This window comes from Oncorhynchus nerka, linkage group LG12 (assembly GCF_034236695.1).
Source record: "Oncorhynchus nerka isolate Pitt River linkage group LG12, Oner_Uvic_2.0, whole genome shotgun sequence".
Taxonomy (NCBI): Eukaryota; Metazoa; Chordata; class Actinopteri; order Salmoniformes; family Salmonidae; genus Oncorhynchus; species Oncorhynchus nerka.
Genome location: NC_088407.1, coordinates 63,325,885 through 63,460,715, shown reverse-complemented (window position 1 = coordinate 63,460,715; position 134,831 = coordinate 63,325,885). Strand labels below are relative to the sequence as shown.

Below are 134,831 nucleotides of genomic sequence, written 5' to 3'. Positions count from 1 at the left end.
ATGTCTAAAACAATGCTTAATCAGTAAACAAGCCCTTTAGGTATAATGAGATGGCGGGGATGGCCTATTGTTTTTAGAGAGAAAATAGGACAAAATTAATACTACATAAAAGTCGAATAAAAAGCACATAGCACAGGCTACTGTTGTTCAGGCAACGTAAAATAATTTACCACCTCCGATTGTTTTCCCTCAAGAACAATGAAAATCACATCCATCTCTGTAATTAGAATGACATCAAATACATACATAGCTTCAGTCTATCCTTCTTGTCCCAAGTCATTTTCTACCTTAACACTTGACAGTGTCTTTAATTCCCAGAGCTTATGCGCTGACCACAAATGACTCAAAGGATTACTAATATCAATATTACATTTGAACTTATCATAGTTTAATGAATAAGAGCAAATCAGCTCCTTTTTAAATTTTAATATCATGAAAGTGATTGCAGTTCATAGATGTTATATTTTCTGTCAGGGTGAGAGAGGAAGGAGACTAAACAGGAGGATTATGGAGAGTGATCAAGAGATAAGGCTAAAATATCAACACAAAGAAAAATCACCTGGAGTAAAGGAGATTACAGTTGTTGTTGACTAGGACTGAGGGGATAGGGTTGGACAGGAGGTTATTCTCTGTCGTCTTAAAAAAAAAAGCTCTCTGCCCCGTGTAAAATAAACAAACTAAAAACCCTTCAGCAGCTACAACAACCCATATTATACCCGTAAATCCTGCGAAAGTGACTAAAATATAGCCCTTGACCCTTTTTGTCTTTTACATATGACAGTGGGATATCCATTTATGAATTCAGACTTGCAGGATCAGGAAAGTATAGAGACTGGGTATGGTCAGGGAGTGGTTAGAGGGGTAGTTGTAAATGGATCACAGAATATTTGTGGCAATAAATAGTGGTTATACGGATACAGCTCCTTGCCCTTAAAGCAACCAGTTGATGTCAATACAAGCACATTCATGTATGAGGTTATAATCGATGGAATACAGTGCATTCAGAAAGTGCTCAGACCCCTTAACATTTTGTTATGTTACAGCCTTATTCTCAAATTGATTAAATAGTTTTGACATCAATCTACACACAATACCCCATAATGACGAAGCAAACAGTTTATTTTATTTTTGCAAATGTATAAAAAATAAAAATGTAAATGTTACATTTGCATAAGTAATCAGACCCTTTTCTCAGTACTTTGTTGAAGCACCTTTGGCAGCAATCCAGCCTCGAGTCTTCTGTATGACGCTACAAGCTTGGCACACCTGTATTTGGGGAGTTTCTCCCATTCTTCTCTGCAGATTCTCTCAAGCTCTGTCAGGTTGGATGGGGAGCGTCGCTGCAAAGCTATTTTCAGGGTTCTCCAGAGATGTTCGATCAAGGATCTCTCTGTACTTTTCTCCGTTCAGCTTTTCCTCGATCCGGACACTTTCCCTCTCCCAGTCTCTGCTGCTGAAAAACATCCCCACAGCATGACGCTGCCACCACCATGTTTCACCGTAGGGATGATGTCAGGTTTCCTCCAGACGTGATGCTTGGCGTTCAGGCCAAAGACTTCAATCTTGGTTTCATCAGACCAGATAATCTTGTTTCATGGTCTGAGAGTCCTTTTAGGTGCATTTCTGCAAACTCCAAGTGGGTTGTCATGTGCCTTTTATTGAGTAGTGCTTCCGTCTAGCTATTTTACCATAAAGGCCTGATTGATGGAGTGCTGCCGAGATGGTTGTCCTTCTGGAAGGTTCTCCCATCTCCACAGAAGAAATGTCCGGGTGACCATTGGGATCTTGGTCACCTCCCAAGGCCCTTCTCCCCTGATTGCTCAGTTTGGATGGGCGGCCAGCTCTATTAAGAGTCTTGGCGGTTCCAAACTTATTCCATTTCAGAATGATGGAGGCCACTGCATTCTTGGGGATCTTCAATGCTGCAGACATTTTTTGGTAGCCTTCCCCAGATCTGTGCCTCGACACAATCCTGTCTCGGAGCACTATGGACAATTCCTTTGACCTCATGGCTTGGTTTTTGCTTTGACATGCACTGTCAACTGTGGGACCTTATATAGACAGGTGTGTGCTTTTACAAATCATGTCCAATCAATTGAATTTACCACAGGTGGACCCCAATCAAGTTGTAGAAACATCTCAAGGATGATTAATGGAAACAGCATGCACCTGAGCTCAATTTCGAATCTCATAGCAAAGGGTCTGAATAATTATGTACTGTAAATAAGTTATTTCTGTTTAATTTTAATACATTTGCAAAAATGTCTAAAAACCTGTTTTAATTTTGTCATTATGGGGTGTTGTGTGTAGACTGATGTAATTAAAATAATTTCATCCGTTTTAGAATAAGGCTGTCATGTAACAAAATGTGGAAAAAGTGAGGGGGTCTGAATACTTTCCGAATGCACTGTATATATATGAACTGAAGAAAATAAATAACTACATTTTGTTGCTTTTTTAAGGGCATGCTTTTCGAGTATACACAGAAGAAGCATATTTTCCCTTTCTCGCTCATTATCCCTCTTTCTCTATCCTTTCCTATTTTGCTCCAGGAAGATAGACAGGAAATTAATTACAGGGAGCCTGACAGACCAAAACAATAAGACAATGACAGGTTTTTATAGAGGGCATTATGTCAAGATTATCTCTGAATGGGGTATTTTCTTGTGGGTCTGTAAAACTAACTTGCAACATAAGACGTACCTTGTGAAAGATAAATATATTCACATGTTGATAATGTTACATTGTGGAAACACGTGGTTGCCATAGTAAAATTCAATTTCGTCTTCAGAATAAGCATTCAAGGAATCTGATTTGTGTTGCGATAATTGTAATCTGTACCCCATGCACACATTACACACAGCTTCGATATGTTATGAATAAGTAATATATTTATCCTCATGACTTGGTCACAGAATATTTTCCTTTATAACAAATATAGAACTAGGCTATATCTTTTCAAAATATTGGTATTCTTCATCCCCTGGATGAACTTTCACTTTTTAAGGTGCTGTAGTCTGTATTATTTGATGATTGAGCTTAAACATCCATTAATGTGCTCAACCCTCTCACTTCACCCACAACCCCAACCCCCTGCCTTGGAATCTTAGTAGATAGCACAGAAAACATGGTCCATTCAGCAATGATTCACACAGTCTTGGGCTAATGGTACTCTGAATGCACAGACACAGCAGAATGAAGTGAGTCAGTGGACCAGCAGTAATGGCCCCATGTAGTGTGTGTGTGTGTGTGTGTGTGTGTGTGTGTGTGTGTGTGTGTGTGTGTGTGTGTGTGTGTGTGTGTGTGTGTGTGTGTGTGTGTGTGTGTGTGTGTGTGTGTGTGTGTGTGTGTGTGTGTGTGTGTGTGTGTGTGTGTGTGTGTGCAGGGGCGCAACTTTCACTGGGGACGGGGGGGACATGACCCCCCCCCCCCCACACACACACATTTTAAAGTTGCATTTTTGACTCCCTCAGTTTTATAATTGCAGAGCGATACAAAAAGTGGCATCGGTGTGCTTCGGGACCATGCAGATGCCTCAGAGAGGTCTGGTAAACTGTTTGGTGGTTTCAGCCGGCAGGATTTAGGACTGTGCGGACACTACAGAGCATGCGGACAGGCTGTGTGAAGGCAAAGCTATTATTATAGGACCAGCACGATGCTGCTGTCTGGAGCTGTTGTCTCTGTGTGTTTTCTCCGGGTTGTAAAAGCAAGCAGAGCAGAAACTAAACAGGCTCCTCTTTATTTGATTGATGTAGCTGGCAAGGTAACTGTTGTTTGACTTAACAGAAAAATAAGTATTTATTTCCAGTGCTGAGCTAGTAGTGTAACTGACATGTAGTAACATGTAACATTACATGATTCATCCCCTCTCGACTGAAGATCCTTCTGAAGAGAATGAACTAGCTAGTGGGCCACCACAGCCAGTTCAGCTTTAGCCATCTGTCAGGTAGCAGCATCTAACAGCTGTTGTGTGTATTGAAATGTTTTATAGTCTTTTTGTCCTGTTTCAACAGAAGTAAATTAACTTGGCTAGTTTTTTGGCAGTTGATGTACCATTAGAGCTTGCCAAACATTAGCTAACATTAGCTAGCTCACTAACTTTAGCTATTATTTATGCCTCAATCCCGCTAGACCTGAATCAAACGATGAAACAAGCTGCAAAATGATTGAAGACCAATATTTTGTGCAATGTGATTTTTGTATTAGTCAGTATAGCAATATAATGTTATTGATCTGTCCGTTTCCCTTGCTAATTCCCTACTTTTATTTTTACATTTAGTGTGTGGATCAGCTTTAATATTGCGGATAGATTGTAGCTTCCATCAATGTAATTGTCTGAATCATTTCAGATCCCCCATATATTTTGGGGGTAAATACATATATTTATATATATTCATACCCACATATATATATATATAAACATGCATACATATACACATACATATACATACATATATATATGTATATATATATATACATATCTTTTGAAAAAATATGTTCCTTTATTATTCCCTGCAAACCCTACCACCCCTCCCCTAATTGCAGTAAACAAATAAACAATAACACTTAGGCTTCTACTTCCAGCTTATATATACTATTTACATTTTACAGACACAATCTATTTTACAATACTTATATTTTGTTACTGGCAATCCTTTATTTCTGATGTCCATCCAGTTTGATTTCTATTTGACATATATTTCTAACTGTGCAATTTCACAACAGTTCTGAACCTATATACATTTCACAGACCCAGTATGTTTTATATTTGCTATCTTCTTGTTATTAGTCCCACCCTTCAGCTCCATTCAACCCCTCCTATCTATCTCTTAACACCATCCATATTGGATTTCTATTTGCCATATATTTTTCAACTGTGCTGTGATGCTTCACAAAAGTTCTGAACCTTTCTATGCTCATAGTTTCTACAGGTTGTAAATGAAAGATAAAAATGTTTCTAAAATAATGATTATATTATTGATCGATTGACTATGACTTTTCAAATAACCTAGTATTGCTATCAGCAGGGTTAGCTCCAGGGAAATGTTGCAATTCTTCAGCCATTCCTGGACCTGTGACCAAAAACAAGCTACATATGATATGGGCAGTAACAAAATAAATGATCAAATGACTCTGCCTCCTCGCTGCAAAATCTGCATAGCTGGGAAGGTTGTATCCCCCATGTATATAATATTCTTTATCTATATTGCAGGCTAGACTGTCATGGTACCCAATCAGTACACAACACTATGTTCATCATGTCTTAGCAGGATCAGATGGTGACATGTATCCCAGCAGGGTCAGACAGCCAAGGAAGACCAGTCTATACGGAGCTCAGGTGAATTTTGCAGTTTATGATAACAATCACGAATGGATACAAAGTTCCAGTCATGTGTACTCCCTTTTGGCCTCTAGGTCACCAGGCTGCTCGTTATGGTGCACACCTGTCAATAGCGTTAAGAGCATCTGGGCATAATGACACTCACCTGGACTCCATCACATCCTTGATTACCTGCCCTATATATGTCACTCCCTTTGGTTTCTTTCCCAGTCGTCATTGTTCCTGTTCCATGTCGGTGCGCTGTTCGTGGTTCGTTCATTTATTAATTTAAGGTATTCACTCCCTGAACTTGCTTCCCGACTCTCAGCGTACATCGTTACAGTTCCATTTGAATTGATTGGGCCGGCTACAGTCTGGGAGTAATGGTCATTTCAATTACTGAACCATTCTATGCTTGGATGATATCATTTTTAAATGTACACCAAGGAAATGATTTTCCATGCCTCATCTGAGCAGGATCAGATGGTGATAGGGGTGTCAGCAGGGTCAGGCAGCCAGGGAAGACCAGTCTGTGACGGAGCTGAGGGGAACTTTTGCAGAAACAAAACTTTATTCTCTCTGTGCAGCAAACACTTCAAAACTGTATCAAGGGTTGAGTGGATTTCCCCAACGAGACAAAACATGTCAAACAAAAATGTGAGGAAGACCTGGGACACACTGATGATGCATGGATACCCAGGTTTGAATGCCCAGTCATGTTCATATAATCTCAGACATAAATTAATGCAGTTTAAGACCATCCATATAAATACTATATGCCAGTGAAACTAAATATAATGCACTCAGAAATGTAACTCCTCTGCTGGAGGTGTAAAACACAAAAGGGGACATCTTTGCATATGTTATGATTTTGCGAAGGCTTGCTGAATTCTGGCAAAAAGTGTGTTATTTTATCAGCATGTCTACAGATTCTCCCTGCTCCCTGTTTTTGTTTGCCTTGAAATGTTGATACTGGAGACTTATAAAAGAAGAAACTGTGTAATCTAGAATTTATAGCAGCTAAGAAATGCATTGTCATTAATTGGAAGGTTGGTTATCATCCCCCAATGTCAAAATGGATGGCAGGAAAGTCAAGTTCTGCATCACTGGATTACATTTATTACAAGATTAAAGGTATGCTGTTCAACTTTAAGGTCTGAGTGCCTTACATGGAATACTGTATGACAGTAGGGGTCTGTATTGAAAACGTTTTTTCTTCTTCGAGCAGTCGCAAATAAACATTTTTATGGCACACGACACCTGTACGATTTGCCCCTGTCTCAGTGGACTAATCAATTGGAGGCCGCAGGGATGCCACAGTCCAAGAATATGGGGATTGTGGCTCAGATGCACAAGGCACATCTCTCTCCAGAATGCTCTCATTCCTGGCATTTTGTGGGTATTCATTGTTTTATAACTTAATTGTGTCCATTGTTTGCTTTGTCTATCAACTCCCCATTACATATATCACCAGTAGTAGCCTACATTTAGCGGTAATTCCTATAATTTCTAATCTGCAATGTTTGTTTGGTTACGGTGATTTCTGTTATTGCATTAAATATATTATTTCTACAGTCAGTTACCATTCTCATTGTCAGAGTGGACATGTATTTTGCAGAACACACAACCTATGCTACACTTGTGAGAAACAAGTTTTTGTTTATTTCATTGTCAATTTTGTTTGAATTCCTCTTGTCAATGTTGAGTTAGGACATGCACCTGATTCTGCATATAGAGGTAGAACTAGTCTATGCCCAGCCAATGTGATTTATATGATATTCATTTTTATCAGGATAGTTTCTACCTGCAGGCTAAAATGTTGTTGGCTTTATGTAGGCTATTTTTACATAGTTAGCTGTGTGTGAGTGTGTGTGTGTGTGTGTGTGTAGCAAGTGTGTGGAGCGGGGGTATAAAGTACAATCTCCAACTGATTCAAGACAAGCATCTAATGATGTACCTAGACTATGGTTGCCCAGACCCACACTCAATCCCTATCCCTCCCTTTTTCTAACCATTCCTCCCAGGCTCCATATCAGGCAGATGAAAACATAACCTGTCACATTCCATCCCATTAAACCAGCCATGAACCATGTGTTCTACTCACAGGGAGACACACAGAGAGAGGGGGGAGGTGGGTAAGAAAAGAGCGAGACGGGGCACAGAGTGTGAGAGAGGAGAGACAGAGGGGCTAGGAAAGAAATGGGGGGTGAAGGCTAAGTGCATCTGGGCACACTTTAGACTTATGAATTATTCATAATCTTAATGCTTAATGTAAGGGACAAACATACAGTAGGAAGGTTTTTACTTGACACATTTTAGACCTATGTACATACAGTACACATAAAAAAATAAAAATATAATATTTCACCTTTATTTAACCAGGTAGGCCAGTTGAGAACAAGTTCTCATTTACAACTGCGTCCTGGCCAAGATAAAGCAAAGCAGTACGACAAAAACAACAACACAGAGTTACACATAAACAAACGTACAGTCAATAACACAATAGAAAAAATATATGTACAGTGTGTGCAAATGTAGAAGAGTAAGGCAATAAATAGGCCATAGAGGCGAAATAATTACAATTTAGCATTAACACTGGAGTGATAGATGTGCAGATGATGATACTGGGGTGCAAAAGAGCAAGAAGATAAATAACAATATGGGGATGAGGTAGTTCGGTGTGCTATTTACAGATTGGCTGTGTACAGGTACAGTGATCGGTAAGCTGCTCTGACAGCTGATGCTTAAAGTTAGTGAGGAAGATAAGTCTCCAGCTTCAGTGATTTTTGCAATTAGTTCCAGTCATTGGCAGGAGAGAACTGGAAGGAAAGGCAGCCAAAGTAAGTGTTGGCTTTGGGGATGACCAGTGAAATATACCTGCCGAGCAAAGACTTATGGATGACCTGGAGCCAGTGGGTTTGGCGAATATGTAGTGGGGGGGGCCAGCCAATGAGAGCATACAGGTCGCAGTGGTGTCTAGTATATGGGGCTTTGGTGACAAAACGGATGGCACTGTGATTGACTACATCCAATTTGCTGAGTAGAGTGTTGGAAGCTATTTTGTAAATGACATCGCCGAAGTCAATGATCGGTAGGATAGTCAGTTTTACGAGGGTATGTTTGGCAGCATGAGTGAAGGAGGCTTTGTTGCGAAATAAAAAGCTGATTCTAAATTTCATTTTGGATTGGAGATGCTTAATGTGAGTCTGGAAGGAGAGTTTACAGTCTAACCAGACACCTAGGTATTTGTAGTTGTCCACATATTCTAAAACATATTCTAAGTCAGAACTGTCCAGAGTAGCGATGCTAGACGTGTGGGCGGGTGTGGGCAGCGATCGGTTGAAGAGCATGCATTTAGTTTTACTATGCTTAATGTGAGTCTGGAAGAAGAGTTTACCATCTAACCAGACACCTAGGTATTTAAAGTTGTCTACATGTTCTAAAACATATTCTAAGTCAGAACTGTCCAGAGTAGTGATGCTAGGCAGGCGGGTGCCGGCAGCAATCGGTTGAAGAGAATGCATTTAGTTTTACGAGCATTTAAAAGCAGTTGGAGGCCACAGAAGGAGTGTTGTGTGGCATTGAAGCTTGTTTGGAGGTTTGTTAACAATGTCCAAAGAAGGGCCAGATGTATACAGAATGGTGTCGTCTGCGTAGAGGTGGATCAGAGACTCACCAGCAGCAAGAGCGACATCATTGATATATACAGAGAAAAGAGTCGGCTCGAGAATTGAACCCTGTGGCACCCCCATAGAGACTGCCCGAGGTCCAGACAACAGGCCCTCCGATTTGACACACTGAACTCTACCAGAGAATTAGTTGGTGAACCAGGCGAGGCAGTCATTTGAGAAACCAAGGCTGTTGAGTCTGCCGATAAGAATGTAGTGATTGACAGAGTCGAAAGCCTTGGCCAGATCGATGAAGATGGTTGCACAGTATTGTCTTTTATCAATGGCGGTTATGATATCGTTTAGGACCTTGAGTGTGGCTGAGGTGCACCCATGACCAGCTCAGAAACCAGATTACATAGTGGAGAAGGTACGGTGGGATTCGAAATGGTCGGTGATCTGTTTGTTAACTTGGCTTTCGAAGATTTTAGAAAGGCAGGACAGGATGGATATAGGTCTATAACAGTTTGGGTCTAGAGTGTCTCCCCCCTTTGAAGAGAGGGATGATCGTGGCAGCTTTCCAATCATTAAAATTCTCAATTATTGTGGATTTATCGGTGGTGACAGTGTTTCCTAGCCTCAGTGCAGTGGGCAGCTGGGAGGAGGTGCTCTTATTCTCCATAGACTTTACAGTGCCCCAGAACTTTTGGGAGTTTGTGCTACAGGATGCAAATTTATGTTTGAAAAAATTTGCCTTTGCTAAAAAGTTGCATATCGCGGGGGCTATTCGATGCTAATGCAGTACGCCACAGGATGTTTTTGTGCTGGTCAAGGGCAGTCAGGTTCTGGAGTGAACCAAGGGCTGTATCTGTTCCTGGTTCTACATTTTATTTTAATGGGGCATGCTTATTTAAGATGGCGAGGAAAGCACTTTTAAAGAATAACCAGGCATCCTCTACTGACGGAATAAGGTCAATATCCTTCCAGGATACATGGGCCAGGTCGGTAAGAAAGGCCTGCTCGCTGAATTGTTTTAGGGAGCGTTTGACAGTGATGGGGGGTGGTCATTTGACCGCGGAGCCATTACGGACGCAGGCAATGAGGCAGTGATCGCTGAGATCCTGGTTGAAGACAGTAGAGGTGTATTTAGAGGGCAGGTTGGTCAGGATGATATCTATGAGGGTGCCCGTGTTTACGGATTTGGGGTTGTACCTGGTAGGTTCATTGATAATTGGTAAGGGTATCTGCAGAGCAAGTTGCTGCAGGGGGTACAGAGCTGTTTGCCTGGGTAGGGGTAGCCAGGTGAAGTCACATATCCGCACATACTGTACTGAGATGCAGGGACGCAACTTTCCCACACATTCTGAAATTGTATTTTTGTCCCCCACAGTTTTATCATTGAAATGTGATACAAAACAAGCCAGTGGTGTGCTTTAGAACCATGTGGACACCTCCGAGGGGTTTTGTAGGCTGTTTAGAGTATTTATCCAACTGGATTTAGGACCACTCGGACACCAGAGAGCAGGCTGACAGGCGGTGTGAAGGCAAAGTTCTGGAAGGCTGGCTGACCAGCGCTGGTGAATTGAGCATGGTTCAGTGTGTACGCATTGCGCTCTTTCGTGCATGTGGCGATGAACACAGAGACATCAGGAACCATGGTAGGCCAGCAAAAGCGTTGTCTCACAAATGCCAGGGTCCGACGGGAGCCCGGTTGGCAGGCAAGCCTGGGGGAGTGGGCTCATTCCGGGACTGAGGAGCGGACCGTGTCAGGAACAAACATCTGGTTACCTACCCAGTGTTTGGCTGGGAACACAGCATCTCTTGAACCTGCTTCCCTATTCCCCAGCTGAGTGCCGTGAGCCAGGCACGAGGTGGGAAGGATGGTCTCAGGTTCCGTGATTGTAGCCGTGGGGCTATATAGGCATGAGAGTGCATCTAGCGTGACATTCTTGGATCCCGGTCGGTATGAGAGGGAGAAGTTGAACCGGATGAAAAGCAGGGCCCCCCTAGCTTGCCTGGAATTGAGACGCTTGGCGGTGCGAAGACATTCCAGGGTCTTGTGATTGGTCCACACAATGGATGGATGTTCCGCCCCCTCCAGCCAGTGCCTCCACTCCTCCAACGCCATGATTCCCTACATCGTAGTTCCTCTCCGTGGCATTGAGACAATGTGAGAAGAAGGCGCAGGGATGTAACTTGAGGTCCAGGGCAAGAACACTGGGACAGGACAGCTCCCACTCTGACATCCGAAGCATCCGGCCTCCTGTTACGCGGGATGGAACAGGGGAACCCAAGAGCACACTCAGACGAGGAGACTCGGATGAAGTAACCAAGGTATTTATTGAACCCCAGGGGTAGATGGAGTGCAGGTCAGGGAAGCTCGGGCGGGTTGCTGGAAACCAAGTGCAGAGACTGAGGCTGGAGTGAGAGGGGTTGAGACAGGGTAAGCAGGTCCGGAGGGGAATCCAAGGGGGTAGTAGAGTGTGGAATCCAGGACAGAGGAGCAGGATGATGAGACGTGGGACAGGAGACAGGGACCAGAGGCAGAGCGGGCAGAACTGTAGCAGAGAGAAAAACCGCGTCAGGCAGAAAACAGGCACAACAGGATAACAACTGAATAGTAACTATTCTGCCCTTGTGTTGCGTTCCCATGCAAAACTAGACAGATAGCTAACAACTAGGTCTTCAATAAAACTCCCAAGGCGTGACTTTTCTTGAATAAATATATTGAAAACGTTTATGTTGTGAAACTGCAAAATACAGAAAAGAATATATACTTTAGTATTCGATTCACACCAACATACTGTAGCTGTACATTATACATTTGAAGTTGCATGAATACAAAGCACGTGCTAAGGTACCATGCATCTGGCATGATGCCAAACCATATAGCTAATTGTTACTCATATGGTAATTGGTTAACTCCTTTCATTACTCTAATAATGTACAACCATCCCTGTAGAATAACAAAGCATATTACACTAGAAACAGTAACAAAACTACAGTATTGTATATTTTACAATTCATTTGCATGACGCACGAGCAAAGTAATACAGCTGAGGGCATACATGAAAGGCATTGCAATTTGTGTGAGTAAATGCAACCAACCAACATTGATATGTAAGCAACTCTATCAATAACAAGATTATCATCACTAGCTAAATGCTTGAATCGAACTTACAAACAAATATTTTCTGAGGCTGAAGCGTGACTAGAAATAACTACACTGAAAGACCTAGCATTGTTTTTAGCTGCTTCTATGCATGCAGAACAAATTCTCTATTTCCTGTTTGCGTACAGTCTTTCTAAGTACCAGAACGCTCCACTAGGGGGCGAATAACACCATGGAACACAATGAAAATACATCTTAACTATTGTAATAAAATAATCTGTTACCTTCTAACAGGGTGGCAGCACAGTAACAAATAGCTAGTACGTGGACTGACTAAGCAAAGATTATGATCCGGCAGCGTGGAAGTGGCAAGGCTGAGTATTTGGTGGTGAAACGGTGTTTGAAATCGCGGAACGCCCGGTCAGCAGCTAGGGACTACCTGAACTGAAGCTTGGGAGAGGTGAGTGCAGACTGGGTGGAAGCCAGGGTGCTGTAACCTTGGATAAATCGGAGATAAAATTTGGCGAACCCCAGGAAACGCTGCAGCTGCACCCTGGACGTAGGGTGGGGCCAATCCACCACCGCTCTCACCTTTCCAGGATCCATCTGTACACACCCTGCAGTGATGATGTAACTCAGGAAGGAGATGGTGGAGCTATGTAATTTGGAGAACCTGTCAGACGTGGACCACATGTTCTTGACTGGAGCAGGAGAAGATGAGGATGATGTCGAGGTAGATGAAGATGAACCGGTTCAACATGTCGCGGAGAACATCATTAACCAGAACCTGGAACACAGCTGGGGCGTTGCTAAAGGCCAAATGGCATGACTAGATACTCGTAGGGACCGCTGGCCGTGTTGAAGGCAGTCTTCCATTATTCCCCTTCCTGTAGCCGCACTAGGTGGTAGGCATTCAGTAGGTCCAGCTTGGACAACACGGTGGCCCCCTGGAGTGGCTCCAAGGCCGAGGAGATGAGTGGTAGTGGGTAGCGGTTCTTCACTGTGATGTCGTTGAGGCCTCGGTAGTCGATGCACGGGCGCAGGGATTTGTCTTTCTTCTCCACAAAGAAGAACCCTGCACCGGTGGGGGAGGCAGAAAGACAGATGAACCCTTCAGATTGGGAGTCCTCAATACAGGTCTTCATAGCCTTGGTCTCCGGACCCGACAGAGAGTACAGTCATCCCCGGGGCCGAAGTGGTGCCTGGGAGAAGGTCAATCCCGCAGTCATAGGGTCGGTGCAGCGGAAGCGAAGTGGCCCGGGCCTTACTGACCACCTCCAGGAGTTCCTGGTATTACGCAGGAATTGCGGAGAGGTCCGGGGCATCTTCCTAGCCCCCAGGAAGACGTCCTGGGGCAGGCTGTGCTGACTTCAAGCAATGAGCTTGGCAGAACGAGCTCCAGCTTATGATGGCACCAGCAGACCAGTCAATAAGGGGATTGTGTCGCTGGAGCCAAGAGAATCCCAATACCACAGGAACCTGAGGAGAATTAATTGGATCCTCCTGCTGTGGTTCTCTGACACATGTAGGTTGATGGAGGTGGTATTGTGGGTGACCCAGCCTATAGAGCGCCCATCCAGCGCTCTAACATCCATAGGAATGGAGAGGGGCTAAGTGTGGATGCCCAGCTCGGACTCCAGGGTAGCGTCCATAAAGCTCTCATCTTCCCCAGAGTCGATGAGTACCCCGGAGAGATTTCGACTGGTTCCCCCACAGCAAAATGACATGAAAAGGGGTGCGAGTAAGGGGAGAGGAAAAGTTGTCCGTATGGCCCAGGAGAGTACTCGCTCCTACCGGTGAGCCTGGTCTTTTAGTCGACAGGTGGTGACGAAATGACCAGTAGTCCTGCAATACAGGCAACTCTTAGTGTGAAGCCTGTATAGCCATTCGGCTGGAGACAGCCTAGCTCTGCCTAGTTGCATTGGCTCGGGAAGAGGTGAATCGGCAGACTTCGGAGACTCTCGGGGCAACTCGGGTAGCCTCGGGTTCTCTTGGCAACGAAGCTGTCGGGGACTTCTGGGATGCCTCGGAGGCGAGGTAGAATCCTTGGGCGAGCGAGTGAAATCGAATCTCCTCTCCTTCCTTCATTCCCGTAGTCGCACATCGATTGAATGGTCAAAGCGATGAGCAAGTCGAGATGAGTCGGTAGTTCCCGGGCTGCAAGCTCGTCCTTTACTTCCTCCGATACTCCGTGCAGGAACATGTCGAACAGCGCCTCCGGGTTTCAGACCCTCTCAGCTACCAACATGCAGACATCCACTGCATAGTCTGCCACACTGCAGAAGTCTTGTCGAAGGTGGAGTAACTTCTGGGCAGGCTCTCACCCGGACAATGGAGCATCAAAAACTCTCTTTACCGCCGCCATGAACTCCTCCAGACAGAAGCATACAGCCGACTCTTGTTCTCATACTGCCGTAGCCCAGGCGAGAGCCTTCCCGGACATCAGTGTGATGAGGTACGCTTTCTTAGAGCGGTCCGAGGGGAAGGATGAGGGCTTTAGCTCGATGATGAGGGAAAACTGAGTTAGAAACACCCAACAGCTGCCCGACTCTCCATCTAAGCGTTCCAGGGGAGATAAGCGGGGTTCCCAGGAAACCGTGGTGGCCGGGGAGACGGCGCTGCTAACAGCCGAGTTACTGAGGGGCTGGAAAGTTACCGTCGTGGTAGGCTGCCTTAACAGACAACCCTCAGATTTGCTCCAGCAATGTGTTCAATGCTCATCATGGCATTCGGCCAAGGTCTGGAACCCTTCCATAAGACCATACAGCCACTCCTTGTGCCTTCCAATGGTCACTCTTTGGGAGGAGATGGCGTTACGGACATGGTCCAAGTCTGCTGGGTCAGTCATCACCAGTTCGTGTAAAAAGTGTATTACTCGAACAGGGGCCAGGCAAAACGACAGGTCAAGGCCAGGCAGAGGTCAGTAATCCAGATCAGAGTCCAAAAGGTACAGAACGGCAGGCAGTCTCAGGGTCAGGGCAGGCAGAATGGTCAAAACCAGGAAAACTAGAAAACAGGAACTAGAAACAGACAGGAGCAAGGGGAAAAAACACTGGTTGGCTTGACAAACAAAACGTACTGGCAACAGACCAGCAGAGAACACAGGTAAAAATACATTGGGGATAATGGGGACGATGGGCAACACCTGGAGGGGGGTGGAGGGGGGCACAAAGACAAGTGAAACAGATCAGCTCTAACATTACAAGCTTCACTGTCATGGTGCACTGTAGAGGTCTGCGTGGGACCGATTTCTTGAACCCGCTCCCACCTTTACCCGCTGGCTTCCTGTCCGACTCCCATCCGCTACCTCAAAAACTGGTCCCAAACCCAACCGCAGTCCCGCAATTTCATTTTAGGCGTATGTGACGCAACTCACTTGCCAGCCATGGTACCAGCAATTGTGCCCCCTATAGACAATATCAAATGCGCAAAAATAACTTACGAAATAGGTTAAATTACCAGAGATGTTTGCATGGCCATTACATTGTATTACTGGGCTATATCAGCCAATATGCTAGATGTAGTTTGAGGAGAGCAGAGTTGGAGAAACTTGCACTTTCTCTTGAGCTATTTTATAGCCTACCTTTTAGGAGTAGGAAGATTTTTAGATGGAGAAATATGGGTGATCAATATTTAGGCCTATTTCTAGGCAATGTAGTAAACTATAGCCTCATCATAGGCCTATTTAGGAAGTACATTTCCTTGGAAAGTTAACTGTCCCGTACTCTATTTAATTGAGACCACACGCCAGAATTATTTGACCTATAGACCTATAGGATATAGCCTGCCGTTTAGGAGGACGATTTACAGGCATAGAAAAATAAAGGGGTAATCCATACCCAGCTAGGCAATGAGGAATCGGCCCAGAAGCGGTCCTCTTCCGGGGGGCCGGAACTAATTGAATAGGCCCAGAATCGGGTGTTGGACTCGGCCCGGAATCAAAATGAATGACTGCCCAGAATCTGCCCAAGTACATCGGGCCGTTTCCATTCAGCCGACATTGCTGGCAGTTTACCAGAATCTCCCCAGAAGCCGGCCGATGCAAATTTAAATAAATGTATACAAAATTACCCGATGTAGTCATTTTAAATATTAATATTATACATTTTATACATACAGATTATACCCATCCACAAAAAAAACATTGTGTTGGAGGAAACACCATACACCTGGTGACCATGTCAGCGTACATGTCAGCGTCAGCGTACATCCTGGCACGCAACCCTCCCTCGCCTAACTCGGACGATGCTGGCCCAGTTGTGCATCGAATTCGTGGATTTCCCGGGCGCGGACAGTACGGGTCTCGAACCAGCATCTGTCTGCGTCACTCCGGAGGCTTCGGATTGCCTTGCACAAAGTATCAAAATACTAAAATACTACACAGAACTCTTAAAGAATTTAATTTCAATGTTAACTGTATTTTTTGACCACAGAAACAATGAGAAAATATGGAAACATAAATAATGAAATGCTAATTATATTAAGCAGCCCGTGAGATAATCTGCCAGATAGTAGCCCCAATCCGCCCGAGCCCCAAGTAATATATTTGGGCCAGATAACTAAGGAATCACCAGAACACCAAAGTAATACATAATAACCCAATAACTCAACACTGGAATTGGCCTGAGCTCAATCCCCGCATCGTATCCACTAGTAATACTGCCGAAAGTGGTCCAGACTCGGGCCACATGACGTCGGCCGAGTCTGACTCTCAGCCGAGTGCCCTGATTTTCAACCAGAATCGTTCCAGATCAACTGTGCTAGCTGGGTACTTATTGAAAATGAAAAGGCGCAATGCTCGCTAACCACAGTAGCCTAATCTATGTGCCCGTTGTGCCTTTTCCTTTTCAATCATGATTACATATTTTGATTGCACCTAGACTCCTATTGGTTGAGTGCCCTCCACTTATTTTCATTATCAATATTTATTTACAGACACTGTTGTAAACTACAGTCTAAAAATATTTAAGATAATTTCATATTCAAGTTAACTGCCACGTGATTCTCCGTCCATGTAGGTGGCAGCCTACTCTATTTCAATGAGACCACACATACTAGGCGCTCTTCGACTGTCACGGCCATCAAGGAGAGGTAGGCTTCTGAAGTTGAAGCTGCGAATTCTGTGTGTGAATAATGACAAAAAGTTGTGCTTTTAACACAATAGGTAGGCTAACGAATACAAAGCAGAATAATCTGTGGGACAACAAAAATATTTTCTTCCCCAGTCATCTGTCTGACCGCCTGCTCCTGCCTGCAGCATGAAAAATGCCGACCCTGCCGCAATGATCTCCCGCAGGGTCAAACAGCCAGGGAAGACCAGTCTACCGAGCTTATGTGAATTTTGCAGTTTATTAATTGAATGATACAAAGTTCGTTATTGAATTGATGGGAAGGCCTACAGTAGCTACAGGACAGCAGTTTAAAGCTACAGTCTGGGATCTGGGAATAATGGTCATTTCAATTATTGAACCATTGATTCTATTCTTGGACAATACAATGTATAAATGTACACCAAGGGAATTATTTGTCATGCCTCATTTTAGGAGGATCAGATGCTGACAGGGGTCTCAGCCGAGTCAGGTAGCCAGGGAAGACAAGTCTGTAACAGAGGTGAGGTGAACTTTTGCAGAATAAACACTTAATTCTCTCTGTGCAGCAAATACTGGACAAGCTAGAAGCTTAAAATATTTAATATATTTTAAGGCAGTATGACAAACCTGCATAGTTGATTTCCAAACTGTATCAACGGTTGATAGAGGCTTTCCTGATGACACAAAACATGTCAAACAAAAATGTGAGGAAGACCTGGGAGATGCTATTGATGATGAAGAATGGATACAGATATGTTAGAATGTCCAGTCATGTTCATATCATCTCAGACATAAGTTACTGCAGTTTAAGACCATCCATAGAACATACTATATGCCAGTGAAACTGAATATCATGCACTCTGAAACTGTATTATTCTGATTTAGGTGTAAAGCACAGTAGGTCACATATTTGCATATATTGTGGTCTTGTGAAAGCTGGCTGAATTCTGGCAAAGAGTTTAAAATATGTATATTTTTATCTCAGCATGTCTACAGATTCTCCCTTCTACCGGTTTTTGTTTGCTTGGAAATGTTGAAACTGGAGACTGTTATCAGAAGAAACTGTGTAACCTAGCATTTATAGTGGCTAATAAATGCATTGCCATTAATTGGAAGGTTGGTTATCCTCCCACAATGTATGGAAGAAATGTAATGTTAAATCAAATCAAATGTTATTTGTCACATGCGCCAAATACAGTGAAATGCTTACTTACAAGACCTACCAACAATGCTTTAAGAGGTTTTAAAGGAAAAAAAGTGTTAAGTAAAAAATAGAAAATAAAAGTAACAAATAATTAAACATCAGCAGTAAAATAACAGTAGCGAGGCGATATACAGGGGGTACTGGTACAGAGTCAATGTGCGGGGGCACCGGTTAGTCGATGTAATTGAGGTAATATGTACATGTAGGTAGAGTTAAAGTGGCTATGCATAGATAATAAACAGAGAGTAGCAGCAGCGTAAAAGAGGGGTCTGAGTAGCCCTTTGATTAGCTGTTCAGGAGTCTTATGGCTTGTGGGTAGAAGCTGTTAAGAAGCCTTTTGGACCTAGACTTGGTGCTCCGGTACCGCTTGCCATACGGTAGCAGAAAGAACAGTCTATGACCAGGTTGGCTGGAGTCTTTGACAATTTTTAGGGCCTTCCTCTGACACTGACTCGTATAGAGGTCCTGAATGGCAGGAAGATTGGCTCCAGTGATGTACTGGGCCGTACGCACAAACCTCTATAGTGCCTTGCGGTCGGAAGCTGAGCAGTTGCCATACCAGGCAGTGACGCAACCAGTCAACTCTCAATGGTGCAGCTGTAGAACTTTTTGAGGATCTGAGGACCCATGCCAAATCTTTTCAGTCTCCTAAGGGGGAATAGGCTTTGTCGTGCCCTCTTCACAACTGTCTTCATGTGTTTGGACCATGATAGTTTGTTGGTGATGTGGACACCAAGGAACGTGAAGTTCTCAACCTGCTCCACTGCTGCCTGTTGATGAGAATGGGGGCTTGCTCGGTCCTCCTTTTCCTGTAGTCCACAATCATCTCCTTTGTCTTGATCATGTTGAGGGAGAGGTTGTTGTCCTGGCACCACACGGCTAGGTCTCATCATTGTCGGAGATCAGGCCTACCACTGTTGTGTCATCGGCAAACTTGATGATGGTGTTGGAGTTGTGCCTGGCCATGCAGTCATGAGTGAACAGGGAGTACAGGAGGGGACTTAGCATGCACCCTTGAGGGGCCCTCGTGTTGAGGATCAGCGTGGTGGATGTGTTGCCACCTACACTTACCACCTGGGGGCGGCCCGTCAGGAAGTCCAGGATCCAGTTGCAGAGGGAGGTGTTTAGTCCCAGGGTCCTTAGCTTAGTGATGAGTTTTGAGGGCACTATGGTGTTGAACGCTGAGCTGTAGTCAATGAATAGCATTCTCACATAGGTGTTCCTTTTGTCCAGGTGGAAAAGGGCACTGTGGAGTGCAATAGAGGTTGCATCATCTATGGATCTGTTCGGGCGGTATGCAAATTGGAGTGGGTCTAGAGTTTCTGGGATAATGGTGTTGATGTGAGCCATGACCAGCCTTTCAAAGCACTTCATGCCTACAAACGTGAGTGCTACGGATCGGTTGTCATTTAGGCAGGTTACCTTAGTGTTCTTGGGCACAGGGACTATGGTGGTCTGCTTGAAACATGTTGGTATTATAGACTCAGTCAGGGACAGGTTGAAAATGTCATGGAAGCCACTTGCCAGTTGATCAGCGCATGCTCAGAGTACACGTCATGGTTTTCCGTCTGGGGCCTTGTGAATGTTGACCTGTTTAAAAGGTCTTACTCACATTGGCTACGGAGAGCGTGATCACACAGTCGTCCGGAACAGCTGATGCTCTCATGCATGCTTCAGTGTTACTTACCTCAAAGCGAACATAGAAGTAATTTAGCTCGTCTGGTGGGCTCGTGTCACTGGGCAGCTCGTGGCTGTGCTTCCCTTTGTTGTCTGGAATAGTTTGCAAGCCCTTCCACATCCGATGAGCGTCGGAGCCGGAGTGGTACGATTCAATCTTAGTCCCGTATTGACAATTTTCCTGTTTGAAGGTTCGTCGGAGGACATAGCAGGATTTCGTATAAGCTTCCGGGTTAGAGTACCGCTCTTTGAAAGTGGCAGCTCTTCCCTTTAGCTCAGTGCGGATGTTGCCTGTAATCCATTCTGGTTGGGTTATTTACATACAGTCACTGTGGGGACGACGTCTTCGGTGCACTTATTGATGAAGCCAGTGACTGATGTGGTGTACTCCTCAATGCCATCGGAAGAATCCCAGAACATATTCTAGTCTGTGCTAGCAAAACAGTCCTGTAGCTTTGCATCTGCTTCATCTGGCCATTATTTTACTGACTGAGTCACTGGTGCTTCCTGCTTGAGCTTTTGCTCATCAACCCCCAAATCTGTGCATTACTGTACTTTTCAGTGAGGGCCATCAATTGCCATTTGATGTCAAGCAAAGCAAGGTAATGACAGTGCACTCACTCGCTCAGTCATTAGCCCTGCTTAATGCTGGCAGTTAACACAAATTAATTGAAGTTAAGTACATGCATTGGAGGAGGTCTTCAGGGGAGAGAGCATTCCACTCTTGCAGAAACTAAACTCAGAAACGTTCCTTTTTCAGGACCCTGTCTTTCAAAGATATATTCGTAAAAATCCAAATAACTTCACAGAGCTTCATTGTAAAGGGTTTAAACACTGTTTCCAATGCTTGTTCAATGAACCATAAACAATTAATTAACATGCACCTGTGGAACGGTCGTTAAGACACTAACAGCTTACAGACGGTAGGCAATTAAGGTCACAGTTATAAAAACTTAGGACACTAAAGAGACCTTTCTACTGACTCTGAAAAACACCAAAAGAAAGATGCCCGGGGTCCCTGCTCATCTGCGTGAATGTGCCTTAGGCATGCTGCAAGGAGGCATGAGGACTACAGATGTGGCCAGGGCAATAAATTGCAATGTCCATACTGTGAGATGCCTAAGGCAGCAGTACAGGGAGACAAGACGGATAGCTGATCGCCCTCGCAGTGGCAGAGCACGTGTAACAATACCTGCACAGGATCGGTACATCCGAACATCACACCTGCGGGACAGGTACAGGATGGCAACAACAACTGCCCGAGTTACACCAGGAATGCACAATCCCTCCATCAGTGCTCAGACTGTCTGCAATACGCTGAGAGAGGCTGGACTGAGGGATTGTAGGCCTGTTGTAAGGCAGGTCCTCACCAGACATCACTGGCAACAATGTCGCCTATGGGCACAAACCCACCGTCGCCGGACCAGACAGGACTGGCAGAAAGTGCTCTTCATTGACGAGTCGCGTTTTTTGTGATGGTCGGATTGGCGTTTATCGTCGAAGGAATGAGCGTTACACTGGGGCCTGTACTCTAGAGCGGGACCGATTTGGAGGTGGAGGGTCCGTCATGGTCTGGGGCGGTGTGTCACAGCATCATCGGACTGAGCTTGTTGTCATTGCAGGCAATCTCAATGGTGTGCATTACAGGGAAGACATCCTCCTCCCTCATGTGCTTCCCTTCCTGCAGGCTCATCCTGACATGACCATCCAGCATGACAATGCCACCAGCCATACTGCTCGTTCTGTGTGTGATTTCCTGCAAGACAGGAATGTCAGTGTTCTGCCATGGCCAGCGAAGAGCCCGGATCTCAATCCCATTGAGCACGTCCGGGACCTGTTGGATTGGAGGGTGAGGGCTTGGGCCATTCCCCCCAGAAATCTGGGAACTTGTAGGTGCCTTGGTGGAAGAGTGGGGTAACAACTCACAGCAAGAACTGGCAAATCTGGTGCAGGTCATGAGGAGGAGATGCACTGCAGTACTTAATGCAGCTGGTTGCCACACCAGATACGGACTGTTACTTTTGATTTTGACCCCCACTTTGTTCATGGACACATTATTCCATTTCTGTTCTGTGGAACTTGTTCAGTTTGTCTCAGTTGTTGAATCTTATGTTCATACAAATATTTCCACGTGTTAAGTTTGCTGAAAATAAACGCAGTTGACAGTGAGAGGATGTTTCTTTTTTTGTTGAGTTTAGTTGTTGTTCCATAAGATTTAATCAGGTCACGTTAGCTGTGAGCATAACCTAGGGCATTACTGAACATCGACTCAACCTGGCCTTGAATCAATGTGTTACTCCGTGGAAGATCATTTGCAGTGTTCTGACTAACAGCAGGCTGAGGGCAGGGCGTAAGGAGCACTAGGGACACCTAGAGGTCAATGGAATCACTGGGTACAGGGTTGCGTAGATTACTTTCTAAATGTAATCTTTAAAAGTTACTAGTTACCTGTCCACAAGCATAATCAGTAACGTAACTTTTTTTTTCTCGCAAACACTCTTTCTGAATTAGTAAGTAATCACCTAGCTTTTCAAAAGTATCTGTAATCTGATTATTTTTTGTTGTTGTTGCTGGTAACGTAACTGATTACAGTTTTTTTGTAAAGGGATTACATGTACCTGATCACATGTAATCAGTTACTCCCCAACCCTGCCTGGATGTGTGGGAAACTAACTTTCACTTCATGTTGGTTTACATCATTAGCTCGGGGCACAGAGGGCATACATGTGCTTGTTACACCCAGGTTAATTCCTGATTTAGTGCTAATACGGTATTTATCAGAGGAGCCTTGTTTCTGTTAAACCGTCTAATTCTGGGCTACATTAACATTAATACAGCAATGATGGTAAATTAAGTAAACTCTCACATCACTCAAAGGGCCAACTGTAAGAGATCACTGGTTTATTTTCAGTAACGGTCCATGAGAGTTGCCTATTAGAGGGAAAACCAGAGTGGGCCTTTTAAAAGAGGCTAACATGCTGAAACTGACAGATCTCTGCAATCCATTTGGATCTCATTCAAGATTATGGCCCCATCTAAGTGACTGCAGATTATTGTCCACAGAGAGGTGCGCTAAACCCAGATTATCCACTTGCTGGGGATCCATTTGACCCGATGAACACAACAAGCCAGCTTCACACGCCCTTGCATCTGTGGGTGTTTATTATTTTTTCAGTTTTGGAGGCAAGGAAAGGAGTGTAATGGACATGACTCAAATCCTCACAGTATTAAATAGATTACAGCGGTCACTGGTTGGAGAATAACAGTTGTGGATAGAAAGAGACAGTTGTTCATGCCCCACTCTCCTAACATACGGATACTGTATACATTTACATTTAAGTCATTTAGCAGACGCTCAGTTGAAGTCAGAAGTTGACATAAACCATAGCCAAATACATTTAAACTCAGTTTTTCACAATTCCTGACATTTAATCCCAGTAAAAATTCCCTGTTTTACATCAGTTAGGATCACCACTTTATTTTAAGAATGTGAAATATCAGAATAACAGTAGAGACTGTTCTCTCTACGATCGAATGGCAAGCGGTACCGGAGTGCCAAGTCTAGGACAAAAAGGCTTCTCAACAGTTTTTACCCCCAAGCCAAAAGACTCCTGAACAGGTAACCAAATGGCTACCCGGACTATTTGCATTGTGTGCCTCCCCCCCAACCGCTCTTTTACGCTGCTGCTACTCTCTGTTTATCTTATATGCATAGTCACTTTAACTATACATTCATGTACATACTACCTCAATTGCCCCGACCAACCAGTGCTCCCGCACATTGGCTAACCGGGCTATCTGCATTGTGTCCCACCTCCCGCCAACCCCTCTTTTTACGCTACTGCTACTCTCTGTTTATCATATATGCATAGTCACTTTAACCATACACACATGTACATAATACGCCTGACTAACCGGTGTCTGTATATAGCCTTGCTACTCTTATTTTCAAATGTCTTTTTACTGTAGTTTTATTTCTTTACTTACCTACACATTCTTTTTTTTCCCTCTGCACTATTGGTTAGAGCCTATAAGTAAGCATTTCACAGTAAGGTCTACTACACCTGTTGTATTCGGCGCACCTGACAAATAAACTTGGATTTGATTTATTTCAGCTTTTATTTCTTTCATCACATTCCAAGTGGGTCAGATGTTTACATACACTCAATTAGTATTTGGTAGCATTTCCTTTAAATTGTTTAACTTGGGTCAAACGGTTCGGGTAGCCTTCCTCAAGCCTCCCACAATAAGTTGGGTTAATTTGGCCCATTCCTCCTGACAGAGCTGGTGTAACTGAGTCAGGTTTGTAAGCCTCCTTGCTCGAACACGCTTTTATAGTTCTGCCCACACATTTTCTATGGGACTGATGTCAGGGCTTTGTGATGGCCACACCAATACCTTGACTTTGTTGTCCTTAAGCCATTTTGCTACAACTTTGAAAGTATGCTTGGGGTCATTGTCCATTTGGAAGACCCATTTGCGACCAATCTTTAACTTCCTGACAGATGTCTTGAGATGTTGCTTCAATATATCTACATCATTTTCCTTTCTCATGATGCCATTTATTTTGTGAAGTGCACCAGTCCCTCCTGCAGCAAAGCACCCCCACAACATGATGCTGCCACCCACTTGCTTCACAGTTGGGATGGTGTTCATCAGCTTGCAATCTTCACAAGGTCCTTTGCTGTTGTTCTGGGATTGATTTACACTTTTTGCACCAAAGTACATTAATCTCTAGGAGACAGAATGCGTCTCCTTCCTGAGCGGTATGACGGCTGCTTGGTCCCATGGTGTTTATACTTGCGTACTATTGTTTGTACAGATGAACATGGTACCTTCAGGCATTTGTAAATTGCTGGATGAACCAGACTTGTGGAGGTCTACAATTTATTTTCTGAAGTCTGACTGATTTCTTTTGATTTTCCCTTGTCAAGCAAAGAGGCACTGAGTTTGAAGGTAGGCCTTGAAATACATCCACGGGTACACCTCCAATTGACTCAAATGATGACAATTAGCCTATCAGAAGCTTCTAAAGCCATGACATCATTTTCTGGAATTTTCCAAGCTGTTTAAAGGCAGTCAACTTAGTGTATGTAAACTTCTGACCCACTGGAAATGTGATACAGTGAATTATAAGTGAAATAATCTGTCTGTAAACAATTGTTGGAAAAATTACTTGTGTCATGCACAAAGTAGATGTCCTAACCGACTTGCCAAAACTATAGTTTGTTAACAAGAAATTTGTGTAGTGGTTGAAAAACGAGTTTTAATTACTCCAAACTAAGTGTATGTAAACTTCCAACTTCAACTGGACATGTAGCTCTTTTCAAGTATCATCAGCTCACTGGCCCTGAACGTGTTTGTGAAAATGAAAAGAAAAAAACCGTAAAGTATCGACATCACATATATTTTGACAAAGCATACAGCAGTTCATGTTTCACATTATATATGTCACAAAAGTAAATATACTGAACAAAAATGTTAACGCAACATGCAACAATTTCAAAGATTTTACTGACTTACTGTTCATATGAGGAAATCAGTTAATTGAAATACATTCATTATGCCCTAATCTTTCAATTTCACATGACTGGGAATTGGTCACAGAAACCTTTAAAAAAAATGGGCCTCACAATGGGCCTCAGGATCTCGTCACGGTATTTTTGTGCATTCAAATTGCTATCGATTAAATGCAATTGTGTTTGTTGTCCGTAGCATAAGACTGCCCATACCATAACCCCACCATGTGGCACTATGTTCACACCATTGATATCAGCAAACCGCTCACACGATGCCATACACGTGGTCTGCGGTTGTGTGGCCTGTTGAAAGTACTGCCAAATTCTCGAAAATGACATTGGAGGTGGCTTATAGTAGAGAAATTAACATTAAATTATCTGGAATTCCATGCTGTCACAGTTACCAGCCCTTTCAAGCTTAACATCCTTATCATTTATCGCCCTCCAGGTTCCCTCGGAGAGTTCATCAATGAGCTTGATGCCTTGATAAGCTCCTTTCCTGAGGACGGCTCACCTCTCACAGTTCTGGGCGACTTTAACCTCCCCACGTCTACCTTTGACTCATTCCTCTCTGCCTCCTTCTTTCCACTCCTCTCCTCTTTTGACCTCACCCTCTCACCTTCCCCCCCCTACTCACAAGGCAGGCAATACGCTCGACCTCATCTTTACTAGATGCTGTTCTTCCACTAACCTCATTGCAACTCCCCTCCATGTCTCCGACCACTACCTTGTATCCTTTTCCCTCTCGCTCTCATCCAACACTTCCCACACTGCCCCTACTCGGATGGTATCGCGCCGTCCCAACCTTCGCTCTCTCTCCCCCGCTACTCTCTCCTCTTCCATCCTATCATCTCTTCCCTCTGCTCAAACCTTCTCCAACCTATCTCCTGATTCTGCCTCCTCAACCCTCCTATCCTCCCTTTCTGCATCCTTTGACCCTCTATGTCCCCTATCCTCCAGGCCGGCTCGGTCCTCCCCTCCCGCTCCGTGGCTCGACGACTCATTGCGAGCTCACAGAACAGGGCTCCGGGCAGCCGAGCGGAAATGGAGGAAAACTCGCCTCCCTGCGGACCTGGCATCCTTTCACTCCCTCCTCTCTACATTTTCCTCCTCTGTCTCTGCTGCTAAAGCCACTTTCTACCACTCTAAATTCCAAGCATCTGCCTCTAACCCTAGGAAGCTCTTTGCCACCTTCTCCTCCCTCTTGAATCCTCCTCGCCCCCCCCTCCCTCTCTGCAGATGACTTCGTCAACCATTTTGAAAAGAAGGTCGACGACATCCGATCCTCGTTTGCTAAGTCAAACGACACCGCTGGTTCTGCTCACACTGCCCTACCCTGTGCTCTGACCTCTTTCTCCCCTCTCTCTCCAGATGACATCTCGCGTCTTGTGACAGCCGGCCGCCCAACAACCTGCCCGCTTGACCCTATCCCCTCCTCTCTTCTCCAGACCATCTCCGGTGACCTTCTCCCTTACCTCACCTCGCTCATCAACTCATCCCTGACCGCTGGCTACGTCCCTCCCGTCTTCAAGAGAGCGAGAGTTGCACCCCTTCTGAAACAACCTACACTCGATCCCTCCGATGTCAACTACAGACCAGTATCCCTTCTTTCTTTTCTCTCCAAAACTCTTGAACGTGCCGTCCTTGGCCAGCTCTCCCGCTATCTCTCTCAGAATGACCTTCTTGATCCAAATCAGTCAGGTTTCAAGACTAGTCATTCAACTGAGACTGCTCTTCTCTGTATCACGGAGGCACTCCGCACTGCTAAAGCTAACTCTCTCTCCTCTGCTCTCATCCTTCTAGACCTATCGGCTGCCTTCGATACTGTGAACCATCAGATCCTCCTCTCCACCCTCTGAGTTGGGCATCTCCGGCGCGGCCCATGCTTGGATTGCGTCCTACCTGACAGGTCGCTCCTACCAGGTGGCGTGGCGAGAATCTGTCTCCTCACCACGCGCTCTCACCACTGGTGTCCCCCAGGGCTCTGTTCTAGGCCCTCTCCTATTCTCGCTATACACCAAGTCACTTGGCTCTGTCATAACCTCACATGGTCTCTCCTATCATTGCTATGCAGACGACACACAATTAATCTTCTCCTTTCCCCCCTCTGATGACCAGGTGGCGAATCGCATCTCTGCATGTCTGGCAGACATATCAGTGTGGATGACGGATCACCACCTCAAGCTGAACCTCGGCAAGACGGAGCTGCTCTTCCTCCCGGGGAAGGACTGCCCGTTCCATGATCTCGCCATCACGGTTGACAACTCCACTGTGTCCTCCTCCCAGAGCGCTAAGAACCTTGGCGTGATCCTGGACAACACCCTGTCGTTCTCAACTAACATCAAGGCGGTGGCCCGTTCCTGTAGGTTCATGCTCTACAACATCCCCAGAGTACGACCCTGCCTCACACAGGAAGCGGCGCAGGTCCTAATCCAGGCACTTGTCATCTCCCGTCTGGATTACTGCAACTCGCTGTTGGCTGGGCTCCTGCCTGTGCCATTAAACCCCTACAACTCATCCAGAACGCCGCAGCCCGTCTGGTGTTCAACCTTCCCAAGTTCTCTCACGTCACCCCGCTCCTCCGCTCTCTCCACTGGCTTCCAGTTGAAGCTCGCATCCGCTACAAGACCATGGTGCTTGCCTACGGAGCTGTGAGGGAACGGCACCTCAGTACCTCCAGGCTCTGATCAGGCCCTACACCCAAACAAGGGCACTGCGTTCATCCACCTCTGGCCTGCTCGCCTCCCTACCATTGAGGAAGTACAGTTCCCGCTCAGCCCAGTCAAAACTGTTCGCTGCTCTGGCCCCCAATGGTGGAACAAACTCCCTCACGACGCCAGGACAGCGGAGTCAATCACCACCTTCCGGAGACACCTGAAACCCCACCTCTTTAAGGAATACCTAGGATAGGATAAAGTAATCCTTCTCACCCCCCTTAAAATACCTAGATGCACTATTGTAAAGTGGCTGTTCCACTGGATGTCATAAGGTGAAAGCACCAATTTGTAAGTCGCTCTGGATAAGAGCGTCTGCTAAATGACTTAAATGTAAATGTAAATGTAATCTGGAAACAGCTCTGGTGGACATTCCTGCAGTCATCTTGCCAATTGCACGCTCCCTAGAAACTTGAGACATCTGTGGCATTGTGTTGTGTGATAAAACTACACATTTTAGAGTGGCCTTTTATTGTCCCAAGCACAAGGTGCACTTGTGTGATGATCATGCTGTTTGATCAGCTTCTTGACATGCCACACCTGTCAGGTGGATGGATTATCTTGGCAAAGGAGAAATGCTCACCAACAGGGATGTAAACAAATTTGTGCACAACATTTGAGAGAAACAAGCTTTTTGTGCATATGGAACATTTCAGCTCATGAAACATGGGACCAACACTTTACATGTTGAGTTTATATTTTTGTTCAGTGTACATTTAAAAACAGACAAACTAAAATAAAGGGGGTTATCCGCAGTTCACTAATCTACAGTCTATGGAGCAGAGGTGAACCGAATTTAGCTGAACAATACTTCCCACTCTTACTCTGCATGTGTGCAATGACCCACACAGGAGTATCAGGATCCTCCCATTTATCTACTTCCTCGTGCCCACAGCAGTGTCTCCCATTCCTCTGCCCAAACCCCTGGGGTGCTACATGGGTGGGGGTTTAGGAGCACCACCACTCTGGTATCTGTAAAAGAAACACAAGCATTTACAGTGTATCCTCCGCTCTAGAACACGGACATCTGACCTCAAGACCAAACTAGGTTTACTCACTACAACCCAAGGGTCTGAGTTTAGGGCTTTACCCACCTGCTGTCCTGCTCGAGGTTGGTAATCAGGACCCTGTACCCGTTAGGAAGGAGGCCGGTGGATGGCAGGGTACTTGCAATTCCTCTGATCTGCCTAAAGGTCATCTCTGCCTGGGCACTGCGGGCGTGGTGGGCAGCGCTGCTGTGTTTTTGCTTCTTGTCTGAGATGGGAATTAACACAGTTGTGTGGATGAAGTGGTATCTCTGACTGGATGAGTGTCAAACCCTAATGAGTGGATAACCGAGCCTGAGTCCCATAGCATAGCCAAAAAGAGAGAGAGAAAGGCGTATGCTCTCTGTGTTGGTTAACAGCTCTGCCCATCATGGAGGTGAATGATACATGTGTGTTCCCCATAACCAGACACTTTTAGATTCTAATGTTGGTATATCATTAATATTGATGAGGATATCATGATGTACTGTGCGGATGTGCCGTGTGTGTGACATATAAGAGGGAGTGCTAACTAACGTTTGGGCGTGTCATGGGGCAGTGCTTCATCCAAGTTGCAGGGCATCAGGATCTCATGACCCAGGAAGTGCTGCAGCTGCAGTCCTCCACTCAGACTGGTCCCCCGCAGAGGGGCAGTCCGGGACATGAGGGGAAGCAGGCCAGGCAGGTTCATATCCATGCCGGATCCATGAGCCATTGGGCACTGTGGGGAGAAAGGGAGAGACAGTGAATACCACACCAATACTATACTACAAAAGGGGATATACAGCCTACATAAAGCTACTTTGAGTCAGGTGATATTAATGGGTGTCCATAATAAGTGCACCTGGGGACACGTTAGCAACACTGTCTCAACTCTCTGACCTCACTAATTAATATGTCCTGCATTGGCTCCCATCTATGCTTCCTGCCTCACTACACCCTCCATAGCTAGTCTCTGCTACACCCACATTACAGTATGGATGGCCAAATTTCTATTGTCTTTTATCACGTGTAAAAATCTAATTAGAGAAGGATAATGATCACTCAATAATAATAACTGTTGAATGAAAACAAAAAAAGAGCCGGGTGAGAGCAGGCATAAGCCTGAAACGAAAGGGATGGGGGTCAAGAGCAGGAAGAGGGTTTTGAATTTATGTATTTAATGAGAAAACCCAGGATCCCCCTCTCTCTCTCGCTCCCAAATACTCTCTTAACGAGCACAGGGGGCCGGGTTGACCCAGCTAATAGGGGGGCAAATCTATTGGTGCATTATCGGCCGTGCACATTTCATCTAATCAGCAGGATGAACTGAGCTGGCTTAGGCTGCTTTTAATTCAGCACTGGAGGAGCATTACTGCCCCCATCTCTTGTTATGTGCAGATCAAATCAGGGAGACAAACTGTAAGTTTGATCCTTGTTTTTTGGTAGTTGCAGTTTGGTTGTTGTTTTTCTGTACGCTGTTTGAGTTCAAGTTGCATTGCAGTTGACACAGTTGACGGTCACAAGACGCAGGCCTCCTAATTGTCCCTAGAATTTATAAGCAAACAGCTGGAGGCAGGGCTTTCTCCTATAGAGCTCCATTTTTATGTAACGGTCTGCCTACCCATGTCAGAGACGCAACCTCGGTCTCAACCTTTAAGTCTTTACTGAAGACTCATCTCTTCAGTGGGTCATATGATTGAGTGTACTCTGGCCCAGGAGTGGGAAGGTGAACGGAAAGGCTCTGGAGCAACGAACCGCCCTTGCTGTCTCTGCCTGGCCGGTTTCCCTCTTTCCACTGGGATTCTCTGCCTCTAACCCTATTACAGGGGCTGAGTCACTGGTTTACTGGGGCTCTCTCATGCCGTCCCTGGAAGGGGTGCGTCACCTGAGTGGGTTGATTCACTGATGTGGTCATCCTGTCTGGGTTGGCACCCCCCCCTTGGGTTGTGCCATGGCAGAGATCTTTGTGGGCTATACTCAGCCTTGTCTCAGGATGGTAAGTTGGTGGTTGAAGATATCCCTCTAGTGGTGTGGGGGCTGTGCTTTGGCAAAGTGGGTGGGGTTATATCCTTCCTGTTTGGCCCTGTCCGGGGGTGTCCTCAGATGGGGCCACAGTGTCTCCTGACCCCTCCTGTCTCAGCCTCCAGTATTTATGCTGCAGTAGTTTATGTGTCGGGGGGCTAGGGTCAGTTTGTTATATCTGGAGTACTTCTCCTGTCCTATTCGGTGTCCTGTGTGAATCTAAGTGTGCGTTCTCTCCTTCTCTCTTTCTTTCTCTCTCTCGGAGGACCTGAGCCCTAGGACCATGCCCCAGGACTACCTGACATGATGACTCCTTGCTGGCCCCAGTCCACCTGACCGTGCTGCTGCTCCAGTTTCAACTGTTCTGCCTTATTATTATTCGACCATGCTGGTCATTTATGAACATTTGAACATAATGGCCATGTTCTGTTATAATCTCCACCCGGCACAGCCAGAAGAGGACTGGCCACCCCACATAGCCTGGTTCCTCTCTAGGTTTCTTCCTAGATTTTGGCCTTTCTAGGGAGTTTTTCCTAGCCACCGTGCTTCTACACCTGCATTGCTTGCTGTTTGGGGTTTTAGGCTGGGTTTCTGTACAGCACTTTGAGATATCAGCTGATGTACGAAGGGCTATATAAATAAATTTGATTTGATTTGACATGATATGGCCAGTTATCTGGCCTTTAACAGAAATTAGGCCTTTGTGGCTTTTTAGGTCAGTCTCATAAGGGCATGGAGATAGCTGCAGTGGTCGCAGGAGAAGATGCAGGTAAGAAGACAAAGCTCTTACCAACCAGGTGATACACAAAGGCAGTACAATAACTCTCACCTGGACCTCTGTGCAGAGTAGCTCAGCCCTGGTCCTCTCCTCCAGGGTGACCATCACCCCATCCAGAACCTGCAGTCTGGAGAGGCGTAGTACCACTGCCGGCCTATGGAGGGATCGCCGGGCCACCTGGGACAACAGAAAACATTTACTCATGTAGGACCTTGGAGTGAAGGCTGCAAGGCTGTCCTGTAAGGACTAAACTGGCATGGGTCTGTTTGTGAGTCCAACAGTTCTCTGAAATCACCACCCTCAGAGACCACACTCTCATCATCTCCTATGCCGGCCCCACTAGCCCTACCCTTCTCCCCGGTCCAGCTGATGGAACCCTCTGCTCCCCCTTCACAGGGGACGAAGCCATCCTCTCCGGTCAGAGCCCTGTCAGTCCATACAGGAGGGAAAACTGAACAGAATAGAAGGAGAAGAGACGAGAGATGGTCTGGCCAGGGCACATGGGTGCAGCAGTGATTTCATGCGGCTGACAGCAGGAGGTATTGTCTCTGGAGCGGCTGCTGGCTCTCCACCCTGGCAGGATTAAGCCCCATGGGGGAAGGGATGGGACGGGGGGATGGGGGCTGTGGGGTAAACAGGCTGGCCCAGCTGAGAAGGCCTCCATGGATGGCGAGCCCTCTGCACTGGGCAATAAGAGCTCTGATCCATGGGCTCCAGATGGGTGCTGAACCCAGGCCAATAGTGTCTGATAACGGCCCTGCGATTTGGTCAGCGGATTTGTCTCTGATGCAGGCCAGTTTGAGGCACAGCAGATGGTCCATCATGTAATCGTGTAAATGAGGTAGTGTGTGTGTGTGTGTGTGTGTGTGTGTGTGTGTGTGTGTATGTGTGTGTGTGTGAGAGAGAGTCTGTGTCTCAGTACACATATTTGAAGTGTCCTCTGGCCTCTAAATAAGAGCAGCCAGGTTTGGTCTCTTGGATTTCCATTGCACACAGAACTCAGGGGCTTTTCAGACAAAATGAACACACACTGAAATGCAAGTGAAGGATACCAATAATGGGAATAATTTGACAATTTTCATACTGTCATGGGGGTAATACAATTCACTTAGCCCTTGCTTGATTGTAGTAATTGTAGCTTAAGGTAGACATACAAGGGTGTAACCGACATTGGTAAAACAAAAAACAAATAGATACTCACAGGATTCCCTACAACTGACAGCTCAATCAGGGAGGGAAGGACTTCTAGCTTGTCCAGCTCTGAGATGTCCTATAGGGAATAGAAAGGAGAGATAAGACATATTATACTGTCTGTCCTACTCACTTCATAGCAGCATGAATTTAACCCCTCCCCAATCCATTAGGGCCAAACCTCATCCACATTTTGAAGCTGTGAGAGAGGAGCGGGGCAGCTCATGGGAGAGATTACATGTATGATCTTTCATTAATCTCATGAGAGTTTAGGTATGCAAAAGGGGAGCGGGGGCGTCTCTCTCCCCCACGGAACGTGACTGAGCCGGGCTATGACTCACACAGACCTCCATTAATTGAAAACATGAAAAGATTAAGGAAGAAAAAGAAGCGAATTGGAGAAAAAAAATTGAGACAAAGCACAAATCACCCGCCTGGGGTGAGAATGAGATGTAGGCTGAGACACTGATTACACGTTGCCTTGATTGTTCCTCTCTGTCCTCATATGTATAACCCTGACCTTCAGTCAATGTCGATTCTCCTTAATACTAGCTACTCCCACACACACGCCACAGCGGGGTGGTAACGATCTATAATTATGGGACTATATTTTCATCCCCTAGAATACACTGTAAGATCAAAATAAAACACATTTTAGATGCCAAATGCTTTGCACATGATGAGTGCATATCCATAATTCAGTAACTGCTGTACAGGGAGTTTGACTTTGAACTTGGTAGACATTTCCACGCTGTGAATGAATGAATTCCTCATTACAGTATATGAATGCATATGAAAGGCTCAGTATTTCCAGAAAGGACAATAACTTGCAGTTGCTGGACACTGGAGGAATGCTGGAGGAGGGGTACCTGTAGTTTGTTCATGCCCAGGAACAGCCTCCTCAGCTCGGTAAGGGGTTGGAGGTGGTTAAGTTCCCGTAGGCGGTTCTCTGCCAGGTGCAGCTCCAGCAGAAAAGCCTGACCAAAAAAGGAGTTCTCCCCCAGGGCCTTGATCCGGTTCCGGTCCAAGACCAGCTCCCGGAGCTGATGCAGACCCTCCAAGCCCTCCACCTGGCTGATCTCATTACCTGAGAGGAGAAGGTAAGATATTAAATCAGTAGGTAATTACATGACTACAGCTATCCCTGTTACCATTATGATTTGACCGGGCGGCATCATTGCAAATTACAACACTGTGAATTTCAATCATTAACTCTGAAATTTACTCAGATATTTAAAGGGGAAATCTGCAGGTGAAACAACAACAGAGCGAACACCCCGCCACTGTTTTTGGTAAACTGCTGAAGGATGGGGCTTGAGCAATGTAACCACTCTCTAATTCATAGACAGAGCTATCGATAGGACTGACCATCCATGCGATTAAAATAATAGTTTTTACCATACCATACTATACAGTGTGTGTTTACAATTACAACGTTTACAAACAATGGAATAAAACAAGCTTATATTTTGGGTTCTGATAGGTAACGACAGTTGAACAAAGCTAATGAGGCATTTATAAGTTATACATTGGGGCAAAAAAGTATTTAGTCAGCCACCAATTGTGCAAGTTCTCCCACTTAAAAAGATGAGAGAGGCCTGTAAATTTTCATCATAGGTACACTTCAACTATGACAGACAAAATGGGAAAAAGAAATCCAGAAAATCACATTGTAGGATTTTTAATGAATTTATTTGCAAATTATGGTGGAAAATAAGTATTTGGTCAATAACAAAAGTTTATCTCAATACTTTCTCAATATCTCAATACTTTGTTATATACCCTTTGTTGGCAATGACAGAGGTCAAAGTCTTCACAAGGTTTTCACACACTGTTGCTGGTATTTTTGCCCATTCCTCCATGCAGATCTCCTCTAGAGCAGTGATGTTTTGGGGCTGTTGCTGGGTAACACAGACTTTCAACTCCCTCCAAAGATTTTCTATGGGGTTGAGATCTGGAGACTGGCTAGGCCACTCCAGGACCTTGAAATGCTTCTTACGAAGCCACTCCTTCGTTCCCCGGCCGGTGTGTTTGGGATCATTGTCATGCTGAAAGACCCAGCCACGTTTCATCTTCAATGCCCTTGCTGATGGAAGGAGGTTTTCACTCAAAATCTCACGATACATGGGCCCATTCATTCTTTCCTTTACACGGATCAGTCGTCCTTGTCCCTTTGCAGAAAAACAGCCCCAAAGCATGATGTTTCCACCCCCATGCTTCACAGTAGGTATGGTGTTCTTTGGATGCAACTCAGCATTCTTTGTCCTCCAAACACAACGAGTTGAGTTTTTAACAAAAAGTTATATTTTGGTTTCATCTGACCATATGACATTCTCCCAATCTTCTTCTGGATCATCCAAATGCTCTCTAGCAAACTTCAGACGGGCCTGGACATGTACTGGCTTAAGCAGGGGGACACGTCTGGCACTGCAGGATTTGAGTCCCTGGCGGCGTAGTGTGTTACTGATGGTAGGCTTTGTTACTTTGGTCCCAGCTCTCTGCAGGTCATTCACTAGGTCCCCCGGTGTGGTTCTGGGATTTTTGCTCACCGTTCTTGTGATCATTTTGACCCCACGGGGTGAGATCTTGTGTGGAGCCCCAGATCGAGGGAGATTATCAGTGGTCTTGTATGTCTTCCATTTCCTAATAATTGCTCCCACAGTTGATTTCTTCAAACCAAGCTGCTTACCTATTGCAGATTCAGTCTTCCCAGCCTGGTGCAGGTCTATAATTTTGTTTCTGGTGTCCTTTGAGAGCTCTTTGGTCTTGGCCATAGTGGAGTTTGGAGTGTGACTGAGGTTGTGGACAGGTGTCTTTTATACTGATAACAAGTTCAAACAGGTGCCATTAATACAGGTAACAAGTAGAGGACAGAGGAGCCTCTTAAAGAAGAAGTTACAGGTCTGTGAGAGCCAGAAATCTTGCTTGTTTGTAGGTGACCAAATACTTATTTTCCACCATAATTTGCAAATAAATTAATTAACAATCCTACAATGTGATTTTCTGGATTTTTCCCCTCATTTTGTCTGTCATAGTTGAAGTGTATCCATGATGAAAATTACAGGCCTCATCTTTAAAAGTGGGAGAACTTGCACAATTGGTGGCTGACAAAATACTTTTTTGCCCCACTGTATATCTATAATTGAAAAGTACAAAAATGTATGTAGCAACTACAGATTGCCATTTTAAAGAGGAACTGGAAAAGGTGCATGTTCTGCCCTGAATCCGTGTGTATAGTGAGTGTGGTCTGTACAAAGCTGTCTTGACAGGATTATAAACAAACACCCAGGGTGGGATTAGGATCAGACAGTCACTCAACTGAAGAAAACAATAATCAAATGCAAACAATGGCAGACAGAAAAAGGCACTGTTTTCCTGTGACTCATTGCTGAGGTGGCAGGGTAGCCTAGTGGTTAGAGCGGTGGACTAGTAACCGGAAGGTTACGAGTTCAAACCCCCGAGCTGACAAGGTACAAATCTGTCGTTCTGCCCCTGAACAGGCAGTTAAGCCACTGTTCCTAGGCCGTCATTGAAAATAAGAATTTGTTCTTAACTGACTTGCCTGGTTAAATAAAGGTACAATTTCAACAAAAAAAAGAAAATTGCCATGCCCATTTCGTTCCTATTCTTGTTGCACCATCTCCACCTGGACAGGTCTGAGAGAGCCTGAGCTGTACTTTTCATCAGCTTTGAAACCTGAAGGAAGCTGTTACTGTACCTTGGAGGAAGAGTGCTTTGAGATTTGTGAGCCTGCTGAGCTGCAGATTGGCCATATTTGAGATGCCATTGTGGCTCAAATGCAGCACCTCCAGGCTGCTCATTAGTGGCTCTAGGCTGTCCACAGGACCCACTTCCCTGAAAGAGAGGGAAAGAATGGGCACTGAGCTTTAGCTGCCACTCTGACTGAATGCACTGCAGTTTCTCTCCCCAGTGCCTCATTTAGAAGGCCAGACCTCAGGTGCACAACAACTCAAGGCAAACCACACAAAAGCCTGACCCCCCCCCAACCGCTTCACATTTTAAACCTTTTACTTTGTGTAAACTCTCCTCTGGTCTTTTTCAATAGTATCAGTGAAAAGGGAGATTTGTGCTTTTCCGAGAACAGCTAACAGAAGCCTAAAATCTTTGTCACTTCAACAGCTTCGTGCTGCCCCCAAGTGGCTGAAATATACTCTAGTCTATTGCAACAAAGACATGAAATGAGTCCTTTGCCAACCACACAGTATACTGAGAAGACAGAAATGTTTAAAGCTATTCATGAATTGTACATTTACACCTCACAAACTAGGTTTAAAAGTAATACATTTCAATGCCATGTTCAAATATTATACTTTTATCTGTACTGCTGGTACCTGCTGCCTTTTGATGAGCCCTGCTGGCCATAGCCACTGGAGTTCACCTTGTGATAGAGAATCTGTCTGTTAGTCAGGGGGGCCTGGGCCTTCTGCCTGGGCAGGATGGATTCTATGTGGTTATAGTTCAAACATAGTGCCTACATGGAAGAAAATAAAAAAATGATTTTTTATTGTTGATGTTTTTTTTTTTTAACTGACAGTGCAACTGATAAATGTAAAATATATGGCACAGATTACATTTTAGAATGGTCGGAAAAGTTTGTCCGGTTGGTAACAATAATTTGGCAGGCCCACCTTGATGTTGGGCAGGTAGACAAGGCCACTGAAGGAGGTGAGGTTGTTGTGCTCCAGGTTGACACTGCGCATGTTGTGGAACAGGTCTGCTGGGGCCAGGTCCACCATACTGGGGAGAAAGGGCACAGTTTATACACACTCACTCTTTCTTTTACTGTCTATTCTACTCATCTAAAAGGTGATTGAAATACTATGATGAACTACTACACAGTAGTAGATGAACTACAATACACTATGCTCAATGACCTGATAGCACTGGACTGCAGGTTGAGATCAACGACGTCGGAGTAGTTGGAGTGTCCTAGTTTCTCTGCCACCATGTCAGGGGTCAGGCGTCCACCAAACACATCCTTGGCGTTCTCACACTCCGTCATTTCCTGTGGATCACAATGACGTCACTTCTGTTTCATCTCAATTCAGCAAAAGTTTTATTTATCTCTAAAACGAATAGCTCTATTTGATTATGACGTAAACATACCACTGCAACCCCATCCAGTGCCTTTAGGGAGGGTAGATGGAACACCACATAAATCCTGTAGCTTTCCAGTTTCTCCACTAAAGGATTACCATACAGATCCAGAATGATTAAGTTTGTCAAAGCCTAGAAAAAAATGTAAAAAACAGTGATCTTACTTTATTTTAATTTCCACATTGACTATTAGTAACAGTGTATAAAAAAACAGCTTTTATGTATCCTGTGGGTTGGTGTACAGTATGTTATCATGCTTGGCTGTATGAGGTCAACTCACCTTTAGGTGGTAGATGTCTCGTGTGGAGGTGATGATGTTGTTGCCTATGTACAGCTCAAATAGTGAGCGGGCCCTATGCACCCCGTTCAGGGAGCCAATGCAGTTGTTCTCCACAGACAAGAAGTGGAGGTTGGGCATCCGGTCCAGGACAGTGCCATCCAGACAGGACAGCTGGTTCCCATTCACACTGAGCTTAGTGAGCTGGTGCAGTTTGGACACACCTGAGAGGACAAAGATAGGGAGGGATATCTCATACATCTTTAATGGACATGATTCCCTTGTCAATACCAAATTGTTCTCTCTTCCTTGAATAGACCTAGTGCATTCTGAACCAAGAGTGCCAAGGGTTTTCTATTGTGTTAAAATATATATGACAACACTTAATAATGTGTCATGTGGTGACCATTGAGATTAGGACTGACCGTCGAGCCTAGAGATGCAGTTGTTGTTGAGGGACAGCTCCTCTAGATGCTGGCAGTTGTCCAGACCCTCCACTTTAGAGATGTTGTTGTCATTGAAGGAGGCCCAGCGCAGGTTGACCAGTTTGTCCAGGTTGGTGAGCCTGGAGAGCCTCTGGCTGTCAAGGTTAAGGGCTGTGATCTGCTCAGAGTTCAGAGGTCACTGTTAAGTAAACAGACTGCACTTGTACCCCAGATGAAGCACCAGGAGAGAACCCATAAACTACAAGCTGAAACGAGTACATCTTTATTGTTCCTGGACTCCAGCATTGTGTATATTAGTGTTTGTTTCACCTTGGTGGTCCAGCCTTGCTCTAGGTCTCCAGTGATGTCCCAGGGCGAGGGGCTGAGTTGATCCAGGAGCTGGGCTGCAGAGAGCAGGCTGAGACTGCGGGGACGCTCACTGTCCGTCCGGGAGTGGGCCAGCAGAGATGCCTATAGCCAGAGTGTGAATCAGACTGAGGAATTACTACTCTCAACACAGACGGTAGACCAAACTTTGTCATGCAGCATGTAACAGCAAAGGTAGCCCACTTACATTAAAGTATTCAACCTATCTGGCAAATCATGAACTAAGAAGAGAGAGTGATTCTTTTGTCTAACTCTTACCTGGCTGATTCTGGAGCCTGCAGCCATCTGAACAGCAGCGCCTGCCTCTTCCTCTGTCACCAGCATGTCATCCAGGTGTGTAAGGCTAATCAGACGTCCCAGAACCGTCATCCTTACCGCCTCGGGCTGGGACAAACACATCACTTTCATCAGCACAGTGTCTTATGGTCTTACTATATGGACACTAGACTAGACCAATGTTAAAGCTGGTGGTAGTGTGTGTGGTTTTACTCTATGCCAGGGGTTGTGGCGGGTGTCCAGTCTCAGCAGGGTGGGGGCATGTTTCCGGAGCACAGCCGTCTCCTCCCTAGCGCGGGTCAGCTGGTTCCAGCGCAGGTCCAGTTGATTGAGCCGCCCCAGCCCCCTCAGCCCCTCCAGGGTCAGCAGGTGGTTGTAGCTGGCGTCCACAAACTCCAAGTTGGGCTGGAGGAACACAGAGAAACATTAGGGAACATATTTGCTGTATGTAGGACTCCAAGTTGAAAATAATTCATGAAGATTGGTCGACCTAAACGCCACACCCGTCAGAACGCACCATGTGGGAGATGTCATCTAGTTGTGTAAACTCATTGAAGCTGATAGTCAGGCGGCGCAGGGCTGTCAGACGAGAGATCTCCTTCAGTTTACTCAGGCTGTTGCCATGGAGATTCAACACCTTTGACCGGGGAAGAAGAAAGATGAAAGTGGGGCACCAGCACAGTACAGAGAGGATATCAGTGCTAAACCTAGTGGGCTAAAGTACCATTATGTGTTAGTCCCTCACTCAGAGGCCTCAACCCTTACTGTAATCTGACTGAGGACGTTGGCCCTGGCTACATTGAGTAAAGTCTTCTCGTCCAGGCACAGCAGCTTGGGCCGCGGTTTGAGCATGGGCTCCATGTTTAGAGTCTCTTCGTCCAGGTTGATATCGTTGGGAGGGGTTGTCTGTGCCTCTGCTGCTGGGCTCTGGGAACGCAGGCTGGGCTCGGTCCTGAGAGGAGGGAACATCATAGTGGTGAGGACAAACGGTTGGTGAATATCAGCACTTGGTTGGTGGGTTTACAAAAATTGGAACATTGAAAGACAAACAGGGTATACTTTTTCCTACCTGCGTGATATACTCAAAGTCGATGAGGTACTCCGGCAGGACAAGCTCACGGTCAAATACAAACCACTGACTCTGTCTCAGACTGCAGTCACAGCCACTGTGGATATTGGAGGAGCAAGGCCTCTCTATTTGGATAAAAGTCTCAGGTTGGTCAACAATAAGATGGAATAGAACAATGTTGACTTTTGCTGGTTGTTTCCATTCCACTGTCACCAGTAAAAAACTGGTTGTTCTGAAAAGTAACAGTTGTGATATTTCACATGACATTACCTCCATTTGTCTTATGGACCTGCTCTGGGCTCACATTGCGGTAAACAGAGTGAGCTTTGGGGTAGTTGAGGGCGTCCACTGAATCCCCTTCATGGATGGGGAAGCTGCGGCCCAGGAACACTTTGGACACTATGAGCTGACCTTGAAACAGGAGGAGAGTTTGAATAATTCCATTTCAGTTTCTCTGACACAGGTTCATTTAAAGCAAAAAAATATAATTTGTACATTTACATTTTTGTCCTGATTTATATCCTCAAGGTTTCATTAGCAATACAAAGTCATTGAAGTGTGTGAAAGGATGAAATAGGACCATAAAGACCATGTCTGAAAAGAAGAGGGTCTATGCTCTGCTTGGAGGTGCCTTGGTTGGCCTGTCGCTGTGTGTACTCAATCCTGGGGCTGTCCGTCACACTCAGGCTGTTAGACAAGGGTACAGCTCTCTCTCTGCCCAGGGCCTAACACAGACACAAGACACATGAGTGTCAAGAACTAAAACAATGACACAATCTCAGGCATAGTGTACAGTCTGAATAAGCAATATGTGTACCTTATACATATCTGCTGTTTTAAAGCCGTCCTCTGGAATGTGCAACATCTCATTCTTCTCACTGGTTCTTTCAGGATCAGACACATAGAACAGGTACTCCAGCCAGCGTTTGTAATTCCTGCACAGATGGAACTGCAGTCAGACAAATGTAAATACTGTCAAAATATTTCAGGCTATGTGGTCTGTTATCAAAAAACATAAATGTTAAACTATTTCTGTGTAATATCAGACCTAGACATAATACTGAGGAGCTGAGGTGAATATCATAGAGAAAAGGAACGCTGTGTGTAGAAGAAAGAGGTGCCATTTTAAGATTTAACAGTCTCATCATGGGAACTCACTGTGAGAACATTGTCGACTCTTCGCTGGCCAACAGGGTATGAAGCTTGTCCTCGAAACGAAGCCGCAGCGAACGGTTATGGATGCGGATGATACGGTTGATCTTGATGCCAGTGATGCCATGAACCTTGTAGTCCCACGCACAGAACCGGGAGAGCAGGAGGTCATAACAGGAAGTGAACCTGTTGGGAGGAGAGAGAAAACAGTGGACTCTATAGCTAAATGCTGCAAATCACCGACATAATCATCTACACAAATCACCAACACAAATGAGGTAAACTCAAGACAGATCAGTCCGCAGAAAACTTGGATGAAAAATATCATTACATGATCTAGTACTATATGATCACATAAGTAATTTCCCTGCAGGTACTCTGGCTAATGTCACTGTTATGTAAAAGGAGATCATTTGTACCAGGGGTCTGTGGAGCAGCCCTCTTCAAACCGAATATTCCCCACTGTCTCAAGCTCCATCAGCAGAAAGTGGACCATCATCTCGTTCCTTTTGGTGGCTTGGGCCAAGTCCCGCTGGTACCAGGACTCAATCCTGCAAAAACAAGAAAAACAATCTCCTTTTCACGCTTCATAATTTTAGTGCCAATAGAAAGCTTACATATAAACAAGAATGCCAAATGAGACTGTATTAAGCCCTTCTAAACTCAAAGAAATGTAGAAATTCTCAGAATGGCGCCGTTTTACGGGCTCTAACCAATTATGCTATTTTGTGTTTTTTCATATTGTTTGTCATTTATTTTGTACATAATGTTGATGCTACCGTCTCTTATGACCGTAAAGAGCTTCTGGATATCAGAACAGCGATTACTCACCTCGAACTGGACAAAGATGTTTCATTTAATGAGCTGACGCGAAGGATATAATGTTGCTCCCCGACAAGGCCCAAATCCCCGTCATTCGCATGAAGACAATAAGGAAATACAGGGGGCGGAGATCAGGGTGCCTAGTGAAAATTAGTCGGCGAGTGTGTAACCTGCATCTACCATCCGTTCTATTAGCCAACGTGCAATCACTGGAGAATAAACTGGATGAGTTCCATGCGAGACTATCCGACCAACGGAACATTAAAAACTGTAATATCTTATGTTTCACCGAGTCGTAGCTGAACTGTATAACGTACAGTTTGCTTGGTTTTCCGTGCATCGGCAGGACAGAGCAGCTACGTCTGGTATGACGAGGGGTGGGGGTGTGCGTCTATTTGTCAATAACAGCTGGTGCACAATGTCTAATATTAAGGTAGTCCCAAGGTATATGCTCGCCTGAGGTAGAGTACCTCATGATAAGCTGTAGACCGCACTATTTACCAATAGAGTTTATCTATATTTTTCGTCCCCACAGACTCATATCAAGCATCTCCAATCTAAAATCAAATCTAGAGTCTGCTTTCTATTCCGCAACAAAGCCTCCTTCACTCAATGCCGCCAAACTTACCCTAGTAAAACTGACTATCCTACCGATCCTCGACTTCGGCGATGTCATCTACAAAATAACTTCCAATACTCTACTCAGCAAACTGGATGCAGTTTATCACAGTGCCATTTTGTTACTAAAGCACCTTATACCACCCACCACTGCGACCTGTATGCTCTAGTCGGCTGGCCTTTTGCACACAATGTATATAGACTCTTTTTAAATTTTTTCTACTGTGTTATTGACTTGTTTATTGTTTACTCCATGTGTAACTTTGTGTTGTTGTCTGTTCACACTGCTATGCTTTAACTTGGCCAGGTCGCAGTTGTAAATGATAACTTGTTCTCAACTAGCCTATCTGGTTAAATAAAGGTGAAATAAAAAATTAAATTTAAAAATGTAAAAAAGTGACCGTACGTACATATCCCAACCAGAAGCCATGGATAACAGGCAACATCCGCACAGAGCTAAAGGCTAGAGCTGCCACTTTCAAGGAGCAGGACACTAATCCGGACTCTTATAAGAAACCCCGCTATGCCCTCAGACGAACCATCAAACAGGCAAAGTGTCAACACAGGACACTGGCAAGTGTCTTCACTAACATTTTCAACCTCTCCCTGACCGAGTCTGTAATATCTATGTTTCAAGCAGACCACCATAGTCCCTCTGCCCAGGTGGTAAGGGTAGGCAACAACACATCTGCCACTCTGGTCCTCAACATGGGGGCTCCTCAGGGGTGCGTGCTTAGTCCCCTCCTGTACTCCCTGTTCACCACGACTGCATGGCCAAGCACGACTCCAACACCATCATTAAGTTTGCTGACGACACAACAGTGGTAGGCCTGATCACTGACATCGATGAGACAGCCTATAGGGAGGAGGTCAGAGACCTGGCAGCATGGTGCCAGGACAACAACCTATCCCGCAATGTGATCAAGACAAAGGAGATGATTGTGGACTACAGGACAAGGAGGGCCGAACACGCCCCTATTCACATTAACAGGGCTGTAATGGAGCGGGTTGAGAGTTTCAAGTTCCTTGGTGTCCACAACCCCAACAAACTATCATGGTCCAAACACACCAAGAAAGTCGTGAAGAGGGCACGACAAGGCCTTTACCCCCTCAGAAGACTGAAAAGATTTGGCATTGGTCCCCAGGTCCTCAAAAAGTTCTACAGTTGCACCATCGAGTTGCATCACTGCCTGGTATGGCAACTGACCGCAAGGCACGAGAGAGGTTTGTGTGTACGGCCCTGTACATCACCGGGGCCAAGCTTCCTGCCATCCAGGACCTCTATACCAGGCAGTGTCAGAGAAAGGCCCTGAAAATTGTCAAAGACTCCAGCCACCCTAGTCATAGACTGTTCTCTCTGCTACCGCAAGGCAAGCGGCACCGGAGCGCCAAGTCCAGGTCCAAGAGGGTTCTAAACAGCTTCTACCCCCAAGCCATAAGACTTCTGAACATCTAATCAAATGGCTACCCAGACTATTTGCATTGCCACCCCACATATTCTACGCTGCTGCTACTCTGTTATTATCTATGCATAGTCACTTTAATAACTTTACCTACACATACACCTTAGCCAAATACATTTAAACATTTTTCACAATTCTTGACATTTAATCCTAGTAAAAAGTTAGGATCACCACTTTATTTTAAGAATGTGAAATGTCAGAATAATAGTAGAGAGAATGATTTATTTCACCTTTTATTTCTTTCATCACATTTCCAGTGGGTCAGAAGCTTACATACACTCAATTGGTATTTGGTAGCATTGCCTTTAAATTGTTTAACCTGGGTCAAACGTTTTGGGTAGCCTTCCACAAGCTTCCCACAATAAGTTGGGTGAATTTTGGCCCATTCCTCCTGACAGAGCTGGTGTAACTGAGTCAGGTTTGTAGGCCTCCTTGCTCGCACACCCTTTTTCAGTTCTGCCCACAAATGTTCTATAGGATTGAGGTCAGGGCTTTGTGATGGCCACTCCAATACCTCGACTTTGATGTCCTTAAGCCCGTTTGCCACAACTTTGGAAGTATGCTTGGGGTCATCGTCCATTCGGGAAGACCTATTTGAGACCAAGCTTTAACTTCCTGACTGATATCTTGAGATGTTGCTTCAATATATCTACATAATTTTCCTTTCTCATGACGCCATCTATTTTGTGAAGTGCACCAGACCCTCCTGCAGCAAAGCACTCCCACAACATGATGCTGCCACCGCCGTGCTTCACGGTTGGGATGGTGTTCTTCCCCTTTTTCCTCCAAACATAACGATGGTCATTATGACCAAACAGTTCCATTTTTGTTTCATCAGACCAGAGAACATTTCTCCAAAAAGTACAATCTTTGTCCCCATGTGCAGTTGCAAAACGTAGTCTGGCATTTTTATGGCGGTTTTTGAGCAGTGGCTTCTTCCTTGCTGAGTGGCCTTTCAAGTTATGTCGATATAGGACTCATTTTACTGTGGATATAGATACTTTTGTACCTGTTTCCTCCAGCATCTTCACAAGGTCCTATGCTGTTGTTCTGGGATTGATTTGCACTTTTCGCACCAAAGTACATTCATGTCTAGGAGAAAGAATGTGTCTCCTTCCTGAGTGGTATGACGGCTGCGTGGTCCCATGGTGTTTATACTTGCGTACTATTGTTTGTACAGATGAACGTGGTACCTTCAGGAGTTTGGAAATTGCTCCCAAGGATGAGCCAGACTTGTGGAGGTATACAATTTTTTGGGGAACTGAGTTTGAAGGTAGGCCTTGAAATACATACACAGGTACACCTCCAATTGACTCAAATGATGTCAATTAGCCTATCAGAATCTTCTATAGCCATGACATCATTTTCTGGAAGCTTCCAAGCTGTTTAAAGGCACAGGCAACTTAGTGTATGTAAACTTCTGACTCACTGGAATTGTGATACAGTGAATTATAAGTGAAATAATCTATCTGTAAACTAATAAAAAATAATCTGTCTGTTAGAAAAATTACTTGTGTCGTGCACAAAGTAGATGTCCTAACCGACTTGCCAGAACTATAGTTTGTTAACAAGAAATTTGTGGAGTGGTTGAAAAACAAGTTTTAATGACTCCAACCTAAGTGTACGTAAACTTCCGACTTCAACTGTATGCACGCACCACTTCTCCATTTAATTTTTTTTTTTTTAAACAAGTTCTTTTTTTCATTTCACTTCACCAATTTGGACTATTTTGTGTATGTCCATTATATGAAATCCAAATATAAATCCATTTAAATTACAGGTTGTAATGCAGTAAAATAGGAAAAACGCCAATACTTTTGCAATGCACTGTATCTGGGACTGATACCAGTGTGGAAGAGCTGGTCACTTTTAAAGGACTTTGAGAATGATTACCTTGCCAATAGGACGATTGAATATTATTGTCTTGCAGACAATAATTTTTTGTGTGAGTTTCCTCCAAATTCATGATGTGGTAGGAATCGTGAGACATCATCATTACATCTGTTAATACGTAGTTTTAAAACAAAGTTATAAAAAATACGTCTTATTGTAACAGCAAGTAAAATATGCCCTTTGTGTTTTATAGAAATACAAGCTGTTTAATGTGAATGATTTTATGTTTACTGCTAATGTATTTTATACTATCTATTTTTTCATGTTTTCTAAAAATTAATTTTAAGTATATTTCTTTTTAAAATGGTCTAGAGGAGTGTATGGATATTTCGAAGATAAATACACAACACAGAGGACTAAAGGTCAAGAGGACTAAAAGTCAATAGAGTACTAACGATCAATGGATCACGATGGATACATGTCACTCATCGCAAGGTTTTTTCTGTAAAAGGGGATTCATGATCAAGGGGTCAGAGACATGGGAGGAATTTCAGTCTGGAACTCATAGCTACATGGCAAGTTCTCATTGGTCCAAATTGTTTATACATTGAGCCTGAAATAGGATACTTGTTATTTGGCCATTGGCCAAGTTTGATTGCAAGGAATTCTAATTGGTCAACCACAAGCTAGGGTTGGGTTATAAATTACATCCTGTCTCCTTTGTTCTGTGGAGAGAATCACTGAGGAGAGAATCACTGAGGACAGTGAAGAATGAACATCTTATCTCTCAGCATAACATCTAGGATTTGTCCTCTTTGAATAAACCTATTTTTCTCCCCCTGATTTGCTTTGGGGTCTGTGTTATTGAAGAGTAATATCAACTGCTAACAGCCCAGTACATCACTGGGGTTAAGCTTCCTGCCATCCAGGACCTTGGCGGTGTCAGAGGGAGGTCCAAAAAATTGTCAAAGACTCCAGTCACCCAAGTCATAGGCTGTTCTCTCTACTACCGCTGAACAATTAATCAAATGGCCACCCGGACTATTTACATTGACCCCCCCATCCATGCATAGTGACTTTACCTCTACCTGCATGTACACATGATTTTGACTAACCTGTACCCCGCTCACTGACTCGGTACCGGTACCCTCTGTATATAGCCTCATTATTGTTATTTTATAGTGTTATTTATTATTATGATTTTTTTAACTTGAATTTATTTAATAAATATCTTCTTAACTCTATTTTCTTAAAACTGCATTGTTGGTTGAGGGCTTGTAAGTAAGCATTTTACGGTAAGGTCTACTACACCTGTTGTATTCAACGCATTTGACAAATATAATTTGTTTTTAGATTTCAATCTCTCTTCGAGGTCTAATCCATTATTAATGTACATGAACTCACTCCTCCAGCTTCCTGTTCCAAAATTGCAACCTCTCCTTCAGGGTGTCCAGCTTGGAGAGGATCTTGTGTTCCAGGCCGGGGTCGCGGGTGATGTCAGCAAGGGTATCACTGCGGTCCCCTGAGCCCTCACTCAGCGGTGACAGTCCATCCTCCCAGGTACGGGCCGACTTCCTGCACAGGGCCTGCACCTCCGACAGCTCACACTCCAGCTGCTCAAGACACCAACACAATAGTCATATTAAGCACCACTGTAAATGTATGACATATGCATCAAAAGTCCATTGTTGAGGGCATAGTGGTGTACGGACGTTTTTGAGGGTATAATTGAGAGCTCTGATGCGGTCCTCTGGCAGCTGTAAGAGATTCCTCTTGTTCTCCAGCAGATTGGCCTGGGTCTCTGCCAGGTTCCTCTGGGCTGTCCGCACACGCATGTTGTAGTACATCATCTTCTTAATCACAGTGGACTGGAATGAACAGATGTTACAATGTACTGTATGCAATGGAACCCCTTTATTTATACCATAGTTCATTAGACTGTAATTACAAGAAGATTAGAAAAAAAGCAACACCGGAAAAATAGATTCATCATCAGAGTTCAGGGACGACTTATTAAACATATGCTTTAATCTCTCAGTAGTAGAGAGTATCAGACATTAAGATCCTATTAAATTACTTGAGGGATTATGTCATAAACCCTCAAAGTTCCAGAATGGTGTGATAATGGCAGCCATTTTGGTCAGGGAGAAATTCTACTTCTTTACCAAAATGGCTGATCTTTAATACTGTTATAAGATAATTAATGTCCATTCTAGTATTCTAATTGCTAATTCTATGCTATCACAGCCCTGGAGCCTGCACAGTGACAACAGTTACGAAAGCTGACCCTTGGGACTATTGACCTGTACCTCAGCAGAGTCCTTCAAATGCTTGCTGGAGACGTCGTAGGTGTCAAGCCGCTGGAGGCCTGGCATGTGGTAGAGCACGTGGGTGGCATAGTTACACAGCAGACATACTGGGGTGGGACTTGACTGGGGGTCCTTCAGTCCCAACACTCTCAGACAGGTCAATGGGGCCAGGAGGGTCAGCTCCTGTTACACAACACGATAACATGATGTTGATGCTTAAGGGGAACACATTTAAAAACACTAAACTGAAGCATGCACAACCCTGATTGGCACTCAACCCCACTAATGGTTTTGATGCTGTATATCTGTGAGGAGGGCATCTCCTTAATGGTTCACATTAACATAATTGATTGATGAGATGATTGGATTTCTACTTGTTTGCTGGTGGGGGGTTTCTCTGAGGTTTCAGGGTAGATCATAGAGGACCAACTGTTCCTTCACCCAAACTCAAGCCATACCTGATATTCTGTATACTGTATGTTGTAAGAATATGGTAAAACATTAGTTTTTTTTTACACAATTTCATGCATAATTTTGTGGGAATCTCCCTTTAACCCTGCATAGTTCAAAAGAAACATGCAAATTTGATACAGGCCATTCATGCAGCTCAATGAAATTAGTGTTTGAGTGAATGAAAATTTGTGTTTGTATTATTTGAAAAAATAATACTTATTTCCTTATTTTTCTTTTTAACAGGCAACTAAAGGAGAAATGTCATATCAAAATGGCAAAGATGGTAAGCTTCAGATGAATTGTGCAACAGTTCAAATCAGCAGATATTTCTGTACTGCCGTAGCAATAGGCCTTCGACATAGATAAAATACAGGGAATTGCTGTAATCAGCTCTCTCAAAACCAAAGAGACCGGGGAAATAGGAAACTATCGAGACTGACGGCCAATCAAAAATAATACCCAATCCTTTGTCGGGTGACTGATTTCTACATTGTTGACTAGAATAAAGGTTTGAATTAATTATCATATATAGAATCTACTCTAAATTAGGCAATCAAGATATTCGACTGAAAAGCAAGCCTGTAATTCACCATATGCAAAGGTGGTAGTCAGATATTAGATTGAGAAGGTGCAGATTTTTTTCTTACCTTAAAAGAGCAGATCTTGTTCCCAGATAAATTCAGATTTTCAATGCTGATATTAGGATCAAGACTGTGTCCTGTGAAACAGATTGAATAATTATCATTATAAATACATCAAAGATGTCATCTGTCAAGTTTATAGCCATTGGAGATGAACCTTCAACTCACCTATCTTCTCAATGTTATTGTCAGCTAGATTCAGCTCTCTCAGCTTTTGAAGTCTGTTTAATCCCTTTAAACAGGTATGAAGAAAGGATGAGACATCTAAAACAAATGCAGATTTCAAGAAAACCAATCTATACAGATTATGAGGTGCATTACATGACACAGAAATGCATCCATACCTCTATGTGAGTGATGAAGTTATTGTTAAGCCACAGCACCTGTAGATTGACAAGTGACTCCAAATTCTCAATCTTACTAATCTGATTGTCATAGAGGTACAGCTTCTGTAACTGATGGCAATTCTGAAGTCCAGAAATATCCTACAATAATGAAAAGAAATACCCCCCCCAAAAAAGTATTGTTGGTATTAAAGACAAAGATGCAAATCCTAGCTAGATACAGTTATTTTGCAGATGCTTTTTGATGGTCAATATAATTCTGTTTTAGATACTCTTTAGATGAAAACTCTACACACATCTCCAAGATGTCAGCATGAAGGAATGAAGAGAAACCTGGATCTTACTGTCAGCTGGCATTCCACCACCCAGAACTCCCGAAGCAGGGGACAGGACTCAAGGCCCTTGATGTGACTGATACTCTGGCCTACCAATGTGAGCTGGCACAGCCTTGGAAAAAGGGAGAGGCCAACCATACGAGGATAACCTGAGAAGAACACCTCCAGGGCTGTGATGCTGCTACCTTCCTGTGGTATCTTCTCATAAGACACCCCATTGGCAATACACTGTTGAGGTACAAAAAAAAGTGTCTCCACAAGCCAAACAGAAAATGACACTAGTTTTAATCATAAGTATCTGGTTGACACAAAATTACACTCACCAGTTCTTTGACAACCTCCTCATCACCATTATGTCTTTGCTTTTCACTCTGAATCATGTTGTTCTGTGCTGAAATATAAGCAATTGTTAATCATGTCATGTATAGCTAAAATAAGGAACATTGCTAAACTTAACTGGTCTTGGTTCGGGGGCTTTAGGGGGTTGTCTGGGGTAATATTACCTATCAGTAAACAAGCATCTGAAAAAAATCATAGAATTTACCGTTAGCTAAAATTTGAGGACAGATAAGAGATAGAAAACATTTAATATAAGTACAAATAGCATGAATACGTGATTTGTGTCACTCAATAATTAGTTTACTAGCTAGCTACATTAGCTCTAGCTAAGCTAACTGTAACGTCAGCTAATGCAAATGTACTTACATTCGAAGTTGCAGCCTGCACATTAGTTCACTGTCACGGACACTGTCTGCTCAGACCACTAAGTTAATCGAATACCAGTTTTGGACATCTGTTATTGCAGCTATTCTCTTTATGAAAACAAAAATATAATTTTATCGTGTTTATATGGTAGACACTTTGCACCTGTAGCTAGCATGCCCCAGCAAGGTTTGTCATCAACCCGTATCTAGGGAAGTGCGTCCCTGTTGCTCAGGAGTCATCTGAACTTTTTCCTCGTACTTTTGATCATCACCACACGAGGGCGCTACAGTGCAATTAATTTGAGCACGAACTGGCATGAACAGAACAAAGAAATGGTCCTCATTTGGAAATTTGCATGAGTGAAATTACTTGCATCTACTAACGTGAAAACGTTTAACAAAAAACAGAAAACTGTCGTATGTTCAAACAACATGGTACAGGAATATTACAATTTGCGTTATTATTGTGATATGGTTTTAAGCATTTCAAACATGATACGCTTGAAAGATGCTTCAATATGCTCAAGTTATTTTATGCGTACTCTTGGAAACATACTGCATTGACTTCCATTGTATATTCAAACACTTTAATATTAGTCATGCTGAAACAGTTAACAGAATGTTACTCTGCCCCAAATAAGTGCCAACCATAATAAGCTAATACGATGACGTCAGCTTTGAAGCGCTGAACTAAAACAATCAACCTCGCTCACTTGTGCTCTCGGACTGTACCGCGTAGCCATTAGAATTTTACAGTTTAAGTATACATTTGTAAAGGCAGTCGGCCTTCATAGCACATTTTCCTGTTTTATTCGTTTGACCAACCCACTATCCATTGTGTAGCCCGCGTTACAGCTTGTGCCTGTTATCTCTCGCGCAACCTCTCCCTAAAAGCATGTCTTCGAAGCCCAGCGACGAACTAGGTTCGGAAGGGAAATGGTTTGGGGACGATTATGAAAGAAATGGCCTGTTTGGAAGCACCCCACCCCGGTTTGATGAGCTACGTGAAGATTTAAAACCGAAAACCAGGGAGGAGACGAGCGACCTGGATCAATTCCATCAATTTGAGGACGATGGGAAAAGGCCTCCCGTTGCTATGGAAACTACATCTACAGGTAAAGCGGTTTATCAATAACATTTATCTGATCACTTATAGACAACACTTGTTTTATATAGACATTACATCGTGCGTAATTTAAACGAGTCTGTTCACATTTCTCATAGCAGACGATGCTATCACAAAGACCTATTTTTTGGGGTGTAACATGTCTGAGATGCAACCTTCGTCATCGCAGTGTACCAGACATTCTGTACTTTCTCACGGAGTGAAAAGTTTAGTAGATCGAATCTACCAGTCATGGGTTTGGCTGGGAAATGTACTTAAGTGCAAATAATGGAATCGATTTCCTATTAGTGGGTAACTACAGAATATAACAGAATTTGAACTTGGATAAAATACAATTCAAAACCGTTTATGGACTATGAAATCTAGGTCTACATAACATTGAAATGTCTTAGAGAAACAGGTCAACAGAACAAACCAAGAGAAGACAGCAAACAACAGTCCGGCTGTGACCTAGCCATGGGCCGAGCCCTTGATCATGACTCAGTTCCAGTACATTACACATAAGAGTCATTGGACGAAGGCGAGTTTTGTTCAAGAGCCACTATGCTCTGAACATTAACACGCATCGCTTGCGTTATTGTTTTGGAAGCATAATGACCTTATCCTCCATATCACTGAGAAAACGATTGTCAAAAATCAAAAAGTTAAATGTATACACCATATGTAATGTATACATATATATATTATATACTGTAATGTATACATACACACTACCGTTCAAAAGTTTGGGGTCACATAGAAATATCCTTGTTTTTTAAAGAAAATATCATTTTTGTCCATTTTTAGGGAATATCTACATAGGCAAACAGGCCCATTATCAGAAACCATCACTCCTATGTTCCAATGGCATGTTGTGTTAGCTGATCGAAGTTTATCATTATAAAAGGCTAATTGATCATTAGAAAACCCTTTTGCAATTATGTTAGCACAGCTAAAAACTGTGGTCCTGAAGCAATAAACTTCAGGACAACAGTTTAGGCCAGCATCCCAGAGTCGCCTCTTCACTGTTGACATTGTGACTGATGTTTTGCTGGTACTATTTAATGAAGCTGCCAGTTGAGGACTTGTGAGGCGTCTGTTTCTCAAACTAGACACTCTAATGTACTTGTCCTCTTGCTCAGTTGTGCACCGGGGCCTCCTACTCCTCTTTCTATTCTGGTTAGAGATAGTTTGAGCTGTTCTGTGAAGGGAGTAGTACACAGCGTTGTATGAGATCTTCAGATTCTTGGAAATTTCTTGCATGGAATAGCCTTAATTTCTCAGAACAAGAATAGACTGATGAGTTTCAGAAGAAAGTTATTTGTTTCTGGCCATTTTGACCCTGTAATCGAACCCACAAATGCTGATGCTCCCAGATACTCATCTAGTCTAAAGAAGGCCAGTTTTATTGCTTCTTTAATCAGAAAAACAGTTTTCAGCTGTGCTAACATAATTGCAAAAGGGTTTTCTAATGATCAATTAACCTTTTAAAATGATAAACTTGGATTAGCTAACACAATGTGCCATTGGAACACAGGAGTGATGGTTGCTGATTTTTTATATATTTTTTTTATTTCACCTTTATTTAACCAGGTAGGCAAGTTGAGAACAAGTTCTCATTTACAATTGCGACCTGGCCAAGATAAAGCAAAGCAGTTCGACACATACAACGACACAGAGTTACACATGGAGTAAAACAAACATACAGTCAATAATACAGTAAAAAAACAAGTCTATATACAATGTGAGCAAATTATGTGAGAAGGGAGGTAAAAGGCAAAAAAAGGCCATGGGGGCAAAGTAAATACAATATAGCAAGTAAAACACTGGAATGGTAGTTTTGCAATGGAAGAATGTGCAAAGTAGAAATAAAAATAATGGGGTGCAAAGGAGCAAAATAAATAAATAAATTAAATACAGTTGGGAAAGAGGTAGTTGTTTGGGCTAAATAATAATAATAATGGGCCTCTGTACGCATATGTAGATATTCCATTTTAAAAATCTGCCGTTTCCAGCTACAATAGTCATTTACAACATTAACAATGTCTACACTGTATTTCTGATCAATTTGACATTATTTTAATGTACAAAACATTTGCTTTTCTTTCAAAAACAAGGACATTTCTAAGTGACCCCAAACTTTTGAACGGTAGTGTATATATTATATACGGAATAGGGTTAGTGTTCCCAAACGGACATATCTCCATGTTACTGCACGTGTTTATGGAAGACAGAGAGACCACTTGTGATAATTAGCTATATAGCATGTTCCCGAACACCTGTGTGTAACGGAAGAAGGTCGCTGAAAAATACTGTCATCTGCAACTCTGATAAAGCCGGTTAAAACAGTGTACAGTAAGTTTGTATTTTGCATTTGTGAAATTATGTTGATGTGATATGAAAGTAAAGGGCTTTATGTTTCTAGAACCGTATCGCAATTGAGAATTTGAGTCAACCTCTGAAAATAACATAATAAGATACTTGCAGCTTAAGGAGTAATGGTAACGTTAGTCTCCTTAAGAGTACATCTTGGGCTAGCCATTGGCCTAGTAGGCTACAAACACTGGTAGGGTACAGTCCTTTTACTACATTTGAAAAATATTATTCAAGCTAGGGACAACACACTGCATAGCTATATCACTAGAATGTTAAACTGAAAGTTTAAAAATATATTCCTTTAAATCAGCACTATATGCCTTTTTGTTGTGTGTGCATAACAAGCTTTTACTGAAAATGTTAGCTCCAAAAGCCTGCATTTCCAAAATAGTCCTAATTGTTTGTTTACAAAGGCAGTCTGGCTAGAATACAATCAGTCACTCACATCCTAAGCAGAGTTGGGTAGGTTACTCTAAATGTAATCTGTTACAGTTATTAGTTACCTGTCCAAAATTGCAATCAGTAACGTAACTTTTGGATTACCCAAACTCAGTAACTTAGATTACTTTCCCCTTTAAGAGGCTAGCTTCTAGTCCAGTGGCTAGTACCAAACTAACTTCATCGGACTGAGTCCCACTACAAAACCACAGTGACAGATGGCGTGGATGGCAACACAATGACAACGTGCTGTCTGCCTGTTCCCGGCTCCCCCCACCATCCACTGACCTCAATCAAGCCATTAACTTTTTCAACCTTTCAATCTCTTCACCGTTGATCTACAGATGATGATTAAATGTTGTTTAAATTGCTTGTTTTTTGTTGTCGCTTTACAGCGCTTTTAGTTGTTTTCTTTATGTGATGAATAGCGCTATAAAAGTTGAATAAATTATTATTTTTAAACAGACTTGGCGTGTCATCATAGTGGTCTCTGGCTGTGGTCAGACTCACTTAGTTGCAACAAACTTACATTTGTTCCTTTTTTCAGTGCTGATTTATTTGTATCTTATTGAGAAAACAGAAATGTGTCATAATGTATTTTTCTTTCTAAATGTAAAAGTAATCCAAGAAGGAATGATCCCTTCTCACAAGTAACTATAATCAGATTACAATCATCTTTTTGGTAATGTAACTGATTCATTTTTTAGTTGTAATCAGTTATTCCCCAACCCTGAACCTAATCACCTTATCACACATGTTAATGAGGTTGGGTAGCATTGATTAAGCAGTGTGCTGTTGCACCTCAAAGCAGTGTTTTTGTGGGAGCATCATTCATGCTTCAGTTCTAAGTTCATCACCCTCTTCAGCAGAGTTCAGCCTATGCTGCTATTTTTAATTCTGGAGAAACAGCTCACCATCCACTTGGAGAGTAGGGAACTGGAGCCCTGCACTTTCATTTTGATTCACAGTTCCTCTGAAATATTCATAAGGTGGTGTTTCAAATCCCGGCTCTCTTCTTAACCCAGGCCTTTTCCTTAGATCTTTCAGCACTGTAATTTCATTTTTTGAGATGGCAAGCACATTTTTTTCTACATAAACAGAGAGGCATCTAGGCCTGTAATCTGATTTAATGCAGTGTCTTAGTAAACGTGGCATTAAATATCAGTGTTTAAAAAAACATTGTTTTTGTTGTTGTGTGGAAAATGAAGTTGTCTTCTAAATATGGCTTCAGTTCAGACAGCCTGCTAGATTCTTTGCCCTAATGGCAAGATAAACATTTTTTTTAACTAGGCAAATCAGTTAAGATCAAATTCTTATTTACAATGACGGCCTACTGGAGAACAGTGTGTTAACTGTTTTGTTCAGGGGCAGAACAACAGATTTTTACCTTGTCAGCTCTGGGATTTGGTCCAGCAACCTTTCAGTTACTGGCCCAACGTTCTAACCATTAGGCTACCTGCCTCCCCAGGTTCACGTGAATGGTTTACTCACTCTGTGGCTTCACAGCTCAAGTCAGAGGATGGACCTGTTCCCAAACTCACACAGACAAATGCACGCACACACACACACACACACACACACAATGCACGCATGCTGTCACACACGCACTCACTCGTGCACATACACAAAGCAGCCATTTCAAAATCATCAAAAGGGAAACATAACTACCTTTTAGCCTTGCCTATAACATAGAAACACTCTGTTGTGACACTTGTGGTATTAGTAGGCACAGTGTGGATCTTTTCAGAACTAGGCTGCTTTCAAATACTGTAGGCAGACACTGGACAGCCAGGTCTACAATAGTGTAGGGAACAGAGGGGCAGGGAAGTGAACCCCAGGTCGCTGGTGTGAAATGCAAACACCCTATGCATTGCGCCAATAGGGATAACTCACTTGCTGGGAATTGTAACGTGGCTCATATAGAGGGGATGATACAATAGCCTTTGGACAGAAAAGCCCTAGCCTGTTCTGACCTGTCTAGGACCCTGGCCCTGACCCTATCCACGCAACAATGTACTCACACAGATTTCACTCTCGCCTGTAGATATCATGCTCCAATCGTTGTTGAATCACACGATTTTCTCAAGAAAATTAAACTGCATACTTCTCAGACCACATAACTCACAACTCATAACTCAGAGTGAGGCTACTGTACATTAGGCCCCTCCCATTTCCAGTAGCTGACCTCAGCTACACATATTCAATTGCAGCAGCAGAACTTGAGAAGAATAACTGAACCATACAGCATGCCTGTTCTCCTCTAGGATAAGTGATGCCCAATCATCCCCGCCCTCTGCACATAGAGATGTTGCACACAAATATTTAATACAGATAAAAAACTATGTAGTAATGATGAGCAGGATGTCGCTCCATCCAGATATCTGACCAGATCTGACTACGCTGTGAAATGCTCATGAGGATATCGCTCCACTTGTTCATTTATATGCATCTAATGGGTTCCCCTGCCCTCTGGGGTAGACAAAACAAACAAACACATTGTGCAGAAAGTGAGAGAATTCTGGCATTTCTTCTGTCTCTGTGAATATTGTATGTTTTGAAGTCTGTGTTTAATATTGAGATTTTTTTAAAGGAATAGGACTGTTCCACTGTACACAGTGAAAGACACATTTTACTCTCTGTAGATTAAAGGTATTAGGTTAATAGTACACATTCCCTTTACATGTCTCCTATCCAGACAAGCACACCAATCATTGTTCACTAGCCACAGTGACTCAGGGGTTGCTAGTCCCTCCTCTTCTGCATCTCAGCATAAAGCATGAGACAGGGTGTCTACTGTCTGGGACTTTTCCATAGTTAAGAGAGAGGAAGCACTTACAGGCTTACCACATCACTCACGTCGCGTGCATTGCAAAATAAATGTAGAAATCTTATGTTATTCAATTATCGCGCGCGCCGACAAGGGCTAAAATAGAAGTCAGTTCTATTTCTGACACAGATTGCACTGCAAGTCCCATCTCCTCATTGGTTTATAGAAGCAGGTACCCACGTGCCATATTCTCATTGGTTATACCCACGTGAGTGACTGAAAGACAAACGAAGTCAGTGGCGGTAATGCAACTGATTTATGAAAGTTGCCAATCCCAATATAAAGTCCAGAGAAGAAAAGGCTTAGAAGGAGGAGAGATGACTAGAAATGATTCGGTTGACCGTTTTATGTGTGGATTAATTGTCTGAGGACCTTGTGCATTTCAGGTAAAATAACAACTCAATGTTTATATCCCAGGACAAATTAGCTACCAACAGCAAGATACCGGTAGCTAAAAAGGACAAATTAGCTAGCAAGTGCAAGGTGCAGAGTTTGTTTTGATATTTTAACCTGTGTGTCGTGATCGCGTTTGGTGTGGGGGGACAAAATACATTTATGCACGATGGTGCACGCGCGCAGCTGGTTTGGGTTCCATGATAGGCCTACAGTACATGTTCATCAACCAGGGAGATCTCTGCTCTTATTCCCAGAGACCCAGAAGTCCTGCGATGTTGCTGGGAGGAAGGATAATGAAGATGCAAGAAACTGTACTGCTAGTGTCTTTGTCTGTGCTGCCTCATAAAAACACTTGGGCCCCTCTGCCTGTCCTGTGTCTTGCCAGACTGCCTTCCAATCTCATTCATCCTCTTCAGCTTCCAGGGCCAATTAGCTAATGCTGAGGGAAGGACACAGATAAAGCAACGAAGGAGAGGTTCATGAAACTTCCACTCCAGGGACAACACAGAATTTCAGCTGTCGTGAACTGTGGACCTAATTAGATTCTTCTCCAAATATTTTTCTATCCCCCCACAGACAACGATGTGCTATCTTTGAATCGAGCCTAATGCTTTCTCAAAGTGTCAGTGTGCATGGTTCTCCCCAGGATTTTTTAAGAGGTTGGTGCTGCTAGGTACGGCAAGTTTGTTTGTTCTTTATATTTTTTTTACACCTGTAACTGCCATTTCCAGCAATCTAGAGCAATAATATAATAACAAAAAACAGTGGCACAGTCAGTCCACACAGTGGCTTTATAAAAAAAGATGTACAGAGATAGATGTGACATGATTGAGTTTGAATTGCTCAATAGCACTAGGCCTCTCTCAACACTCAGCTCTCTGTCCACATTGGTTGGTAGTTGGATGCAGAGGGATGTTGGCAGTCAGTGGACTCCAACCACTGTCCTCAGCATTTAGTCCACATTTAATAGACTGGGGACAAAAAAATACACTCATTTGTTGTCCTACGTGTCCTTTGTGTATGTGTGTGTCCTTGAGTGCATGGCATGTGTGTCTTGGCTATAAATGAAAGTGAAGTGAGACAATAAAATAGTTAATTGACAACTGGGCTACAAAGCTGGCAGCTTGTAGACACTCAGTCTGGAGCTTCAAATAATCTATCCTCACCATTCCACTCAGGCAAGGACTTCGCCAGGATCGATAAATGACAGGTGGCACTGGCAACCAAATCTTCCATTGACTTCACAACTTGAATACAATAGGGCTTCTTGCGTGTAGGCTGACTGTCAATTGGGATGAGAAAAATCTATAAAAACAATAACAACTTTCTGCCTGTCCAGCCATAATGGGCGTTTAAGAAGATGGTGGATAAGCAGAATATTTTTACAGTTATTGTATGCCATGGATCAATCTTAATGCCCTGATATCAATAGTTAATTTGCAATTATATACCCTGACTTCCCTCTCAGCTGCCTACCTATTGACCTTCAGTATTAATACCCCCGTTGTCACTTTTGAGCAACTTCTATTTGCTGTGTTTGTGAAACCTCTTGCTTACTTCAATTCAACGCCTCTGTTTCTTCCCCTTTCTCATTGTCACCCTCTTATCTGCCTGAGGTTTCCGTTTGAAGAACCCTAATGTAAGGCCCCTCTCGCCCTGTTTGTCTGGTTTGCTGGAGAGGACTCTTGAAAAGAAATACCACACTGGTTGAACATGGAAAAACAGTAACACGTATACTGTTCAGTGTTTATCCTGGTTCGCATACAGTATAAACACTGGCTGTACAGTGTAAGCCTAAATTCACTTTTCAGTTACTGTCATTCTAGTAATTATAGCATTGTACAGTAAAGTTGAACAACAGTGTCTGTAAAACACAATAAGTTCATTTGAAAGTCAATACAAGTAGAGGAAGAACCATGATGGCAGTTTATTAAAAGGCCTTCCTGCTCCAGAGCGATGCTGATGCAGCACAGCATCTCTTATGCCCCCCTCAGGGCCAGGAGGCTGCATGGAGGTGGGAGTGGAGAGTTTTAGGGAGTGGGGCTCCTGGGAGCTAGAGGGGAACTGACAGTTCTGTGTGCAACTGCAAGACATTAGGAAAACAAACCAAGACTCGACCTGACTCTTTGATTTCAAATCCCCTTGATAGTTGTTTTGATTGTTGTTATTTTAGAAATATCAAATTAGCGCAGCCAAACACAATAGAGAAAGATCATCAACATTGAAGACCACTATCATTATCCTGAGATCAATGGCAGAGTCTTGTGGAATGACTGCATTGGGCCACATGCAGTACATCAAACCTCTGCTTCCAAGCCTATACAGTACATGTAATTCTCTATACTTTAGATGTCATCACGTTTTTGTCTCCAGCCACATAATGAGAGAAGCCTAGTGTAGCAGCTATTGCCAGGGTGCATTAGGCGAATAGCTGCGTTGCCTGTGTGTAGGCGTCATTTCCATCTAAAAAATAGCCATGACCACCAACAAGTGAAGTTCATAGGAGCATATCAAATGAAAGCTAAGAATAAACATGTTTGAAATTAAAGTAAGTATACATTTTTCTAACATTTTACATCCTAAAAATGTGGAATAAGTACAGACTTTCAAAGTACAGACTTTGATTTCTGGTCAAATCAAAGGAGTGTTAGACAACATTTACCAGCAAACATCTTAAACATCAAAACACAGTAATGTTGAATTAAAGGCCCCTGCCAACTAATCAACACTTATTTATTTTTGGATAAATGACTTACCTTCTGTAAGTTTAAGAAACATTACCTTGTGCCTTGTAATTCTGTTACCAAAAACCCACATATCTTTAAGATATTTTGTCATTTCTCTTCCATATTAGATTAGAAGTTTGAGTAGAGAGGATAATGAAAGTTCACAGAAGTATCAAGTAAAGGTAAACCTATCAATTAGTTAGTGTTTACTAATACCAAGTTTGTTTATGAAGTCTTACGTGATTAAAACTCATAATTCTGTTACCAAGTCGGTAATGGAATTACTGCTATTTTTTTTCTCTTTTTCCTTTCTGTCATGCGTGCTCCCTCTTCGGCCTCTAGGTCACCAGGCTGCTCGTTATGGCGCACACCAGTCATCATCGATACGCGCTTTATGACAATCACCTGGACTCCATCACCTGCCCTCCCTTTGGTTCTGTCACGCTGGTATGAATGATTCAGGAGACAGACGCAGGAATGCGTAATAGTTTTTGTTATAATAACCCAAATTACGGTGTGCCGTGTAAAGGCACGGGGACGAAGACCAAACAAACACATACAAAACACAGGGTTGAAACCCCAAACAAAAGAGCGAGGAGTACCTCGAATAAATAACACACGCGCACGATGATTAACACACTGGACGAGACCTGTAATCATCTGCGCAATCCACAATGGCACGAAAGCCCAAAACACACATCACAGGTACCAACGGACATAGTAACAATAATCGACAGTGAACAAAGGGCGCACTACTAATCAGTGGGAATAGGGGCCAGGTGTTCGCAATGAAAGTTCCAGAGGGATCCGTGACAGGTTCCTTCCCCAGGCGTCATTGTTTCTGTTTCATTTTCATTTCTCTGTACTGTTAGTGTTTCTTGTTTTCTATTATGTTTTGTTTATTAAAACACTCCCCGAACTTGATTCCCGACGCTTAGAGCACATCGTTAAACTTTCTGTCACCTGGTGGTCAAAAGCAGGACTGTGAAAACAGTCTGGATATCCTCTCACACTCTCTCTCTCTCTCTCTCTCTCTCTCTCTCTCTCTCTCTCTCTCTCTCTCTCTGCCGCTGTCTCTCATTCTTCTCTCTCGCTACAGTTAACGCCACCTCTCCGGGCTCTTATTGACACCTACCACCTACCCTCTTTCCATTTGCTGTAACGAGCATCCTTCTGTCGGACCAAATCTGAACCAATCATAGATGTAGATGTTTCACAAGTTTGAACACTACAGTAGAGCACAATAAAGTAGAGTACAGTATAATGTACTGAACTCTACTTTACTGGCTGTACTGTGTGATGTCCAAACTTATGAAATATAGATGTCTATGATTGTTTCAGATTTGGTCTGGTCCGGATTGTTTGGGGGCGTAGCTCATTACAATAATAGCCCATGTGTAGAATAATACCCAAATATGTAGGATATTGCATATTTCTACCGTTCTTTACCTATCATCAGGAAAATAATGATATTCATATCATATTATGCATTTCTATATAGTACAGATCTGGGACTTGTGCATAGAGTTATATGGTTTATGAGGCATATGTTTGGCATACATACATTTTCAAGTGAAAAATTGAGTCCAAGCGTATTTCCGTGAATGTGGAATTACCCCTTCACAACGCATCCACCAGAAATGATTTATTTAAATGTGTTATCCACTCAGAAGCATGATTATGTTATGTGGCAAATTCTGAAAAGAGAATTCCCTTGCTGTCACATCTGATCCAGTCTGAATGAACCGAAGCGCTTGCTTGGTCTTGTGGGGGTTTTTCAATGTCTGACTGTCTGGGTGCTGCTGCTGCGCCACAATGTCCACTGCTGCTGTATGCTGATGTGGCTCAGTAGACAGCTTCCCTGTCTGTCTCAGCAGACTATTGTTGCCACTGCTGCCCTGATGTCTGTCTGCTGAACACTCAGCCCATCTATTCTCATCATTCTGCATCTTAGACGTCTCTGTGGGTCGTAAGCAAGTAACCGCTCAGCGCTACGACACTGTCAGACTCTAGAGCAGCCAGCGGTGTGGAGAGAGAATATGGGGGGTGCGTGTGACCCACAACCCGTTGCAGAGGTCACCTCTGTTCACAGTATGTTGTCTTTATGAGTCCCGAGTCCTGTCCAATTCTGTATAGTTAATTTGACCCCGTCGGTGGTAGCTTATGCTGCTAGTGTTGTCAGGGGGATAGCAGAATGGGCCTACAGGGGGGAAAGGAGAGCCATAAGAGGATTATACATTAGGAGCCTGACTTGCTGTCAGTATGGCTTCATGAACCATATTGAACTCTAGAAACCACAGCAACAGCTGTTCCCATCTGCTTTAGGAACAGCCTGGTGATGCTCAGACACTTCATGTGCTGCCTTGTCTACTCTATTTAACATAATATTATCTACTGCAGTGTGTCAAAGGGCTGCCATGTTGCTCTGCTTAGGAACTCACCATGTTTTTTCATCTAGTGTTTTGTCTCGTGTCTCTGCATCATTGGTTTAGCCTAGTGTTCATGACATTGTGTTTTGTATGATATATTGTTAAGGACATTGTAGACATTTTCTAATGCCATGAGGAGAGGGAGCAGGACCAGCAGGGACAACAGAACAGGGGGAAGGCGGCCATTCAAGGAAAGATGGGGAGGAGGGTTGCAAAGGGTCGGAAACTTTCCAGTAGATTTCCTGCATTTCTCCGGGAAATGCCTGGGAATTTTGGGAATATTGCTTAAATTCATAAAAAAACATAGCTTATAACAGTGAACCTTTTTTTGTGGGATACATATAAGGCAATTCTAGGTCTTGTAGCATATTGTGGTTAACTATCCCCAATTCAATGGCATTGCATTTCTCTGCATGCACAGTGCATTCTTCCATCACATGTGCAGCTGATTCTCAAGATCTTGCACACTAATGAGATGCTATTGATCCCACACTACTACACTGTTTGAGCCAAGGACCACATGCTTTCTGGTAAGTTTTGATTACAATACTGGGTGGGGTGAATATATTTTATATGACCTACATGAGTTTTTGTCGACTAGTAAATAGTAGCCTACAGAAAAGTGTGTTTAAATAATTTCTAACTTGGTAACAACAATTAACTAGCAGAAATTGTTAACATGTGGGTTTTAGCTTGCTTGAGCCTGCTAACTGAGGAGTATTAATTCACCTATTTCCATACATGTTACATTTTAACATTGTATCTTACAAAGGAGTTGTTTAATCAAACTGCGCAACTATTTATCTGTACATGGAATCTTATTTTTATCTTATCTTATTTTTTGACACATTTTTTTCTAATCTTTACAGGAAAATGCCACGAGCACTGTCTGATGTGTGGAGACATTTTACTGCAGCTAATGTAGAAGGAAAAACAGTGTACATTTGCAAATACTGTGCCAAATCATATGTGAAGAATGCAACAAAGATGCAGAATCATCTGGCCAAGTGCATAACGTTCTCTCAGCGCTCACAACAAGCAACCTCTGACAAAAGTCCCTCTACTTCTATTCAAGGTGAAAATGATGAATCAGACACCTTATCGATAGCAACAGCTCATGGTCCTCCAAGAATCAGAAGTTTTTTTTGACTCTGAACTGATTCCCCTCTGATGCTCACAGGCAATGTAAGCATAAGAGCCCCTCCCAGCTGCCCACTGCACTGAGGCTAGGAAACACTGTCACCACCGATAAATCAACAATAATTGAGTTTTTCAGGACGCATTTTTCTACAGCTGGCCATGCTTTCCACCTGGCTATCCCTACCCCGGTCAAGAGCTCTGCACCCCCCACAGCAACTTGCCCAAGTCTCCCCCATTTCTCCTTCACCCAAATCCTGATGTTCTGAAAGAGCTGCAAAATCTGGACCCCTACAAATCATCTGGACCCTCTCTTCCTAAAATTATCTGCCGCAATTGTTTCAACCCCTAATACTAGCCTGTTCAACCTCTCTTTCATATCGTTGGAGATCCCTAAAGATTGGAAAGCTGCCGCAGTCATCCCAATCTTCAAAGGGGGAGAAACTCTAGACCCAAACTGTTACAGACCTATATCTATCCTACCCTGTCTTTCTAATGTCTTCGAAAGCCAAGTTAACAAACAGGTCACCGACCATTTCGAATCCCACCGTACCTTCTCCGCTATGCAATCTGGTTTCCAAGCTGGTCATTGGTTCACCTCAGCCACGCTCAAGGTCCTAAATGATATCATAACTGCCATCGATAAGAGACAATACTGTGCAGCTGTATTCATCAACCTGGCCAAGGCTTTCGAGTCTGTCAATCACTGCATTCTTATCGGCAGACTCAACAGCCTTGGTTTCTCAAATGACTGCCTCGCCTGGTTCACCAACTACTTCTCTGATAGAGTTCAGTGTGTCAAATCGGAGGGCCTGTTGTCCGGACCTCTGTCTCTATGGGGGTGCCACAGGGTTCAATACTCAGGCCGACTCTTTTCTCTGTATACATCAATGATGTCGCTCTTGCTGCTGGTGATTCTTTGATCCACCTCTACGCAGATGACATCATTCTGTATACATCTGGCCCTTCTTTGGGCACTGTTAACAAACCTCCAGACAAGCTTCAATGCCATACAACACTCCTTCCATGGCCTCCAACTGCTCTTAAACGCTAGTAAAACTAAATGCATGCTCTTCAACCGATCGCTGCCCGCACCCGCCCACCTGTCTAGCATCGCTACTCTGGACAGTTCTGACTTAGAATATGTGGACAACTACAAATACCTAGGTGTCTGGTTAGACTGTAAACTCTCCTTCCAGACTCACATTAAGCATCTCCAATCCAAAATTAAATCTAGAATCAGCTTCCTATTTCGCAACAAAGCATCCTTCACTCATGCTGCCAAACATACCCTCGTAAAACTGACTATCCTACCGATCCTTGACTTTGGCGATGTCATTTACAAAATAGCCTCCAACACTCTACTCAGCAAATTGGATGTAGTCTATTACAGTGCCATCAGTTTTGTTACTAATGCGACATATACTACCCACCACTGGGACCTGTACGCTCTCGTTAGCTGGCCCTCGTTTCATATTCGCCGCCAAACCCACTGGCTCCAGGTCATCTGTAAGTATTTTCTAGGTAAAGCCCTGGCTTATCTCAGCTCAGCAGGTATATTTCACTGTATATTTCACTGGTCATCCCCAAAGCCAACTCCTCCTTTGGCTGCCTTTCCTTCCAGTTCTCTCCTGCCAATGACTGGAACGAATTGCAAATATCACTGAAGCTGGAGTCTTATATCTCCCTCACTAACTTTAAGCATCAGCAGTCAGAGCAGCTTTCCGGTCATTGCACTTGTACATAGCCCATCTGTAAATAGCCCACCCAACTACCTCATTCCCATATTGTTATTTATTGTTTGCTTCTTTGCACCCCAGTATCTACTTGCACATTCATCTTCTGCACATCTATCACTCCAGTGTTTAATCACTAAATATTTTGCCACTATGGCCTATTTATTGCCTTACCTCCCTTATCTTACTACATTTGCACACACTGTATATAGACTTTTCTATTGTGTTATTGACTGTATGTTTGTTTGTCTCATGTGTAACTGTGTTGTTTGTGTTGCACTCATTTGCTTTATCTTGGCCAGGTCGCATTTGTAATTAAGAACTTGTTCTCAACTGGCCAACCTGGTTAAATAAAGGTGAAATAAAAAAATTACAAAAATGTGCATTGGAAGAGATTTCTGAATGTTCTTCGCCCAGCGTACACCCCTCCAACCAGACATGCTTTATCTACTCATTTGCTGGATGCGGAGTTCAACAGAGTTCAATTAAAGGTCAAGCAAATCATAGAGATAGTAGACTGTATTGCAATCATCTCTAATGGGTGGTCGAATGTTTGTGGGCAAGGAATAATGAACTACATCATCTTAACCCCTCAACCAGTATTCGACAAGAGCACAGACACAAGGGACAACAGACACACTGGTCTCTACATTGCAGATAAGCTGAAGGCAGTCATCAATGACCTTGGACCACAGAAGGTATTTGCACTGGTGACAGACAATGTGAATATGAAGGCTGCTTGGTCTAAAGTGGAGGAGTCCTACCCTCACATCACACCCATTGGCTGTGCTGCTCATGCATTGAATCTGCTCCTCAAAGACATCATGGCAATGAAAACAATGGATACACTCTACAAGAGAGCCAAGGAAATGGTTAGGTATGTGAAGGGTCATCAAGTTATAGCAGCCATCTACCTCACCAAGGAAAGTGAGAAGAATAAGAGCACCACATTGAATCTGCTCGGAAACACCCTTTGGGGTGGTGTTGTCATCATGTTTGACAGTCTCCTGGAGGGGAAGGAGTCTCTCCAAGAAATGGCCGTATCACAGTCTGCCGATATGGAAAGCCCCGTCAAGGAGATACTCCTGGATGATGCATTTTGGGAGAGAGTGGTAAGCAGCCCGAAACTCCTGAAACCTATAGCGGTAGCCATTGCACAGATTGAGGGAGACAATGCCATCCTGCCTGATGTTCAGACTCTGCTCTGCAGTTCTGAAATACATCAAACTAAGTCGTTTTTTAAATTTCTTTTGGAAGGATTTAATCATTTGCAATTATGTCTACTTATTATATGGTAAAAGGTTTATCTTTCTGTCTCCATATGATAAGGTAAATATATCCAATGCAAAACACATCTACATTTAAGTATTAATAATAATTTTCATATATTCCCGTTAATTCCCATATATTCCCGTTAATTCCCATATATTCCAGTTTATTCCCACGGAAGTTTCCACCTCTGAATATTCCCCAAAATGTGCAACCCTAATGGAGAGGGACGGGACATCCTGACCCGTAGGGTATTCAGCCTACATCCTCTGGGGGAGCCTGAAGGCTCCTATGTAAATCCCCCATCCCTCCCCCACCCCCTCATCCACCCCAGCAGCTGGATCCAGCCTATTTATAGAGGTACTGCTGCCCAGTGAGAGGTAAAGAGTGGAGAGCAGCTCTGGGGAGCGAGGGGAGGCGCTCACAGCACAGTTAGTGGGGGAGTAAACTAGGCTTTGCACTCAGCTGTGCAAACACAGCACACATTCCAGCAATGGGCCCCACTGTCTGTGCAAGCTGTGTGGGGCAATGCCACGGTAACGGCATTGCGCTTTGACTCAGTTTTTTTCACTTTAAAATGTGTGCCAAACTATAAAACCATTGATTTTAAAAGTTTAACAAATCATACATAGGGTCTACTTTTCACAATTGCCACTGAAAAATGTACTAAAACTAATTTAATTGAAGAATGTAAACTTTGGTAACGTAATTACAGTAAAATCTCCCTCAGGTTATTATGCAAACATGTTTTCCAAAAACTGTTAAATATCTGCTACCAATTAAGATTCAAAGATGTCTGCAGAAAGAATGGGGTATCAGCTGTGGCATGGCACCTTGAGTTTGAAAAAATCTATTTTGATTATGGAACTACAGTAAGTAAAGTGGATTCACACCAGGTCACGGAATTATGGTAACGGCTTTACATCATTGGTCCCTGATCTGTACTACACAGAGATGCATAATTATGGATAGGAATGTCATTCTTATGTTTCACAAGTTTGGAAAGCGCAGCACAGTAGAGTACAGTGCAGTACAATACAGCATAGCAGAGTAGAGTTTGGTAGAGTACAGTACAATATACTGTACTCTACTCACTGTACTGTGCTATTCATAATTATGAAACATACTGTACGTCTATGATTTGTTCAAATTGGGTCCAGTCCGGTCGGTCTGTGGACCAATGGGAACTGACAAAATGTCGACTACTTTTCAACGTCCATGGATGTCCGGCGTCGGTCAGTGCTTATGGGTAGTAAGAGCTGGGGGAGGTGACAGGAGAGGGAGAGAGAGAGAGAGAGAAAAGGGTTGTCCAGACCCTCTTGGTTTGACCAGCAAACAACAAAGACAAGGAATAGTTATGAGCTAAACATAACATATGCCAGAAGGGAGGACAGTAGCAGGTGACCCAATTCAGTTTCAGTAATTCCGTTACCAATTTGGTAATGGAATTACAAGTTTTAATCTCTTAATAATTCATAAACAAAATTTATATAATCAGTAAAATCACTATAACTAATTGGTAAGTCTATCATTACTTGTTACTTCTGTGGACTTGTATCATCCTCCCTAATGAGGGAGAGAAATTAAATAATATCTTAAAGATATGTGAGTTTTTGGCAGTGGTGTAAAGTACTTGTGTAAAAAATCTTTAAAGTACTACTGTAGTTTTTTGGAGGAAAATGTACTTCACTTTACTATTTATATTTTGGACAACTTCCTAATCCAAAATCACATTCCTAATTAAAAAATAATGTACTTTTTATTCCATACATTTCCCTGACACCCAAAAGTACTTACATTTTGAATGCTGAGCAGGACAGGAAAATGGTCCAATTCACACACTTATCAAGAGAACATTCCTTGTCATTCCTACTGCCTCTGATCTGGCGGAGTCACTAAACACAAATGCTTCATTTGTAAATGATGTGTCAGTGTTGTAATGTGCCCCTGCCTATCCGTAAAAAAAAATGTTTTAAAGAATGATGCCATCTGATTAGCTTAATATAAGGAATTTGAAATGATTTTTACTTTTGATACTTAAGTATATTTAGGTAATTCAATTTACTTTTGTATACTTAAATTGATCTTAAACTAAATACTTTTAGACTTTCACTCAAGTAGTATTTTTCACTCAAGTAGTATTTTCACTTTTACTTGAGTCATTTTCTATTAAGGTATCTTTACTTTTACTCAAGTATGACAATTGGGTACTTTTTCCACCACTAGTTTTTGGTGACGGAATTACAAGGTACAAGGCAATATTTCTTAAACTTACAGAAGATAAACAATTTCTCCAAACCAGAATGAGTCGATATTAGTTGGTACTTGGCAGGGGCCTTTATGTCAACATTATTGTGTTGTGATGTATTCTGATGCCTTTTCAGTCCCCTTTTCCATCTGCTCATCTAGAAATCAGAGCCTTTACTGATGCCTAATTTTTAAGATTGAAAAAGGTTGTATAATGTATCTATTTCTTAATTTCCCAAAAATATAGACTCTTATCTTAAGTAGATGCCACTTAATATAATGTTTACATACCCTACATTACTCATCTCATATGTATATACTGTACTCTATACCATCTACTGTATCTTCCCGTCTTTATGTAATACATGTATCACTAGCCACTTTAAACTATGCCACTTTTATGTTTACATACCCTACATTACTCATCTCATATGTATATACTGTACTCGATACCATCTACTGCATCTTGCCTATGACGTTCTGTACCATCACTCATTCATATATTTTTATGTACATATTCTTCATCCCTTTACACTTGTGTGTATAAGGTAGTTGTTGTGGAATTGTTAGGTTAGATTACTCGTTGGTGCGGCAGGGTAGCCTAGTGGTTAGAGCGTTGGACTAGTAACCGAAGGGTTGCAAGTTCAAATCCCCGAGCTGACAAGGTACACATCTGTCGTTCTGCCCCTGAACAGGCAGTTAACCCCCTGTTCCTAGGCCGTCATTGAAAATAAGAATTTGTTCATAACTGACTTGCCTAGTTAAATAAAAGTTTAAAAATAAATAAAAAATCACTGCGTTGTCGGAACTAGAAGCACAAGCATTTTGCTACACTCACATTAACATCTGCTAACAATGTGAAAAATAACATTTGATTTGACACACAATTTGATATGTTCCTATGAACTTCACATGTTGGTGCTCATGGGTAATTTTCTATGGAAATGCCCTGTGCAATAACTTTGCAGAAAAATGTTGGCTGTCTCCACTGTAAATATTTTCTACTGAGGTCACTGAAACTAAATATTTATTTTCACATTATTTTTGCCGGTAGACAACACATGGAGGGTAACAAAAGACTACTCTTTTGTAACTACTGTTATTGGGATGCCTTTGCATTTTGCAACGCTCTCATACTGTGGTAGCCCTCATGCCATACTGGACAGGTGGAAAGTCACACAGAAAATGATAGGGTACAGTAGTATGTGTGTGTGCCTCAGTGACAATCGGCCATCTTGTCAGAGGAGATTTCTGAATACAAACGAGAGATGGGAATGGAAGGAGGAAGGAAGGCCCAAAAAATTGTCAAAGACTCCAGTCACCCAAGTCATAGACTGTTCTCTCTGCTACCGCAAGTCAAGCAGTACCGGAGCGCCAAGTCGAGGTCCAAAAGGCTCCTTAACAACTTCTACCCCCAAGCCATAAGACTGCTGAACAACTAATCAAATGGCCACTGGACTATTTACATTGACACCCCCGTTCCCCCTTTGTTTTTACACTGCTGCTACTCGCTGTTTATTATCAATGCATAGTCACCTTACCCCTACCTACATGTAAAATTACCTCAACTAACCTGTACCCCCACACATTGACTCGGTAGCAGTACCCCACGTATACAGCCTCGTTATTGTTATTTTATTGTGTTACTGTTTATGTAATTTTTTACTTTATTTTATTTAGTAAATATTTTCTATTTCTTGAACTGCATTGTTGGTAAGCATTTCACGGTAAAGTCTACACCTGTTGTATTCAGTGCATGTGACAAATACAATTTGATTTGATTTGAATACAGAACCCATCCCCCGTACCTCAGTCTGAGGATTTTTAGCCGGCGGGATGAGTTTGGGGGTTTGAACAATCCCCCTTTGTATGGCTCAGGGCACAAGTGCCCTCTGTTAGTGCTGCATCACTGATCTGCACCGCCATCAGATCTCCCAACTGATTCCCATATTCTCCCTACGATCCCACACATCTCCACTATCAGGCCTGGAGTACACATATGTAACATAATCCTGTTATTATTGTCAATTCAACATTGCAACTGGATTGGAACGTGTTTTGAAGAATTTCAACTCTAACGCAGCATTGTCATATTTGCCCCAGTTCACTGTTGACTGAAATATATCAATGACATGTTATGTTGCCTGTGATGATATCTTCTGCCTATTTCATCTATCCACTTTTCCATTTGTTTAAGTTTGCCAATTGAGGTCTGTGATTAAATCCACTGTCCATCCTCTCCTTCTAGGTGACGCCTTGTCTGACCTTTTCCGGAAGCCCATGAGTGATGATGGTGACCTGTACACCTCGCTCCTGTCCAATCAGAGCCATCCCTCAGGCCAGGATGCCTCTTACCTGTCTAATGATCTGAAGCTCTCCTCTGGCCCCTCCTCCCAGGACACCTTCGACTCCTACAGCATCTTTGGTTCCTCCAACACCAAGACGATCACTGACCTGGTTGATGAGATGCCCAAGTCCCTGCTGGGGGGCTCCGAGTCGAAGACCGAGGCCTACAACTACATGGATATCAGCCATGGTGATGACATCCACAACCAGCACCAGAGCCAGGGGCCCCTGCATAGCCTAGTAGACACTGGGCTGTCTAGCTTGGACTCCCTGGGAGGCTACATGGATAAGAGCCCTGCAGAACTCGAGGAGGAGGAAGAGGAAGAGAACCTGGGCCCGGCGCTTGACTCGCACTCCTTCCCTTACGTAGAGGAGCCTTCTGAGGATGAGGAGCTGTCTGACTACCGCTCCTACCGTAACCTGGGCACCCCTCAGACCGCTAGCCCTGTGAAGATCACCCTGACCGAGTCCCACCCCCCTGCTTCTGCCAAACCCACCCCCCCGCAGGCCAATGTGTCTGACAACATCCTCAGCCTGGGCCTGCAGGGCGTTCCCACGGTTACACTCTCTGAGCCAGAGGACGACAGCCCCAACTCCTCCCCCAATGCATCCCCAACAGGTAGCTATCACCCACACTCTCCTACTGTGTTCTAGTGAGTTAGAGAGTTCACCATCAACATGGTCTATGGTCTTGGACTATGGTTTAGCTATGATTTGAAATACAGTATTTCAAGTTTGGTAAAAATGTAAGGTTTTAAGGTTTACCACACATCATAAAAGGACAAAAAACATTTTAAAGATGACCCTGACACTCTCTCTCTCTGTCTCTGTCTCTGTCTCTGTCTCTGTGTGTGTGTGTGCAGAGAAAGAATCTCCGTCCCAAGAACTGTTCAAGGCTGTCCCCAGCAGCAAGCCAACCCCAGGCTCCACCAAGACCAGGGAGCAGGATGGCAGTAGTGCAGAGTCGGGGGACTCTGAGATAGAGCTGGTCTCTGAGGATCCTCCCCTGCAGAGCCCCCCCAGCACCAAATCCAGTAACAACCCCTTTGAGCAGCCTCCCAGCAGCAAGGGAGGTTTCAGCCAGACTGGCAACCCCTTCGACAATCCCCCCAGCGCTAAGGGGCCCATATCCTACAGCATCCTGAGGGAGGAGAGGGAGGCTGAGCTGGACAGTGAGCTCTTCATCGAGTCTGCCAATGAGGAGAGCCCCAAGAGAGAGGGGTCCGGCCCCAAACAGGGGGTCAACACCCCTTCACCTCTGATCCCCACTGCTGCTCCCCCCGCCTGCCCTGCCCCAGAGGTGGTTCCAGCCGAGCCTGTCACGAGCTCCATGATGAAATCATCCAATGACAAGAGCAAGAGCCACATGAAGATGGAAGAGGATTGCCCCACCAAGCCCAAGCCCCCCACGGCTGCCGTGCCCCCGGAGGTGAGGTCTGAGAGGCCCCTCCTGGATGACAAGCACATCACTGAGGGGAAGGGAGACCTGACCAAACCTGCTGCGCCAGTATTTATGGAGGACTTTGACAAACAGAAAGGTAAGTCCTGTAATTAATCAACTTGTCCTCATCTGTTGATAGAGAATTTCATATGGTATTCTGTAGCCTATTTATTTTCTGCCCATTAACTCTTATAGCCTGCATTCCAACATACAATCTGTGGTGATAAACCTACCTAACTACACTATTATCCCTCCTTGCAGCCATGTTATCTTTATATCTTTCCTTGTTGCAGTTGTGTTGCCTTTGCATTATATTTCATCACAACATTCCAGAAATTTCTCTACCATCTTATCGAGCAGGTAGTACGGTATCTGTCGGTGCATTTGTTTGTCTGTGGAGAATCCAGTGGCTGTGTGGTTTGCCGTTTTTTAACACTAGTAACTGCATGTATTTTACCAGGCTGTTGCTATGACAATGGAATCCCTCTAATACAGCAGGTTGTTCATGCACTGTTTTTACTGCCCTGATTGTGTGATGCATCAGAAGAGATAGCATGGAAGGTCAAAGAGTGTTGTTATCTTGGCTGTGTTGACAAGGTTGGAAATAAAAAGGGTTGCTATGAGACTGCTAGTTCTGTTCTCTCTGTGCTGTGGTGGGTGTGAGCATCTTAGATTTTGAGCTGCTGCATGATTTCAAGATCTGCTTCCCTCTGGTGGTAGGCTATAGTTACAAAACATGTCTGAGGCCAGCATTTTTACGATGACAATCAACAGAGGCTGAGCCTCTACATCATTAAAGATATCAACTAATCCCTCACTCTCATTTGATATGTATAGAATTGTTTTGAAACAGCCCAGACTCTCTCACTCCCACATCCCAAACAGGCCATCTGTCTCCTAACTCTTTCAGACAGACATCATCACAGATCACGCCAGAGATCACTTTGCACCACATTGAGCCAGAGAGTTCTATGTGTGTAAAGCCGGACATTTTGTGTTGGCACTTAGTTGTCTTTCTTCTGTTTGCTTCTTTTTCATCCTTGTTGTAAATAGTGGGTTTATGTAATCCTGTGATGTCAAATCTGGGGCACACACACATCAATTTACGCTTAGGAGGATTCTTTTGATGTGCAGATAGATGCAGTTACAAAAATATCACAGTTCACTTATTATCGTATGGTTCCTTTGCTGTCATAGCACAATATCCACCTATAGTATGTAACTGACATTCCTTATTCAGATGGGGAGAATAAAGAGAAATGAAAACATCTGATGTGCTTGAGGAAAAGTCGAAGCCCCTCCCCTCTCCTGCTGTTTACAAACAGACAACCACAGAAGAAGGTTCTGGAATCTCTAAAAGCAGGTCAACCCATTTGATGAAGTTGATATTCCTCCACCACTAGGTGGTGCAGGGCACCATAGACTATAAGAGAGGTCCGTGTGTATGCTGGAGAGTGAAGACAAGCAGAGCAGACATTATGTACCACGGCCTGTGCAGCTCCGCAGAAGTTGCCATGGCAACACCGTCCAAGGGGGAGAGCACATCACAGGCTCATATATTTTTTGCCCATTGGCTGTTGCCGTGGTAGAGAGCTTTCTCAAGGCTGCAGCAAGCAGAAAGTGTGAGGGGGATGCCGACAAGGCTGTCTGTGCACTGACTGTACCAATGTCACTGAAATAGAGGGGTCAATGTTAACATTCAAAATCCTGATGATATAGTTATTCTCTATCCAAGCACACAGACTCTGTTTAGACGTGGTACTGTCTGTGTTGGACTCAGCTCCTACATGCATCACTGTGGCAATCCCATGCCATCATACCCCGAATATATTTTTTGTATCTCAGATTGTTCTAGAAATTCTCACATAGTAACTTCATTGGAAGGAAGGAATGTTTGACATGGTTTGTACATTTGTATCACAATTTATTTATTTTTTAATCATAATGAAAGTGTCAATTATGGCCCTTTTTAGACCTGTGCATGAACCGTACATTTACATTTAAGTCATTTAGCAGACGCTCTTATCCAGAGCGACTTACAAACATCTTGGTGTACTTATACTCCTTATAGTGTTGTCTCAAATTTGGAGTATATCTAGATTCTGAAATTAAAATGTTTCACATTCAAAAAATATTATGTTGTTTGTAGCAATCTACTCTTCAAACACATCAAATTCCCAGAGTGGGCTCTCTGGTAATTTTAATGATATGACCCGTTTTATACATAGAAATTGATATTATAGGTAATTAACTGCCATTGCCCCAACTGTAGACCAGGTGTTGTTAGAGCTGCAATCTGACTTTGTTGCCTTACAAAAATCCCTGGTTGGTTTAAAAAGTGTACTTAATGTGGGCAAGACCAAATATGTTGTTTATGTGATATTGAGATGTGGGATGCATAAGAGATGTTATGATTGATTTTATTTGAGTTATTATAGGCCTCTGTGATCTAAGTTTTCATGAAGTCACAGCCTTCCTCTACAATTACTCATTCAGCAAATCACCCTTTGAATTCCATTTCCCATTCACTGTGTTGGTGGGGCTCATACAATGTACAATGTAGCAGAGAGCCCACTCTGGAAATGTGATGTACTTGTAGAGTATATCGTTCCAAACAATGTCTTAAAATTAACAAAATCAGAAAGGGTACTTTTCAGATATTCATATTCATGTTTTTAATGTTGAATAAATGAATGTGAAAAATTATATTTCAGAATCAAGACATACTCCATATTTTAGATCACACTATAAGGAGTATAATGACATCAAGATGTTGTCTGTATCATGTACAGTTCACAGATCATAGGGTCTTACAGGAGGCGTGATTAGGTCTAAAAAGGACCTAAAATGGCCACTCAAAAATGGTTTGTGATACAAATGTAAAAAGCATGTCAAACATCCTTCCTCCTAATGACGTTTATTTGTGAGAATTGCCAGAACAATCTGAGATATCCTAAATATTTTCAGCCTTCGCTGTCATGGAAACGCCCTAGAGCTTTGTCAGGTCATTTGCATTGCTAATGCATCCTGGTGGGACCTAAAGCACAAACTGAACCACAGCCTTAAAGCAGTAAACCTTTGAGGGCTATTACTGTAGGCTACAGTGTGTATATTTATGAATTATTAAAAAGACAAGCACTTAAGCTGCTCAATAATTAGTGAGACATATTGAAAATAACTACGGTATTTGTGTCATATTGACCACAAGCTTAAACATTATTTTGTACAAAGCGTAGAAACAAAGGACAGAGGAGTTGACTATTTGCTAGATGATTTCTTAGCTACGCTAGGTCCCTTCCCCAGCAGTAGCCTATAGAATCCTCAGTCTTAACACAAAACCTTTTACCCACAGTCTCAATGCTGTGAAGGATGACGTCAGATTTGTTTCAATTGTAATTTCAATCTGGCACCTTATCCGTAAATTATCTTCTATACAATATTGATCATGATGAAACTAGCCACAAAAATGGAAGCATGAGGGGTGGGCTAGGAAATATGACAGTGCACTTGCCTGCTTCCGACTGAGCTTAATCAAAGGGCATGTTGGTTAACTCTTTCACTACCAAACCCCCAGCCCACCACCTAGTCTGCTCTGAGAATCAGGATAAGCATGAGGACTTTTATTGTGAAGGGATGCCTACCCCCCCGCACTAAATCATTGCATGGATGATTTGCTGCAGTAGCGACTGTGGTGTGGCGTTTATTCGATCACCCCCACCCACACCCCCTCTCCTCCTTCTGTTCTCGCTAACACTGCTCCACAGCATCATTCTGTTTTTTCCGCGAGCCAGCAGTACCTTGGAAACCTTGACTCCCTCCCTCTCGTCTCCGCATCTCATCATTCCAACTATTCATGCCTTTGTGAGATGAGTGAGTGAATCAGTGGCACAAGAAGAGGAAGAGCTAGAAGAAAACGGAGAGGACCAAGAGAAAGGAAAATCAGGGAGATTGATCATCAGCATGCAGGCCACTGCAGACGGTATCAAGAAGGAGTGCTCCTGGAGTAGCTGGAAAGGCCAGGGTACTGATGTGTTTGCTGTGTTTATTGTGTAAATCAAATCACATTTTATTGGTCACATACACATGTTTAGCAGATGTTATTGCGGGTGTAGCGAAATGCTTGTGCTTCTAGCTCCGACAGTGCAGCAATTATCTAACAAGTAATATCTAACAGTTTCACAACATATACCCAAAATACACATAAATCTAAGTAAGGAATGGATTATCTGTCTCTGTCTGTGTGTTAGGAGTGTGTGTATCTAGGCTGTGAGTGGTGATCTGATTTGTGTGTATGTATGAGGTGCACATGTAGCCTATTTATGCTGCGAGTGCAAAGCTCTAGTTGTGTTTGTGTGAAAGGGGGATGTTGCATGTATGGTCGTGGTGGTATCCAAGGTGTGTGCTAGTCGGGGCCTGGGTGAACAGGCTTAGCTGTTTACCCCCCCCGTCTCACAGCAGACACGCCCTGATCACGCTCTCTGTGTGCGTGTGAGACAAAGGGGAAAAAGAGGGTGGGAGGGTGGGTGGCTGTGAGACGTTGCTGATTATAATGACGAATGTATACATACATGCTGTGAGACGTCTGTTGTTCAGTGTGTGTTTTGTGTGTGTGTGTGTGTTAAGGTGAAACTCTATGTTGGACCAAGGTGTGTCATTGTTATCGCCCTCCCAGTGTGACGCTCTGTGGGGGAGCTGTTTTCATGCCGGAGACTTTGAGCTATTTTTGTGTGCGAGGCTGTTGGAGCATCCGGATGGCACTGACGGACTGTCTCCATGGCAACCAGGCCACACCCATCCTAATTACATCAGTCTCATCCATCGGCTGCCAGGGCACCTTGCAGCGACTGGGAAAGAAAGGCACAGCCTCTGTTTGCCTTTTTCTCCATCATGGTGTGCATTAGTATTGCCTGACGAGGAGAGAAAATGGTGTCCCTTCCTCCTCCTCGCCTTTCCAGCTGGCTGTCATTTTCTATTGCAGCCATGCTTATTGTAGGAGAGAGATGGGGTTGGTTGGTCTGCCTTTTCCTTACCTGTGAATGAAACTGAGTAATTTTAAGATTTAAAATGGAGAATAGAATAGAATCTCCAAATTAAAATGCAAGACTAATAGCCTATAAATCTCTTTATAAAATATACAGAGAAGGAGCCACACAGGTCTATGTGGATACTTTATTTTCATTGAACAATAACCAGTTCCTTTCATTCAGTCACAGAGTTGTGAGCATAATAGCTTGTATTCTCTGAGGTTTCACTATAGACGGGTTGGTTGTTTAGCAACAAAAGTGACGTGTGCGCAACTATGGGGCAAAACAAACTGGTTTCACTTAGCTTGTTGATAACATACATCATTTCTCAAATACATTGTTACAGTTGTTGGTTAGCTAGCTAGTGAATCTTAGCCATATTAGCATTGACAATGATACACCTTGGTCCAACTTAGAGTTTCACCTTAACACACACAAAACACACACAGATAAATTATAAAATTTACCAGTTGGATGTTCTTTAGTTTGAATAAGCTGTTGAAGCAAAGACACAGGTTTGGATACATGTTTGATCATGCTGGCTTGGGGCATGGTTTGAGCCAGTGTCGTTGACTTTAGTGGTCTAACCGGGTCAGGCTCAAACTGGTTCACTCTGCCGCTACCTAAAAATGTAGAACATAATCTGACTACAAATCTGAAGAGTGAGGAATATTGCATCAGCTTGTTGAGTATCAGAAGCAGAAATCATACAGGCCTGTATCAGTGATCAGGGTTTGTCTGCGTGCCACGGTACCTACTGTACGTTTTGGTTCAACATCCTGTGTTCATGCTGGCTGGGCAGGACAGTAATCCCCAGGGTCTCTACAAACCAGAGAGCTTGACAGAACCTCACCCATGACTCACTCTGTGAAATAGGCTATAGGCCTATAACAATTGTTTACTGTGCATTACCAATGTGAAAGCAAAGCCTGCTATCTAGCGCTAAGCCTAATAAAAGGGAATTAGATGCTGAACAAATTATTAATGGGACTTGCAAACGTCTCATTCTAAATCTCTACTCTTCTGACTTATTGGCTAGTTATTATGAGCACTCCATCCCTCCTACACCGTTTAAGATAGAAACGTCATTCAAACTTTAAAACGTACAGACCGGTCTGGAATAGTGTGCTTACATACTTTTGATATACACTGCTCAAAAAATAAAGGGAACACTAAAATAACACATCCTAGATCTGAATGAATGAAATATTCTTATTAAATACTTTTTCTTTACATAGTTGAATGTGCTGACAACAAAATCACACACAAATTATCAATGGAAATCAAATGTATCAACCCATGGAGGTCTGGATTTGGAGTCACACTCAAAATTAAAGTGGAAAACCACACTACAGGCTGATCCAACTTTGATGTAATGTCCTTAAAACAAGTCAAAATGAGGCTCAGTAGTGTGTGTGGCCTCCACGTGCCTGTATGACCTCCCTACAACGCCTGGGCATGCTCCTGATGAGGTGGCGGATGGTCTCCTGAGGATCTCCTCCCAGACCTGGACTAAAGCATCCGCCAACTCCTGGACAGTCTGGTGCAACGTGGCGTTGGTGGATGGAGCGAGACATGATGTCCCAGATGTGCTCAATTGGATTCAGGTCTGGGGAATGGGCGGGCCAGTCCATAGCATCAATGCCTTCCTCTTGCAGGAACTGCTGACACACTCCAGCCACATGAGGTCTAGCATTGTCTTGCATTATGAGGAACCCAGGGCTAACCGCACCAGCATATGGTCTCACAAGGGGTCTGAGGATCTCATCTCGGTACCTAATGGCAGTCAGGCTACCTCTGGCGAGCACATGGAGGGCTGTGCGGCCCCCCAAAGAAATGCCACCCCACACCATGACTGACCCACCGCCAAACCGGTCATGCTGGAGGATGTTGCAGGCAGCAGAAAGTTCTCCACGGCGTCTCCAGACTCTGTCACGTCTGTCACGTGTTCAGTGTGAACCTGCTTTCATCTGTGAAGAGCACAGGGCGCCAGTGGCGAATTTGCCAATCTTGGTGTTCTCTGGCAAATGCCAAACATCCTGCACGGTGTTGGGCTGTAAGAACAACCCCCACCTGTGGACGTCGGGCCCTCATACCACCCTCATGGAGTCTGTTTCTGACCGTTTGAGCAGACACATGCACATTTGTGGCCTGCTGGAGGTCATCTGCAGGGCTCTGGCAGTGCTCCTCCTGCTCCTCCTTGCACAAAGGCGGAGGTAGCGGTCCTGCTGCTGGGTTGTTGCCCTCCTACGGCCTCCTCCACGTCTCCTGATGTACTGGCCTGTCTCCTGGTAGCGCCTCCATGCTCTGGACACTACGCTGACAGACACAGCAAACCTTCTTGCCACAGCTTGCATTGATGTTCCATTCTGGATGAGCTGCACTACCTGAGCCACTTGTGTGGGTTGTAGACTCCGTCTCATGCTACCACTAGAGTGAAAGCACCGCCAGCATTCAAAAGTGACAAAAACATCAGCCAGGAAGCATAGGAACTGAGAAGTGGTCTGTGGTCACCACCTGCAGAACCACTCCTTTATTGGGGGTATCTTGCTAATTGCCTATAATTTCCACCTGTTGTCTATTCCATTTGCACAACAGCATGTGAAATGTATTGTCAATCAGTGTTGCTCCCTAAGTGGACAGTTTGATTTCACAGAAGTGTGATTGACTTGAGTTACATTGTGTTGTTTAAGTGTTCCCTTTATTTTTTTGAGCAGTGTATTTTATGCTTTTTAACCTATTAAGCTTTTTGTATTTTTTTCCCCAATCTTCACTTAAATGGGACTTTTTCAACATTTTAAAGCATTCCCCAATGTTAGACAGTCACATGACTTCCAACAGTTCATTCACTGTAAACAATGCCATTTTTGACACAAATCAGCTACTTTGACCACTTTCCCAACAACTTAGGCGAAAGGTTAGAGCATATGAAATGTTCCTCTGCTTGTCTACTATTCAAGTCCGAAATCAGAACATAAATATATTTCGCCACTCAAAGGGTGGAGCTGTTTTAGTAACCGTGTCAACTGTAAGCAGGTGACGCCATCCTTTGTCCTATAGTGATTATGTACCCATAATTCATCATCACAATATATTTGTTGGTCCCATGTTTCATGAGCTGAAATAAAAGATCCCAGAGATGTTCCATACGCACAAAAAGCTTATTTCTCTAGAATGTTGTGCAGGCTGTGTAAGAGCTATTTGACCAAGAAGGAGAGTGGTGCATCAGATGACCTGGCCTCCACAATCACCCGACATCAACCCAATTAAGATGGTTTGGGATGTGTTGGACCGCAGAGTGAAGAAAAAGCAGCTAAAAAGTGCTCAGCATATGTGGGAACTCCTTTAAGACTGTTGAAAAGAATTCCAGGTGACTACCTCATGAAGCTGGTTGAGAGAATGCCAAGAGTGTGTAAAGCTGTCATCAAGGCAAAAGGGTAGCTACTTTGAAGAATCTAAAATATATTTTGATTTGTTTAACCCTTTTTGGTTACTACATGATAATATATGTGTTATTTCATAGTTTTGATGCCTTCACTACTATTCTACAATGTAGAAAATAGTAAAAATAAAGAAAAACCCTGGATTAGGTGTGTCCAAACTTTTGACTGGTACTGTACACTGATCAAAAATATAAACACAACATGTAAAATGTTGGTCCCATGTTTAATGAGCTGAAATAAAAGATCCCAGAAATGTTCCATATGCACAAAAAGCTTATTTCTGTAAAATGTTGTGCCACTAATTTGTTTACCTCCGTGTTAGTGAGCATTTCTCCTTTGCCCAGATAATCCATCCACCTGACATGTGTGGCATATCAAGAAGCTGATTAAACAGCATGATCATTACACAGATGCACTTAAAAGGCCACTCTAAAATGTGCAGTTTAGTCACATAACACAATGCTACAGATGTTTCAAGTTTTGAGGGAACGTGCAATTGGCATACTCACTGCAGGAATGTCCACCAGAGCTGTTGCCAGAGAATTGAATGTTAATTTCTCTACCATAAGCCGTCATGTACAACCACAGACCACGCCAGCCCAGGATATCCGCATATGGCTTCTCCACCTGTAAGATCATCTGAGACCAGCCACCCGGACAGCTGATGAAACTGTGGGTTTACATAACTGAATAATTTTGCACAAACTGTAAGAAACCATCTCAGGGAAGCTCATCTGTATGCTCGTTGTCTTTTAGCAACTTCCGGGTTGGAGCGAGCGGTCGCATCTGCACTCGGTCCGCAGGTAGTATTACATTTCATTACATTTCATTATAGTACAACGGTTTGATTTGTCTAATCTTAGCAATTTTTCTTCTTAGCTAGCTACATAGTCGTCTTTGTATCATAGATAATTGCGTAATTATCGTATTCCGTCATCCTAACGCAGTCTACACCGCCCTGCAGCTAGCTAGCTAGCTAACGTCTACCGTTAGCTAGTCCACCGTCTACCGATTAGCAGCACAACTTACACTCAACTGAACGACTTGATTAGTGTAGTGTTAGCTAGCTACATAGTTGTCTTTGCTGTCTTCGTATCCAAGATAATTGTGTAGTTTAGAGTGTGTAGTTTTAGAGTGATTATCTTAATTTACCGAGGTTAGCTAGCCAGCTATTCGTCGTCCTTAACGTAACAGAACTTCCGCACTCAACAAACCGGTCGCATTTCGCTTCGCTCCACAGGTAGTATCACATTTTTCATTTCATTACAGTACAACGGCTTGATTTGTTTGATCGTAGCTAGCTACATAGCTAGCTACATAGCCGTCTTTGTATCAAAGATAATTGTGTAGTCTTGAGCGATTTCCTAGGTTAGCTAGCCAGCTATTGTCGTTCTTTTAACGCAACGTAACGTAAATCAACACTGCTAGCTAGCCAGCTAGCCCCGAATAGCAGCACAGTAGCACAGTAGAAACCATTACACTCAACGGAACGACTTGATTAGTGTAGTGTCAACAACGCAGACACTGCCAGCTAGCCTACATAGTCAACAACGCAGCCTCTGCCAGCTAGCCTACTTCAGCAGTACTGTATCATTTTAATCATTTTAGTCAATAAGATTCTTGCTACGTAAGCTTAACTTTCTGAACACTCGAGACGTGTAGTCCACTTGTCATTCCAATCTCCTTTGCATTAGCGTAGCCTCTTGTGTAGCCTGTCAACTATGTGTCTGTCTATCCCTATTCTCTCCTCTCTGCACAGACCATACAAACGCTCCACACCGCGTGGCCGCGGCCACCCTAATCTGGTGGTCCCAGCGCGCACGACCCACGTGGAGTTCCAGGTCTCCGGTAGCCTCTGGAACTGCCGATCCATGGCCAACAAGGCAGAGTTCATCTCAGCCTATGCCTCCCTCCAGTCCCTCGACTTCTTGGCACTGACGGAAACATGGATCACCACAGACAACACTGCTACTCCTACTGCTCTCTCTTCGTCTGCCCACGTGTTCTCGCACACCCCGAGAGCTTCTGGTCAGCGGGGTGGTGGCACCGGGATCCTCATCTCTCCCAAGTGGTCATTCTCTCTTTCTCCCCTTACCCATCTGTCTATCGCCTCCTTTGAATTCCATGCTGTCACAGTTACCAGCCCTTTCAAGCTTAACATCCTTATCATTTATCGCCCTCCAGGTTCCCTCGGAGAGTTCATCAATGAGCTTGATGCCTTGATAAGCTCCTTTCCTGAGGACGGCTCACCTCTCACAGTTCTGGGCGACTTTAACCTCCCCACGTCTACCTTTGACTCATTCCTCTCTGCCTCCTTCTTTCCACTCCTCTCCTCTTTTGACCTCACCCTCTCACCTTCCCCCTACTCACAAGGCAGGAAATACGCTCGACCTCATCTTTACTAGATGCTGTTCTTCCACTAACCTCATTGCAACTCCCCTCCAAGTCTCCGACCACTACCTTGTATCCTTTTCCCTCTCGCTCTCATCCAACACTTCCCACACTGCCCCTACTCGGATGGTATCGCGCCGTCCCAACCTTCGCTCTCTCTCCCCCGCTACTCTCTCCTCTTCCATCCTATCATCTCTTCCCTCTGCTCAAACCTTCTCCAACCTATCTCCTGATTCTGCCTCCTCAACCCTCCTCTCCTCCCTTTCTGCATCCTTTGACTCTATGTCCCCTATCCTCCAGGCCGGCTCGGTCCTCCACTCCCGCTCCGTGGCTCGACGACTCATTGCGAGCTCACAGAACAGGGCTCCGGGCAGCCGAGCGGAAATGGAGGAAAACTCGCCTCCCTGCGGACCTGACATCCTTTCACTCCCTCCTCTCTACATTTTCCTCTTCTCTCTCTGCTGCTAAAGCCACTTTCTACCACTCTAAATTCCAAGCATCTGCCTCTAACCCTGCCTCTTTGCAACCTTCTCCTCCCTCCTGAATCCTCCTCCTCCCCTCTCTGCAGATGACTTCGTCAACCATTTTGAAAAGAAGGTCGACGACATCCGATCCTCGTTTGCTAAGTCAAACGACACCGCTGGTTCTGCTCACACTGCCCTACCCTGTGCTCTGACCTCTTTCTCCCCTCTCTCTCCAGATGAAATCTCGCGTCTTGTGACGGCCGGCCGCCCAACAACCTGCCCGCTTGACCCTATCCCTCCTCTCTTCTCCAGACCATTTCCGGAGACCTTCTCCCTTACCTCACCTCGCTCATCAACTCATCCCTGACCGCTGGCTACGTCCCTTCCGTCTTCAAGAGAGCGAGAGTTGCACCCCTTCTGAAAAAACCTACACTCGATCCCTCCGATGTCAACAACTACAGACCAGTATCCCTTCTTTCTTTTCTCTCCAAAACTCTTGAACGTGCCGTCCTTGGCCAGCTCTCCCGCTATCTCTCTCAGAATGACCTTCTTGATCCAAATCAGTCAGGTTTCAAGACTAGTCATTCAACTGAGACTGCTCTTCTCTGTATCACGGAGGCGCTCCGCACTGCTAAAGCTAACTCTCTCTCCTCTGCTCTCATCCTTCTAGACCTATCGGCTGCCTTCGATACTGTGAACCATCAGATCCTCCTCTCCACCCTCTCCGAGTTGGGCATCTCCGGCGCGGCCCACGCTTGGATTGCGTCCTACCTGACAGGTCGCTCCTACCAGGTGGCGTGGCGAGAATCCGTCTCCTCACCGCGTGCTCTCACCACTGGTGTCCCCCAGGGCTCTGTTCTAGGCCCTCTCCTATTCTCGCTATACACCAAGTCACTTGGCTCTGTCATAACCTCACATGGTCTCTCCTATCATTGCTATGCAGACGACACACAATTAATCTTCTCCTTTCCCCTTCTGATGACCAGGTGGCGAATCGCATCTCTGCATGTCTGGCAGACATATCAGTGTGGATGACGGATCACCACCTCAAGCTGAACCTCGGCAAGACGGAGCTGCTCTTCCTCCCGGGGAAGGACTGCCCGTTCCATGATCTCGCCATCACGGTTGACAACTCCACTGTGTCCTCCTCCCAGAGCGCTAAGAACCTTGGCGTGATCCTGGACAACACCCTGTCGTTCTCAACTAACATCAAGGCGGTGGCCCGTTCCTGTAGGTTCATGCTCTACAACATCCGCAGAGTACGACCCTGCCTCACACAGGAAGCGGCGCAGGTCCTAATCCAGGCACTTGTCATCTCCCGTCTGGATTACTGCAACTCGCTGTTGGCTGGGCTCCCTGCCTGTGCCATTAAACCCCTACAACTCATCCAGAACGCCGCAGCCCGTCTGGTGTTCAACCTTCCCAAATTCTCTCACGTCACCCCCGCTCCTCCGCTCTCTCCACTGGCTTCCAGTTGAAGCTCGCATCCGCTACAAGACCATGGTGCTTGCCTACGGAGCTGTGAGGGGAACGGCACCTCAGTACCTCCAGGCTCTGATCAGGCCCTACACCCAAACAAGGGCACTGCGTTCATCCACCTCTGGCCTGCTCGCCTCCCTACCACTGAGGAAGTACAGTTCCCGCTCAGCCCAGTCAAAACTGTTCGCTGCTCTGGCCCCCCAATGGTGGAACAAACTCCCTCACGACGCCAGGACAGCGGAGTCAATCACCACCTTCCGGAGACACCTGAAACCCCACCTCTTTAAGGAATACCTAGGATAGGATAAAGTAATCCCTCTCACCCCCTTAAAAGATTTAGATGCACTACTGTTCCACTGGATGTCATAAGGTGAATGCACCAATTTGTAAGTCGCTCTGGATAAGAGCGTCTGCTAAATGACTTAAATGTAAATGTAAATGTTGTCCTCACCACGGTCTTGGCCTGACTGCAGTTCGGCATCGTAACCAACTTCACTAGGCAAATGCTCACTTTCGATGGCCACTGGCATGCTGGAGAATTTTGCTCTTCACAGATTAATCCTGGTTTCAACTGTACCGGGCAGATGGCAGACAGTGTGTATGGCGTGGTGTGGGTGAGCGGTTTGCTGATGTCAACGTTGTGAACAGAGTGCCCCATGGTGGCGATGGGGTTATGGTATGGGCAGGCATAAGCTACGAACAATGAACACAACTGCGTTTTATCAATGGCAATTGGAATACACAGCGATACCGTGACGAGATCCAGAGGCCCATTGTCGTGCCATTCATACGCCACAGTCACTTCGTGTTTCAGCAAGATAATGCACGGCCCCATGTTGCAAGGATCTCTACACAATTCCTGGAAGCTGAAAATGTCCCAGTTCTTCAATGGCCTGCATACTCACTAGACATGTCACCCATTGAGCATATTTGGAAAAATCTGGATCGACATGTACAACAGCGTGTTCCAGTTACCACCAGTATCCATCAATTTCACACAGCCATTGAAGAGGAGTGGTACAACATGCCACAATCAACAGCTTGATCAACTCTATGCAAAGGAGATGTGTCGCGCTGCATGAGGCAAATGATAGTCACTGGTTTTCTGATCCATGCCTCTACCTTTTTTAAGGTTTCTGTGACCAACAGATGCATATCTGTAATCCCAGGCATGTGAAATCCATACATTAGGGCCTAATGAATTTATTTATTAACTGTAACTCAGTAAACTTTTTGAAATTGTTGCATGTTTATATTTTTGTTCAGTGTATATCACATATGATGGTATTGACCCCTATTGGCCAACCAATAAATAATACTTGACTAAACCGTTGGGCTATAGCTGTAATGCTCCGGGTGTCGTGGGTGTGGAGTCAAATGCAGGAGACAGAGTTCAATGCTGTGCGTCTTTTAATAGCACCAACGCACCACAGGGTGCTCACAAAAGTTACATTCCCAATCACAGGGAATCAAAAAGTACAATGGAAAAAATCACGACTAGGCACTAACACGTACCTCTACAACAGAGCCGAAGGTTACATAGAAATAATCCCGCACAACAACCAGGCGGGCCGGCTGTCTAATAAAGACAAACTAATTAAACATGAACAGGTGCTACCACTAAACATACAAGGAGGGGGAGCTACCACTAAACATACAAGGAGGGGGAGGAAAAACAATCAGTGGCAGCTAATAGGCCGGTGACGACGACCGCCGAGCGCCACCCGCCCGGGAAGGGGAAACACCCTCGGTCGGACTCGTGACAATAGCACGAAATCGAATGCTACAACTGGACGAATCATAATGACATATAATGTTGTTGAAAGCCTAGGCCGAGGCTAAGTGCAGGCAAATATTTAATAATATTCCTTTCTGGTGGAGGAGCTCCAGCATGGAATAGGTGTGTGTGTCACACACATGATGGAGCGGTGACAGTGATAAGTGACGGTGATAAGGAACGTCCTCCGACGCCAGATGGTTGAAATGTCAAAACGATCTCTGAACCAATTATATTAATTTGGGGACAGGTCGAAAAGCAAACATTTATGGAAATGTAGCTATCTAGTGTGCTGTTGCTAGCTAATTTGTCCTGGGATATAAACATTGGGTTGTTATTTTACCTGAAATGCAAGTCATGGTCCTCTACTCTGACAATTCATCCACAGATAAAATGGTAAACCGAGTTCGTTTCTAGTGATCTCTCCTACTTCAGGCTTCTTCTTCTTCTTTGGACTTTATATGGTGGTTGGCAACCAACTTGAAGGTGCACTACCACCACCAACTGGACTGGAATGTGGACCTCAGTTCATCTTTCAATCACCCACGTGGGATATGCTCCTAAAAACCAATGAGGAGATAGGAAAGGCTGAACTTGCAGCGCATTAAGCATCACAAAATGACCCAAGTTCAATTTTAGCACCTGGCTACGCACACGCAATGATTGAATAACATGTGTGTGTACATTTATTTTGCAACACGAGCAGTGTGGTCAGCATGTTATCGTAGTGAGTTAGGTTAACATCATGGGCTGGATAGAGGCAGTCTACCATGTTCAGAACTGAATAATAGTGGATTTATTTGCCTCATAAAATAATTGTATAAGAATAAATAAATAATAGTATAATAGCACAAACTATCGCTTATAAAGCTGTGATTTAAGAATAGCCTAGGCTATAGACTTTCATACTTGTTCTTTTTGAAAGTGGCAACTTTAGGACAACACCTTCTTAAGCTAGAAAATTTGGGAACTTTAACTTCTCTTAAAGCTTTTATGATAGACCTAGTAGGAGGATAGGTTATTGGCCATTTGGTTTTCAACTTCGTGTAGAGGGATTTTCTTGGTCCGCATGGATCATCTCTTTCTTAATAAGCTTAAACTTTATTAAACTGGTCATTAGATGTTTTCTATAGGCTATTGATATGGTTTATTTTCTCTCATTATTACCCTGGCTACCTTTTACATTTTTAGGCTATTCAAATAACTCTTTGAGCTTGAACTCTGTTACATTCATTGTTTGATCGGGAGAAAGCCCTGCATAAAATTATGAGTGTAGCCTATAGCCCAAAGTCCTATTCATAGCCTATCGAATGGAAAGAGAGGGAAATATAGGCAACCAATTATTTTTTACAGCTAGACACAAGAAAGTCAAGGAGTGTCCGACAGAGAGAGAGAGAGAAACAATATTTTCTGACTGGACCTTTTGCGCTGCTTGGGTGGAATTCTTCTCTCTGACTGGCCTACATTTCTCAATTGCGCTCTGTATATAAAAAAAAGTATTTATTTAAATAGGCTTTAGAAAATAGGAAAAGGCTAATTCCTCGGGAATGTCACTTGCGTGCTCCCCTGCTGTGTGCCGCGAGACGCCGTTATTCACTGCGCAGCGCCAGTAAAGTTAAAAGGCTAAAGCATCATCTGTCACATCACTGTGTCATCACCATCGACTATGGCTGTCAATCATCGTCAGTAGACGATGCTATCTTAATATCACCCAACTGTAGTAGGCTAACTTCCCACTGACTGCCTTGAAACTTTGAATTTGTTAACTACAGCACAGGGGGAGCACATTCTAAGAATGACACAATTAGTAATTCATGTAACTTTTGACACATCCACTACTTTGACCACTTTCCTAACAACTTAGTGTATCAAATATTAGTCTACTTCTCTGCTATTCAAATCAGAACAGAAATATCTTCTAAGATATTATGAAATCTACTTCTCTGCGACCCAGATCTGAAATCAGAACAGAAATAGTTTCATCCAATCAGTTGGTTCAACTACCACAAAAATACTTTTAACCAGATATTTTTTTTTTTACTTAATGCAAAATTACCATCTATTTTGAAAACGGTATTATTCACCAATAGTCTTCCTTGATAAGAATAATTTATTCTCTTGGGTGGCAGTATTTTGTCAGTAAAAGAAAATGTAGGCTAGTTCCAGACAGTTGCATGATTTGTAATATGATTCAACGATTGGCATTTTAGATGACAACCCAAACTCAGCCATCAAACTCCATTAAGCCTTTATTATGGTATTTAAACCGTGTCAGATTGTATCAGCAGCGTTTAGAAACCATGTCCATGACGTTTGTGTCTGTTGTTTTGACGGCTTCCTGTTAAACCGTCCCTTTGTCCTTTTGTGTTGAACAATAAAGGCTGGGTGTGTCGGTGTAGACACGTTACGTGTCCCTCATTCCACATATTCAGAGCAAGTGAATCTGTCTCAGTTCCCCAGGGAGTGCTTTCGCTCTCTCCCTCCATCTCTCTCTCACTCTCTCTCCTTCCTCCTCTCTATCTGTGAGTGGAGGGGGAGAAAATGCAGCACCGTAGCTGTGGTAATTGCACCAGGCAGGTGCTCACAGAGCTGAAGCATTTTAATAGAGCAGTACATTTCAGCCTGCATCTTTCATCCTCACTGTGAGGTCATATAACACCCTCACAGACGTTGCAGATCTGCTGAGAAACCCACTCAGTAGATGGTATACTGCCAATGAAGTCACATGCTGCGGGCTATAGATAAGAGAATAAATGATCGGGAAGAATTCCATCTTCCTGTCTGGTGGAGGGAGATACTCATCCACCATTTTGAATAAGATAGTCACTTTAATTTTGCCCTTGCTTGGCAGTCTTAAAAGAGCTCACTGAGAGGGTGTGTGAACGAGTGTGTGCTGGATCGCAGCTCAGGTCTCTGGAAACCTATCCCCTTAACCCTCCCCCAGACCAATGACTAGCCTGTGTGCTTGTGGCCACTCCCCCTTCATGCTCTCCTTTTGTCTGTGGATAAAGCAGCTGCCTCTATCCCTGTTCAGCCATGGGAGCCGCAGGTCAGTACACACGCTTCTACTGCACTAGCTAAAGCTTTTCTCTCTTTGTGCAATCTGTAGATCAGATCACAATGCACATATGCTGATGTATGTCAAGTCTCTCTGGCATTGCTGTCCTGCCTGTCTGTTTTACGGCTGCTTCGCTTGGTGCGTGTGTGAATTATTATTTTTTTGCATCTCCATTTTAAGCAATACAGTAGATAAATGGCAAATCATAGTGAGTTTCTGACTAGTGACAGTGGGTTTATAGGGAGTGGCACTCAGTCAGATATCCAGCCTTATTGAGTAGTTATTGATTACAGGGAAAGAGGTTACCGGTAGTCCGTATTGGTTATTGAGAAGGGAAGCTCAGTATTGGTGATTTGGGCAGATGATTATGGGGGTATGGCAAAATGTGCACCCGCCCCTCACAAAGTGAGAGGGTCAGTGGTGGTAAAATTAGAGTCCTTTCAGCACCCAGTTTTAGAACACCTTTTTGGCATCCATAGATGCCTGTTAGAAATCAAGATGGCCATCATCTCTGTGCCGCTCACAGCTCCACGGCTAAAATTAGAGCAGGAAGGCGGATGGGCAGACAGGAGGGCTTAGGGAGGAAGGAGAAGACACCCAGAGCACGCAGACGTTTCACTCCTCTATGGAACAGGAGCACAAACTCTTTGGAACAGGCTTTGTCTCCTCCTCCTCAGGTGTCACATCAACAGTTGAACATTGAAATACATGAATGTACACTGAGCCACAGTCACTGGATGTGGAGGAGCTGGCTCACAACTGTGGGTGAACCAGACACTTTTCTCATGGAAACAAGGCTGTGTTTCCAGCCAACACAGGAGAGGGCTGTGGGGGTCACTTGAGCTGAGCTGGAACGGTACACTGACTCAGGCCTAATCCAGGGGTGACAAACCTCTGCCGTCTTTGTTGGGGGCTGAAAACATACTGAGACTTATGCCCAAAAACCAGAAAGAGCAAGACATGGCGCCAGTCTTTTAAGACACCATTGAATTGGATGTATACTGAACATGGCAGGGAGCCTAGTGGTTAGAGCGTTGGGCCAGTAACCAAAAGGTTTCTAGATCGCATACCCGAGCTGACAAGGTAAAAATATGTCGTTCTGCCCCTGAACAAGGCAGTTAACCCACTGTTCCTAGGCCGTCATTGTAAATAAGAATGTGTTCTTAACTGACTTGCCTAGTTAAATGTAAAGTGTTGGTTTCATGAGCTGAAAGAAAATAAATGTTCCATTTGCACAAAAAGCTTATTTCTCTCAAATTTTGTGCACAAACTTGTTTGCATCCCTGTAAGTGAGCATTTCCCCTTTGTCAAGATAATCCATCTACCTGACAGGTGAGGCATATCAAGAAGCTGATTAAACAGCATGGTCATTACACAGGTGCACCTTGTGCTGAGACAATAAAAGGCCACTGTAAAATGTGCAGGTTTGTCACACAAGGGAGCGTGCAAATGACATACTCACTGTAGAAATGTCCACCAGACCTGTTACCAGAGAACTGAAGGTTAATTTCTCTAACATAAGCCACCTCATTTTAGAGAATGTGGCAGTACATCCAAATGGCCTCACAACAGCAGACTATGTGTAACCACGCAAACCCAGGACTTCCACATTCGGCTTCTTCACCTGCGATATCGTCTGAGACCAGCCACCCAGACAGCCAATAAAACTGTGGGTTTGCACAACTGAAGAATTTCTGCACAAACTGTCAGTAACCTCAGGGAAGCTCATCTGAGTGCTCGTCGTCCTCACTAGGGACTTGACTTGACTGCAGTTTGGTGTCGTAACAGACATCAGTGGGCAAATGCTCACCGTCGAGGGCCACTGGCACACTGAAGTGTGTTCTTCATGGACGAATCCCGGTTTCAGCTGTACCCAGGCAGATGGCGTCGTGTGGGCGACGGTTTGCTGATGTCAACGTTGTGAACAGACTGCCCCATGGTAGCGTTGTGGTCATGGTATGGGCAGGCATAAGCTACGGACAACGAACACAATTTGAATGCATTGAGATACGTTGATGAGATCCTGAGGCATATTGTCATGCCATTCATCTGCTGCCATCACCTCATGTTTTAGCATGTTTTCAAAAGGGTCTGTACACAATTATTGGAAGCTAAAAATGTCCCAGTTCTTCCATGGCCTGCATACTCACCAAATATGTCACCCATTGAGCATGTTTGGGATGCTGTGCATCGACGCATATAACAGCGTGTTCCAGTCCCCTCCAGTATTCAGCAACTTCGCACAGCCATTGAAGAGTGGGACAACATTCCACTGGCCACAGTCAACAGCCTGATCAACTCTATGCAAAGGAGATCTTGCGCTGCATGAGGCAAATGGTCACACCAGACACGGACTGGTTTTCTGATCCATGCCTCTACTTTTTAAGTTATCTGTGACCAACAGATTCATATTTGTATTCCCAGTAATGTGAAATCCATAGATCAGATCAAATAAAATTGTATTAGTCACATGCGCCGAATACAAGAGGTGTAGACCTTACAGTGAAATGCTTTCAGGATTTCTGATCGATTTGATGTTATTTTAATGGACAAAAAAACGTGCTTTTGAACGGTAGTATATATATAGTACGGCCTCACAACAGCAGACTACGTGTGTGTGTATATATATATATATATATATATATATATATATATATATATGCGAAAAGAAGCCGGATAGAAAGGTTTTCACTTTGGCACATTCACTCCTCCGTTTAATCGACAGCTCAATCAAACGCAATAAAACATAGGTTAGAGCAAAATCCCACACGTCAGGGGCCTCTGAGGTTATCTGACCTAACTGCCTGGGGTACCCTGGGATTACTGCTGTAAAGGATATCACAAGGTGGACGTGTGGTGACCCTACAGTTGGGTCATGTTGGGGTGACCCTACGGTTAGTCATGTTGGGGTGACCCTACGGTTAGTCATGTTGGGATGACCCTACGGTTAGTCATGTTGGGATGACCCTACGGTTAGTCATGTTGGGGTGACCCTACGGTTAGTCATGTTGGGGTGACCCTACGGTTAGTCATGTTGGGATGACCCTACGGTTAGTCATGTTGGGATGACCCTACGGTTAGTCATGTTGGGATGACCCTACGGTTAGTCATGTTGGGGTGACCCTACGGTTAGTCATGTTGGGGTGACCCTACGGTTAGTCATTTTGGGGTGACCCTACGGTTAGTCATGTTGGGGTGACCCTACGGTTGGGTCATACTGTGTCATGTTGGGGTGACCCTACGGTTGGGTCATACTGTGTCATGTTGGGGTGACCCTACGGTTAGTCATGTTGGGGTGACCCTACGGTTAGTCATGTTGGGGTGACCCTACGGTTAGTCATGTTGGGGTGACCCTACGGTTGGGTCATACTGTGTCATGTTGGGGTGACCCTACGGTTAGTCATGTTGGGGTGACCCTACGGTTAGTCATGTTGGGATGACCCTACGGTTAGTCATGTTGGGGTGACCCTACGGTTAGTCATGTTGGGATGACCCTAGGGTTGGGTCATACTGTGTCATGTTGGGGTGACCCTACGGTTAGTCATGTTGGGGTGGGGTGACCCTACGGTTAGTCATGTTGGGGTGACCCTACGGTTAGTCATGTTGGGGTGACCCTACGGTTGGGTCATACTGTGTCATGTTGGAGTGACCCTATGGTTAGTCATGTTGGGGTGACCCTACGGTTGGGTCATACTGTGTCATGTTGGGGTGACCCTACGGTTAGTCATGTTGGGGTGACCCTACGGTTAGTCATGTTGGGGTGACCCTACGGTTAGTCATGTTGGGTTGACCCTACGGTTAGTCATGTTGGGATGACCCTACGGTTAGTCATGTTGGGGTGACCCTACGGTTAGTCATGTTGGGGTGACCCTACGGTTAGTCATGTTGGGGTGACCCTACGGTTAGTCATGTTGGGGTGACCCTACGGTTAGTCATGTTGGGATGACCCATGTTGGATGACCCTACGTTAGTCATGTTGGGATGACACTACGGTTAGTCATGTTGGGATGACCCTACGGTTAGTCATGTTGGGATGACCCTACGGTTAGTCATGTTGGGATGACCCTACGGTTAGTCATGTTGGGGTGACCCTACGGTTAGTCATGTTGGGGTGACCCTACGGTTAGTCATGTTGGGATGACCCTACGGTTAGTCATGTTGGGATGACCCTACGGTTAGTCATGTTGGGATGACCCTACGGTTAGTCATGTTGGGGTGACCCTACGGTTAGTCATGTTGGGGTGACCCTACGGTTAGTCATTTTGGGGTGACCCTACGGTTAGTCATGTTGGGGTGACCCTACGGTTAGTACTGTGTCATGTTGGGGTGACCCTACGGTTCGTATTGGGATGACCCTACGGTCATACTGTCATGTTGGGGTGACCCTACGGTTAGTCATGTTGGGGTGACCCTAGTCATGTTAGTCATGTTGGGGTGACCCTACGGTTAGTCATGTTGGGGTGACCCTACGGTTGGGTCATACTGTGTCATGTTGGGGTGACCCTACGGTTAGTCATGTTGGGGTGACCCTACGGTTAGTCATGTTGGGATGACCCTACGGTTAGTCATGTTGGGGTGACCCTACGGTTAGTCATGTTGGGATGACCCTAGGGTTGGGTCATACTGTGTCATGTTGGGGTGACCCTACGGTTAGTCATGTTGGGGTGGGGTGACCCTACGGTTAGTCATGTTGGGGTGACCCTACGGTTAGTCATGTTGGGGTGACCCTACGGTTGGGTCATACTGTGTCATGTTGGAGTGACCCTATGGTTAGTCATGTTGGGGTGACCCTACGGTTGGGTCATACTGTGTCATGTTGGGGTGACCCTACGGTTAGTCATGTTGGGGTGACCCTACGGTTAGTCATGTTGGGGTGACCCTACGGTTAGTCATGTTGGGTTGACCCTACGGTTAGTCATGTTGGGATGACCCTACGGTTAGTCATGTTGGGGTGACCCTACGGTTAGTCATGTTGGGGTGACCCTACGGTTAGTCATGTTGGGGTGACCCTACGGTTAGTCATGTTGGGGTGACCCTACGGTTAGTCATGTTGGGATGACCCTACGGTTAGTCATGTTGGGATGACACTACGGTTAGTCATGTTGGGATGACCCTACGGTTAGTCATGTTGGGATGACCCTACGGTTAGTCATGTTGGGATGAACCTACGGTTAGTCATGTTGGGGTGACCCTACGGTTAGTCATGTTGGGATGACCCTACGGTTAGTCATGTTGGGGTGACCCTACGGTTAGTCATGTTGGGGTGACCCTACGGTTAGTCATGTTGGGGTGACCCTACGGTTGGGTCATACTGTGTCATGTTGGGGTGACCCTACGGTTAGTCATGTTGGGGTGACCCTACGGTTAGTCATGTTGGGATGACCCTACAGTTAGTCATGTTGGGATGACCCTACAGTTAGTCATGTTGGGGTGACCCTACGGTTAGTCATGTTGGGGTGACCCTACTGTTAGTCATGTTGGGATGACCCTACGGTTAGTCATGTTGGGGTGACCCTACGGTTAGTCATGTTGGGGTGACCCTACGGTTGGGTCATACTGTGTCATGTTGGGGTGACCCTACGGTTAGTCATATTGGGGTGACCCTACGGTTGGGTCATACTGTGTCATGTTGGGGTGACCCTACGATTAGTCATGTTGGGGTGACCCTACGGTTGGGTCATACTGTTTCATGTTGGGGTGACCCTACGGTTGGGTCATACTGTGTCATGTTGGGGTGACCCTACGGTTGGGTCATACTGTGTCATGTTGGGGTGACCCTACGGTTGGGTCATACTGTGTCATGTTGGGGTGACCCTACGGTTGGGTCATACTGTGCCATGTTGGGGTGACCCTACGGTTGGGTCATGTTGGGTTGAGCCTACGGTTGGGTCATGTTGGGGTGACCCTACGGTTGGGTCATACTGTGTCATGTTGGGGTGACCCTACGGTTGGGTCATACTGTGTCATGTTGGGGTGACCCTACGGTTGGGTCAAACTGTGTCATGTTGAGTTGACCCTACGGTTGGGTCATGTTGGGTTGACCCTACGGTTGGGTCATATTGGTCATACTGTCGTGCAGGGATCATCAATTAGATTCAGCGTCTGGACGATTTTATTTCTTGAGCGAATAATCAGGGGGCCAGAACATAATTTGTAGACTGCAAATTGACCGCAAGAAGCCCAAACAGATATTTGACTAAAACAAACATTTAAAACCTTGTTTACATTTGTGTACGATCACATCTCTTTCTATTATGCGTGGGAATACTTTGGAACAGATTTCCAAGAATAAAATCACTTGGAACTGATGTGTTTTTAGTCTTATGTCCCCCCCCAAAAAAAAAAAAGTTGGGGGGCCAAATTCGGCCCGCCAGTTGGAGATCCCTGCTGTAGTGTGTAATGCTGGGTCTAACACTGGATCCTAACTCTGCTCTCCTGTCTCTGTCCTTCCCCCAGCCATTGACCTGCTCTACTGGAGGAACGTGAAGCAGTCTGGAGCTGTGTTTGGCAGTGTGCTCCTGCTGCTCTTCTCTCTGACCCAGTTCAGTGTGGTCAGTGTGGGAGCCTACTTAACCCTGGCCGCCCTCTCTGCCAGCATCAGCTTCAGGATCTACAAGTCTGTGCTTCAGGCCGTGCAGAAGACCGATGAAGGGCACCCATTCAAGTGAGTTAGGGAGGATACAGGATCTGTGTTTACTCAGCACATGAAATAATCTGACATTTAAACATTCACTCATCTTTTTTGCAATGCCACTTTAGCCTGGACACTAAAAGTCTGTTGTACTTCTTCCCTACAGATCTTATCTGGAGGTGGAGATCTCTCTGTCCCAGGATCAGATCGGTAAATATGCTGACAAGGCTCTGCTCTACGCCAACACCTGTATGAAGGAGCTCCGTAGGCTGTTCCTGGTCCAGGACCTCATCGACTCACTGAAGGTCAGCCTCATTCTCACCTCTGGGCTTAAAATAATGACATTGTCTCCCAAGTGGCGCAGCGGTCTAAGGCATTACATCGCAGTGCTTGAGGCGTCACTACAGACCCGGGTTCGATCCCAGGCTGTGTCATAACCGGCCGTGACCGGGAGTCCCATAGGGCGGCCGGTTATCGTAATTGGATCGCAATTGGATATCACGAAATTGGGGGTAAAAAAACATCATAATAATAATGACATGGTGGACACAACCATCTTACCAACACTACATTCTTTAACATATGTCATCTCAGTACTATTCCTGCTGTCAAACATTAAGTTACACTTAAAACATCAAATCATTTTATTATGACATACCTTCAGTCAAATGTCATATGCACATACCATAAATTGTGGGAGTGGATTTGTTTAAGCAGTGCCAATAGTTAAATGTTTTTACCCTGTGTTGCAGTTTGCTGTCCTGATGTGGCTGCTGACCTATGTGGGCGCTCTCTTCAATGGCCTGACTCTGCTTATTCTTGGTGAGGATCCTTCTACGACTGGCTACTGTAGCTGTTATACTCAGCTCTGCACCTCTCTACTGCACACAATGTTCAGCCTGACACACAGCTCATATTGTATTTTGTCTCAGCTGTCTAACATTTTATAAAATGTAATATAATGAATCATATTGAAACCTCCATTTACACCATCACAGAGCCAATCGGAGTATGTACTACAATCAGGGGAGTGGGCTGTAATAAGCAAGCATCACAGTACCCCAGTGTCTGTCAATGGTTAACCCAACACAGTGAGAACACACACTGTGGAGCAGGGAAACATGACCTGACAAGAGCAACTCAGACAGCCTAATGGTTGCCTCATCACATATGGTTCTTCATGGAACCAGTAAGAGTTTTACTGAAATCTGTATCAATTCTGTATCACAGTGGATTATTGATCGCTCTGCCCTTTTGAGCAAAAACAATCGATTTCCAAGATTAGGATTAGTTGCATCCTAAAAAAAAGGTCAATTCAGTAAGGGCCTTGTTCAAAGGATTCATTCACAACTGAAGACGTAACAGATCTCATATTTTTGTTAAGTCTCTGAGCTGGGGCTTGGTTGACACATTGTGTACATGAGAATATTCCCAGGGGGACACTCCAGGTCTAACTGCTCCAACACGCGCTCACTCTCTTCCCCTACAGCCGTGGTGTCCATGTTCAGCATGCCCATTGTCTATGAGAAAAACCAGGTAAGAACTTCCCCTCACTCTCTAGAACACATGTACTGTACATGATTCTTTTTTTACAATACAAAACACACATACAAACATAGTCATAGTCAACATCACACGCCCATCTGCAGCACCCGCACACTCTCCGCCATATGTCCTCAAACTGTACCATTTTGATTCTCTCCGTCACCCGGGCTCTTCAAACATTTCAATAATAAAACATTTGACCTTTCCATTGTGTTAACCATGGAGGATTGGTTGATTTCCAGTTCAGTTTTTCAAAAGGATTGACAAGAAAAGTATCATCCAACCCATGAGGTATCTCACTGCACCCTCATTTGCCATGTCTTGAAATATGCAGACGGATTAAAAGTAAATAAATGTACATTGTAATACTTCTGACAGCCACCTAACTCTGGCCATAACTTTTGAATTTAATAATCCATGCCTTCTGGAAATGTTATAGTCATTGTTAATTTTACACTTACACATGACTGCTATTGTGGTGTAGAATTTGTGAATTTTGTCTTGTGTAATAAATTGTGTATATATTAATATACTGGATTAAGCATACAGTTTAGTTAAAACTGTATGCTAATTTTATTAGTTATGTTCCAACATTCCCTCCATTTATGCCAATATCAGTTATTTTTAAGTCTAGGTTCCAATAGTTAATTCTGAAAGATATCCAAGGATTGTTTCATAGTGTTGTGTTTTTAGGGTGTGACATTGGTTCTTGTAGAATACATTTAATTTTCTTTGCTGTTGTTATAGTGTTAACTATGAAGTTGAATGTTCTTAGCTTAATCCTTTGAAAAAACACAAATATTTTGGGGCCATAAATGTGCATCTTCAATATGTACCCATTGTTCCTCTTTAGTGCATTTAACTATATGTCGCAAGTAAAAGCCCTGGGTGGTGAGTTGATACAAGTCCAAGTCTGGAAGGTTCAAACCACCCTCAGACTTAGGAAGATCTAAAACATTCCTTTTTATTCTGAGTTTTATTTTCCCATATAGTCTTATGACAGTATACTTTTTTTAAAGAATGTCTTCGTGGGGTAGTTGGTATTACAGAGAAGTATACATTTATTCTACCCATTAGATTTATAGAAAGTCTGTTGTGTTTAATTATTTCTACTTTCATATTGTTGAGTAATGGGATAAAGAATATATTTTTTTATGTAATCTAAGTTCTTTTTCCTCTCTTCACCCTCAGGCACAGATTGACCAATATGTGGGACTAATACGGACCCAAGTGAACTCTGTGGTGGGGAAGTGAGTAGTAGTTAATGACCTTTTTTACTCAAGAATAAACACACTAGTCCCTGGAACATCCCACTATAAAATAGATTGGAATGATGTTCATCTTGATACAAACTAGAAAAGTTTAACACTATCAGAGTGGTGACCTCCATGTTGTCTCGACAGGATTCAGGCGAAGATCCCCGGGGCCAAGCGAAAGGAAGAGTAGACCTGCGTCTTGCTAACAGTGGAGCCCAGCTCAGACTCAGTGGCAGACAGCTTGATCATTGTTGGATAGCCTTGTCATTATCTGGGGGTAGTACTATGTCATCTAGAAGGTGTTCTCTAAAACCAACCACTGGAGAAGCCTTGACCCCAAAACTGTCTAGAATGGTTAACACACATAGTAAATCACCCATGTTCAAGATAAGTCTAGGTAGACAAGTACACAATTTGGAAGAAAATGTATTTTTATTTTGTGTTGCTTGTTATTAAGCGCATGAAGTCAAGCCTTGAGTAAATATTATTTTGTATCTTTCGTGCAGTTCTCACACTAGTTTTTATTTTCCTTCAGTGCTTACAACAAACTAAGGTTTGGCACAAAAAAGCGATATGCCTACAGAAATGCTCTGCTGCCAATGTTAAATACTGCTTCATGCTTCTGAGTTAGCTGGTGGGGCTTCTCTCAGTATATATAGTCAATATATATACATTTCAAAATGATTTCTTTTGTGTTTTCAAGCACAAAATAATTTGATGTAATTGTAGTTTTTTGCATAACTATGTAACTACACACAATATCATGTTTTAGGTACTGTTGTTCAACTACTATGAAGACAAGGATTATCTGATGATATTTAGCTTGTTTGAATTAACTGTCCAACTTTGTACAATGTTCACCTATACTCAATGTAGTTCTTAGACCCTGGTCTAACTATTTGCACTTACAGTATGTATTTAATTACAGAATAAGACAAATAAATGTTCCTTGATGTATAATGTTATCATTTTTCAGATGCATTACTGAAAATAGGGTCCAAGACAAAATGTTTTGACAAGGGTAGTCTCGTCTTGAGTTAGAAATATTAGGACATACGAGATGTTATGTTTCGTAATGGTACAGAGTGCATACAACACTAGATAAATATCCAAAGTGACTTGAAATAACTTTCTATGAACAAAGAGAGATACCTTCTGGCACAGAAGGCCCTTTCCTGTTACGTGTGTGCTTGCATGTCAGTATGCTGAGATGACAAATTTAACTTGGCTGTCAGGTCACTGAACTAAAGCTAGCACCATACCGTGACTAAGTCAGATTCATTTATACAAAAGAAAAGGAGTTCCATTCCTTGAATATCAATGATTTATATCCCAAAATTATAGTGTAGTTATACTTTCCAAACACCGAACACAGCAATAGCAAAGCTGAATAAAAAGAAAAACCCAGGACATGAGAAGCATGGCAGGACCATGTGCAAAATGATCCAAATATATACCAATTATCAAAGGAGAATGTCCTCCCTGAGGGTTCCAGAAGAAGAAAATCTCGTAAAACATAAATAAGGGGAGTCAAGGTGAAAACAGCAGCATGCTGTGCTTCTGGTTGCTGCTTTAGAATGGCCTCACATGTTGAGCAGTGTGACGGGGTGTAGCTGGAACAGGACCCCTTTGTTCTTTCCATCTTCCTTCTGGACAATCTCCATCTTCTGACTGGGATCCACCTGCACACAAACACCACGCACACAAAATAGTCCCACATACACGCTCAATATACACTGAACACAAGAAATTATAGTGAAGTATGGGCCTTACTTTCTATTTAAAGTCAGGACTGATTTGATTGAAGTGGGGAAAACTAACATTACACCATGAATTCAAGCCATACCTGGTTCCATTTATTTGGTTCCTCATAGTACACAGGAACAAGGTCTTCCCGAGGGGGTGACTTAGTAAATAACCTGACGGGCGTTCGCGGCAGTCCTCCTGCAGGCTGTTGATCCTGTCAGGCCCCAGGTGCAGAGGACCGTTGGGCCCCTCACACACCAGACGGTTGATGGCACCACGCAACGCATTGATCTGATCCAACAAACAAAAAAACTGGTTATGTGTGGAAAGTTGACACTCATGTTTTATGATAAATATTGATTTGAATGGACTGACGCAGGAACTACAAGGGTGTTAGCTACCTCTGTGATGTCCTCCACATCGAATTTGACATCAAAGGCGAGCTCTGTGTCATGTTCAGGCAGGACAGCCTCCTGAGACTGGACGTTCCACCCCAGACCACAGAGGGCACCAGTGTAGCTGGTCCTCTCCTCGTTGGTGCTGCAGAGAATAGGCAAGGTTACATTACAGACCTGTAGAACTTAATGCATGATTTCAAGTGAATATTACAACATTATTTATGTTATCACTAAGCCCCCCAGAGTACGTGTGGAAATATAATAAGCAAAAAATAAAAAGATGTCAGTTTAAGCTAGAGATGTGTTTTTTTTCACGAGGCTGCGTCTCTATCCACCGATGTCGCCCTTCCGCATCTGCAGTGAAGGGTGGCAGAGCTAGAGCCGTGTAGGTCAGACCATGAGACATCCCATCTGCAGTGAAGGGTGGCAGAGCTAGAGCCGTGTAGGTCAGACCATGAGACATCCCATCTGCAGTGAAGGGTGGCAGAGCTAGAGCCGTGTAGGTCAGACCATGAGACATCCCATCTGCAGTGAAGGGTGGCAGAGCAAGAGCCGTGTTTGTCAGACCATGAGACATCCCATCTGCAGTGAAGGGTGGCAGAGCAAGAGCCGTGTTTGTCAGACCATGAGACATCCCATCTGCAGTGAAGGGTGGCAGAGCAAGAGCCGTGTTTGTCAGATCATGAGACCTCCCATCTGCAGTGAAGGGTGGCAGAGCAAGAGCCGTGTTTGTCAGACCATGAGACATCCCATCTGCAGTGAAGGGTGGCAGAGCAAGAGCCATGTTTGTCAGACCATGAGACATCCCATCTGCAGTGAAGGGTGGCAGAGCAAGAGCCGTGTTTGTCAGACCATGAGACATCCCATCTGCAGTGAAGGGTGGCAGAGCAAGAGCCGTGTTTGTCAGACCATGAGACACCCCATCTGCAGTGAAGGGTGGCAGAGCTAGAGCCGTGTTTGTCAGACCATGAGACAGCCCATCTGCAGTGAAGGGTGGCAGAGCAAGAGCCGTGTTTGTCAGACCATGAGACATCCCATCCCAAAAATTGGTCTTCTCACGAAAACAGCTGTAGTGTCCGAACGGTTTGCCAAACAGTTTATATAAACTTAAGTAGGTTAGGTGCGGTTAGCATGTTATTGGCATGCAAAAAGTACGGTAATTGAACTTGAATTAATAAACATGTTTAGTATCTCCACGTATACAAGCCGCTGATGCGTGCCTTTGGAACATCAATTCAATATACACCATTACAATAAATCCATTATTTATTTTAGCCATGTCTAAAGACACATTATGAAAAACAGAATATAAGTTGGTCTACTGTATGTTATCTGGCTATGCTCCATGCCATAGGCGTGTTCATTTAGCTGATAAGATATGCCTTTAAGTCCCGTGCCATCATTTTCAATTATATTCCTATAAAATAAAGAATTTAGCGGAATAAAATAAAAGGATATTTTGTCCATTACGGAGCGAGTGTGCATATGAAGTGGTTATGATGAGCGTAAAATGGATCATTTGAAACAGGTTCTATATGCTAGATTTAGAGTTATTTGGCAACTTTAGTTGTGAATGTTATAAACCTTAGAATGTCTTGAATAAAAACATAAGGGCTGCATGGTGCGACTGTAGGCTATTGATGATTTGAGAAAGTTGAAAAAAAAAGCTTACGCTCCACTCCGTTCCATGCCTCAGGCTGCACAGCTGGTCCCTCATCAAGTAATCATCTTTTCACCCATCAGACTATTGCCAATTTAATCTAGTCTTTATTAATATGTCAAATTTGTTTCCATTTAGAATGGACCATTATCAAATGGGCAGGAACAGCAGCAGGGGGGGAAAAGCCATCATCTCTATGAACTCCAACTGAGCTTTTCCCACCTGTCCTTTTTTCCAATGATGCCTGGTAGGCTACTTTGGTTTTATAGTGGTGCTTATTATGAGCAGCTGAGAAAGAAAGATAACATTTATTTTACTCCACGCATTAACCGCTGTGAGGAGAATGCTGACATTCTGCCCAAACCCTGTATGCCATGGGCTCTCCAAACGTGCTCCTGCAGCTACCCAGTTGTTCATTTGGGGAAACCAAGTGAAATCTGTTCGGGAACCGCAATAGTAAAACGCTTTCGCAACTAAACTGTTGACGTCCCCTCTGAACGCTCGAGAAATAAATAAAGGAGAGATGAGATGGAAACGCAAGGTAGTGAGATTCTGTATAGCTTAAAAAAGGTAATGTGTCAACCAATTAATTATGAAAATATACATTTTTAAATATTTCACTTGGCTATTCGAAAATCAAATTCAATATAATTGTAGGCTAACTGTAAGTCACCTTGCACAATCAATGAACCAACAACATCGCCTACGACTATACGTTCTCTTCCAGATTCGTCGATAGAAATTTTGGAGAGTAGCATAAGGCTGTGGTGTAAAGAACTTAAAGAACTTAAAAATACTTTAAATTACTACTTGGGGTATCTGTACTTAAAGTTTAAAATATCAATATGAATGAAATATTCTTATTAAATACTTTTTTCTTTACATAGTTGAATGTGCTGACAACAAAATCACACAAATTATCAATGGGAATCAAATTTATCAACCCATGGAGGTCTGGATTTGGAGTCACACTCAAAATTAAAGTGGAAAACTACAGGCTGATCCAACTTTGATGTAATGTCCTTGAAACAAGTCAAAATGAGGCTCAGTAGTGTGTGTGGCCTTCATGTGCCTGTATGACCTCCCTACAACGCCTGGGCATGCTCCTGATGAGGTGGCGGATGGTCTCCTGAGGGATCTCCTCCCAGACCTGGACTAAAGCATCCGCCAACTCCTGGACAGTCTGTGGTGCAACGTGGCATTGGTGGATGGAGCGAGACATGATGTCCCAGATGTGCTCAATTGGATTCAGGTCTGGGGAACGGGCGGGCCAGTCCATAGCATCAATGCCTTCCTCTTGCAGGAACTGCTGACACACTCCAGCCACATGAGGTCTAGCATTGTCTTGCATTAGCAGGAACCCAGGGTCAACCGCACCAGCATATGGTCTCACAAGGGGTCTGAGGATCTCATCTCGGTACCTAATGGCAGTCAGGCTACCTCTGGGGAGCACATGGAGGGCTGTGCGGCCCCCCAAAGAAATGCCACCCCACTCCATGACTGACCCACCGCCAAACCGGTCATGCTGGAGGATGTTGCAGGCAGCAGAACGTTCTCCACGGCGTCTCCAGACTCTGTCACGTGCTCAGTGTGAACCTGCTTTCATCTGTGAAGAGCACAGGGCGCCAGTGGCGAATTTGCCAATCTTGGTGTTCTCTGGCAAATGTCAAACGTCCTGCACGGTGTTGGGCTGTAAGCACAACCCCCACATGTGGACGTCGGGCCCTCATACCACCCTCATGGAGTCTGTTTCTGACCGTTTGAGCAGACACATGCACATTTGTGGCCTGCTGGTGGTCATTTTGCAGGGCTCTGGCAGTGTTCCTCCTGCTCCTCCTTGCACAAAGGCGGAGGTAGCGGTCCTGCTGCTGGGTTGTTGCCCTCCTACGGCCTCCTCCACGTCTCCTGATGTACTGGCCTGTCTCCTGGTAGCAACTCCATGCTCTGGACACTACGCTGACAGACACAGCAAACCTTCTTCCCACAGCTTGCATTGATGTGCCATTCTGGATGAGCTGCACTACCTGAGCCACTTGTGTGGGTTGTAGACGCCGTCTCATGCTACCACTAGAGTGAAAGCACCGCCAGCATTCAAAAGTGACAAAAACATCAGCCAGGAAGCATAGGAACTGAGAAGTGGTCTGTGGTCACCACCTGCAGAACCACTCCTTTATTGGGGGTGTCTTACTAATTGCCTATAATTTACACCTGTTGTCTATTCCATTTGCACAACAGCATGTGAAATTTATTGTCAATTAGTGTTGCTTCCTAAGTGGACAGTTTGATTTCACAGAAATGTGATTGACTTGGAGTTACATTGTGTTGTTTAAGTGTTCCCTTTATTTTTTTGAGCAGTGTATATATATATTTTTGTATACCTTGAGGTGTCCTAAAATTCTAAACCAAATAGCTAAATTATCCTTGTTATGATAGTCTTAAAACAATTCCACGTTAGCTTGGTAGAACCCCAATCATTTCACATTCTCTATAGGACCTTAGGGTACGGTTCTCTGATAGGTAATTTGATCAAATGTGAATGTGGTGAGGAGCATACTATCTCCAAGCAGACTGACCGTAGCTCTATGACAGGGCTGAAGAGCATGGTGATGAGAGCAGGCAGGCCGTGGATGTGAGGCATCAGCGTAGTCTCCTTCAGTAGAATGCATGCGCCTAGAGCAGCACACACACACCTTACTGTTATAACAAAGTCCATGTCTGGTAGGGTCCCACCCTTATTCTAGAGCCCTCAAATTCAAATATAGACCACGAAGCCAGTTCACTTGCGCACCCCCCCCCCCTCGAATCAAGGACTGATTTAGACCTGGGACACCAGGTGGGTGCAATTAATTACCAGGCAGAAAATAAAACCCATCAGGATCCGGACCTCGTAGGGTAAGAGCTGAATAACCCTGTTCTAGAGTGTGCTTACATCCTAGGTCACATCCCATTCCCAGTACTGTACCCGTGGCACTGACAGACACTCCCCCGGCCACCAGCATCCTCTGATGGCTGTCCTGAGGACGGTCATTCAACGCCACTGAGTTGATGCGGTCCTTTTCTATGCGCACCGACCTGTAAGGAGTTGACATTAGCACTGTCACCAGAAGTGGGCCAAACTATAACCTGATCTGGGTGACACGGACTAACCTGTAGTGGCTGACATTGCAAAAGCTGTGGAAGTTGACTTTGTGAGGGCTGGATGGGCCATGCACAGGAACCTGTTGGGAACAGCATCAGCAACACTTACTTACAAATCAGCAGTAAGACTCAAATGGGCATTCTGTAGCCACTAACATTCATACACATTTATGTTCGGAGTCTTTCTATAAACTAGGACACCAGTTAGTATTTCCTACACTGAACACCTTGTTACAGCTGTTAAGTCTGATAATAATCAGAACCCCCCCTGTCATTACATTAAGATAAGGGGGTTCATAGCTACAGTCATGTGAAAAAGTGCATCCCCTGGAAATTATTTTTATTTTTTTGTAAATATTTGGACAGATGGATATGTAATCTTCACTTCAACATTATTGAGAGATAAAAGGTAACCTAATATAACAAATTAATCTGAAAGACTATAATTTGCAATCATTTAATCATTAAAAAAAAACAATTTAAAAAAGGAACAGAAATGGAATTCCATAGTGCAGAAAGTACACCCCTAGCTTCAACAGCTGGTGTTGCCCCCTTTGGCTGAAATATCTTAATGTAGTCGTTTCTTTTAACTGCCTATCAGTCTCTTATATCGACTGGGAGGATTTTTTTTCTCCACTCTTCTTTAAGGTACTGCTTCAACTGTGTCATGTTGGAGGGATTTCCTGCATGCACAACCCGTATCAAGTCCCCACACAGCATTGACAGGATTGAGATCTTGGCTTTGACTCGGCCATTCCATAACCATTTCTTCTTTTGCACCATTCTGTTGTAGCTTTGCTTGTGTGTTATGGATCATTGTCCTGTTGCAAGATCCATATTTGGTTCAGCTTCAGCTTTTTGACAGATGGCCTCACATTCTCCTCAAGAATTCGCTGGTACAATATGGAATTCATGGTTGACTAAATGAAGGCAAGCTGTCCCTCAGGCAGCAAAGCAGCTAAACAATAACGCCAACCATGCTTTACAGTCAGTATGAGCTTCTTCTGTTCAAAGGCCGTTTCATTTTCACCTGGCATTGCGGCCAAACTCCACCTTTGACTCATCTGTCCAGAGCACATTGTTCCAGTAGTTTTGGTCTTTACCCAGGTGTTGTCTGGCAAACGTCAGTCGTGTCTTGATATTCATTTTTTTGAGATTAGAGGCTTCTTCCTTCCTGACCTCCCATGTAGGCCAAGTTTGTGCAGTCTCTGACAGTTGACTCATGCACTTCGATATTGATTGTGGCAAGAGAGGCCTGTAAGATCCCTTGATGTTACCCTGGGGTTCTTAGAGACTTCTATGAGCATCTTTCGGGCCGAGATCTTGGGCTGAATTTGGTTCGATGACCTGATTGCCAGTGGTCTGGAATTTTCTCCATTTGTAGATGATCTGTCGGACAGTGGAACGATGTACTTCGACTTGCTTGGAAATGGATTTGTAACCCCTCCCAGACTCACGGGCATCAATCATCTTTCTTCTGAGGGCCTCTGAGGTATTTTGATCTTTGCATGACGTGTTACCACGCACCCATATGGTTAAGGCGGCGCACAATTGCCCCAGCGTCATCCGGGTTAGGGTTTAGCCGGGGTAGGCCGTCATTGTAAATAAGAATTTGCCTAGTTAAGTAAAAGGTTCAATTAAAAAAAATAAAGACCAAACCAGACAATGTTTCAAAACTTTATGGAAGGCTGGACCCCCGCAAGATACTCTAATGATTTCCTAATCATTTGCACCTGTTTTAGTGCACCTGATCCTAATTTTAGGTGACGGTAAAGGTAAGGGTGTACACTTTTTCTGCATAAGGAAATTGCATTTGTTTATTTTAATTGCATAACATTTTAAAAGTAAAACATTGTGTGTGATGTGTTAAATTGAGTTACCTTTATCAATGAATGTGGTTGGAATTTTGCAACCATGTGTCCAAATACGTAAAAAATTAATTAATTAAAAGACACTTTCCAAAGGATATACTTACTTTTTCACAATAAAATTCACAAATGTATTTAAAAACTGTGTTTAACACTATCATGGTTGGCATCTAGTTGGGTTTGTCTAACATCGTGTGATGTCTTTGCATTTATGGTATTGTAAGTTGTTTTTATCATATATTAGGCATTAATCAATTAAATGAGACATTGAACTTGAACAGTGTACAAATCCTGGATCTAGCTGTTCGACAGTTTTTTGTATAGATCTCAGAAATGCAGTGTAACATTGTGTCTCCTTATGTTACACGGTGTGAAAACAGTTCAAGGGCATACAAACCCAAAATGGGGAACCAGGCCCAGTCAATCCATTTGTTTTTCCCCACAAAAGGGCTTTATTACAGATAGAAATACCACCCCCCCGCCACGATTCCGCAGGTGAAGATGCCAGATGTGGAGGTCCTGGGCTGGCGTGGTTACGCATGGTCTGTGGTTGAGAGGCCGGTTGGACATAATTCCAAATTAAACCAACGTCCAAATTAAACCAACGTTGGTAGAGAAATTAACTTTCAATTATCTAGCAACAGCTCTGGTGGACATTCCTGCAGTCAACTTGCCAATTGCACGCTCCCTAGAAACTTGAGTCATCTGTGGCATTGTGTTGTGTGACAAAACTACACATTTTTGAGTGGGCTTTTTTGTCCCCAGCACAAGGTCACCTGTGTAATGATCATGCTGTTTAATCAGCTTCTTGTTATGCCACACCTGGGATGTAAACAAATTTGTGCGCAAAATTTGAGAGAAATAAGCTTTTTGTGCATATGGGTTCTATATTAGGCCCTATATGTACAATTATATAACATTGAGGTCCTTGAAAATTACAATGAAGTGCTTGAAAAAGTCCCTGGAAGTCCTTGAATTTGACATACATTCTTTAAGCAGGGGTCATACAGACATTATATGTTGTTGTATAGGTGGAGAGATGGGCTAATTTGCATATATTCACTTTAATTCCTCTAAGTACCATTCAGAAATGTTTTGCCCAATGTTACACATTGGCCCCATTATTTATAGAAATACCCTTATACGTGTTAAATAACAGGAACAATTAATAAATTAAATACATTTTAAAAATCACCAGATACCTATTGTATCCCAGGAATTCCTGACAGGAAGGTGTGGCCCTGGCCCACTAATACACTGTAGAACAAGATTTACACCAGCTCACATGCTACCAAAATGCCAATGACGCCATCTTGTGGTGAACTAACACCGTCTGGTTGAACCAGACAGGCAGTCTATTGAACACAACCTAGGAAATGTGAGTTAGCCGTTTGGCCAGTGTTCTTGCCTTGCTCTTCAGAAAGGACCGGCTGGTCTTGGAGAAGGACTGGAGCAGGCTGTCGATGAGCTGCTTCTCTTTCTCCTTGTTGGTCTTTCAGGAGCTGCTGGTAGCGTTGGGGGTGAAGGTTCCGTCCTGCAAGTCTTTATACAGAGACATCAGCACCTCGTGGCTCTGCTGCAAGACACAACCACACAGCACTGTCAGGGCCACAGCCTCTGTGTTTCTACTGCTGGACAGCTAGGACCCACTGAATGATATTTGTTTATAGCCAAGCCTTACAAGAATACCACAATTGAACAATTCCCCATTAGCACAACTTTCCAAAAAGATACATGGCAGTTGATTCTGCAGTGAAGACAGAAAGCTGGTCTGTGTTTCTTAAGGTACCTTGGACTCAAAGCTCTCTTCGGTCTTAATGGCGTGTCCCTCCTGTATCATGATATCAGCCACACTGGAGGTGACCGTGTCGGTGTTGATGAGCAGCTCCACGTGCATGACGCCGTGCAGGATAGAGAACAGGGAGACAATGAGTGAGAGGCCGTTCACCAGTGTTATGAAGCGGTTGCGTGCGCGGCTGCTCCACTGGTCCCCCAGGATCATGGACTGGGCTGATGGATGCATCCCCGAGATACGAAACTCCTGGGCCTGAGTAGGACACAGTCACACCAGAATACAGGCACATTTTATCTGGTTAGGATGTGGCCAAAATAGGGTGGATCAGGAAGATATAGGAAACATACTGTATAGACTTTGTAGCTGTACCTGCAATGGGTGGGCCATGATATCAGCAGGTAGCTCCCTCAGACAGCTGCATGACACCAGGGTGGTGTTTCCGTAGTCCAAAAAGAACACCTGGGACATTCAAAACACATACTTTACATGGTTCATCCACTATAACAGCAACTATAATTAACCTGTATTTAAGTGTATGAAAGGGAGTCATTGTGTGTGCCAGTAAGCTTGGAGAGCATGTGATTGTACCTCCACAGAGCTGCCGCGGACGTGCAGGATCTTGGCACGGTAGTAGAGGCCCTGCTCGTCGCCCTCAGAGAAAGGTGCCAGGCACAGTAGGTTGGGGTAGAGGGAGACAGGAACTGGACACAGCTCACGAGAATTAATCTCAGCTGTCAGATAGCGCTGCTTCTCCATGCTGGCCTCGCCAGCCTGGAAGCCCCAGAAGTGGCCCACCTCCACCACCTAGGGAGCCAAGATGAAGGGGGCATGCTCGGTTACCACCTCCACTGTAGACTGTACATAACGAACATGGAGGGTATGTGATCACCTAAACTCAGTTACTCTAGATATAATCTTCACCACATTACTCATTTACACAAATAACTCAAAGAAATGTGACTGAAAAAGGAGTTTCAGCCTGATTACTAACTTCTGTAATGTTGACCACGAAGACTGGGTTGGAAGGCAGCTTGTCTGGGTCGATGGTACTGCTCAGCACCCCCACTGGGTAGACCGAGTTGTCCTGGAAGTCCACATTCACCCTGCAAACCACAGAACTGGATAGAATGAGTGATGAAAAAAGAAACCTGGAGGATCCCTCCAAGGGGGAACACAGTTCAAGTGTAACAGTCAGTCACTGAGCTGCATCAGTGACACAGATAATCTATGAGACTGACCCAACTGTAACTCACTCTCATGACAGCCCAGTCTCTAAATGTGTGTATGGAGGAGAAAGGGGGGGGCGCGGTCTAGCTCGGCCTAAATCTCCCCTCTAAGAGGCTGTGTGATGGCTGTGGAGTGTTAACCATAGTGCCAGCACGTCAGGTTACATCAAGGCCCAGTGTGGAGGGGTGCAGCCTGTGGGTGGCTGCAGGGCCCACTTCCCCCAAACAGCCACTGACAGGACACCGCCACGCCCCTGAAGAGGTACCTGGCCCTGAGCCAGAGCTGGCATTACCTAGACATCAACTGACCGCAAAACACATTTATCTTGAGAAGTTGGGGTAAGATGCTTCACCCATGCAGAAAACTGTATTTGGTAGCATATGAAAGGGTTAAAACTACAGCTCCTAGCAGAGTATTATTAGCGTGAGAAGGATGTATAGGCTTTCTACCGAGCGTATCTCATGTGGCAGACGGTCCTGCTCCCAGCGTGGGACTCCACTTCGTCACTGGGGTGCACAAACAGGTCCAGAGGATGCCTCTGGTGGGCCAGGAGGAGGGCCAGTGACACCTCAGGGAGCACCCCCGACCCCGGGTAGTCATCCGGTAGAACTCCACATGCCCCCTGAACGAACAAACAAATGTTCATCTTACCAATGAACTATGGGTATGCTGTTAGACCATTTAGGTCAAAACATCTAAGAAGTATTTATCTATGAAACATGATGAGTTATGGTACATATAGTCAAGGTTTCATCTATTAGTTTGTTACCGGGATCCATCAAAGGCTATGGACTTGACCTGGCCACACTGGCGGAACAGGGACTGCAGCTGCTTATAGTACAGGAAACTATAGGGGGGCAGGTTCCTCACCTGAGACCAAACAGTCAAAGAGCCGGTCAGTGGGCTAGCATTCACAAGATACAACACGGTTCATGTATAGGAATCTGATGAATCGGGGGTAAAGGCATCATACTAGCACTGTTGTTTTGGGATCATGGCCGGACAGGTCTTTGGAGGCCAGCTCTTCATCCATTTCCCCTTGGGCAAAGTAGTTGGGGTAGTAGGCACCAGCGATAACCACCTGAGAAAAAGAAAGATGAGATTCTATCAAATAGACTAGGCCAGAGTGATAGTCTGTTTAGAAGGGCTAGGTACACAAGGTGAAATTAGTGTCATAACAATAATGATAAAGTAGTTGATAACGCAGGATCAAAATCAGTAAGGCTGGTCTGAATGGAGAGATCACTCATTTCATTCAGTAAGCACAATATAATTGGCATTGCTTCCTCTATGGGCACAGCAAGAATTTACATCTGATGTTTACAATGTTCTCATGTCGCTTTTCCTCCTTTACTGTTAATTAGCCACGTGCAGAACGTCAGTAACCTATTACCCTATGGCCAATAAGCACTGCTGAATAATGCAATTTTACCACACTTGCTAATTAATCCATGGGCATACCTGTGCAATCAATCTGCTCTCTTCTCACCAATCTTGTGATGTATTTCAATGAAGGCTTACTCTATTCAGTTAAGCCTTCCCTCAATTGAATAGAGATAAGTTGGAAGTAAGGTGTAGAGCTCCAGAATGCTTGCATGTGCCTCGGGCTCACCTGCAAGATGAATCTCTGCTTGTGGAGGCTGGAGTAGTCCATGGGCAATGGGTTCTCAATCACATGCATGTTGAACTGGGACGTCCTCTTCTTCAGGTCCTCATAGAGCTCGGCCACCTGGGGGGGGTCACAGAGTCGGGGTCAGGTGGTCAGAAATTAGGGACAACTGGTGTGTGTTTCGTGAGATGCTCGTCTCTATACCTCTCTGATCCTCTTGATCTGGATGCAGTTCTCCTTGCCCCACTCCAGCTCATCCTGGGAGGAAGAACACACACACACACACACACACACACACACACACACCTTGTCTGATGTCTTTAGGCACCTCCTTTATTACATAAGCTTCTATGCATTATCCATGTTGGAAGTTAATTTATGCAACATAACGATCTAAATGCTCTCACTTTTGGGTGCCTCAGCTCCCCCTTGTTTCTGGACGTGTGCCAAGCCTTGAATGCGTTGACAAAAGCAATGGAATCAGTCGGCACACCGTGTGCAAAGGACAGCTTGCTCCTAAATATTCAAACATTTAAGAGAAGACAGGGACGAGTGTTATAGCTAGCACTGTGGTGGTAATTTAATAACTGACTTACGGATGAAGGCTCATGAAAATAAAATAACGTTCAAAACCTTCCAAATAGGACTATATTCACTATTTTTACTAACTGTATTTTCATGTAAACTTGACCTAATAGTGGGAGTGTTAAATAATGATAAGCAATTGTTTTGCTATATTAGTCTATTCAACTTTTCTACATCTCGTCTTTCCAACTGTCCTTCGATGCTGGAGCAGCTAATCCGGCTAGATGTTTGGGGGTGTAGAGAGCTATAGGCTATGGCACTTCAGTAAAAAAAAATATAACAAAAAATTTGATGTGTAAAATTTTTATACGAACTAACGTTTTCATTGCTTGTGAGTAAAATAAATAAATTGGTATTTAAAAAAAAAAGGTTGGTGTCTGACTTTTCATTAATAAAAGGTTGTTCTGGCTCTAAGGCCTATAGCCTAACACGCTAATGATGTGTCAAATGGACAATGTCCCAATCCTCTCCAACCTGGCATGGTATAAATTTATCTGGAATCTTCTCTATTTATAGACTAATCAACGCTGATCAGGCCCAGTCCTGGACAATATGCCACCGTAGGCGAGACAAAGAAAAATGAATTATGCCCTCCTACCCCTGCAAATTAGAATAGCAGCCTAGGCTATATACCATCGGCCTACAATGCACTTTTACGAATGCCCATGTGGTAGCCTACCATATGTAAAACAGGCAATTTACCGTTAAACCCTGTCATTTGGTTACATTAATTTCTGTTAATGCATGCATTACTTCGTAGTTTACCATTCTCGGAGTGGAAATGCTGTTTGTAGAGTTCACAACCTGCTACACATAGTTTATTTCATCCCATCATTTACACGCTCCATGTGAGCATGTGTCTGGTTTCCCTGTCCTGTTAATGTTTATGGCGCACGCCTGAGCACGAATAGGTACCTGGCCTACTTCTCGTAAATGTATGAAAGTGCCCAGCTGAGCTTGTCATTTTTCTTCACCTCACACAGTAAGTCAAATTATAATAGTTCCTCAGTTTTTGAAAAATCTTTTTCAACTCGACAATCAGCATTGCTGATAAATAGGCTATGGACATGCGGTGTGTGTATTTGTTTTCATATTACTATAGCATAGCTGTCCCTTTCATATTTCCATTTTCAGTTCCTTATAGCCTAAGGTAGGCCTAGGTTTTTTAATACATTTTAAGGAAAATATATATATTTGCTTGTGTCTGACATATTCTGATGGCTTTGATTTGACAGGTGCTTTTACAAGGGTGGGTGAGTTTGCTGATTCTCTCTATAGTCCTATTATGTCCAGTCACCAAGTTTCCTAAAGTAACCTGTATGGACTCCATCTCTTGTAAAAGGACTATTTTCAGTAGCTTTTGCTACAGTACATTATTTCTCATTATGGCATCCTCTCTTTGAATAACATATGCCAATGTCGTCGAATGACTGCAGCAGCGTGGATTGTGACTTCATGCAAATATTTCGGGAAAAGCGGCCTTCGTTTTAATGGTTTTGTACGTCGAAAGAGGATATGTATTTTATTTATTTATATGCAGAAAAAGCCAACAAACAAGAAAAGGGTAGGCATGTAGCTTTATTTTGATTCCGTTAATTCTGTGTTAATACGAAAATGCTACAGATTCTCTCCAACCTGGCATTTCTTAATTGATATTTAATAACCTGGGGGAACAAAAATGAAATGCCATGGTAATAAGGAAGTGTAATGGCTTGTTTAAAAAAGGTTTTATTAAGAAGCATCTGCATGTAAACAAGCAAACTGAACTGTAACCTACCCTTTTCTGACCCTCCCTAATGGTTTTTGGTGACTGTGTACATTGGCCTACGCAAAACACTACAGTCCTGAGCCATGGTATATTGGCCATATATCACAAACCTGAGGTGCCTTATTGCTGTTATAAAACAGGTTATCAACATCTGATATACAATGGCTGTCAGGGCTCAAACCACCCAGTTTATAAGTGCAATTATATATTTTTTGCTGAATGAGAGAAAATGCATACATTTTAATGTGCTGACTCACCTGTAGCCTGCCAGCTGTTGTAGGGAGGGCATGGCAAAGAAGCTCTTCAGAGACAGGGAGGCAGCTGAGAGAGAGAGAGAGAGAGAGAGACACACACACGGAGTCGTCGTTGTTGACCAAACACACAAAGCAAAAACCCAAACCCCACTGACCTATGATGAGGCACTCCTCCAGACAGCCAAAGACGTGTCCGATCATCTTCCCCAGGTGCAGGTCCACAGGCAGGTTAGCCAGCATCCGACCCAGGAACGTCAGCTCTCCATCAAAATGCTTCTGGCCCTGCCCATTGTTCCCCAGGGACAGTGCGCCCATCTACACCACAAACACGTCATGACGATTCTCTTTCCTTCAATGATAACTGACTGCAAGAATGCTTAGTGTCACACATTACACACACACTGATTCACAGTCAAAATGTCTCTATCCATCAATCCTTCCAGCCAAAGAGACCCGACTGTCCTCTCTGCTACCGCACGGCAAGCGGTACCGATGCACCATGTCTAGAACTAACAGGACCCTGAACAGCTTCCACCCCCAAGCCATAAAGACTGCTAAATACAGAGGACAAAAATATACAAATGCAGCATGCAACAATTTCAACCATTTTACTGAGTTACTGTTCATATAAGTAAATTAGTCAACTGAAAAAAAATCATTAGGCCAGAATCTATGGGTTTCACATGACTGGGCGGGGCGCAGCCATGGGTGGACCTGGCTCCTAAGTGAGTGGGCCTTCTTGATATGCCACCCATGGCTGCGCCCCTGCCCTCCCAGGCCCACCAATGGCTGCGTCCCTGCCCAGTCATGTGAAACCCATCGATTAGGGTTTCACTATGACTGGGGAGCCAGGCCCAGCCAATCAAAATGAGTTTATCCCCACAAAAAGGTCCTGGGCTGGTGTGTTTACATGTGGTCTGTGGTTGTGATGCCGGTTGGATATACTGCTAAAATCTCTAAAACAACGGAGGCGGCTTATGTTAGAGAAATGAACATTCAATTCTCTGGCAACAGCTCTGGTGGACATTCCTGAAAGTCAGCATGTCAATTGCACGCCCCTTCAAAGCATATGTGGCAATGTGTTGTGTGACAGAACTGCACATGTAATGATCATGCCGTTTAATCATGTTTGTGCCACACTTGTCAGGTGGATGGTTTATCTTGGCAAAGAAGAAATTATCACCAACAAGGATGCAAACAAAATAAGCTTTTTGTGCATACTATACGGAACATTACTGGAATCTTTTAAATTTAGCTCATTAAACATGGGAACAACACTTTACATGTTGCATTCCTATTTTTGTTCAGTATACAGGTCTTTTTCCATGTTGTTGTGTGACAGGCTTATTCTAAAATTGATTAAATGTTAGTTTTCCTCAATCTACACACAATACACCATAATGACAAAACAAAAAATGAAATGTTTGCAAATTTGTAAAAAAATAAATAATAATAATATTACATAAGCATTCAGACCATTTACTCAGTACTTTGTTGGGAGCTCCTTCGGCAGCGATTACAGCCTCGAGTCTTGTTTTTATTTTACCCATTTTTCGTGGTATCCAATTGGTAGTTTACGGTCTTGTCCCATCGCTACAACTCCCGAACCTTTTTGTGTCAACTCTTGACTCATCACATTCGCTGCTGCTACCGTTTATTATCTACCTGTAGCCTAGTTACTTTATCCCTACCTATATGTACATATCTACCTCAATTACCTCATACCCCTGCACATCAATTCAGTACTGGTACCCCATGTATATAGCAAAGTTATCATTGCTCATTTTGTATTTCTTCCTTGTGTTAATATTTTTCTATTATTTGTTGGGAAGGGCCCATAAATAAGCATTTCACTGTTAGTCTACACCTGTTGTTTAGGAAGCATGTGACAAATATTTTATTTGAAGAGCCCATCCACAGCACATGCCCCCCCCCCCAAAATCACACCTGACAACCACACTCACAAACACCACTGACAGAGCTAATGCTAGCTGACGCAGAGGTCCTGATACAGCAGAACCAACGTTAGGAAATCATTGCAACATCACAAACACACAGTGACAGAACTGGGCTTTCAGCACCGCTGTATCTATACTGAACAAAAATATAAAAACGCAACATGCAAAGTGTTGGTCCTATGTTCTCAAATTATGTGCACAAATTTGTTTACATCCCTGTGTGAGTATTTCTCCTTTGCCAAGATGATCCATCTGACAGGTGTGGCATATCAAGAATCTGATCAAACAGAATGATCATTACACAGGTGCACCTTGTGCTGGGGACAAAAGGCCACTAAAATGTGCAGTTACACAACACAATGCAACAGATGTCTCAAGTTGAGGGGGCGTGCAATTGGCATTTTAGAGAATTTGGCAGTACGTCCAACCGGCTTCACAAACACAGACCATGTGTAATCACGCTAGCCCAGGACCTCCACCTGTAGGATCGTCTGAGACCAGCCACCTGGACAGCTGATGAAACTGTGGGTTTGCACAACCCGAAGAATTTCTGCACAAACTGTCAGAAACAGTCTCAGGGAAGCTAATCTGCGTGCTTGTTGTCCTCACCAGGGTTTTGACCTGACTGCAGTTCGGTGTTGTAACTGACTTCAGTGGGAAAATGCTCACCGTCGATGGCCAATGGCACGCTGGAGAAGTGTGCTCTTCATGGATGAATCCCGGTTTCAACTATACCGAGCAGATGGCAGACAACGTGTATTGCTTTGTGTGGGCAAGCAGTTGACTGCCGTCAACGTTGTGAACAGAGTGCCCCATGGTGGTGGTGTAGCTTACCACCATGGGGCACCATTACGGTAAGCCACAAACAACTGCATTTATCGCTGGCAATTTGAATGCAGAGACACCGTGACAAGATCCTGAGGCCCATTGCCGAGTCATTCATCCGCCGCCATCACCTCATGTTTCAGCATGAAACGGTCCCATATCTGTACACAATTCCTGGAAGCTGAAAATGTTCCAGTTTTTCCATGGCCTGCATACATTTGTGGGATGCTCAATGATCGATGTGTACGACAGCATGTTCCAGTTCCTGCGAATATCCAGTAACTTCGCACAGCCATTGAAGAGGAGTGAGAACATTCCACAGGCCACAATCAACAGCCTGATAAACTTTGCAAAGGAGATGTGTCGTGCTGCATGAGGCAAATGGTGGCCACGCCAGATACCGACTGGTTTTCTGATCCACGCCCCTACCTTTTTTTAAAGATATGTGACCAACAGATGCATATCTCTATTCCCAGTCATGTGACATTCATAGATTAGGATCTAATGAATGTATTTAAATTGACTGATTTCCTTATATGAACTGTAACTCAGTAAAATCTCAGAAATTGTTGCACGTTGTATATTTTAGTACATTAATCCAATTCCATCAATGTCTGTTTGGGATAAGGATGTCAGCAGGTCCACAGTGAGGTACCTCTTTGAGCTGAAGCACAGTCCTCTCGATGTCGTTGAGGTTGGGGGGTGAGAGGGCAGTGGAGAGGAGGGAGCGGGGGTCCCCCATGTCCAGTAGCTTCACCTTGAGCATGATGTTGGCCAGGGGGGCACGCTGGGAAAAGTACAAAAATATCATAGTTACTGTCAGAATAAACTAGCAGCTTTATAAGTCTAGTTGAGTAGCCTGCCTAGTTTTTCAGTAATCACATCCAGTGCATAAGTCAATCAACAAATGAATCCATCAACTTCGCAGTTGTTAATCATCATACTATCAATTATAGTTATGAGCTTGATTCTTTGCCACCAGGGCTGACCTAATGTATGACTCTTACCACCAACTCAGGGACCACATAGTCTGGGATCTCATTGCTCCAGAACTCCTTGGTCACCAGCCGGTAACAGTAGCCCTTAGACACTCGCCCAGCCCTGCCTGAGAGGGAGAGAGGATTCACAAATCCTCATTGGGAATTGTATTATTGAATTGGAATATCAATTGCCTCCCTGATGGCCAATCTGAGGTGGAACTGCATAGTACTGTACCTCTGCGCTGGTTGCAGTTGGTCTTGGAGGCCCAGGTGAGGCGGAGGGACTGGTAACTGGTCTCTTTGTCACAGACCATGTGACGCGCCAGACAGAAATCAATCACTGTCAACAGGAATACATCAAATTCAGACACGGAGTGAATACAGTATGCAGTACATATAGCAAGGGATGTCTGTAAACATTATGAAAAAGGCCCCCCTGAGTGGCACAGTGGTCTAAGGCACTGCATAGCAGTGCTAGCTGTGCCACCAGAGAACCTGGTTCCAGGCTCTGTCACAGCCGGCCGCGACCAGGAAACCAATGGGGCGGCGCACAATTGGCCCAGCGCTGTCCGGGTTAGGGGAGGGTTTGGCTGGCAGAGATGTTCCTGTCCCATTGTGCACTAGCAACTCCTGTGGCGGGCCGGGTGCAATGCACGCTGACACGTTGGCCAGGTGTACGGTGTATCCCCCGACACATTAGTGCGGCTGGCTTCCGGGTTAAGCGGGCGTTGTCAAGAAGCAGTGCGGCTTGGCTGGGTTGTTTCAAAGCACGCACGGCTCTCAACCTTCATCGGTACGTGAGTTGCAGCGATGGGACAGGACTGTAACTACCAATTGGATACCACGAAATTGGGGAATCTTTTTTTAAAATAATAATATAAACTAGGCAAAAAGAGAAACGTCCCCTTTTCAGGATCCTGTCTTTCAAAGGTAATTCGTAAAAATCTAAATAACTTCACAGATCTTCATTGTAAAGGGTTTAAACACTGTTTCCCATGCAAGTTCAATGAACCATAAACAATTAATGTACATGCACCTGTGGAACGGTCGTTAAGACACTAACATCTTACAAACGGTAGGCAATTAAGGTCACAGTTATGAAAACTTAGGACACCTAGAGGCCTTTCTACTGACTCTGAAAAACAAAACGAAAGATGCCCAGGGTCCCTGCTCATCTGCGAGAACGTGCCTTAGGCATGCTGCAAGGAGGCATGAGGACTGCCATGTCCGTACTGTGAGATGCCTAAGACGGCACTACAGGGAGACAGGATGGACAGCTGATCATCCTCGCTGTGGCAGACCACGTGTAACAACACCTGCACAGGATCGGTACATCCGAACATCACAACTGCAGGACAGGTACAGGATGGCAACAACAACTGCCCAAGTTACACCAGAAACGCACAATCCCTCCATCAGTGCTGAGACTGACCGCAATAGGCTGAGAGAGGCTGGACTGAGGGCTTGTAGGCCTGTTGTAAGGCAGGACCTCACCGGCAACGTCGTCACCTATCGGCACAAACCCACCGTCACTGGACCAGTGAGGACTGACAAAAAGTGCTCCTCACTGACAAGTCGCGGTTTTGTCTCACCAGGGGTGATGGTCGGATTCGCGTTTATCGTCAAAGGAATGAGCGTTACACCGAGGCCTGTACTCTGGAGCGGGATCGATTTGGAGGTGGAGGATCAGTCATGGTCTGGGGCGGTGTCACAGCATCATCGGACTGAGCTTATTGTCATTGCAGGCGATCTCAACGCTGTGCGTTACAGGGAAGACATCCTCCTCCCTCATGTGGTACCCTTCCTGCAGGCTCATCCTGACATGACCCTCCAGCATGACAATGCCACCAGCCATACTGCTCGTTCTGTGCGTGATTTCCTGCAAGACAGGAATGTCAGTGTTCTGCCATGGCCAGTGAAGAGCCCGGATCTCAATCCATATTGAGCATGTCTGGGACCTGTTGGATTGGAGGGTGAGGGCTTGAGCCATTCCCCCCAGAAATGTCCAGGAACTTGCAGGTGCCTTGGTTGAAGAGTGGGGTAACATCTCACAGCAAGAACTAGCAAAGCTGGTGCAGTCCATGAGGAGGAGATGCACTACAGTACTTAATGCAGCTGGTGGCAACACCAGATACTGACTTACTTTTGACTCCCCCTTTGTCAGGGACACATTATTCCATTTCTGTTAGTCACATGTCTATGGAACTTGTTCAGTTTATGTCTCAGTTGTTGAATCTTGTGTAAATATTTGTATGAACATAACATGTTAATTTCGCTGAAAATAAACGCAGTTGACAGTGAGAGGACGTTTCTTTTTTTTTGCTGAGTTTATATATAAACATTATGAAAAAGAAAACACCCACCATATTTGACATCTGGGACTGTAACAGAGCTCTCTGCAATGTTGGTGGAGAGGATGATCTGTGGAGACAGACAGAACATTAAAAAACAGAGCTACGTTCTAGAAGTCCTATTCAGTAGAGTGGTGTGATAGTCACCTTCCTGTACCCTGGGACAGGCACCAGAAACACCCCGTTCTGCTCCTCCAGAGTGACAGAGGAGTGGAGAGGGTACACCTGCAGTCTGAAAGATACACCATAACAACACCATAACAGCACCATCAAGTTTCTACTAAGTACCGGACACACACACACACAACCTACCATAGTCATGCCCCAGAGACGTAACCAATGAACGTCAGACACACAACACCCACCTCTTGCGCACCAGCTTCGACAAGGCCTCTTGCATGTAGTGGATCTCACCCAGACCAGGAAGGAACACCAGCACACTGCCCCGGTCTGGCAGAGACAGGCGTCCCTCCCACTCAGTGCTGCTGTTGAGATACACACAATGAGATAATTATTGGACAACTATAGGACATCTAAAATCAACAGTAACTAATAAATAGTGAACAAATTCTTAATTTATCAGGCAAGCTAAGATGAAGAGTACTGCTGCTTGAACCCTAACCTCTGATCTTTGGCCTCCAGCTCATCAAAACTCTGGATAAGGCTGACAGCCACATTGTACATCTCCACAGTGATGTAAGGTTCATCTGGATGGTGGGTATCCACCTGATAGATAATACACAGACAGTGTTAGGTTAGTCTAAACTGTGAGTACCAGCTACATCCACAGACGAGGCTTGATGCTTCCCCGCCCACCCTGTGAGGAATCAGGCTGCAGAGGTCATCCAGGTAGAACTCGTTAATGGCGTAGGGAGCCCCCTCCACCTCAAACACATAGGCTGGGTTCATCTGGCTGCGGATAGGCGTGCCAAAGTACTCTGCAAACTCCCTGCAGTTGATGGTGGCTGACATGAGGATGACCTGCATAAAGAGGGAAGGGAGGCGTTGTGTGTCTGTTTAGTCAGTACGGTTTAGGATCACATGGTGGTGAGTGCTGAGAAGCGTGGGCTCACCTTGATGTAACAAGAGTTGGAATGGAGGAGCTTCCTCACAACCAACAGGAGAAAGTCCAACTCCTCCGTCCGCTCATGGACCGGAAATACACAGAACCACCCTGCTTACCTACTGGCTCATCCACTGCCAAGACAAGATATTACTCACCATCAGCTAGTTTGATGTTACTGGGTACTAAGATACACTGAACACCAGATAGGACAACATTATTAGCGGTCAAGTCATCTGTAGACGACTTTGAAATGACTACCAGTCTGTCTCAACAGGAAAGTGAGTCTTGGTTACCTCATCTATGAAGATGTGGGAGTACTCAGTCAGGCTCTTGGCGCCGACCAGTTTCTGCAGCAGCACCCCAGTGGTCATGTAGATGAGTCCGGTGTGTTCAGTGGCCATCTTCTCTAGGCCCACCTGAAACAAACATAATGGCTAAGTGGCAAGTGTACATTCACACACAAGCACATAAACACATCCATGTAGGTCAAGAGGAAAGGTGACGCCTAAAGGCAGACGTGAGGATGCTACATCTACTGTCGCTTCCATCTGTGACATCAAACAATCATTACCCAGAGCACTGTCTCACCACACAACGTGACTCTCTATCAGACAAATGACCTGTCCTAACAACCACGTCTCCCCCCCCAGGGAAGATGCCCTCATGTTCTGCTACTCTACTCTAAGTACAAATTCCCTTACGGCTTGCCTTTCATAAAACTCTCAGAGAAACTAAAGATCGAGAGAAGGCACAGTAAATATCCACTACAATCCCCCTAGGACAGACAGAGCCAAAGCTAAGAGAACTGGATAAAAGCAGCCCTCCTTGTTAGTACTGACAGGGGAAGGTCACTGTGAAAGTGGAAACTCTCCATACATCCTCAAGGCCTGGAACCCATCAGTTTCTCCAGCTCTCCACTGGAACCATTACACTGGTAGGAACCTATCAATTTAATAATAATCATTATATAGTGGTACATGAATGGTATAAATAACAATTTATAGCTCCCACAAGGTGCAGAGTATGAGTACTAGGCTACCATTATATTCTAGCGTCTCCTACAGCTCTGCTTCACCCCTTCATCTTTCATTAGTTCACACTCTCCACTATACTGTGACCTCCCATCTATATTTATTCTGACAAGCTTTCAAGCCCTTAGGTGTTCATCAGGTCAGCCCATCACTGTATCACTCCTCAATCACTGTCTTGCTAGCAGTGACATCACCCCTGCTGCAGTCCACAGCAGAGCAGAGCAAGGCGAGGAGCAGGGAGTTATAATTAGACTGTCTCTTGTTTCAGAGCTGGACACAATGCAACCAGACAGCCTGGAAACAGTCCAGCATGGAATCCTGTCCACCCCACTCCTTCCACTCCTCTCACAGACGTCAAGTGGGCTTTTTGTACAGCGCTTCATCGAGAGATAATAGTATCGCTAGAGGTGCGAAACTCAGTCCACTGCCCCTTGTTATGCAACCTGAACTCTGAATTCTTGTTTCTTGCATCTTTTTCTCTCTTCTTTCCACCAAGGGATGTGTATGGTGTGAATGGTATTGTGTTTTTTGGGGTATAGATATCAAAATTGTATAATTAACAAGGTATGAGTGAGTGTGGTGTGAATTCTTCACTAACCTGGTATCCCACCAGACTACCCAGGGTGCACTTGCGCTCTCTGGCAACCCATCGGGCAATGCTGCTGGCGCCTATTTTGCGAGGCTGGGTGACCACGAGGTTACAGGGGGCATTCTTCTCGCTGTAGTAGTCTAGGATGAACTGAGGCAGCTGGGTAGTCTTCCCACTGCCTGTGGCTCCACGAATGATCACCACAGAGTTGTTCTCGATCAGAGAGATGAGCTAGAAATACACAAACACAACAGAAGAGAGAACATTAGATTTGCCATTTTAAAGCTGAAAATCAAAATATGATTCAACAACCTAAATTGCAGTTTATAATAAAGTATTCTAATCTGTTGTTTATGCTCAGTCACAAAAACATCCAAAACATTCAGATTCTGCTCTTGCTGGACAATAAATGTGAATCTGAGTAGGAGATGAAAGTCTGAAACACAGATATTTTCAATAATGGCCCTTCTCCATCAGACTGTTACTTGAAAGCATGTGATGACAGTCACAGTGAGTTAGGGTCCCTGCTCTTGTTGCGCCTATGGCTCCATCAGATAGAATCAGTGTTCATCTGAAGCACAGTAAAACCTTGAATGGAGTTACGACCTGAGGAACTGTTGCCAATGACCATCTCTGTTCAAGTCTATGACCTGAAAAGGTCTGAAATGGCAGAAGTACCTAAAGCGTGTGTGGCTACTAAAGTATTTTACCTCCTGTCTATTCTTTGTGATGGGCAAGCTGGGGTAGTCATAACTGGCCAATGGGGGTGGAGGCGCACCTAGAGTTGGAGAGAAACACAAAAAGGTTTGCTCATTGACTTTCTTAATTGTCGGGGAAAAAAAGAAATCCAATTGAAATCCAAATTAATTAGAAAGGTATATCAATGTGTAACTCACTCGCAGAAAAGTCAGGCTTTCTTGTCTTGTTCCTCATTCCCCCATGTTCACTCTTTGGGCTGACCTGCTGATGGGGAGCTTTTGCAGGGCTAGAGAGAAACACAGATTCTCAGGTAAATCAAAAGATTGTGCACTGAAATGTCACAATTCCATGACTCTTTGGTCTGGCCAAACAAGAGAAAATTACTGTATGGTGTTTCAGTCCAGCCACCCAATCCTTTTAGAAAACCAAACTTATCAGCATTTAAGCGTCAAGGAGAGACAATGCAGTTCTGTAAGTCAATGTACACTCTTACAAAAAAGGATTCCAAAAGGGTTCTTCAGCTTTCCCCATACAATAACCCTTTTTAGTTCTAGGTACAACCCTTTTTAGTTCTAGGTACAACCCTTTTTGGTTCCAGGTAGAACCCTCTGTGGAAATGGTTCTATATGGAACCCAAAAGGGCTCTTTCTTCTTGGAACCAAAAAAAAGGGTTCTTCAAGGACAGCTGAAGAACCCTTTTAGGTTCTAGATACACCACTACACTCTTAGAAAAAGAGGTGTAATAAAAACTAGGTGAAACAAAGCTCCCCCCGTTGCACTCATATTAGGCAGCCGCATCCTAGTAGTGATAATGTGGCTTTTTCACTGAGTAAATAATGTTGAGTAATGCTAGTGTGTCTTTGTCAAGTCAAATAGCTCTCCCCCTACTTTCTTTCTAAATTCCCTCCCTTCCACCAGAAATGATTTCCCTTTTTTCTCTGAGTTTCTAACATTCCTCTCTTACTCGTCCTCCCTGTCATCTCCCCCACTCCTCTCATTCCGTGGCTGGGCCAGTCAGGCCTGGGGCAGTGTTGCAGAGAGAGCAGTCCCAGTCATCTCAGCTTCTCTCCGGGCGAGAGGAGGACTTTATCTACACAGCAGGCAGACACACTGTCAGAGCTGGGAGCAGCTCACACACACATCTAAAAATGCACAAGGGTTGACATGCACACACTCTTCAGCATCTAACAAAGCAGCTGACCTTACAACAAAGCAGCACAAAAGGAAAGGAGACCGCATTGAGTCAGAGGAAAACCCTGAGTAACTCCGCTGGACACAGTCCACAGGACAGGAGATCAGGGACGAGTGAAGATTGCGCAGTACAGAGAGGACAATTTCTTACAGACAGCAGAGGAGTGCAGACAGCGTATGAGCCACTCTCGATCAGGACTACAAGTCCAGTAAGAACCAGAGAATGGAGACTTCACTGACAGACCCATGGATACAGAGTCCTGGAGATGCTACTCTGTGTTGATCTCTGCCTACGACTGGCTCTCCCGCAAGCATCCTCACTGCAGCATTCAAGAGTAAGTACCAACAACCATGTGTATTTTATGTTTATTTTTTTGTAAATTACATTTCACAGTACATAGGCTATTTGCCATTTATGGTCAGAAAGTTCCAACAATAAAATGTCACTCATCTAGACAATAGACAAATTATTTGGCCCATTATTCTTAGACATTTTCTAGGACAGTCAGGTTTAATAAAACAAATGACTTTTCTTATGCTTTGAGACATTGATATAGCACTACAGTACCCGTTACTCCAGGCTGCCTAATCTGAGTGTAGCTAAGGTGTGAGGTACAGAGGGAACCAACAGTCTGAGGAGTTCAGTACACACCCACACCTGGGCATCCTCCTCAACAGAGAGAATGCCACTGAATGATATCAGAACACTGATGAAGACAGAGGTCAGCTTGTATGGAGGTGATCCATTTCTCACTTTCCAACATGTCAAGTCTTCAACGAGTGCAGATCAAATCAATTGCAATTATTTCAACAGTTCTGTTAAAACAGACATCAGGAGAACAGGACATCAGTGTCAATACTTTTGATTCAGGATGTACAATACTTTATTTTCTCACTGCAGTAACCACAGTATTCCTCCGCCATGCCCCTATTCAGCTGGATGAAATGGTTGCGTGCTGAAGGAGAACAGGCTCAAGATGAGGGGACGTCTGCTAAGTCCACAGGGGTATTACCCAGCTGCACATTGATCAGGGAGCTGCTGTGGCACGTGGAGGAGAGGGAGCGCCTGGCACGGGAGGTGGAGCGGGAACACAGGTTGGCCCACAACACCGTGGGATACCCCCACTGGCTTCAGAGCTACCCAAGGTTACGTACGCTGATCCCCGCATCGGAGCGTCACCAGTTGGAGCGTTTGTGTGCCCAGATCCAGCCCATACAGACCGCCACGGTGCTCTCCAGGTACATTGTACACCCAATTTCATACAGTAGTACCCTTTTCATATAAGCACACTGTGTCCGAAATAGCCACTGCCACCACACCAGGGTGACAATAGGCGAAGGAGACGAGTCTCAAGGAGAGCGGGGCAGAGCAATCTGCCAGGGAAGCCACTGTGTTGTCGTCACAGAAGTAGGGAACATGGGGTGTGAATATGCAACAGTGAAGTGGATCCTATGTGGCTAGGCACAGTGAAAACAACCCCAGGGAAAGCACTCTGCATCAGCAATATCATATCCCTATTAAAATAAAAACATCCCACAATGTTTTACAGTGATGGTGACATTTGTATGAACACAGATTTGGTCTTTTGGAGGGCTAAATGAGAAATCATGACCCTTGTAATCATACTTGAAATAACCTTTAAATCCACCATGGGTCTTGCAAAAATTAATGTACATTAACTAGATGTGCATAACCACATCGTTGATCTTCACGGCTGTCAAAGAAATTGTTCAAAGCCCAGTTATACCACTGACGGAAGTGACACAAACACTTGACCCCCCCCCCAAGAACTCTCCATTCAATCCTGAGGTGTGACTAGGTTTGCATAAGCACATTACAACAGTAACAAGATCGCCCAATTATTCAAGGGATATTATTCGGTGTGGAAACTCACTGCAAGCATTTTACTTCTTTGCAAAATGTCCTCCTGACAACTAGATTGGAGTGAGCTCATAAATATGCCCTCAGCCTTGTCACCTCACACAATGCATGATACTTTGAAATAGCCTACATCATTATCAGCATAATTTGTCAACTAGGTCTAACGGATAATTCAAACCCAAAACAGCTTCTCCCAAATGGCCTCATTATTGTGATTCATACAGTTTGGGTTAAAGAGTTTATTAACCCACTATATCCCTCTATCTATCCCATTCTCAGGTTCCGAGAGGTGCTGGCCAGCAACAACATCCTGCCCTGGGAGCTGGTGTACGTCTTCAAGCAGGTGCTGAGAGACTTCCTCAACAAAGAGGAAGGGGAAGAAGAGGAGGAGCATCTGCCGCAGCCAGCACTGCTTGGGCCAATGGAGGAATGGACCAACCGATACCAAATGAAGCAGGGCTTTGTCACACCCACCGTGCCGGACTGTGGTGAGCCCCTGAGAGAGGAGATCCCAACCATCTCTGGATATGTGGACCGTACTATGAGAGGCTCTAGTCCTTTCACTGCCCATAGGGACTGGGACCTTCCCTACTACTACCATCACCCAGTGCCACACAACTCCCCAGAGGCCTACAGCACCATGCTGTGAGAGGAGACAGGGTGGTAAAGTAGTCCCCAACTCATGGCCATGCTTACCTTCTATCCTTGTTATGTCATGCCTGAAAGAGTTGTAAATCCACCCCACCCCCCCAAAATGTGCATAAAATGTTAGATTTATTCATTTGAATGTATGAACTGCAACACAATCTTGCACAGGACAAACACTTGGGGACAGATTCAGACATGCAACAATGTATACTGCTATCTACCTGAACTAGGGGTGCATCTCAATACTAGCTACTACAATAGGCTAGTCTACTAGCGAGCCGACTTCATTTACACTGACAAGTCAACCCGTGCTTAGACATTTTGGCATCTGGCTACAGAGTACCATGAGTCATAATGCCCATAAAACATACCGGTCAAACAAGGAAATGTTCCTATTGTTTTTCCACCATTCATTTTTCCCATAGGGGATTTTAGAAACACTTCAAATAAGGGCTGTGTTTTGTGAAGGCTTATTCTGGCATAACAATAATCCATCCACCTGACAGTTGTGGCATATCAAGAAACTGATTAAACAGCATGATCATTACACAGGTGCCCCTTGTGTTGGGGACAATAAAACATCACTTTAAAACGTGCAGTCTTGTCACAACACCACAGATATCTGAAGTTTAGAGGGGGCGTGCAAATTGGCATGCTGACTGCAAGATGTCCACCAGAGCTGTTGACAGTTAATTTAATGTTAATTTCTCTACCATAAGCTGCCTCCAATATCAATGTAGAGAATTTGGCAGTATATCCAACAGGCCTCAAAACAGCAGACCACGTGTAACCATGCACAGCCCAGGGCCTCCATATCAGGCTGCTTCACTTGTGAGAGGAGTATTTGTCTGTAATAAAGCCCTTTGTGGGGAAAAACTCATTCTGATTGGCTGGGCCTGGCTGCCAAGTGAGTGGGCCTATACCCTACCAGGCACACCTATGGCTGCACCGTTCCCAGTTATGTGAAATCCATAGATTAGAGCCTAATGATTTGATTTAAATTGACTGATTTCCTTACATGAACTGTTACTCAGTAAAATCTTAGAAATTATTGCGTTTATATTTTTGTTCAGTATAGTTTCCTGTGTTAGTAAATTATAACATTTTATTTTTGTTAGTTAAAACAGTACTTCTTAAATTATGTAGGTAGCTATGTAGCCTGAAGATCCAACGTTGAATCACGTAGAATTCTACATCAGCGAGAAATGATCGTTTGGGTCAGGAAAGTTTCCTCTCATTACCTCTACAAGCAAGAAAGCTGAATAAAATAATACTTTACCGGTTGTCCGTGAGGCTGGTCATTTTGCAGACAATATATCCACAGGAAAGTATAATTACGTCAACTTTTCAAAGCTCTGTGCGTTCGGATTTATATCACCCGAAGCATGTGCACAATGTGAAAATATACAAACGTATGCATACTTAACGAGCTGGTGCAAGTGTTTACATGGTTCTGCTCATGCTTCAGGTGAGAGATCTCAACACACTATAAACGTTTTGAAAAGTTGATGTAAATGTACTTGTCTGTGGATATATTGTCTCACCTTTCTACCTGCAAAAGGACGAACTGCACCGACACCGGTAAAGTACGTAAAAAAATGTTATTCAACAGTCTCTTATGAGAAGACATTTCCAAACATTTGTAAATTATAGCATTAATCTCAGACTGAACCAGAGCAGAGGTACCAGTCTGATTGTCAGGCAAGTAGCAATGTAGCTAGCTAACACAAAAGTATAAAGTTCCAGTCTGGTAAATTAGCTACTGTGCTACAGTGCGAGGGAACGTGTACAATTGAACAATTCTACATTATCTAGCTAGCCAGTTTACTTACCTCTGTCTTGATGACTCCTCCGAATTTACTTTTTTTGGAGGTCCATCTGTGATTCTAATGTTAGCAAATTGGGTGCCCAATGTAAACCATTCTGTTATCTGTTCTGCAGTTATTGCTGTGTTCATGTTTAATATTTTGTGGACTCCAGCGACCGCTTCGATTGATCTGTGTTCAATGGTGATGCTGCAGAATTCTAAATTAGTTCAAAGGCACGTGACAGTACACCTGCTAAGGGGTTCCAACAGTCATAAACCCCGCTTATTAAAATGTTATTTTAAACCTAACCTTAACCACACTGCTATCCGTATGCCTATCCCTAACCTTAAATAAAGACCAAAAAACGACTTTTGGTTTTCATACATTTTTTACGATATAGCCCATTTTGACTCTGCTGTGGTAACTAGTGGAAACACCGTTAAGGAGTCTGGGTTGGTCTGGATCCCTTGCAAAGGAGTCGAGAAGTCTGGGTTGGTCTGGATCAAACATCCATCTTCTGCAGGGGTTGTCAAAACTAATTTAGCCCTGATTTAGCCTCGGGAGCCGCATTGGTGGAAAAAGTACACAATTGTCATACTTGAGTAAAAGTAAAGATACCTTAACAGAAAATGACTCAAGTGAACGTCACAGAGTAAAATATAACATGAGTAAAAGTATTTGGTTTTAAATATACTTAAGTATCAAAAGTACCCTAAAAGTATGAATCATTTTAAATTCCTTATATTAAAGAAAACCAGATGACACAATGTTATTGGTTTTAAAATGTACGCATAGGCAGGGGCACACGCCAACACTCTGACATAATTTACAAACTAAGCATTTGTGTTTAGTGAGTCCGACAGATCATAGGCTGTAGGGATGACAAGGGAGGTTATCCATGGGATGTCCCTAACCTTAAAAGGTGCAGTATGCAGAAATCGCTCTGCCATTTCCATGTTACTAAAATTCAAATAGTTTGTCTAATTTTTGTTTGTGACAAAACAAGCAATAGTGTAGAGAATCACTATATCATCTAATCCACTGTGAAATGTATTTTCAAAAACCACAAATATTGTATTTACAGCTGTTTAAAGCTGGGTGTACAAAACCAAAAGTAAAATATGCAAAAGGGAAACTTAAGCATGGGAAGCATAGAAATAGTGCACATAGAACATATCTACCACTTCTTGCTTTCAATGAAAATGACAGATCTATAACTCACATTTATATGTGAATTTGGTCGGGTAGCACAAAAAGTTAAATATTGCAGCTTTAAACACCTATCCCTTTTCAATTTCAACATGGTAATGTCAGAGTTGGGACATACCAAGGATTCCGTTTAGACTTTTCGAGGCCTTATTCGGTTTTCAACAAGTGCGAATGGTTGCATTGAAAATGTGTTATATTTCCTCACTGTCAAAATGTGGGGGAAAAATCCTCTATCCATCATTTTTAGATTTTTGCAGCCTGGTCTCAGACTAGACGTAACACAGTAAATATAAATCCGAGACACTCAAATTAGTATGATATGTTTGGTATGGTTACATAAAACAGAAGAAACGAGAGTGGTTGGTATAATGCAAACATCTAGCGACCCAAAGGTTGTGCGTTCAAATCTCATCATGGACAACTTTTAGCAGCGACATACTACTTTTTAGCATGTTAGGTTAAGGGGTTAGGGGAAGGGATAGCTAACCCCTAACCTTAACCCTATCCTTGCTAACATTAGCCAGCTAGCTAACGTTAGCCACAACCAATTGGAATCCATACATATTGTAATGAAACAGGAAGGGAATGCGGCTTGAACCCTCAACCTTCTGGCCCAAGGCACAGTGAACCATCGACTGGCAGATTTTATATCTGCGCTTATAAACCAGGGTCACTACACAACTCTCTCCTTTCAAAGAGCGTGTCCTCACGCTAGACCTCACAGGACGCCGTCTTACAGGAACACGCTCACCGGCTAAGCACACACACTGTCATTGATGCGAGGTCCGATCATTTTCACTTCCGACACCAATGCAATGAAACGGGTAGGGAGCATGGCTTGAAACCCTCAACCTTCTGGCCCGAAGCCCACCGAGCCATCGACTGTGCCACAAAAGCATGCTTGAGTGGCAGTTACTATCCGCGTTTAAAAATGTTTTAACTTTTTTTAAATGTAACCTTTATTTAACTAGGCAAGTCCGTTAAGAACAAATTCTTATTTACAATGACTGCCTACAGTTGAAGTCGGAAGTTTACATACAACTTAGCCAAATACATTTAAACTCAGTTTTTCACAATTCCTGACATTTACTCCTGGTAAAAATTCCCTGTCTTAGGTCAGTTAGGATCACCACTTTATTTTAAGAATGTGAAATGTCAGAATAATAGTAGAGAGAATGATTTATTTCAGCTTTTATTTATTTCATCACATTCCCAGTGGGTCAGAAGTTTACATACACACAATTAGTATTTGGTAGCATTGCCTTTAAATTGTTTAACTTGGGTCAAATGATTTCAGGTAGCCTTCCACAAGCTTCCCACAATAAGTTGGGTGAATTTTGGCCCATTCCTCCCGACAGAGCTGGTGTAAATGAGTAAGGTTTGTAGGCCTCCTTGCTCGCACATGCTTTTTAAATTCTGCCCACAAATTCTCTATAGGATTGACTTTGTGGGCTTTGTGATGGCCACTCCAATACCTTGACTTTGTTGTCCTTATTAAGCCATTTTGCCACAACTTTGGAAGTACGCTTGGGGTCAT

At 44.0% G+C, this 134,831-nt stretch overlaps 4 protein-coding genes across 6 annotated transcripts; 2 read left to right on the top strand and 2 right to left on the bottom strand.

Annotated features, from left to right (window-relative positions):
- Positions 1-28,479: 28,479 nt before the first annotated feature.
- On the bottom strand, positions 28,480-51,708 carry lrrc9 (leucine rich repeat containing 9). The gene is made up of 33 exons (XM_065025724.1): positions 51,470-51,708; positions 51,088-51,285; positions 50,774-50,992; positions 50,430-50,570; positions 50,254-50,317; positions 50,092-50,162; positions 48,992-49,174; positions 48,395-48,550; positions 48,087-48,295; positions 42,366-42,497; positions 41,953-42,132; positions 41,612-41,729; positions 41,384-41,519; positions 41,065-41,205; positions 40,762-40,919; positions 40,491-40,670; positions 40,243-40,362; positions 39,939-40,130; positions 39,708-39,833; positions 39,393-39,533; positions 39,063-39,240; positions 38,641-38,861; positions 38,370-38,492; positions 38,138-38,268; positions 37,892-38,000; positions 37,595-37,734; positions 36,961-37,097; positions 34,112-34,329; positions 33,253-33,321; positions 32,103-32,228; positions 29,807-29,990; positions 29,339-29,498; positions 28,480-29,216 (listed from the first exon to the last, which is right to left on the bottom strand). Exons 2-33 carry the CDS (start codon positions 51,142-51,144, stop codon positions 29,177-29,179), a joined length of 4,560 nt encoding a protein of 1,519 aa, XP_064881796.1. The 5' UTR covers positions 51,145-51,285; positions 51,470-51,708; the 3' UTR covers positions 28,480-29,176.
- A 438-nt stretch (positions 51,709-52,146) lies between these two features.
- On the top strand, positions 52,147-101,974 carry rtn1a (reticulon 1a). 3 transcript variants are annotated; one of them, XM_029675506.2, is made up of 9 exons: positions 52,147-52,583; positions 72,403-73,119; positions 73,364-74,038; positions 98,034-98,241; positions 98,375-98,513; positions 98,961-99,030; positions 99,698-99,744; positions 100,945-101,003; positions 101,157-101,974. In XM_029675506.2, exons 1-9 carry the CDS (start codon positions 52,364-52,366, stop codon positions 101,197-101,199), a joined length of 2,178 nt encoding a protein of 725 aa, XP_029531366.1. In that variant the 5' UTR covers positions 52,147-52,363; the 3' UTR covers positions 101,200-101,974. The 3 variants fall into 3 exon arrangements, with proteins under 3 accessions (XP_029531366.1, XP_029531367.1, XP_029531368.1); XM_029675507.2 differs by lacking the exons at positions 52,147-52,583; positions 72,403-73,119; positions 73,364-74,038 and adding an exon at positions 77,681-77,962; XM_029675508.2 differs by lacking the exons at positions 52,147-52,583; positions 72,403-73,119; positions 73,364-74,038 and adding an exon at positions 91,462-91,568.
- A 523-nt stretch (positions 101,975-102,497) lies between these two features.
- LOC115138564 (ATP-dependent RNA helicase TDRD9-like) lies at positions 102,498-132,291 on the bottom strand. The gene is given in 35 exon segments (XM_029675511.2): positions 102,498-102,691; positions 102,856-102,935; positions 102,938-103,046; positions 103,157-103,295; positions 107,387-107,483; positions 107,776-107,885; positions 107,961-108,031; positions 111,228-111,395; positions 111,609-111,866; positions 111,984-112,073; positions 112,203-112,418; positions 112,606-112,717; positions 113,291-113,426; positions 113,429-113,463; positions 113,611-113,711; positions 113,815-113,922; positions 114,454-114,570; positions 114,655-114,708; positions 114,858-114,966; positions 117,061-117,124; positions 117,213-117,372; positions 120,496-120,627; positions 120,848-120,945; positions 121,056-121,160; positions 123,184-123,241; positions 123,319-123,403; positions 123,537-123,656; positions 123,794-123,897; positions 123,988-124,152; positions 124,245-124,326; positions 124,532-124,653; positions 125,867-126,088; positions 126,568-126,635; positions 126,754-126,842; positions 132,110-132,291. Coding segments are annotated over 35 exon segments (4,008 nt in total). The 5' UTR covers positions 132,235-132,291; the 3' UTR covers positions 102,498-102,592.
- On the top strand, positions 128,636-132,134 carry LOC115138563 (protein RD3-like). Its single transcript, XM_029675510.2, has 2 exons — positions 128,636-128,986; positions 129,909-132,134. Exons 1-2 carry the CDS (start codon positions 128,670-128,672, stop codon positions 130,276-130,278), a joined length of 687 nt encoding a protein of 228 aa, XP_029531370.1. The 5' UTR covers positions 128,636-128,669; the 3' UTR covers positions 130,279-132,134.
- Positions 132,292-134,831: the final 2,540 nt, after the last annotated feature.

What these genes read in the sequence shown, in the direction of transcription:
- lrrc9 (XM_065025724.1), bottom strand. Translation starts at nt 51,144, where the DNA reads ATGATTCAGAGTGAAAAGCAAAGACATAATGGTGATGAGGAGGTTGTC. An exon ending in CAATAACATTGAGAAGATAG is followed by an intron (nt 50,163 to 50,253) that starts GTGAGTTGAAGG and finishes TCTGTTTCACAG; the next exon opens with GACACAGTCTTGATCCTAAT. An exon ending in CCCTCTTCTTTTCAGACATG is followed by an intron (nt 41,206 to 41,383) that starts GTCTTTATGGTC and finishes TCCTGTTTCAAG; the next exon opens with GTCAGCTCATAGTGTCCAAA.
- rtn1a (XM_029675506.2), top strand. Translation starts at nt 52,364, where the DNA reads ATGTCTTCGAAGCCCAGCGACGAACTAGGTTCGGAAGGGAAATGGTTT. An exon ending in GGACTTTGACAAACAGAAAG is followed by an intron (nt 74,039 to 98,033) that starts GTAAGTCCTGTA and finishes TCCTTCCCCCAG; the next exon opens with CCATTGACCTGCTCTACTGG. An exon ending in TTGTCTATGAGAAAAACCAG is followed by an intron (nt 99,745 to 100,944) that starts GTAAGAACTTCC and finishes CTTCACCCTCAG; the next exon opens with GCACAGATTGACCAATATGT.
- LOC115138563 (XM_029675510.2), top strand. Translation starts at nt 128,670, where the DNA reads ATGCCCCTATTCAGCTGGATGAAATGGTTGCGTGCTGAAGGAGAACAG. An exon ending in ACCGCCACGGTGCTCTCCAG is followed by an intron (nt 128,987 to 129,908) that starts GTACATTGTACA and finishes TCCCATTCTCAG; the next exon opens with GTTCCGAGAGGTGCTGGCCA.